General features: G+C 35.1%; 14 protein-coding genes, 3 long non-coding RNA genes and 1 pseudogene across 22 annotated transcripts; 7 read left to right on the top strand and 11 right to left on the bottom strand.

The window, feature by feature from the left end:
* Positions 1-10,024: 10,024 nt before the first annotated feature.
* Positions 10,025-13,997, bottom strand: LOC133688785 (pentatricopeptide repeat-containing protein At3g24000, mitochondrial). 2 transcript variants are annotated; one of them, XR_009841202.1, is made up of 3 exons: positions 11,518-13,997; positions 10,942-11,390; positions 10,025-10,760 (listed from the first exon to the last, which is right to left on the bottom strand). XR_009841202.1 is itself a non-coding variant. In XM_062108399.1 (2 exons), exon 1 carries the CDS (start codon positions 13,325-13,327, stop codon positions 11,555-11,557), a length of 1,773 nt encoding a protein of 590 aa, XP_061964383.1. In that variant the 5' UTR covers positions 13,328-13,997; the 3' UTR covers positions 10,025-11,390; positions 11,518-11,554. The 2 variants fall into 2 exon arrangements, 1 of the variants encoding a protein (XP_061964383.1); XM_062108399.1 differs by having other exon boundaries at positions 10,025-11,390.
* A 386-nt stretch (positions 13,998-14,383) lies between these two features.
* Positions 14,384-15,489, top strand: LOC133687857 (chaperone protein dnaJ 11, chloroplastic-like). Its single transcript, XM_062107192.1, has one exon. It carries the CDS (start codon positions 14,948-14,950, stop codon positions 15,398-15,400), a length of 453 nt encoding a protein of 150 aa, XP_061963176.1. The 5' UTR covers positions 14,384-14,947; the 3' UTR covers positions 15,401-15,489.
* Positions 15,490-20,124: 4,635 nt separating this feature from the next.
* On the bottom strand, positions 20,125-29,673 carry LOC133689330 (enhancer of mRNA-decapping protein 4-like). Its single transcript, XM_062109150.1, has 12 exons — positions 28,363-29,673; positions 27,525-27,574; positions 27,303-27,459; positions 26,955-27,173; positions 26,523-26,651; positions 24,651-26,270; positions 23,779-24,138; positions 23,371-23,490; positions 22,883-23,053; positions 21,664-21,825; positions 21,378-21,503; positions 20,125-20,663 (listed from the first exon to the last, which is right to left on the bottom strand). The coding sequence occupies exons 1-12, from the start codon at positions 29,266-29,268 to the stop codon at positions 20,352-20,354; spliced, it is 4,332 nt and encodes a 1,443-aa protein (XP_061965134.1). The 5' UTR covers positions 29,269-29,673; the 3' UTR covers positions 20,125-20,351.
* Positions 29,674-30,314: 641 nt separating this feature from the next.
* Positions 30,315-32,703, bottom strand: LOC133689331 (ras-related protein RABB1c). The gene is made up of 5 exons (XM_062109152.1): positions 32,258-32,703; positions 32,069-32,151; positions 31,470-31,674; positions 31,305-31,373; positions 30,315-30,617 (listed from the first exon to the last, which is right to left on the bottom strand). The coding sequence occupies exons 1-5, from the start codon at positions 32,441-32,443 to the stop codon at positions 30,525-30,527; spliced, it is 636 nt and encodes a 211-aa protein (XP_061965136.1). The 5' UTR covers positions 32,444-32,703; the 3' UTR covers positions 30,315-30,524.
* Positions 32,704-34,148: 1,445 nt separating this feature from the next.
* Positions 34,149-46,398, bottom strand: LOC133687800 (subtilisin-like protease SBT5.4). Its single transcript, XM_062107127.1, is given in 13 exon segments — positions 34,149-34,947; positions 35,077-35,290; positions 35,408-35,522; positions 35,605-35,850; positions 35,971-36,065; positions 36,153-36,416; positions 36,419-36,689; positions 37,043-37,151; positions 37,428-37,506; positions 41,672-41,757; positions 41,900-41,997; positions 42,095-42,204; positions 46,315-46,398. Coding segments are annotated over 13 exon segments (2,319 nt in total). The 3' UTR covers positions 34,149-34,399.
* Positions 46,399-61,050: 14,652 nt separating this feature from the next.
* Positions 61,051-62,540, top strand: LOC133687848 (uncharacterized). The gene is made up of 2 exons (XR_009841051.1): positions 61,051-61,408; positions 61,679-62,540. It is a non-coding gene; the product is annotated as an uncharacterized LOC133687848 (long non-coding RNA).
* A 539-nt stretch (positions 62,541-63,079) lies between these two features.
* Positions 63,080-63,762, bottom strand: LOC133688026 (small ribosomal subunit protein uS17-like; annotated as a pseudogene).
* Positions 63,763-71,638: 7,876 nt separating this feature from the next.
* On the top strand, positions 71,639-72,645 carry LOC133690367 (heavy metal-associated isoprenylated plant protein 47-like). Its single transcript, XM_062110643.1, has 3 exons — positions 71,639-71,885; positions 72,047-72,125; positions 72,254-72,645. The coding sequence occupies exons 1-3, from the start codon at positions 71,874-71,876 to the stop codon at positions 72,394-72,396; spliced, it is 234 nt and encodes a 77-aa protein (XP_061966627.1). The 5' UTR covers positions 71,639-71,873; the 3' UTR covers positions 72,397-72,645.
* Positions 72,646-74,729: 2,084 nt separating this feature from the next.
* LOC133688206 (heavy metal-associated isoprenylated plant protein 47-like) lies at positions 74,730-75,382 on the top strand. The gene is made up of 2 exons (XM_062107619.1): positions 74,730-74,913; positions 75,091-75,382. Exons 1-2 carry the CDS (start codon positions 74,772-74,774, stop codon positions 75,234-75,236), a joined length of 288 nt encoding a protein of 95 aa, XP_061963603.1. The 5' UTR covers positions 74,730-74,771; the 3' UTR covers positions 75,237-75,382.
* Positions 75,383-76,282: 900 nt separating this feature from the next.
* LOC133687953 (disease resistance protein Pik-1-like) lies at positions 76,283-77,982 on the top strand. Its single transcript, XM_062107310.1, has 3 exons — positions 76,283-77,109; positions 77,197-77,275; positions 77,610-77,982. Exons 1-3 carry the CDS (start codon positions 77,104-77,106, stop codon positions 77,747-77,749), a joined length of 225 nt encoding a protein of 74 aa, XP_061963294.1. The 5' UTR covers positions 76,283-77,103; the 3' UTR covers positions 77,750-77,982.
* Positions 77,983-80,523: 2,541 nt separating this feature from the next.
* On the top strand, positions 80,524-83,972 carry LOC133688085 (glucan endo-1,3-beta-glucosidase 5-like). The gene is made up of 2 exons (XM_062107476.1): positions 80,524-81,074; positions 82,641-83,972. The coding sequence occupies exons 1-2, from the start codon at positions 80,725-80,727 to the stop codon at positions 83,746-83,748; spliced, it is 1,458 nt and encodes a 485-aa protein (XP_061963460.1). The 5' UTR covers positions 80,524-80,724; the 3' UTR covers positions 83,749-83,972.
* A 98-nt stretch (positions 83,973-84,070) lies between these two features.
* Positions 84,071-84,706, bottom strand: LOC133688086 (uncharacterized). Its single transcript, XR_009841103.1, has 2 exons — positions 84,541-84,706; positions 84,071-84,449 (listed from the first exon to the last, which is right to left on the bottom strand). It is a non-coding gene; the product is annotated as an uncharacterized LOC133688086 (long non-coding RNA).
* Positions 84,707-86,536: 1,830 nt separating this feature from the next.
* On the bottom strand, positions 86,537-87,100 carry LOC133688532 (uncharacterized). Its single transcript, XR_009841172.1, has 2 exons — positions 86,956-87,100; positions 86,537-86,852 (listed from the first exon to the last, which is right to left on the bottom strand). It is a non-coding gene; the product is annotated as an uncharacterized LOC133688532 (long non-coding RNA).
* A 1,151-nt stretch (positions 87,101-88,251) lies between these two features.
* On the bottom strand, positions 88,252-93,870 carry LOC133689217 (vicilin Cor a 11.0101-like). Its single transcript, XM_062109007.1, has 8 exons — positions 93,261-93,870; positions 92,968-93,146; positions 92,691-92,771; positions 92,265-92,545; positions 91,898-92,175; positions 91,617-91,791; positions 89,923-90,062; positions 88,252-89,822 (listed from the first exon to the last, which is right to left on the bottom strand). Exons 1-4 carry the CDS (start codon positions 93,694-93,696, stop codon positions 92,456-92,458), a joined length of 786 nt encoding a protein of 261 aa, XP_061964991.1. The 5' UTR covers positions 93,697-93,870; the 3' UTR covers positions 88,252-89,822; positions 89,923-90,062; positions 91,617-91,791; positions 91,898-92,175; positions 92,265-92,455.
* A 4,190-nt stretch (positions 93,871-98,060) lies between these two features.
* LOC133689070 (E3 ubiquitin-protein ligase RGLG2-like) lies at positions 98,061-101,290 on the bottom strand. 2 transcript variants are annotated; one of them, XM_062108789.1, is made up of 11 exons: positions 101,205-101,290; positions 100,586-100,802; positions 100,130-100,355; positions 99,889-100,002; positions 99,701-99,798; positions 99,515-99,594; positions 99,327-99,432; positions 99,121-99,248; positions 98,695-98,833; positions 98,519-98,575; positions 98,061-98,434 (listed from the first exon to the last, which is right to left on the bottom strand). In XM_062108789.1, exons 2-11 carry the CDS (start codon positions 100,760-100,762, stop codon positions 98,351-98,353), a joined length of 1,209 nt encoding a protein of 402 aa, XP_061964773.1. In that variant the 5' UTR covers positions 100,763-100,802; positions 101,205-101,290; the 3' UTR covers positions 98,061-98,350. The 2 variants fall into 2 exon arrangements, with proteins under 2 accessions (XP_061964773.1, XP_061964772.1); XM_062108788.1 differs by lacking the exon at positions 101,205-101,290 and adding an exon at positions 100,926-101,168.
* Positions 101,291-103,283: 1,993 nt separating this feature from the next.
* On the bottom strand, positions 103,284-105,341 carry LOC133688064 (uncharacterized protein At4g26485-like). Its single transcript, XM_062107451.1, has 3 exons — positions 104,979-105,341; positions 104,640-104,838; positions 103,284-103,975 (listed from the first exon to the last, which is right to left on the bottom strand). Exons 1-3 carry the CDS (start codon positions 105,187-105,189, stop codon positions 103,681-103,683), a joined length of 705 nt encoding a protein of 234 aa, XP_061963435.1. The 5' UTR covers positions 105,190-105,341; the 3' UTR covers positions 103,284-103,680.
* Positions 105,342-110,523: 5,182 nt separating this feature from the next.
* On the top strand, positions 110,524-113,611 carry LOC133688527 (heat shock protein 81-1-like). Its single transcript, XM_062108025.1, has 3 exons — positions 110,524-110,778; positions 111,312-111,453; positions 111,569-113,611. The coding sequence occupies exons 1-3, from the start codon at positions 110,656-110,658 to the stop codon at positions 113,401-113,403; spliced, it is 2,100 nt and encodes a 699-aa protein (XP_061964009.1). The 5' UTR covers positions 110,524-110,655; the 3' UTR covers positions 113,404-113,611.
* Positions 113,612-114,283: 672 nt separating this feature from the next.
* On the bottom strand, positions 114,284-119,319 carry LOC133688528 (calcineurin B-like protein 3). 4 transcript variants are annotated; one of them, XM_062108028.1, is made up of 10 exons: positions 119,066-119,317; positions 117,959-118,040; positions 117,349-117,503; positions 116,970-117,052; positions 116,794-116,853; positions 116,504-116,612; positions 116,144-116,196; positions 115,308-115,388; positions 115,069-115,181; positions 114,284-114,938 (listed from the first exon to the last, which is right to left on the bottom strand). In XM_062108028.1, the coding sequence occupies exons 3-10, from the start codon at positions 117,470-117,472 to the stop codon at positions 114,881-114,883; spliced, it is 681 nt and encodes a 226-aa protein (XP_061964012.1). In that variant the 5' UTR covers positions 117,473-117,503; positions 117,959-118,040; positions 119,066-119,317; the 3' UTR covers positions 114,284-114,880. The 4 variants fall into 4 exon arrangements, with proteins under 4 accessions (XP_061964012.1, XP_061964013.1, XP_061964010.1 ...); XM_062108029.1 differs by having other exon boundaries at positions 117,959-118,000; XM_062108026.1 differs by lacking the exon at positions 117,959-118,040 and having other exon boundaries at positions 119,066-119,315.
* Positions 119,320-125,108: the final 5,789 nt, after the last annotated feature.

Genomic DNA, 125,108 nt, shown 5'->3' with positions numbered 1-125,108 from the left:
GTCAGATTATAAAACCACGCTCGTGCAAATAAAAAAAACAGAAGTACTGAATAATATATACTGATTTTTGGAGTAGCATTTCATCATTTTCATTTTTCAAACTTCCATTAAGCTTCTTCGAACTTCCTATTTTCAGGCTTCTCTTTCTATTTCGTCTCCCATGTTTTAAAGGGCCTTGCCAACAGGCCTAATTAAAAGAAAATTAAAGTTGTATGGCAATTTTATTGATACTAAAAATCTAGGTTCCTTTCCATCATTAATCTTCGAGCAAATCTTAAAGAAGAACTAATATATATATATATATATATATATATAAACAAAAACAACATTCCTTATGAAAAGTGTTATAATTATAATGATTTGAAATAACCCTGATAAGTATCTTGTTAGATATACACATGGTGAAAATATTATAAATAATGTTATACAAATAAACTTTTCATACAAACAAATGTTGTAGTTATTTTTTTTATGAAAGACCAATCATTTAAAATTTAATTTATGAGACTCGTGCTTTAACTTTTAAACTTTTATACATTAATTAGTTTATATAGGAAATCTAATATAAAAGTGTATTTGTAAATTATTTTATGATTATTATAGATTTTTTAATTAATTATTTAATCAACAAAGTGGCAATAACACAACAGACGCCTTATCTCTCCTTTTACCGAATAACATCAATGGTAATATTTGTGTATTTATTATCCTACAATACTAAAATACTTAAAAAACTATTTGGAAAAAATTATGGTGCTAACTTTTTTTTTTCAATTAGACCATTATACAACATGAAATTAAACTTGAAAATATTATTAAAAAAATACCAAAATAAATACAAGATTCATCTTGGATATAGTACAAATAAAGTCAGATGTGTCCTTTGATTTCTTTGTTTTTCTTTTCTTTTCTATTTTTCCTCTTCTTTTTTTTTCATTTCATTCTTTTTATCTCAATTTTATCCTTAAATAAAAAATCCCAGATGCCACCTGTTTCATTATTTACATGAACAGTGAAACATATCTTTTTTTTTATTCCTTTTCTCCTTTTCTTTTCTTTCAATCTTACCTTCTTTCTCTCTCTTTTTTTTCTTCTCTTTTTTTTTCAATCTCATCTGTCAATATTTTCTTGAATTTGAATATCTTCCTTATTTGTTTTGGTTTGATGTGTAGCTCGAGTTGATTAAATATGTCAACGTCACAATATATATATATATATATATATATATATAATATCATTTTGATATCTTTTAAATCCAAACATATTTGGGTTGACTTTTGATCCATCAAGTCGATTGAAACACATTAGAGCAACTCTTACATGGTTAATTTTAAACCCGAATTAGAAAAGAAGTTGGATTGGGAGGTTTTGTAGTTGCCTAACTGACTTAGGTCAAATTAATAACAATGTCAAATGATTTCTTGTGTCCTAAAGATTATTTTTATATTCAAATAATTTTAATCTGATCCACGACGTAACGCCACTTATAAACTAGTATTACCTAAAAAAATCTCAATATTCAATTATAGCTTAATTTTACAAAAATGAATTTAATATCATAGTTAAAAAATTGGAAAGAATAATAACCAACAAAAAACTTTAGTTTGATTCTTGAATTTTTAATTTACACATATTTGTTTCTTAAACTTTTAGAATTTTATGTCTAATTTTTTAAGTTTTAGGGTGTTTTGATCCTAAACTTGATTTTTTTTACATTTTAGTTTTTGAGTGTTAAGAGAGGAGATAGAAGATCATTGAAAAATAGAAAAGGAAAAAGCATCGGTCGGGTACATTCCAACCACAAAAAGGTTTGATTTTGATTTCAATAATGTTTTTTGAAGAGTTCTATAGAGGTGATGATTCTTTCATCTTGTTGTGAGCTTGGAAATGTTTTTTATTTTTTTCAATTTAGTTTAATTTGGGCTCTAGGATGGTTTTTCCGGGTGTGTTTGGATTAAAAATAACTTTAATAAAGTTTCTATAATATGTATTTTTCATTTAGTTTTTACAAGTAAAAGAAAATTAAAAATAAGTTTTTCGAACCCAATAACTGTAACCCCACAATAGTTGGAATTAGAATTGAGAATTGATAGAAGACACATCATCCATCTTATTAAAAAAGAAAGAAAGAAAGAAATCCAGGAGCACAACCCTAATCTTACAAGCTCATGCGCGTTACCCTAAAAATCTTATTAAAAAACACGCATAGAATTAAAGGTTATCTCCTTTTAAAGATCTCTACCTGGTATGCATGCCTTGCATTCGTGCACATAACTCTGCTGTCCCATCCATGGATAAATAAATCTAGTGCAGTTGGGCAAGAAAAGAAGAAACACACCAGCTAGCTCCCATAAACTGATAATTAATTAACATATCTTCTCTTATCATGCATGCATGCAATATGCATACATCAGGCCCAAACACCCCCCCCCCCCCCCCCCACACACACACACACCCACCCACACACTACTAGGAGTATTTAGCGAAAGTAGAAAGTAGTCGTGAACTAGCTAGCAAGCTCGGGTACGAGTAGAACCATCATCGTCTGTCTGCTAACTTACTGGGGGACCCCTCCCTCCCGCATCATTATTATTAATTATTATGCTTTCGTTTGTTTCTTGTTGCAAAATGTGACTCCATCTCCTCCATAATTAAGCACTTCCTACACCTTAACTCCCCGTGAAGTAATCAACGAACAAGGAAACTAGTTATGCTGTATTAAATACAAAAGTGCTCCCTGAAATTAATGATGATTGATGACATGCATAGGTTTTGTAATTGACATAAAGCAAGTACTCCAGTAGCTCGGCTTACTGAATTATTCACGCAGAAACATGGCATGTGGTGAGCCCATTTCTATATATTTCAGATCAGTGCATGATCATCATCAGGTGCACCCCAGCAAAGGAAATCTTATTCTTGATTCCCAAAGGAATTATAGGGGATACCAGAGAATGGAAAAAGACAAGAACACGGTCAACTTCAGCTGCCACGACACAAATCGCAACATAATTAACTAATGTTGGAGCATGAGTTCTAATGATGCAAATAAAAGAAAAATATAGTGTTAGGTAAGCTAGGCCCGCGGGGCACCTTTGTTTTGGCGCAGGGAGCTCCAGAAAATTCAGCGGCGGGTGTTGTAACTGTGATGTATATCAGATGAGGACAATATCGTGCCCTCTAAGCACCATATTGCATTCCTCCTTAGCTTTTGATCAGACCATGCATGCTGCTGCCTTCTTCTTTTAGCCAGGGGAAATCAAATTAATACCCACAATGCGAAACAGCTGTCTCCTGATATTTCGGAGCTCTTGTTTGTCACGACTCAAATTTGAGCACGTGACCGGCACATTGATCAAGGAATTATATAGTACTTAGTTGATTGTTTAGAGTTTGGGGAAACATAGGGAAAGAAGACGGAAAATAAAACAATCAAGGTTGTCAATTCCGTTTTGGTAGGTGTTTTGTTTTTTCAATTGAAACGGAATGTTTCAGTTTCGGAGTGTTTCGGCATGCCGTTTCGGGGTTGTACTGTTCATATATATATATATATATATATATATATATATTCAACAAACATAATTCAAATTCAAGATAAATTAATTATAAATTATGCAATACAAACACAATGCCAAACAAATATAATTTCAAAATTTAAAAAGATTAAATAGATCTTTAACTTAAAGTAATTCAACTTAAACAAAATATCAAAATATTATGAAAGTAAAATGTTTTAACACAAATATTTTAAATATAAAGTTAGGTCAATGTTATTAAGGCTAATGAAATCTAAAACATCCCTTGTTTTGCTCAAATTCCTACAAAGTATAAACATGAAAAAAACAACATGAATATAAACCATATATATTAGTGATAAATCTAATTTTAAAAAATTAATATCATTGTTAATGAAAATAGTAATAATAATTTTCAATGTTATTATTAATATCATTGTTATAGAAAATAGTAATAAAAAGAGCTTTTTTATAATTGGGTGGTTTAATTAATTAAATTGAATAAGGTTCAATTTGATTCAATGGCTTTTCAAGAGCGGAACGGAACATGTGGAATGGAACAGGAACGTTTCGGGCGGAATTTAGCCGAAAAATCCGGAACGGACCGAGATTTAAAATGAGATGAAATTTGTTCCGTTTTGTTCCGTTTTTTGAATTGGTATGGAATGTTTCGGCCATTCCGGACGGAACGGAACGGAATTGACAACCTTGAAAACAATGAAGAAGTGAAAGTGTGAGAAGAGGTGGCTGCACGCGCGCGTATTATTATTATTATAAATTATAAATAAAGCTAAAAGATGCGGTAAATACAATGTTTCAATAATGTTAAAACAATAATGATCTATAATGTTATTTTTTTTTGTATTTTGATTATTTTTAATTTAATCTTTATATGGTGTGTTTATAAAGATTTAGAATATATAATTTATTTTAATTTATCCTTATATGGTTATTGCAATATCAAAAAAATATCTCAACATCAGGTTAGTATCAGAAAATATCTTAGCATCGCAATATGGTCTATTTTTTTTTTAAAAAAAATTAGTTAAATAAAAAATATATTTTTTTAAAAAATTAGGTTATTAAACTTTGTAGAGTTAATAATTTGCTTTGCAAGTTTGGCGAGATAACCCTAATTGCCACTGTTTGCAGGTTTAGCGAGGTACTTTTTTTTTCATCTAATTGAACTTGATTATATGATCATCTATTTTTATTTTTATCATATAGTTAAAAAATAGTTTTGGAAAAAAACATGTTATTAAATTTTAGAAAATCCGTAGGCCTGTTGATGTGTACGACGAGTTTAACTTTTTTTTTCTTTTTATAATTTTTTTTTCAATTTCATTCTTTGATACATTGATTAAAAATTGAGTTTCATAATTTATTTTATTTTATTTTCTATGAGGTTATCATAATTTTTTTAAAAAGTCTTAATATTGGTTTAACGCTCAATTTTACGATCATCTAATTTTGTTATCATATAGTTAAATAAACAATAGTTTAGAAAAAAAAAACACAAGTTGTTAATCTCAATGGAGTCCATTATCCAGTTTGCGGGTTTAGCGTGTTAACTTGAGTTATCCAATTTATGAGTTTAGTGGGTTTACTCATCAAACCTGATTATTTTTTTTTAGTTTCTGATCCTTTAATTTTTTTTATTTCACTCTTATTCAATATTAGATTGGTTGAGAAAAAAATTTATGGTTTATTTTTTTCTACTTTCTATAGGGTTATCATGATTTCGAATAAATATCTTTTTAGAGTTGATGCTCGATTTTGAAAACATATAATGTTATCATAAAATTAAATAAAAATAATTTATAAAAATAAAAAAGTTAATAAACCTTTTGAAGTCTATGACTCAGGTTGTAGGGTGACCGAAGTCGATCTAATCTGGCATCGTCTCAATATAAAAAAAAATAGTCATCGTAAAGTTTTTTTTTAAAGTTATGTTATGTTTTTACCAGTTATTCAAATTATCTTTGAACCTATTAAATTGAATAATTTACTTTAAATCAGCTCTCATGCGGTTTAATCGAAACTCGAGCCAAGTAAAGAGCTGGATTGGTCGATTTCAAGATCGAACTATTTGATTGGATTTAATAATATTGTCAAAACAATCTTCACACTCAACAATTTTTATAAGTCTAGAAAAAAATAATTTGAACCACAGTGAAGCACGAACAAATATACTAAGACTTGTGCCAAACTTATGGGCTAATAATAATCAGCTTAACTTATGGTCTAAGACTTACAAAAACAAAAAATAAAATAACTTCATTCTCGAATTCAACTCATGTACGCATTAGCTTTTTCAAACATTTATGAATATTTTCGACATATATCTTCCTCTAATTCCCAAGTTACTTCTTGATTAGAGTGACCTCTCCAAATCACTTTTACCTATAAAATCTCTTTATAACAAAGTTTTTGTACTTGACCATCCATAATCCTTTCAGTTGAACTTTGTAAGACATGTCATGTTACGAATAGTTATTCGATTCAGCTATTTATAATCAATACAAAGTTGCAAAAAACCATATTTTTCTTCACAAACAGCACTGATGTATCCTAAAAAGAAACACTAGGACGAATACAATTTTTGTCAATCAAATCCTGAAATTTACCTTTCAATTCATTTAATTATGATGGTGCCATAGATATGTAGGTTCAATGTGCATGGGGAACTAAGTCAATAGAAAATTGAATCTTTACAACAGATGCCAAACCAGGCAAATCATCAGGAAATACATCTAAGAACTCTCTAACTTCAAGAACTTGATCCAGTTAGGGATTTTTTTTCTAACATATTGTACATAAGCTAAATAACATTGAAATCTTTTCCTCACCATTCATCTAGCTAGTAATTGCTAAAACCAAGTTGAAAAGAAAACTCTGGTTCTTAATTTGAAATCCTAAATGTTAATGTTTTACCCCTAACAATCCAAGGAAACATGCATGAGGTTGAGCTAACCAGTTTATTCTTAATATTATATCAAAATCTAGCATCTCTAATTAATAAATTAAATATGCTAGTAACTCATTACCATTTACCATAACATAACATAACAAGAAGAATACACAAACTCCATAACCATAAATTCATCTAAAATAGTAGAAACATAAAATACGCATTCTAACATAATAGGTTGCCTATCAAATCTCATAAAAAAAAATTGAAAATATAAATGAAGACATGGAACCAGTGTCAAATAGAACTTAAGCATCAAATGAGCAAATTGAATGTATACCTCATACATCTGTGTTGGATATCTGAGCATTCTGTTGAGTAAAAGAGAAAACTCTACTACGTCCTACTAGATAAGAGAAAAAACTCTAGCCTGACCACATCCTACTATGCTTGATATCTACCACAAAATTCCTACTGCCTTGAATAATAGATTGATTAGTTGATTGTGCTTGAGTACATAGGTGGCAAAGATGATCCGGGTTTTAAAGTGGATTGTTGGAGGAGGACATTTCTTAATCATATGCCTAAGGTGAGTTTTATTTATTATCTTTTATTGTTTTATAGTATTGTTTATGAGTACTTTTCTTTATAATTAGTTTGTTGGAAAGCCAAGGTTTATGGGAGAATAGTTAATAAGTTATGGGTATGTTGAATTAGTTTATGTATGGATAATTAAGTATGCGTAAGAATATGGAATGAGTTAGATTATGAATAATTATCATGTGGTTTTATTTAATTGAAATACCTTTATATATTTTGGGTAAAATCTAAGAAATTTGGATATTAGAAAGAAAATAAGGAATTATTGAAAAATTATATAGAAACAATCATATTAATATTCTGGAAAATCTATTGAGAAGTTGAAGATGGCAGAATTTTAGTTTGGCCCTTGAATTCTAAAAAAATAGGATTTTACCTTTAAATTCTAAAAAATTACAATCTCTGATTATAAATAACAGTGTTTAAGATAGATTTTGATAGATAATTGAGTTTTATTGTAGTGTATTATCAAAGTTTTATGGTTTCCTTTTGAATTGAAAATTGATGCTATTTTATGATAATATATGTTTAGATACTTTTAAAACCCCATATACTAATGCTATATGTAATTGATAGATGTTGATGTTTATCCGGTTTAATCACTATTATATATCATGATTAAATAATATCTAATATACATATGATAATAATACTAATATGAAAATAATAATAATAATAATAATAATAATAATAATAATAATAATAATAATAAATACAAATAGCATTTTGTTTGAATTAAATGTGATTAAATGATTAACTACTCTATCTAAACTATGCAATTTTGATATGTTAATCTAAACTAAATGAATAATACATATTTTAGTATCATTTCCATATCAATATTTTTTTCTCAAATGTATACTAGGTATTATTTACCCACAATATATAACAACTATCAAAACTGAGATAAACATTAATATTCACCGATCATACGAGTAGTATGTGAGGGTTTAGAAATACATAAACACATTTTATTGTAAAGTAACATAAATTTCCAATTCAAAATTGAAAACATAGAAGAAGAAAATAAATATTCTCTTTTACTTTTACATTGATCAATCCATCTCTTATATATAAGATAGGAACCCTATATAGAAAAATAGACTAATTAGAATCCTTACAATTAGGACCCTCTATTAGGAAATAATTAGGCTTTATATTATTTCTTAATTATGTGCTATTTACAACCTGCAACACTCCCCTTCAAGCTGGAGCATAGATATTTATCATGCCCAGCTTGTTACAAAGATAATCAACTCGAGCCCCGATTAGAGTTTTCGTGAAAATATCCCCTAATTGTTCTTCAGTCTTCATATACCCTGTGGAAATCAAACATTGTTGTATTTTCTCACAGATGAAATGACAATTAATTTTAATGTGCTTAGTTCGTTCATGGAAAATAGGATTAAATGCAATATGAAGAGCAGCTTAGTTATCACACCATAATTTTGCCGGTACTGAAGCCTTGAGGCCTACTTCAATTAAGAGTTGGTATATCCACATTATTTCCCACACAAACTGTGCCATGACTCTATATTCTGATTCTGCGCTCGACTGTGACACACATTTTGCTTCTTACTTTTTCATGAAACCAAATTGCCTCCAACAAAGACATAATAATATGATGTGGATCTTCTACCTACCTTGGAACCTGCCCAATCTGCATTTGAAAAACATTCAATATGAGTGTGTCCATGATTTTCATACAAGATACCACGTCCAGGCGCTCCTTTTAAGTAACACAAAATCTATTCTAAAGCTGCCCAATGGTGAACTGTTGGGGATAATATAAATCGACTTACAACACTGATAGAATAAGCAATATCTAGACGAATCACTATAAGATAATTCAACTTCCCAACCAGTCTTCTATATTTCTCTGGATCTTCAAATAATTCACCATCTTTTGTAAGTTGCGAATTAGGAATCATTGAGACACTACATGGTTTCGCCTCCAATTTCCCTATCTCGATTAATAAGTCAAGCATATATTTCCTCTGAGATAGGAAGATACCTCCTTTGCTCCTATTTACTTCAACACCCAAGAAATACCTTATCATCCCTAAATCTTTTGATACCATGAAAACATAGAAGAAGAAAACAAATATTCTCTTACTTTTACATTGATCAATCTATCCATTATATACAAGATAGGAACCTATATTTGAAAGTAAACTAATTAGAATCCCTAAAATTAAGACACTATATTAGAAAATAATTAGGCTCTATATTATTTTCTAATTATGTGCTATTTATAACATGCAACAAAAATAAAACCATAAAAACTTGATAATACCATAATAAAACTCAATTATCCATCAAAATCTATCTTATGTTATTCCTTAGATTTTATCCAAAATACATCAAGGTGTTTTAATTAAAAAAAACCACATAACAATTATTCATAATCTATATTAATTCATGTTCATATGCATATATAATTACCTATACACAAATTAATTCAACAAACCTCTAACTTATCAACTATTCTCACATAAACCTTAACTTTTCAACAAACTAATTATAAAGAAAAGGACTCATAGACAATTTTATAAAGCAATAAAATATAATAATTAACTTAACTCATGGGCTAAGACTTAAAAAAAAAAGAAAAAGAAATCACGGGCCTCACATTGTTACTAACACTGTTGTCCTTTTCATGGTTGCAAGATCTCCCTTTAATGTTATTACTTACACTGTGTGCGCGCCTAAGATCAACTTGCATTATTTTTGTACATTTGTTTGAGGAGTCTTTCACCCCTTGATACGGACCAACCCGCTCGCATCACCTCTTCTCCTTCTCTTCTATGTATGTTCTGTAGAGATGGCCGCATCACAAGACTTTCTACCAAAGGATTTGAAAATCCCATGTATTCTGACATTCGTAGAAGAAACTAATAGTGTTGTGATCACTTTACAGAATCTGATGCATTATCATGGGTTAAAAAAAGGGGATACAATATGTTCATCATACAAAATTCAAAGAAAAAGCTGAGTCTTCAAATCAAATGAAAGATGCATGTTGAATTGATCATATATTGGAGTTCCAGAAACTAAGCAACAGCACTCCTAAATCATTTTTTTCTTCTTAAAAGAACATGTTAATACAGTAAAGAACTTGAGAAATAAACAAATCACAGTTCCAATCAAATCATCGTGTCGAGAATTTAAAATTGAATTTTAATCTTTTCTGCTCTTTCTCTATTCTGACTCTCTGTATCTTACCTCTTTGAGGGCTCAAGGAGGGGGACCTCCTGATCTTTTCTGAAATGGGAGTATTTGGTGGTGCTTGGAGTTGTTAGCTAAAGAATATTTTGATGATATGATCAAGCTTTGCTCACACGCCACGCCATTTTAAGCAAGAACTGTCTTTACCACAATCACAATATACACGCCCTTCTGTCACGCCTTCTACCATCTTTTGTTTCTCTCTCCCTCTATTATAGCTGCAGAAACGGCACAACCATTAAAAAAACGGGTTGCTTCCTCCTTTTGCGTTCCTTTCTCCCTCCCTTCCTTCAAATCTCATCCTTTCGTCTAATCTTTATTTATACTCTATTTTTAGACCCTGGTGCCTGTTGCTTGTTAATTTTTTATGATGCTGCAGGCAGAAATTGAGTCCTGATATGATGCTGGAACATTTCATTTCTGAGGAGAAGTGCACCTTTCTTTTCAAGCAGTTTTCAATCCATCACAAGCACAGCAAAGTTAAATGGACGTACAGAACATTTTGCCTGGTAGCAAGTTTAGGATGTTGTCAGAATAATGATTGATACAACCAATAGAACGGCTTAGATAAATTCAACTTAAGAATACTGGATATAATCTATATTTCGTTTATTTGTCTCATTTTCTCAAGTTAGATCTACACATGCTTTAATTAGGTTAAGGGAGCAATTGATATTGCTTCTGCACCTGAAATTCGCTGGTCCCAGATAAAGATAATGTTACTCGATCACTTTCTGCAGATTCTCTTGCTGCTCTCTCTCTTTCCCTCTCTACTCTTCTTTTGTTTTGGTCAATCTCTTCTCGCAGATTCTCTTCTTGTGATTCATGTAAGTAAATTCCCTGATCTGTTTCAACTAAGGGTGTTATAGCAGTCCACTTGAACTTTCTTCACGAAGTTTGTCATGGTATCATCATCAAAGAGCAGCTCGGAGTTTGCACTGTTTGAATGAGAACCGTGTTGTGTTTGTGCTCTTGCATTCATTTACCCAACACATACTCTTGATTTCTTTCCGCGAGTTCGATCCTATAATTTGCACACAACCCCACCCACCCCCACCTTGCTCTGCCTAGATATGTTATGTGACTTGGATTGTCATAGGAGAATAAATGTTTCCTAGCAGCTCAAGTAATTTCTCCTTACGCTGCCAGTGGAGAACAAATGCCAAGGATTCCTCTTCCTTGTTCGGAGATGAAGAACGTAAATGTCTAGTCTATTCCCATCAAGTTCAAAAGACTAACAACCACATTAATTTATCACTGTACCTTCATAATTCAATAGGTTATTTCTTGACAACCAGCACTACCAGTAGTCCTCACATGAACAGGCGCCATCACAAAAATGATGAAACCGATTGGTATCTCTGACAATGATTTCCCTTTCCACCAGCTTGGACACAAACTTGAATGCTGAATGGCAATCACCACAAATTCTGATATTCTTCTTGATGCGGATTGTGGATCCAGGAGGTGTGTTGAGAAGTGCAAAAGCTAGAGCAAGCTTCTCGCTATGGTACTGCAACTTTGCTTCCCTCTCCTGCTGGTCCATACACAAAAGCACGTGGCTACTGTCTGGAACATAACCAATTTCCTTAATCTTATCACTAATCTGCTCCCACATATTATGGATCTCTCTTCTCTGTGGGTGGGCATCATCATCTGCCACAAACACGTGGACTTCATTCTCCATCTCTACCCAACTACAAGCAGGCTCCTTTTTCACTCCACTTTCTTTCATCATTTTTCTCACTTTAGCAGCATCATTCCATCTACCAGCTAATGCATATATATTATAGAGCAATACATGGGTACCTGGATAGTGAGAATCCAGTTCAAAAATACATTCAGCTGCATAACCACCTAACTCCATATTCTTATGCATCCTACAAGCACCCAGCAACGCTCCCCAGACAGCAGCAGTGGGTTTAATTGGCATTTCACTTATGAATTGTATGGCTCGATCAAGATGTCCAGCTCGACCAAGAAGATCAACCATTGTGACATAATGTGAAATTTGTGGCTCTACATTGTATTTCTTCATCATGTCAAAATAATGACGTCCTTCATCCAAAAGGCCCGCATGGCTACAAGCAGTAAGAACACACAAGAATGTTATATCATTAGGAGCAATTCTAATCCTCAGCATTTCTTCAAACCTTTGTAAAGCTACCTTCCCAAGTCCATGTTGAGAATATCCAGTAAGCATTGAATTCCAAGAAACAACATCCCGTTTTGCCAACCTATCAAAAACTTTCTTTGCATCCTCAATGCTGCCTGATTTTGCATACATGTCAAGCAAAGTGTTTCCAACAAAAGCTACTAGCTTTTCACCCCATTTTATCATAAGGGCATGAACCCATTTCCCTTGCTCCAATGACCCCATGCTAGCACAAGCACAAAGAACACTAGAATAGGTAAAGTGAGTAGGTTTAACATTCTCCCTCAGCATGTTCGAGAACAAACAAAAAGCCTTGTCTCCTTGACCCTTCCTAGCATAGCCAGCAATCAAAGCATTCCAAGAAACCTCATTTTTGCTCACCATAACATCAAATATCAACTGGGCTTCCTCCAAATGATGGCACCTAGCATACATATCCAAAATAGCACAACTCACATACACATTCGAATCATAACCGTACCTTAAACAAACCCCATGAAGCTGCCGACCCTGCAAAACATCAGTAGACCCAACCCCAGAAGCCGCCTTCAACAAACTAGCCAAAGTGAACTGATTGGGTTTCAATCCAATCCTTAGCATTTCAGGGAGCAAAAGAAGCGCATCCTGCGGCCTATCATGTTGAGAATACCCAGTAATCAAAGCAGTCCAAGTGACAACATCTCTACTAGACATTTCATCAAACAGTTTACGTGCATAAACCAAATCACCACATTTCGCATACAAGTTGAGAAGGGTGTTTTGCATAACAAGATCGTCTCTGAATCTGGAATTGAGAAGAAGGGCATGAATAATCTTCCCTTCATTGAGTTTGTTCAAATGGGTGCATCTCTTTAGCAACGTGTGACAGATTTCTCTTGCACCTGCATTGTTTTTGCATTGCTGTCGTATAAGCTCCATCAATCATTGATTATTATTACTATACAGGACATTACACAAAATTCCTAAAGTCCTGTCCTGTCGCATAAGAGTATCGAATCTTGAGTTGCACCTTGGCTGATCACCTAGCTAGGAACCACAGGTCACCCATCTTCGCCTAATCAGTTCACATGCCCGGAACCGCATGCCACTCACCGAACAAGATGCCCCCATGGGTTCCATCTCATGGATTATATCGCTCTGTCCGGACAATTCCCGACCATACCAAATGCCTCTAGTGGGTCATATTTCTAAAGCTTTGGTCCGTCCAGGCAACTCGTCAAACAGGATGACCAGAAGATTTACAATTGATGAGTAATGTCTTTCAAGCTCCAGCCCGTTCAAGCCAAAAAACGGAGCTGTAAAAGAGTTAATCTATCTAAAATTGAGAGAATCTTACCGTGAGACAAAAGTGATAATTGATGTGATATATAATCTGGTTTATTCTACAAAAATCCAAGGTTGGACCTCTTCATGTTTGTAGGTTTTCTTTCTTATGGCCTCATGGACACTTGACCCAACAAATAACATTTCCTGACATGTAAAAGAACTCTCACCAAAATTAACCTTTTTGTTTTACACACCCCTCGAATATTTTACCCGTACAACACATCAGCTTCTGACTTAATAATCAGGGTAGTTTCATCGAGACTTTTCCTCAATAATTTAAAAGGGAATTTTAGAAGAGCGGCAAGATTTTATTGAAATTATTAATGATAAAGCTGATGTGACTTGTTCACTGAAATGGCATCTAGCAAATCCACTGGCAGACGCTTTAAGGCCTCTCTCTCTCTCTCTCTCTCTCTCTCTCTCTCTCTCTCTCAAAATGTGATTTTGGAATTTGGGAAATGCTTGGAATTTCTGTGTTATGGTTGCAAAATCAGCAAAACCATAACATAAAGAAAGATAAAACTAGGGTCACACTCTCTCTCTTTTTTGGGTGTACAGTGTCAGACACTTTTATCTTGTTCATCCAACGATAGGGTGTTTAAAGCTAAGCTTGCGTTTGAAAAGAGGCAGGGATATCCAAAGCACGTGAAATCTCCTCCTAAGTTTGCTAGGTTAGAGATGTCAAGCAATAAGCAAATGGGCACCTCTCCTAGTTTATACCAAACATACAATATAACCCCACTTGCAAAGAACGCACAAAATTTTCATTTCTGGCTGCTTCTTCTGGCTTGTAAAGGAAGAGAAGAGAGGATAAATTAAAGCTTCGTTTTGTTTATATGATGCGGCGTGGTGTGATTTGCGTTTAGTTCTGACGACCCCCTGTAATGCCAAACACATAATAAAACAACAGCAAATCCATAGATATCCATCACAAAAGATAACACATGATGATGTTCTTCCACCAAACCATGTGCCAACGCCCTCCAAACTGCCAAACCCAAAACTTAGGCGCCCACTGCTTCACTCTCTTGTTTGCGCTCCTTAATTTGCCTCTTTATAACCAATAAGCTCGTCCAATTCCAAATCCAAGTGCCTCAGATATTCTACCTCCTGTTCCATACTCAAAAGCCCTTCAAACTCAAGCTTCTCCTTTTTGGGCCTACTTATAACGTTTCCTGCCATTCAAGAAGTACTTTCAAGCTATACAAAAGAATGTTAGGAAGCGCTTTCTTACCTCCTAAACCCTCCCTCTCCCACTCCTCTCCCAGCCATTTTAGTCCAGGGGTTGAATATCCGATTCGGGCCTTCGTAGTCACAGCATCTGCAGCCACTATCAGTCCAGATTCGGTGAAGGCAAAGTCATCAAGAAATACACTATACGAAATCCTCTGTGTCGACCAAACTGCATCCCAAGCTGAGATCAAGGCTGCATACCGAAGTCTGGCAAAACTTCATCATCCAGACATCACACCTTCAGATCGTGATGGTCAGGATTTCATAGATATCCACAATGCTTATGCTACCTTATCTGATCCTGCAGCTAGGGCTAGCTATGACTTGTCAATTCGTGCTTCAGCTCCACGTTATGGATTTAGATATTCTACTTCAAACACTTTTCAGGGAAATCGACCAACTAGGAGGTGGGAAACTGATCAATGTTGGTAGGCAACCTAGCTTAACTATTTGCTCATAATGTAATTTGTACCATCAACAACAGAATCAAAGCCCTTGCCCACATCTACTTCTTCTTCAAACCCGACCTTTTTTCTCTCTTAATTTTCAGATACAAAAGGTTCAAATCAGGATTGAAAATTTGTCAAGTAAAACTATGAACAGAAACTTCAAGAGCACTCCATAAATCACATGACATATGTGTCAACTGAAAATTCAGCTCTCCTTGAAACAGTGGCCGTAGACAGAGGGTTATATACATGGAGAATCACTCAAAGATAAAATACTGATTTTTTTAAAAAAATTAGCATAGTAATTTAAATTTTTTGACAGAAGTTTAAACGAGCGCGATATAGGGTGTATATTTGAAAACGTGATATAAACCATTATTTTTGAAAATTTTAAATTTTTTTTTAAATAATTTTATTTTATATTTTCATATCGTTTTGATGTGTTGATATATAAAAAATAATTTTTAAAAAATAAAAAAGATTCATTTTAATGCATTTCTAAATGAAAAACATTTTGAATCGTCACCACTACCATAATCTCAAACGGGCCTATAATAATTGTTATATTTTAGAAAAACAATAATTAAATATGTCGTCTTTTAGAAATATGATAACTTTATATTCACACTTTAAAAGTGCAATATGTTGTGATATTTAAACCTATCTTCTGATAGAAGAACACAGATAGACACATCTCTCCCCTTCTCTCTCTCAAAACCACTCTTCACAATCTTTTTCTCTCTAAAGATCCTACCAATCACTTGTTTTTTTTTTCCCTTGAAATTCTCAAAAATCAAATTCATCTTAGTCTCCAAGCATCCTAGAATGTTTTCCTTGTTGAAATCTGCTGCTGCCACCATCGCTATAATCTTTTCTCTAGTCCTACAAGCAAAGTAAATACAAAGTAAATACAATACACTGCTATGAATTTGTGTTTGGTTAATTGAAATGAAATCATTAATTGTTTTAGGTTGAGATTGAATTTAGAGTTTATTAAATTAAAGATAAATTAACTATGAATATCATCAATTAAGGTTGATTTGATATAGTTAAATATAAAAATAAGTTAAATTAATTCTTTCAATTAATTATGTGTTGCTTTGTATTTTGGATAAGTTGTTGAATTAGAAATTTTGTGTAGATTGTTGGAATTGGCTAATATGTTATCAACTACACTTGATGATTTCACATAATAAAGCATGAATGCAGTAGAACTATGAGAAATTATATGTTGCATTGAATTGTAGATAAGTTGTTGAATTTGATATTTTCTTTGAATTGTTTTAATTTGCTATGACTTTGAGTTTAATTAATACAATTGAGCATGAAAATATCAATTAATTAGATTTGATATCTTGAATTATGTTTAATTTTTGTCAAGTATGCTTTTGTGTTAAATTTTGATAATTTGATTGAATTTGCTATGAATTTTATCAATTAAGGTTGGAATAATACAATTTAGTTAGAATTACATTCAATCGACCAAAATCCGATTTGGTATATGAGTATCACATGTTGGGTTTGTCAAGAACTATCTCAACCCAATAACTTAAGCTCTTAGGTGAGATCCAAGATATAATTTATATTATTATCTAACACACCTCCTCAAGTGAAAATCTTTTGAACTTGAAACTTGCACAAGTTCACATTACCTTGTGTTTAATTTTTATCAAATAAATAGGGATGATGAGATTCGAACTCGTGACTGTTTGGCCACCAAAGCTCCGATACCATGTCAAAAAACCATCTCAACTCAATAGTTTAAACTCTTAGGTGATGTTTCAAGATATTATTTATATTATTCTCTAACAGGGTTATCACACCAAATCCTGAGGAAGTCCCTCCAACTATATACATGCTACATGAGCAACAAATTGGTATATATGAGTATCACATGTCAAGTCATCACACCGGATCTTGAGCAAGTCCCTCCACCTATATACATGCAATACGAGCAACAAGCCAAACAAATACAAAATATCATAAGTAATCAATTTCTTTTAGAATTAATATATGTTAAACATTAAGTTTTATTTATTGATATTTTAATTTAATATTAATGTTTTATTAATATTAAATTGACTTTTTGCTACAAGAGGATCGAGAGACCACATCTTTGCTTCGTAATATTGACAAAGAAAACAGAGGATACATTTATGTCTTGATGATTAAATGTTTGCCACAATGAATTTGATATCTTTATAGAGAAATTAACTCTTGATGATACCATGATAGAGGATGAGGCCACTTAGATAAGAGTAGGAGTATAATGCAGTTGTGCTATTGATGAGCTCAGATTATCCAGTAAATGATGTAGAAATAGATAGATAGATAGATAGATATATAGGTTGTTGATATATTTTGAGATTACAATTACTAAAATGTTATATTATTTAAGTATTTAAGATTCATTTTGCATGTATATATTTTACTTATTTGCATTCTTAAGATTATTTGTGATTATAAAATGCAAGAATTTATTGTGTTTGATTATCGTAGTTCTTTGCAGATGCTTTTAAACTAGACAAAATTTTAGTTATCATTCTCTCCCCTAATTTTGTTAAAAACAGAAAATTTCTTACCCTCTAAAATCATTAACTAAATTAAATATAAGATTAACAAACTAAATAATATATCTCATAATAACTATTTTTTGTTAGATTTAGATAAATGGAAACTTGTTGCTGGAATTTTCATGGAATGAATATGATAGCTAATGGAATTTAATTGATGTCACGGTTCTGAACTGTAACATTTAATTAATATTGTAGTTTTGAAATGCAATATTAATTAATTTTTGCAATTAAAAAATACATCAATTATATATCATGTTTCTAATAAACCACAACGTTAATTAAATATCACAGTTTTAATTCGCGACATTCTTGTTGTTTTGTCAAAACCTTTTACTTGTGTTAATTCTCTATTTCTTTTTTATTTCTACGCTAATTACCTAATTTATCCAAAATACTGAACTAATTCAGGCAAATCATATCAATTCCCTCAACGTTTTTCCTAGAACCTTATATTCCATGCATTTTTCTTTATTTTTTATTCTGATGTCTTGAATTACAAAAGCATTCCACTAATTTAGAACAGAAGACAGAAGAGATAGCAATGGAAGAAGGAAACAACCTAGTTTTAGCTGCGAAGCTAGGATCTCAAGTTACTGTTGACATATTAAGGATAGAAATATACTTGCCAGATTCCTTTTAACAGCAAAATGTAACAGCCACGAACTAGGCCAGGATCAGAGATATATTAGGTGATGGAAAATGATAAAAAAAAAGTAGCTGACATGACATGCAATCTGGAAATTCAGGTCAGCATTCTGTTGGATTAATACCCTCTTTAAAACTAGAAACAATGATAGACAGAGAAGGTTATAGAAGAACCACACAAACTAATCCAACAGAATTGCAACACTACTACCAATTCCCTGCCCATAACCCTTCAGTACCTAAAAAATGGATATTACATGCCCTTTTCTTTTCCTTTTTTTTTTTTTTTTGATGCCATGAAACAAAAAATCTATTATTATACAACAGAAGGCAGAAGCAAAAGGATAGAACCGTGCAAGAAGAAAGAAATGACCTTGGTTTGGCTGCAAAACTAGGATCCCAGGCAGTATTGATATATAACACAAGGATAATGAGAGTGGTAAAGTAATACGATGAGAACCAAGGCAGGCTGCTGCTGAAAAATGCCTACAATAGCGCTAGAAGGATGAGAACAAAGCTAGGAAAAAGCGGCGGAAAGGGAAGAAGCTGCTGGCCGCAGAGTCTGTGCAGGAGTCCTTGCGGCAGGGGGGTTTTGGAAGGCTATAAATGTATTGATGTTTCAACAAGCAGAATTTATTAAACACCTTTCAGAACTTTATGAACTTATCTTTCTCTTCTTGAGTATCCAACACTTCTCTATGAAGGTGAGGATTGTAGCAGTGTTATATATGAGAACTTGAGAGGGAGAGTTTCATTTTGGACACGAGGCAATGCAAGTGCTTGCAGACTGAGGTGCACCGGATTTGAGTTTTGGCGTAGAATTTTTGTCTAGATAAGGCGGATTAATTCATCTGGCAATTTCTCGAATTTGTTTTCTTTCAATCTTGCAGAAGATGATCTTCTCAGCGTGACCACGTTCTGATGGCTGCTCTTAGTCATCTCTTGGAGGAGGAATCTTTCTGTACATGCACCTAGGTCTCTTGTATAAAAGTAGGGTTCTTCTCATTTATGTTTTTCATAACGAGTTTCGTTTTTATGTAAACTTTTTCTTAAACAATCAGTCTATGATCCTAGTTCAATTCTCACATTTTTGAGGGAGTTCAACAACATAAAAATATAGGATCGTAGCTTCAAAAACTGATTGAAAAGGGATGCAGATTACATTTGATTAATGTTACTGACACAAAGAACACACGGAAGAAATAAAAATAGATTTAGTTTAAGAAACGAAAACAAGGATATGAAATGAAATGAAGACCTGTAACCACACGCATGCAACCCGAAAGGACAACAAAGAGATCACACCTTGCTCGTAACGTAATTTCCAACATCAATACTGGAATCAAGTTCTTTTGTACATTTCTTTCTGTAGCAACCTCTACCTTAATTTTTCCATTTTCGAAGGTAACAAAAAAGTTCAAATCATACGAGTACAGGAATTTGTCAAGTAGAATTATTACGATCATCATAAAGTGAAACCACAGGATGGACAAAAATCACTGAAAAACAGCTCGATCAGTGTTATATTGAATCCACCCCTTGAAACTAGCCAACAATGGATAAAAAGGATTGTGGAAGGAAGAATCACACAATCAATAAATACTTTTCAAACAATTCTGATTCCCTGGAACTTTCCTAGAACCCTATACAACCAAAAAATAGACGTGCCATGTTACATATTTCCACAAAATGGAAGGAAAAAAGGGGAAACAATCATTTACAGCTCCTTAGCACAGAATTTATGACAACCAGAAGAAGGCGTATGCCTGGGGCTTCTGAAGCAGATGTACTAGGTAGACTCCTTTGATTGATAACTATCTGGTAGACCTGTTCAAAGATTGGTCTTACATGCACTGAAATCATTGGATCCACAGGGTTTATAGCAGCAGTCACATCTGTCATCCATCCCAACTTTCTAGAGGTTTCGTTACTAATATCACATGCCAATTGCTGTAGAAGGGCCAGCAGAACTCCTTGGCTTAGAGGTGGTAGCGGTGACATGGACAATATCCCTTGTAGATCAACCTAGCGAAACCAGCAAATATAAATCATGTGTTTGATCACTGTGAAAATTATTGAGAAACAGAAGCAATTTAATTTGTTTCTTGTCAAAGAAACAATTTAAGCAACCAGATGAATTCCATCACTTTTAAGTTTTTCAAGTGGGCACCTGCCTGGTCCCACTGTAAACATGGGACAAAAAGATAAAGAAAAATTTAAAAGACATAGTATTCACACCAGGAAAATTCTAATTTGATTGTAGTTAAATTAACTTGAATCACCTAAAAAGGTCAAACATCACAAATAGTCGACTTTAACAATTCCTGGCACTGTTTGTCCAATCTAAATTCTGAAGTTGAAAAAAATCCAATGATTTAGTGGCTTGGTTAAAATTGGTAGATTACAAGGAGAGCTGTGGCCACAGAGGATGCAAGAAATGGAATCAAAAGGTTGCATCTCACAAGATAACAAAATACTTGCATTTGACTCCAACCAAGTAGATTATAGCTGAGTACAAGTTATGTTTTGCTCATCTACTCAATTTTTACGGATTTGAGCACATTAGACATGCATATAATTAAGTCTTTGAATGCGGCTTAAAGCATGAATGCAATTTACCAGTCCTAGGTTAGCTGCAAACACTTCTTAAGCCAGACATATTGGAATAAAAATCCTGCCTTGACTCTACTTTGGTAGAATGGGGGGAGTGTATCTTTCTAAAATCAATGGCAGCATTACCTGAGAACATAACCAGGAAACTATTGTGACATCATTTCTGTGCAGAGCTACAGTGAATGCTTCCTCATACTTCCGCTCAGCTATTAACCTTGATAATTCTTTTGTTGGATCCAAAGGTGCCTCGGGCTGTAGATATAAACACATCTAGAAGTCAGATGCAACTAAAAGCATTGTAACTTCCACTGCAAATTTATCATTTTAAACAGAAGATCATTGTGTGCTCTTTAACCGGGAAGCTACAAAATACACACAAGAAAAAAACTCGGCAATAAAACAAAAGGCATACCATCTCATGCAAACCAGGCAATGGTCCATTGCCCAACTTTGCTGATGGATTTCCTACTTCTGAGTTTGCACCTGCAGCTGCCATAGCTAAGAGCTGCCGTTGGCCATCAGCCAGCTCTCCACTTAAGGTTTGAGTGAGTGATGATGCTGAATTGATAGCATCCTGCAATAATGTGTTTGTAATACAGAATTTTAAACAGAAAATAACAAAAGATACGATATGACATGCTCCTCAATCTAATAACACCATTAGGTCCATGCAAAGGAAATCATTCCCTCCTACAGAATTACCCACTTCGATATTATTGCAAGCTTATCATTGAAAGTACAATGGAAGCTTGTCAACTTGCCACTGTAAACATGCAAAGAAATCAAAGATGAAAAATCTGAATTTGCAACTCCCACGTGCATGAAGAAGAAAAGAAAAGGATGCAGAAAATTTAAGAGCCAGTGCAACAACTAAATATCAGGACTTGTTCAGCTTTATTGTTGGCTGTAATACCAAACATCTGCTGTTGGTCAAAAGCAGTACCTCCTGTCACCATAAACTATTGTGTGGTTACCCATAGCAGGGCAACATGCTTCTGAAAGGAGATTAAGATGCTACACTACTGCTTGTTTCATTTGATATTAGTTCCAAAAGAAAAGTGAAGGATTAAGAATGAGACCTCTCCAATGGTACGACTTAGTTTTCCATTTAAATTAGGAAAGAATAGTATGAGGATCTTTGAATACATGATGGTTTAGAAGTCATTTAGAATAAAAAAAACTGGCATCAGTTAGAATAGGAGGAATAATTCCACAGTATACACACTAACAAAAGCTGTATTTAGAGATCTAATACAATATAAGGAATCCTGTAGTTAAAAAAAAAAACAGAGTGGTTAATAGTCTTTTAGAAATCAATCATAACATTTTTTATACTTGCTTCAGTAAAACATTGAGGAATAATTTCACAATAAGGGTGTTCTTGGAGATCTAACACACACCAGAAAGGACCCTTCAGTCCAAAAAATTTAACAACTGCAAAATCTTTTCACACATTATAGATAAACAGCAGGCTAAATCCATTAGTTTAAGAAGAAATACGATAAGTACGATGCATATTTGATTAAATCTAAACCCCTTCAATAAAAAGAGAGTGGAATTATAATATTAAATAAGGAACTAGGAACATGAATATATAAGATACCTACTATAAATATCAAATGTACACATACCCTCAGAGCGATGGCCAAAGGAGAATGCAAGGAATTGAACTGTTGCTGAGTGTCATTTATATGCTTACTAAGCTCTTTCTGAAATGTGGCATCAACTTGATCAAACATAGCTTTGCAGGACATCTCAAACGCGGGAATAATTGAGGCTTCTAGAGTAGACCTTAATGCATCCTGCAAATACCAACATTACAATTTTTTTCATTATCAGAAAGTTCTCCATCTTTTTGCTTCATGAAATGAGATTTAAAAGAGAAGTTTCTAAACGCATATGAAAAAAGGTATATCACCATTCATTCTTCCAAGGAAAAGACAAACAAGATTTCTAAAACAATTGCACATTCTGTCCAAAAGAAACTAACAAAAAATCACTGGGGCAAAGAAGGTCCTTAAAGTCCTATGTAAAGAGAGATGAATAAAGCTTAACTAACTTGTTAATTGAATTAAGGGTTTACGCAAGGATATTGTTCAGAGAATGAATATCAAATAACCTGAAGAGCTTGCTTGCCAGAAGTTTGAAACTGTGATTGGATTTGCCTGGCCACTGTAACTTCAAGCTTTGAACTAACTGTCTTCTCTAGTTGATTCACTGCCTTCTCTCCCACCCCTTTCTGCTAAGCCCACATAAAGAAACCTTGATCAGTAAAGAGCACATGAACCACACAAACAATTAAGCAACTTTTGAAAGTTAATGAGAATTGGATAATTATGCTAAACTATTAAGCATTTAACGAATTAAACCATCGTCTAGAGCAAAGACAATTGGACATCTGTGCATGACTCCCAGTTTCCATGATTATGTTTGTGATATAAAAAGAAACAGAATGAATTGCTTCAATTTAATAGGTCACCAAAACAAGAATAGAAATGTTGACAAACGAGGAGCATAGACATTTAACCTGGAATGACTCCATAATATATGATGATATGCTTTTCTCCAAAATGGGAGTGATAGCACGAGCAACAGCAGGTCCAATTGCAGCTATTTCCTTCTTTAAAGTTTTCTCCAAAGCTGTTGGCAAATCCTTGTTTATAAAATTTGTAATCAAATTTGCTAACTGCTGTATTCGGTCCCTTTCTAATTTCTCAAGCTTAGTGTTTTCTTCTTGAAAACGAACCCATAGAGCATCTGTGTTAGCCCTAACAACTTTCTCAATACTCCGGCCCAATGATGCCTCTAGTCTTTTGCCTTCTTTGGAAACTGGGACAGAAATCATTGTATTCATCTGCTTCTGCATTTCTTTCTGCATGTTCATTAACTGTGAAACATGCACAAAATCATTAGTCTTGAACCATTTATGAATGCATCCATCTAAAAGAAGAAATGCATGAACAGATTATTGGATAGAGGAAACCAATGGAGGAGAAGAAAGGTATCTAGGCATGTTCTAGCAAAATTTGGGTGATTGGGTTTCAAGAAATGGTATCAGATTTGGGGATGAGCCAGAAAAATAGTAGAGACACAATGTCAAGCAAGGAGGTGACAATAAGCTGATTAAAAAAAATAAAAAATAAAAAAAGAGGATGATAAACAGTGCGATAGTTGATTTTAATAGTTCAGAAAATATAAAAAAAAAAAGAAGAAAAGAATAAAAAGGTGATATTCTTAAGATGATGACATACTGTAAGTTGTCTTAAGTAATCAATACATGACATCAGAAAAGTCAGATCCAAGCAGCAAACTGATGGGAAACATGAAATAAAGCACGTCTATTGTAACCATATAACTGCAAATCACATATAAAGAACAGTCAATCAAAAGTCTAATCACCTGATCAAGTGTATCCTGCATGGCCAATATCTGAGGTAAAGCAGCATCACTAGATTGGGCACAGGGACCGCAACCTGGTTCGTTGGATGAATCAGTAGAGTTGAATGGACTCGGGGAAGGGGAAGATTGAACAGATACTTGTGAACTTTTCCCTTTTGGTTTTTTTGCTTTAGTTGTAGGGGCTGGGGACTGTGGAACTTCCACAGAAGTTTCTGGTTCACCACGTTTTGCAGGCACATCTTTAGTCATATCTTGCTTCTCATCTTCATCACTAGGAGGTCTATCAAGTACCTCAGTAATACTACCTTCATCAACTTGTTGGACTAGCCCAACACTATACGCTTCCACACAACAATCTCCTGTCATCTGAATGCCGAGATCTGAGGCCTGAGAGTAGAAGGATTTCTCTTTCTTCTCTGCAACAGCAGCGTGAGATTCTCTGGGCAAGTCAAAGTCATTATTTTGATCAGTTCCTGTCTCTCCACCAACTTTAAGCTCCACTTCAGCACTTTCAATATCATTGTTCACAAGCACATCCTGAATCTTTGCCTCTGTGACATTCAGGCCCTGAGTGGTTTGGGAATTTTCAGAAGAAACGGCCCTGGATAATATCTCCGATGGAGTTATAAGATGGGTTGGGTGTTTAAACATTATTGGAGTTTCAGAAACCATTGCAATATCAGTTTGTTTGACATTCTTCTCACCCTTACTCAAATTATCACCAGAGGATGTATCACTTGCATTTTCCTTCACAGTTTCAATTCTGCGGTCCACCAAATAATCTGGAACAGACTGGTCACCAGCATGATCACTGAGCTGCAAACTAGTATCTGTGCTATTTGACAGACTCTGGAGACCTGACAACTTTCGAGGCAACCTTGGACTCATCGGTAGAAGGGGTGGTACAGTGTTGGTATTGTCAGCATTATTATGTAATGCAGTAGCCTTGGTTTGCCCACCAGAAGAAGCTATATCTAGTGAGCTATTAACATCAAAAGAACCTAAGCTTTCTGGATGATTTGCTGCAGGAGCATTTTCAGAACTGTTTGAAGTCATTGGTGGTATGGAAGCGATGTTACCTGCAGACATATTAGTGGGTTTACTTCCATGAGAAGATTCCATAATAGTGGAACCATCAGAATTAGAAGCATCGAAAGCATGAGAAACATTAGATTCTGTTCTCTCCAACTCCATGTTCTCCAGAGGTGGTGGAAGGCATTGAGACAAGTTCAACGCATATTGTTGAATAGCTTGTGTTTGCACACAGTAAACCTGAACAATATGTTCTCCATTTGGTAAACTATCACTAGTTCCAGTAAGACTCAAAATAGGCATTGTAACTGTAAACTCAGCTATGTAATCCATGCGGGTTGCAGCAGGATAAGGCCCATATTCCAAGTGTACAGCATATATGGCATTCTTCTTGGCATTTGCCAGCAGAAATAAGCCTGCACAGGGCAGCGCTACCACTTGATCAAAGAATGCATCCTCAGCGTTCGATTCAACTGAACTCTTCAAGGTCAAAGTCTGATTGCACTGCCATGATTCAGCATTACTGGGCAACAACCAGCCCTCCTCACTTGCAGAGGCCCATATCTTCAGTTCCTGATTCAGCGGGCCCTGTAAATAGGAGAGATGTAAACAAGCCCAAACATCCAAAACATTGAATATGTATTAAAGGAAATCAACACCTTAGAGAACATGAAAGTGACTTTGAAAATAAATTGCTATGATCAAATAACCATATCACTCTTATCAAAGGCCAGTAAAAAATGGCTGAGTTACATATAATGAAATTCTCTCTAGTCATCTAAAAAGGTCTAGCATCATTAAGCACTACCATTGTGTAGAACAAAAAGAATAGGAGCCTACCCCAGTGATAAGAACAATGTGATCAGGGTGGTCAGGGGCAGTCAGGAACGCCACAGAATTTACAGGATTACCATCATGTGGTCTGAATACTGCAAGTGGTACTGCCTTGCAGTCTTCCCAAATCTTGACCTGTGCAGCAGACAACAAGTGTTTGGGTATAAAAAACACTAAAAGAATATTACATTGCTTATCTTGAATAAATTGACAAGTCTTAGATGATATGACCATAAAGAAAAATTGATAATGGCTTAACTCAGACTTAAAATGTAACTAAGAGATCTTACAAACCCTGCCATATGTGCCGCAAGCAGGAGGGGGAGTTTGGTTAATGTTTGAGACTATGTAACCTTTAGGTTTTACAAGAGCTACCAGCAGAAAAAAAAATGACAAACTAAAAGACTACAAGGTAAGGGGGAAGAGGAGACAACAAACCACGCCATCTGTTGAAGCTGAAGCTAAACGGGTGGTCATCCATTGACACATTGACAACTCAATGACTTCACCATCGTGCTTACCAACAAGCTGGACACCTTCAATCAGCTTATCAACAGGACAAGCGAGAGGTTGCTCAGCTGAAAATCCTGCGCCTTTTCCAACTTTATTGGTATCGATTTTCAGGATGAGGTTTCCAATTGCAACAACCAAAATTTCCTGCAACATTTTCATTTACAGTAAAGATATAGTAAGAGAAAACATACATCAATACCAGTGCAAGGGGTGAAAGATGTGATGGGATGGGAATTTTATCTTGATAACATTAACTTCAAAATCCATAATTACTTGTTTGTGTGGATGCCAGCACACTCGTGGGTGGACCAGTTCTCCATCTGCTATTATGTGAAGGGCAAGAAGTATCCTTTCAAAAATTTGAGGTTTTTCTTCCTCATCTGGGCCCTCATTGATCTTCCGTATGAAAACACATCCATCAACACATGCACTGCATGAATAAAAGTAAGCATCTTTTGCTTAGAAATAGGGGAAAATATCAATACTAAAATTTACCTGGCCAGAAGGTGAACATCCTCGGCGAAGAAAGCCATGTCTGTTACTTTCTGCATAGAAAATCATGCAATGATTTAGATAGTTTTTATACTAGTATTTAAAAAAATAACCAAAATTGATATCAAGGGTACACAAAAGATGTTGCATAACTAGAAGAAAGCTACAACATTTGGGCAGTGGAGGTTGCTTCTAAACATGAAAGGACAGCAGCCAACTAAAGTAATGAAATTAATGAGGCTTACTCTGCAAGTCTGTCCAAAATCTGCGCATGATTATTATATCAAGAACCTTCAGTACCAAACAAAATCAGGATTTTATCATGAGCATTAGGAATTTTTGCCTCTCTTCTCAAAGTACAGTAAGCAAATTGATGGAACTGAAACCGAAACGGTATCCAGAAGCAATAAAGGAGAATGGGTAAACTCTCATGTTTCTATCCGTAATGTGATTTGTTAATTTGACATCAGCGGAATAGGAAAGTTTAATTATTTAGGAATAAGGGTTTTCCTCCACAACTTGGTCACTTGAATATTACCTGCACTTGATTTGGAGAGTGCAGCTATTGAAAATCACTATCCAACTATTGCAACTTGCCAAGATAAGTTGAGAACAAACATTCTAGCAGTATGTTCATATGTAATGGCTCATCAAAAAGACTTCAAATACATTCTTTTTTAATTGAAATCTGATTCAGCAATTATCACAAGGTGAGATTCACTATCAGTTAGACAATGCCAATTACTGTATTACATAATGTCATGAATGTCGATTTTCAATCAAGTTTAGGTACACAAAACACAAGATAATCGTAAGACCTTGACAAGAAGAGAGAAATAACCTGGTTATGACCGCGAAGCAATGATCTCAAAGCAGTATTAATATTGAGGATACGAATAGCACCAGGCTTGAGTCCATAGCAAATGTAATTCCTATTAACAGCAATCTGACGGCCGAGAACAAGGCCAGGATCGGAGACATATTTAGTGATGGGAGTGACTTCAAGTTGAGGCTGCACCTCACCTTGCAATCTCACATCAATATCATACACGACATGGTTTCCATTCAAATGCCGGCCCTTAGGGAGCTTGGTGCTGGGCATCCTCACTGGAGGAGGGCAGCATTGCTGCGTCGGAGATGCTAAACTAACAGGAGGGGCAGAGGGGACAGGAGGAGCACTGGTGGCGGTGGATACAGCGGAGGAAGCATAAGAAGGGAAAGGCCCACTAAGATTACTGGAGGGAGGTGGCTGCTGTTGGTTTTGATTGCTCAAGATGTCCATCAAAATAGCACCACCTGAATTACTAGGTGAGAGAGGAGGAGGAGGTGCAAAAGAAGAGATGGGCTGTGGTCTATTTTGGTGATGGATATTAGTATTAGTAAGGAACTGATTGTGAAGATGCTGAAAAGGAGGAGGAGGAGGGTAAGGGGAGAGATAGTGAGGGTGGTGAAAAGGGTGATAAGGGCCAGTAGGAGGTGGATAAGAAGAAGATGGAGTTAGATAAGGTGGAGAAGACGAAGGGAGAGGGAAGGAAGGAGAGGTAGTGGGATTCTCGGTGGTGATAGTGTTACTATTGGGAGAAGGACCCTGTTGTTGTTGTTGTTGTTGTTGTTGTTGGTTTGGGGGTTGCATTATACTCATAGGATTTGCGGCAGAGGGTTTAAGCAGTTTATTCATATCAAAACCTCCTCCTCCTCCTATTACCCCCCCACCTCCTTGTTGATGTGGAATACCAGGTGAAGCCATTATTAAGCAACAACAACAACAACAAGAATTGATCTGATATAATAATATACTAGTAATTGGAAACAATCAATCAGACTGATGAAGAGAGAGAGGAGAGAGATTTGAAAAGGCTTACAGAGTGAAGGGATTCATGGATCCGTTCAAGTTTGAATCATTTTCAGATTAGAGAGGGGAGGACACTCCTTTATCTCCCCCCCCCCCCCCCCCCCCCCCTTTTGTCGTCCCAAAGTGGGGTAGGGATGGAGTGAGGATTTTGAGAAGAAAGAGAGAGATTGAAGAAAAAAGCAAGTCTTTTTATGTAGTAGTTTGCTCGGATGTGTAGATTGATGCCCAATGGACAGCAAACAGGGAGTGGAAAAAATGGAAAGAGAGAATTTTTAGTGATTTTTCCCCTCATTTGTTGAAGTAGTAATTAGTGCTCCTATTACCAATTTTGTATTGTTATTATTATTATTATTATTATAATCATTATTTATCGTCGTCTTCTTCTGTGAATGTCATCCGCAGAGGTAGCAGACATTGCTCCACTACTCCCATCTGTCGTTGGTACACGTAACCCAAGTTTGCATCTCCACTACTGGAATCACAAGCACTTCCCAACTTCCCAAGTTGATCAACTCATAGACTAAACTACTTGTTAGTACGACAACTCTCTTCTGCAGAATCTCCCAACTTTTTTTGCTTTCCTAGGTTAAAATACCAGGTTGCATGCTTTCCTCGGAAACTTGTATTCAACAAGTTACCCAAAATGAGCTCGGCTCTGATCCTTCATTCATTGCTTGTGGAAGGCATTGCAACATAATCAAATATCCATGTTTGCCAAGCTCTCTTCTTTTCTCTGAGAGATTATGCGTTTTATATGCATGGAGAAGTTGAAGAAGCATTGAAAATGAGAGAGATTATTCTTTATTTAACCAATTAAATTTTACTCTGAAACTACCCCAGCAGATGAAAACAAAGCTATTGTGGCCCCACAAAAAAAATTCAAAAAATTGAAGGTTATGTTTCAACACATGCAGAAGAAATGAAACTAGAACAGCCCCGTATCGAAGGAAACGAGAAGCAGAAGAGCAACCAATGGATTTACAATCATTGGACACGGCATCAAGATGGATTATACATATACGTTATACCCTGAATTGACACTTGCAGAAAACAAGTCACAACGTTCAGACTAAAAAACAGGAGAAAATCATAAAGAACAGAATAAATATGTAAATTGGTTGCACTCAAGTATAGCAAATGGGTATTCAATTTCAACTGCAACAGCCTCCAGCTTGAGCAGAAACGCCATCCCTGCCTCCTGATGGCCCCGGAATTCCTCCATACCCAACTTTTATCCCATAAGACTGCAGAACATCCCATTAGAATATCAGCCAAACTATTTTCAAATTCATCTAATAATACTGGTGACATGGAATCAGTGTCAATACATGCATATTGACAATGCTTCAAAACTGTAAGTGCAAATTGAAAAGCTAATTTGAGAATGGATTGAGCTCATGAAAACTCCTATACTAACACTTAAGAAAGATGGTAAGAAACCTTATCTTATTGAAAACCTTATGGAGTACTATATAACTGTCAGGATACCGATTGATGTCACTCATTTCATTTCATGAGAAGAACAACATAAAGAGCAATGTCCAAGCAAGTAAAGACCAATACCAATATAGCTAAATTTCAAAAGTTTTAAGCTTCATATAGTTAATAAGTGGAAAGCAGCCAATCAAATAAGAGAAAATGAGAAGCGAACATCCAAATAGAATATCAGCCAAATCATTTACAACTTTCATCCATTAATAATTGAAGACATGAGTTCCGGCATCATGTCATATCTCTACATGCATATTAACCATGCTTCAAAAACTGTGAGCAATGCAAATCGACAATATAAGATGAAAAGATATTAAGGTCACAAAAACTTGCATGTTAACGATTAAAAGATCAAAATAAGAATAATATTTCAATTTGTGAACCCTCAAAGAACATTATTTGAAATGTGGAAAATACTGTGCAAAAGAAATAGGCCTGACCTCATTTGATACATCAAAAACTCCATCCTGAATCTTCTTATATATTGTTGCAGCTGTTTTGATAAAAGCCTGCACAAAGAATGTTGGCATTAGAAAAATTAGACAAACAACAAAGAAGAAGTCAACAAGTGTTTCAACATATAGGTCATTATGTTTATTATTCACCTCCTCGACATTCTGAGCAGTTTTTGCAGAGGCCTCCATGAAGATCAAGCCATGTTCCTTTGCAAACTGTTCACCTTCTTCGGTGCTGACGGCCCTTCTATGAGCAAGATCACACTTATTACCAATGAGCATAATGGTCATGTTTGCGTTGGCATGCTGCCTTGCATCCTCAAGCCAGCTAGCCAAGTGGTTAAAAGTTTCCCTCCTGAATGAGAAAGTTAAACAGCCAAATATCATTCAGTTGCTAGCTTGTGCTACAATATTGAGACTTGAGACCAGAAACACAAACATTTCGATGCAAAAACAAACCGCCTCTAGCTGCCTCGAGACATTAGATGAAGTAACGAGGCATGCCAAGGATTACAGAAGCATTGACAACAGCAACAACAATAATAATTTTAAGGAAAGTATTGGAACAAAGAGTTGTTTGTTTTAGATAAAGTAAAAGAAAAAGGTAAAAGCAGGCTTTGAAACAGAAATAGATACCATCATAGCATTTAAGGAGACAGGGAAAGAAAGAAAAAACATGAAAAGATCATCATCGCAAGTTGAAGTTTTGTTGTTGGGCTAGAAGAAACAAGCATAAGAAGGAAGGGTACCTGGTAATATCATAGACAAGCAAAGCACCAGCAGCACCTCTGTAATAAGACCTGGTGATAGATCTAAACGATTCTTGACCGGCCTAAAATAAATCAAAATAAAAAAAAATGAAGATTTAAACATAATTATAGACTTGTTTCGTAAGAGAAGAGATTAAGAACAAGGGAAAGGAAGGTAAGGGAACGAACGGTGTCCCAAATTTGAAGCTTGATAGGCTTGTTGTCGATGGTGATCATACGAGCTCCAAATTCAACACCAATGGTGAGGTCATGGACGGGCTGGAATCTCTTGTCAGTGAATTGAAGCAATAGGCACGATTTCCCTACTCCTGTATCGCCGATGATTATGTACTTGAACAGATAGGCGTATGACATTTTTGTAATCAAACTGTGATCAGATCAGACTTCTTTTCTTTTACGATTGAGGAAAAAGGGAAAAGGAAAAAGAAGATAGAAATTGATAGCTGAAATCTGAAGATTTAGGGTTTGTCTTCGAGAGAAAGCAATCTAAAAGTCTTGGCTGCAATTAGTGAATTTCACCGGCGAAGCGCACACGTTATATGAGGCTTCTCTTCTCTTCTCTCTTCTTTGTTTCTTTCTTGTCCTCCTCGCTGTCCCTCCCTCCTTCACCTGCCTTTCCTTTTCTTTTTCTTTTTGTTATTATTATTATTATTATTTTGTAGTAGCCCACAGGCCCATTACCAAGCATCATCATGGGCTTCCTTCCTTCCTTCCTTCGCTCAGCTCTTCTCTTTTCTTGCTTAATATTAATTACCATCTTTAAAATCCTTCGAAAATTATGATGTTAAGACTGAGTATGGTTATTAAAAACCGGATGAAGAAAAATAATTTAGGTTATTCCCCGAAATTTAAAAAAATAAATAAATAAATTTATTCAAAATTATATTTTTTAAAAAGTAAATTTTTATATGGTTGGATTCCGTCCGAATCAAGTCTTATACAACTATGAATATAAATAAATATTTCATGGATTTATTTTTTTAAAAAAATAAGAAATGATAAAAGAGAATAGGGTATTTTCCCCCAAAGAATTCAGAAAATATGACTATTTATACTTACCACCACCATCATAAAATTAATTTCTGGCTTTGCTGTATTAAAAATTTTACTTTGTTGGTGTATAAACTGATCAGAATCATGCACACACACCCACACACACACACACTAAGTACTCCTCCTATTTGTTAACAGTTAATCAGTGATAATTATATACACATGCTAATGCAGATTCTTTCTTAATCATGGAAATCTCGGTACCGTGCGTGTCCCAACCTCTATTATTGCAGGCATGCAGGTATATATCTATATATGGTTACTGTCAGCATGCAGTTTTTCTTCATCTCTCTTAATTCTTTCCCATTTATGGAGCAACTCTTTGGCTTCACGCTTGAAACTACCAGCCCCTCCTCCCCCCTTTATGTGTGCTCTACTCTCGTACGTAGCTACATGAATTAATCGATCACCAGATCACTGCTCAGGTGATGACTCAAATAGCTCCACCACTTTACGTTGTACATGTTCATCAATCCGATCGATGGGTGCAAACTCAATCTTCTGACCGTAAATCAGTTTCTATTGTACGTTTCCAGTATATTCTGAACATCTACCTTAACCCCATCCACGTCCTGTGATACAAGATATATAGCTGAGCAGTACATCACCATAAAGCTTGGATATAATTCTTCCAGGGTCAATTGCACCAAATATATATCATACTTCTCTGTACAGTCCATAGCTAGATCCCTCATATGTGCCAGGTTCCCAGCTGGCGATGACTGCAGTGGGTATGGTAATTTGGGATTATATTTCCTAGCTTCGCGAGCATCCTGAACAAGGCCTCCCCAATATATAGGGCACGCCATACATGTCTATAAACGCACGTAAAATTAAGCAATAAGGTGCTATGTATGGTACAGAAGAATTAAAGGCAAAATTAAGGCCACAGCATTAGGCAATTGAACGGTAAAAGAGGGGCATCGTGCTGCTTTAGGAATTGTAGCGCTGAAGTTTGTTTTCCTGCATTAGCTACCAAAATCATAGTAAGAATTTGTCAATCGGAGTACCCCTGCTTGATTGTGATCATAACAATAATTACCATAACCATTCATCTGGACACTAAATCCCAACGAATATGAAAGAAAGACATGAAATACACTGTTGAGGTAAACAATAAACAACAATGCTACTATAGAAAAAACTACTTCAATAATGACCCAAATAAAAAGAAAGTCATGACCTGCTCCCTATATTAATTATTACTGATCCCACCTCTTGCAAAACCCTACAATAAGACAATCTTCCTTGTCATCTCTAATAATCACCTCCAAAAGCAACTACAATAGGACTCCTTACATAATGTCTACCATCCGTCCATGTTAGGGTTCCAAATTCATGGTCTTCAGTGACGCCATCCCACTTAGCCTCAAAAGTAACCTTAAAACTCTTCTCATCACCCTTGTTCTCAAATGTCAAGATACTGGGCTCCACAGCAACTGAAATCCCATATGGTTCTCGAACATGGGCTGCATAAGTTCCTGGTAGGCCTACATTCTTCACTTTTCTGATCACACTCATTGAGTTACGTAGCTGGCGTATAGTTATTGAAGGATTGTTGAAATCAAAAATACTAGTTCACTCGGGACATTTATAGGGACCATCAGAGAAGGGTTCTATCATGGTAGAGTTGTATCCGCTAGCGCACAGGAAGTCCAAGTAATCATTGATGCTCAAGTCATAGACCAAGCCTGGATCCTGAGCGCGGTTTGGTCTTATATGTCCAGAACCATAACTAAATGGTGTTGCTTCCAAACCATCTCTCCCATCAACCATTGGTGTCATAGTGTTGGCTCTCGTTCTTGCTGCAACATAGGACACAAATTAGAACAAGATTGACTGCATGGATGTTCGCGTTCGAAAATTTGCTTAAACATCATGCAATAATATTATATGCTCTAACAATGTTAAATTGAGAATTAGGGAGGTCTTACCGGTTGTCATGATTGCAGATCTGATTGCAGCTGGACTCCAATCAGGATGGAGAGTTTTAAGAAGTCCGACAGCACCTGCAACATGTGGACAAGACATAGATGTGCCAGATTCGGTGATGAAAGGAGACTTGCGCTTATCAAAGTCAAAATCAGTAGGGCTGAATGCTTCACTAAAGGCTGCTATAATGTTCACTCCTGGTGCAGTTATATCAGGCTGTACATGTCGAAATGAAGTGGATTTTTAGTCCTTGTATATTTTACAAGGTCATTGCTTGATGAAAGTATCACAAACATGTGAACATAGAAGAAAACTTAAGATTAACAACAAAACCTTCAATATCTCTGCCGTGACAATATTTGGCCCTCTAGAGGAGAATGCAGCCATGGATGGAGCAGGTTTTGTCCCTAACTTTGCTGTTGGTGCGGAAATATATCCTAGAGCATGGCTGTTGATTTTCGCAGCACATAAGAATTGACAAAAATAATGTGTGAAGTGAGTAGGAAAAAAAAAGAGGTGGTAGTGCATACTCGGTGGAATTAATGTAGGCAAATACAGCAAGACCATCTGTGTAGGTAATTTGTGCTGCTGGGAGAACATGAGGATCTGCTATGATTTCGTTGCCACTTGCCTTGTCATTGCAAAGAATCATCCCTGCTGCACCAACTAAAGCAGCTTGATAGCCCTTATCCATTCTACCAGTTTCTCCTCTAAGACAAACCACAACTTTACCCTTGGCTTTCTCATGATCCAGTGATTTAGGCTTACACAACAAGCTAAATATTAACACATAAACAATGTCATCGCCTGTTTCACTTGGAATAACTACAAGTAGATAGTTGTGAATGTATAAATTTCAATTCGACCGTATAAAGATTTGAATAGTCTTATCTTACGCGTCTGCTGCAGATGCATTGGCAGCCTTGGCTTGTTCCCCGGTGATGAGGAGATAGAATTTCTTCTCAGGCAAAGGACTTGAAAGGCTTGTGCCCTGCCATGTGGAGAATGAATACACATGGAGGCTACAAAGGAACAAGAAAAAGGAACGAGAGTTGGTCTGTAAATTAGGGATGTGAACCTGGAGGCGCTTTCCGTTACGTAACTCTACAAAAGTTTCAAACTCTCTATCCAAGGTACTTGCTCCAACAGTTATAATCCAAGGTGCATTATTAGTGACCGTTCCATCCATTGGTCCAGAATTTCCCGCAGAGCAAACGACAGTAATACCATTTTTGACGGCATGGAATGCTCCAATAGCAAGGCCATCATTGAAGTAATCAGTAGGTTCGCCACCAAGTGACACCGAAAGCACATCGACCCCATCATGTATGGCCATGTCAAAAAGGCTTTCATGATATCTGCATCGAAGCATTCACTGCCATTGACCGGTGGCCAGCACACCTTGTAGGAAGCCACTCTAGCTTTAGGGGAACCACCTTTAGTAGTTCCATTTCCTAAGCCAAAAACATTTGCTCCTGGAACAAAGTTACCGCCTGCGGTTGACAAGGTATGAGTTCCATGACCATCTTTGTCACGAGCAGAATTATCAGAGGAGGTGAGGCCTCCTGCATATGCAATATAACCTCTGTTGAAGTACCTAGCTCCTATAAGCTTCCTGCACAAATTTCCAAGCCTTTCATTCAATGGAGAGAACCCTAAATCATTTGGTTTCTTGTTATTGAAGTAATATAAATCTTCACCTAGTGTAAAAGCAAGCATACTGTGTTAAAGATTTATTTTATAGGTTTCTTCTATATAACAATGAAGTAAAAAGACATTCACATGTGAATTTATCAAAACCAAGCAATAATTTTTCATATCCTACCCCTTAGTATTTGTTATTTCAATATCCATGGTGCTTAGCAAGCATCAAACATCATTGACTTATGATGCATGAAGTACCATAATCATCTTATTAAATAACTAAGGTTACGAATTTATAAATGTGGGAGTGTACGGAGAGCTAACCGATTGCAAGGGACTCCAACCGCAGTATCATTCTCACATGTTCCTTTCCATTTTGATGGTACGGGCCCAATTCCTTCCTCGCTAAAGCTAAGCGACTCAGGCCAAACACCTACACCATGTTAACGATTATGACAACAGTTTGTGTGTGTGTGTTGATGCTATCAAATGAGCATGTTATATATATATGTATATATATATGTATGTATATATATATATATATATATGTATAAATCATCACATATTCTTGTTCACTTGGCCTTTTACTTTCAGGGATGAGAGTATTAATGCTCATTTTTGTGGTCCAATGTGTGCTATATGTGAAGGGGAATTAAGAGGACAAAAGGTGAGGCAAGGAAGTAAGAAAAAGGGAGAGAATTAGAATTACCGGTGTCAAGGTTGGCTATGATTGAATCTTCACCAAATCTAGCTCTCTTCCACAAAGAAGAGGGATCGACAACACCATCCTTTTTCAATTGTTGTATTAAACTCAATCCATCTAGAAGGTCAAAGAAGGCAGCCACCAGTTGTCACCGCCCAGCCACCAACCGCCCAGCCGCCAGCCACCAGTTGTTTGCCGCCACAGTCGCCAGCCGCCTTCACACTTGAAGGTTGAATTTTCTTGTTTTGAATTCGTGTATAAATAGCAAACTGAACTTATGCTATTATGAGTGAAGAGAATAGAGAGAAACACTGGAGAGAAAGAGAGGGTGTGTATTGTTAAGCTTTTGTGTTAATTAATTGTAAGCCTGTGTTTTTGTAATAAAACCTTGTGTTTTATCCCCTCTGAGTGTTTTAAAGCCACCACTAGTGGTTTCTCCCACCAACAATTGGTATCAGAGCCTCGTTCGTCAGAAAACAGAAGTGTTTTGGGAGATATCCGAATTTTCAAAGTTGTCCAAAACAAGTTTTGATCCTTCCACAGTGTAGAGCTCCTCCATACGAGCTCACTAACGCAAGAATCAGCTTGATCGGAGACGAAGGTAGCCCACACGCGCCACCTGAAGATTCTGAACTGTTTGCCCAGTCGCAGCCACGCGCGCCAGAGGTTGAAGACGAGTGTCGTCCACGTGCGCCATATTCAAGCTGTTTAGCCGAGCCGCGCCGAGCCTCAAGCCTATACACAGCCGCGCCGAAGAATATTCCCGAGAATATTCTCTTTTCAAGCCGAGCCGCTCATTAGCCGTAGCCGAGCCGATAGAATATTCCACAGAATATTCCCGGTTCACCCCAGCGAACCGCCCGCAGTACAGAATTGGTTTTTTTGACCGGTTCACCCATTTTCTGACCCGATTTATACAAAGTCAGACCAGTTTCCTATTATTTGGACCATTCCGGATCGATCTACAGTGTCCGTTTGGCCAAATTCGGCTCCTAGAAGGTGATATAGTCATTCAAAGAGCAAAATAACTACAGAAAGTACACAAACACTCATCCCGAAGCTGACCAAAGACAACTATGATAGTTGGTGCATCAGATTGAAGGCATTCCTTGATTCACAAGAGTGTTTGGAGATTGTACACTATGGTTATGATGAACCAGAATCCAAAGAAGAAGAAGATGCTTTAGAAGAGGCACAGAAACAAGCCTTGAAAGTCAACAGAAAGAAAGACAACAAAGCAAAGACGATCATCTATCAAGGTCTTGATGAAGACACGTTCGAGATCATTGCTTCCGCTGAAACATCACATGACATATGGGAGGCTCTCCAACAAAAATACAAAGGTGCTAACAGAATCAAGAAGATTCGTCTTCAATCTTTGCGAGGTGAATTTGAATTATTGCAAATGAAGTCCTCAGAATCTATTTCTGATTATCACACAAGGATTATGGTGACAGTCAATCAGATGAGTAGAAATGGAGAAGCCATCGTCGATTCCCGAATTACTGAGAAAATTTTGAGATCCCTAGATCCAAAATTTGATTTTGTTGTTGTCGCGATTGAAGAGTCCAAGGAAGTGGACAAGTTGACAGTTGATGAGGTTATGAGTTCTTTGCAAGCTCATGAGCAGAAGATTGTAAAGTGAAATGGAGATAAGACCATTGAGCATGCCTTACAAGCAAAGCTGTCTCTCAAGGACAGATATGAGCAAGGGGAGACTTCAACAAGTGGATATACCACTCAAGCAGGAAGTCAACAATCCAGAGGAGGATTCTAGAGATTCCAAGGAAGAGGTTCTTGGAATACAAGCTTTAGAGGAAGAGGTGGTAGAAACACCACCAGAGGAGGTCGAGGACAACAAGCATTCATTCCTAGAGGAAGAGGAGGCGGTTACAATAACCGTGACAAGAGGAATATCCAATGTTATAGTTGCAATCAATTTAGGCACTATAGCACTGAATGTCGAAGGAAAGCTCCGTTAGAAGTACGTGAGCAAGCCAACTTTGCAGAGAAGGATGACACAGGAGCAGCTGCATTACTTGTCCAACAAGGACTTGATGAGAAACAGGAGAATATGTGGTATCTAAATATTGGAGCCAGCAATCACATGTGCGGCTACCGAGAGTTATTTGGTGATCTAGATGAGACCAAGCAAGGTCTAGTTACTTTTGGAGATACCTCTAAGGTTCCATTCAAAGGTAAATGCAACATCCCAATCAAATTGAAGAACGACGATTCCAGCTACATCGCCGATGTGTATTATGTCCCAGCCATAAAGCAGAACCTGATCAGCTTAGGTCAACTTTTAGAGAGAGGATATACTTTTTACTCGAAGAATTGTCATCTGACAATTAGAGACAACAATTGGAGATTAATTGCCTATGTGAAAATGTCCAAGAATAGGATGTTTCCTTCGAACATCCAGTATGATGCAGCAAGGTGTTTGAGTGCCATCACCAACAGTGAAGAATGGCTTTGGCACTTGAGGCTTGGACATCTGAATTTCACAAGTCTAAAGATGCTAGCAAGTAAGAAGATGGTCAAAGGTTTGCCTCACATTGATCATCCAGATGAAGTCTGTGAAAGTTGTGTCCTCAGCAAACATCACAGATCCAGTTTTGCCAAAGAAGTCAACTGGAAAGCAAAGAGGCCACTGGAGTTAGTACACACAGATGTGTGTGGCCCAATAACGCTTATGTCGACTGGACAAAATAAGTACTTCCTCACTATTATTGATGATTTTAGTAGAAAGACATGGATATACTTTCTGAAGAGGAAGTCAGAAGTATTCAATTGTTTTAAAGATTTTAAAGCAATTGTGGAGAAGCAAAGTGGCTACATGATCAGAACCGTGAGATCTGATCAAGGTGGAGAATATACAGCAAATGACTTTGAAGCCTATTATACACAACAAGGCATCAGACATCAGACAACACCAGCTTATACACCACAGCTGAATGGTGTAGCTGAAAGGAAGAATCACACGATTCTTGACATGGCAAGAAGTCTGCTCAAAGCAAAGAAGTTGCCCAAGCAATACTGGGCTGAAGCTGTATCATGTGCAGTGTATCTATTGAATCGCTGCCCAACCAGAAGTTTGCAAGGAGTCATTCCAGAAGAAGCATGAAGTTGTAACAAACCAAGTGTTACTCATCTACGAGTCTTTGGTTGTGTGGCATATGCAAAGATTCCAGATGCAAGAAGGAGAAAGCTCGATGATAAAAGCGAGAAATGCATCTTTGTCGGATATGGTGAAAGAAGGATGGGATACAAGCTGTATAATCCCATCACGAAGAAGGTGATTATGAGTAGAGATGTTATGTTTGAAGAAGATAAATCTTGGGAATGGAATGATGATCAAGAAGCAATCAAATGGATCAACATTGATTTGATCCTTGAAGGTGAAGAAGTACCAACAGTACTTGTCGAAGAACCGATTATGCCAGCAGCTGAACCACAAAGTCCGGTACACAGATTCCATGTATTCAACATGAGGAACACACCAGGAGCATCATCATCAACACCACCATCAGCATCCTCATCAGAAGAACCAAGAAGGATGAGAAATCTAGACAATTTGTACGATGCCACGCAAGTCATCGAAGATACAACTCTATTTTGTTTCTTTGCAGATAATGACTCACTTAGCTTCAACAAAGCTATCACAGAAGAGAAGATAAAAGCAATGGATGAAGAAATGCATGCCATTGAAAAGAATGATACCTGGAAGCTGACTTATCCACCAGAAAGCAAGAAAGCAATAGGTGTCAAATGGGTCTATAAGACAAAGAAGAATGCAAAAGAAGAAGTGCAAAAATACAAAGCCATTGAAGAGGGAAACATTTATCAGAATGAAGTTCATGCTTGGCATGATATCCCTCGATTGAGTTTAAAGGGGAGATTTGTTGTATTAAACTCAATCCATCTAGAAGGTCAAGGAAGGCAACCACCAGCTGTCACCGCCCAGCCACCAACCGCCCAGCCGCCAGCCACCAGTTGTTTGCCGCCACAGCCGCCAGCCGCCTTCACACTTGAAGGTTGAATTTTCTTGTTTTGAATTCGTGTATAAATAGCAAGCTGAGCTTATGCTATTATGAGTGGAGAGAATAGAGAGAAACACTAGAGAGAAAGAGAGGGTGTGTATTGTTAAGCTTTTGTGTTAATTAATTGTAAGCTTGTGTTTTTGTAATAAAACCTTGTGTTTTATCCCCTCTGAGTGTTTTAAAACCACCACCAGTGGTTTCTCCCACCAACACCAATATCATAAAATCCCATGAATGTGTTGTGTGTAGTTTTCTTCCCTGGTTCAAGAAAACCGACACAACGTTTGGATGCCCTGCAATATTGACCATTAACAATTAATTATATTATATATGTAGAGGGGAAATTTCCATTTTCAAAATAAATAAGAGTACATAACATAGATGTTGTCGTGTAGGAATTAATATGCAATGCATTGATATTTTTCTTATAATTACGTGCAATTTCAGCTGCCTCTTCCTCCTCAAGCATGGCAGCAAAGCCATTAATATGCCTGTCATACGAGTAAATAATCGCATCTCTTGCCTTCTCACTACTGCATGCATGAAAACATCAATCAAAACCTTAATTCTGATCACAAATAAAAAAGGACATTTAATATAGAAACTATCAAAGTTTCTTGACATACGTACCTTCCCAAATATGATCCAAGAAACTCTTGATGAGAATCGGCTACTGCATCAAGATCAACCTTAGAAATTTGAGGACCATGTGCATGTGATCCCAAGTATACTACATAAGACTTTGTAGGGGATTCCGGCACCCCCATGCGCGGACCGGTGGTGTTCTGATATTTGCTCATATGGAGGCTTAAGCACACTGAGACACAATATTTAACGTGGTTCGGCAAAACCGCCTACATCCACGGGAGAGAGTCCATATTATTTAGAGATAGAGAAAGGATTACAACACAATACATGGAGGAGGAGGATCACTTCACTCAAACTCTACTCCCAGCTCTCTTGCTGCACTTGCAGCTGCTGCCATTGCAGCTCTCTTTCTCTCCACTCTCTTGCACACACTCACGTTCTCTCTCACACTCTCTCAATCTTGCTCTCACAAAATATGCCTCTTTTATAGGCATTTCATGGCAACCTTCTCCAGCACTTCTTCAACAAAGGTGGCTGCCAACTCCATCTCTTCTTCAACAATGGTGGCTGCCAACCTTTGACATCTTGGATGGGTGCACATGGTTGGTGCAACTCCAGCTGCAGCTGCTGCAATTGTCAATGGTTGTTGCACATTAATGGCAACCAACCTAACAATCACCCCCTTTGCCATTCATGTGGGGCAACTGTCCTCTTGCTTCTTCAACACAGGCTTGCATCTTGCAGCTCTTCCAAGCTTACCATTCTGAGAGTATATGTGGTCGAGTTTACAGGTACTCGCCAAACCTTTCAATCACCAGAGTTACCAAAGCACACCTTTTCTCACACAAAAAGATCACTACAACCAGATGGTCTGCCACTTCACATCTGAAGAGTGTTAACGCTTGTCTCTGGAACACAACATTCCCCTTCGAGCGTATCAACCATGCTCGGTCTGGAATGATTCATCAAGTCTTACATCAAGGCTTACAACACCCCCTCAAACAGAAATTTCTATTTCCAAGTGCGACAGTCATTATCTGAGTATCTCAATATGATCACGAGCCCACCACTCTTCCAAGAGTCTACTCATCCAGGAGTTGCGTCTGCCCTCTGTTCCACCCTAAGAACCACGCCTTACTTCTCCGTGAGTCTCTCGCTCTTAGTCGTAAGAATCCAGGTAGCTCTCCACCTTCGCCTATGGGGGCAGCCTATTAAAGGTTGATCCATATCTGTCTTCATACTCTAAGTATTATAATGTCATTACCGAGCTCACCACCTTGACAAGAGTCAACTCGTTCCCGAAACCTGCGCATGCCCTTCTGCTTCTTCATAGCAGCCGCGTCTTAGTGCTCCACAAGTCATCCACTTATTGTCCAAGCCAAATGTCTTTTAGCTTATTGATCTTTAGCATGGGGGCAATATCCATGAAAATCAATCTTGCATTTGTCTCCATACTCATCATAGCCACTTCATTGGCTATACACATGTCCACTAATATCTAGCCATCACATTGGCTCTGGGGCGTTCTGAACTGGGCTCATATCATAACCCACACACCTTCTCTAAAGTGTCTTCGCCCGTTGTCATGGGGCGGTCTGATCCGGGCTCCTATCATGGCCCTCACACCTTTTTATAAGGTGTCTTCTCCCGTTGTCATGGGGCGGTCTGATCCGGGCTCCTATCATGGCCCTCACACCTTTTGTAAGGTGTCTTCGCCCGTTGTCATGGGGCGGTCGCATCCTCCTTTAGCTGAGATGCTTCAAAGTGGCTCCAAAATTCTCTACCGCCATGTGCACTATGGGAGAGTATACTCCTCGCAATCCTCCACCTCGATTTCTATATTTGGAGCTTCTGTGCTTTTCTGCTTGACAGCTCCACCTAAACCAACTCTCTTTGGTATCTTTGCCTTTCATCATAGGCAGTTGCCTTATATCACAGGCATTTGCACCCCCTCAATTAGGTGCCTCTGCAACAGCTCTCTTTCCATCCTTGAATGCATTGGAAAGGTCTTCGCATGTTGTCTTCATCAAGAGCATAAGAGACTTTCTGTTGTACAAACTTTAACAGTCTCTGCTCTAAGCTTCATCTGGGAACACTTCTTCTCCTTGCACCTGTTGTCTCATTACAGTACCTCGTTGGATCCTACAGGTACTCCTACACAATCTTAGCGTGCCCTCGTGTAATTTCTGTTCTCCAGATTTCTCCCTATTCCTTGCTTATGTTTGACAGCAGCTCATCCTATCATAACACCTGTCCAAGTCAAAATATGGTGCCAATCTTTATCCCCTTGCTGTATTTCTCTTCCATTATCAGGGTCTTCATCAATTCTCCCTCGAGAAATCACAGTCACCGAATCTAACTTCATTGGAGAAATTACCACTTCATCAGATCCTTGAACCTTCGGAACCCAACTGTTCCCTTATGTCGTCATCTTGCTAGTCTTCAACCGTTTTATTATAAACTGCTATATATAAAAATAGTACCATATGGATAATCCTTCCACTAAGCAAGTTCCCAGGAAAGATTGGAGGGGTCACACTGGTCCCGCTTAAAACCCAATCTCCTAGACAGAACTTCTCAGGCCATATCTATCCATCGTACTGCCTTTCCGTATATACAACCATTTGCTAGCTTTGTTGCGGCTTTTCTTTACAAGTGATCTGGAATATACTGATTTAATACATGATTTCTCAACATCTGGCGAGACTACCAGTTCTTAGATTCGTCAAGATTGGTCTTCATCAATTTCACTCTACACCTCAAATTGTCCAGTTGATCGGGTGTCCAGAGTGTCCCAATTTTGCCTTCCCTCAAGGCAATTAAAATTCTCCTCACTTAACAGTTCAGCACATGCAATTGGGTAAACATGTGCGATTTCTTCTTCTTCATCTCCAACGTCCACCATGAAGACCATCAGATGCCTCCTGATCAGGCAATCTCTTTTGTTAATTCACCACCACCACTTTCAGTCTCAAATCTCAACGATTGGACCATACCATTGCATCCGGAATGATCAAATTAACTGGAAACAAGTCTGAAATCGTCCAAATCGTATTTCAGACGGCTAAGATTTGATCAAAACAATTCTAGCCTTATGAACGGCCCAGATTCAATCTCAGATCCGGTTGCACGTAGACTCTGCTGCACAGAATCTTATCCCTCGGCTCGGCTCCATAAACGGCTCGGCTCATCTCGGCTCGGCTTGGCTCGGCTCGCGGCTGATGACGTGTCAGGTGGGTCCCGCGGTGATGCCATGGCAGATGACTGGTCGCTGACATGGCATGCCAACTGTGCATACTGACATCATAATTACACCATGCTGATGTCATCCCTGGCATGCCTGTTGTACATGCTGACATCACAATTATGTCATGCTGACGTCATCCTTTGCATACTTATTGTAAACTGCCACCTCGTCAAAGCGTGCGGGCATGTCCGACGTCCGTTTTTGACATCGTTTTCACCAGTGGCTTCGTCTCGGCCTCCTCTACACAGTGGTATGGTCAAAACATCATTTTGAGAACTTTCATTTTTGAGCAAAAATCAAACACCCCTTTAAACCATGAGCTATGATACCAATTGTTGGGGATTCCGGCACCCCCATGCGCGGACCGGTGGTGTTCTGATATTTACTCATATGGAGGCTTAAGCACACTGAGACACAATATTTAACGTGGTTCGGCAAAAACACCTACATCCACGGGAGAGAGTCCATATTATTTAGAGAAAGGATTACAACACAATACATGGAGGACGATGATCACTTCACTCAAACTCTACTCCCAGCTCTCTTGCTGCACTTGCAGCTGCTGCCATTGCAGCTCTCTTTCTCTCCACTCTCTTGCACACACTCACGTTCTCTCTCATACTCTCTCAATCTTGCTCTCACAAAATATGTCTCTTTTATAGGCATTTCATGGCAACCTTCTCCAGCACTTCTTCAACAAAGATGGCTGCCAACTCCAGCTCTTCTTCAATAAAGATGGCTGCCAACCTTTGACATCTTGGATGGGTGCACATGGTTGGTGCAACTCCAGCTGCAGCTGCTGCAATTGTCAATGGTTGTTGCACATAAATGGCAACCAACCTAACAGACTTTACAACACATCATCAAGGACAAATAAGAAATAAATGAGTAAGGTAAGGAAAATACTGAAAGCAAGAATCTTTTATATATATATATATATATATATATATATATATATATATATATATGTATGTACGTATATAATGCTCTGAGATACTACTAGTGTATAGTTTACCTTTTTGATTGCAAAAGCAGGGGACTGGAACAAGGAGAAAAGAATGATGAGCAGCAGAAGGATTGAAACCCTTGGGAACCACATTATGCTTCTTCTTTTTTTCCCTTCCTCTCTCTGAATAGAAAAATAATAATGAAGTCTATCAAGTAGAGTGTTTGTGTTTTTATAACATGAAAATTGAAGAGAAACGTGTAGGGAAATGAGCACAACAGAAAAGAAAGAGGAAGCAAGGAAGAGTTCCAAGCTGAGGCCAATATATATATATATTGGTGTCGTAGTCAAGCAAAAGTTCTGCTAGCCCTAGAATATCTTGTTGTCGTTGCTGTTCATCAACCTACTTAGCAAAATCTTATTCGGACTTCTCTTAAGAGATATGCATCTCTCTCTGCTGAATCTAAAATCTACTCCGACTTAACTGGTGGATATGCATTGCTTTTTATAAAATGATAACCACCACTTGAAAAACCACTGCCATAGAACTGAGATTTTTTCACTCTGTTAATATTTCTCTTTAGCAATAATGAGGGAAGGGATTTTCAAATTTCGGCCATCTTTCTATCTTTTTTATACCAATTAATAGACAAATTTCGTTTTTCTTAGAGAAATCAATGACTTCAAGTTGTGTCAGCAAAAGGATCAAATGAACAAATATATATATCTTGTTTCCTTGAATATGAATTTTAGGTCTGCAAGACACACCAAGGTCAGCTTACTAAATAAATTCATGTCAGGGTCGGATGTAGAAATTTAAAGTCTACGTTGTCTCAATAAACCTGGCACCAGAAATTAAACTACCATAGTAATAATTTATAGCATTATCACTAAAACAATAAAAGCTCTCTCTTATGTAAAATGTGGTGGTGCACAATGATATAAACCATAATTTAGAATCTTATATATTTAAAAGGTTAATTTTGTAAGAGATGGTTTTTTTACATTGTATCAGAGTTTTACTGACCAAGTTTGAATCTCATCGTCCTTTATATTATTTAATAAAAATTAAATGTGAAGTAACACAAAATCATTCAAGTTTCAAATTTAAAAAACTTTTACTTGAAAAAATACGCAAAATAATCATATAAATTAGCTCTTAAAACCTTACTTAACAACTTAAGTTATTGAGGTTGCATCTTAAAAGAAGTTGGGTTCTGATAGCTTTTAGGCGCCTAGGAAAATTTTTTAAACATTTTTTAGATTTTTTGAGCTTTATAAAAGGTTTTTTAGACTCATTAAATTTAAATCCATGATCTAAATACAAATTCATCAATATTTCACTTCTACTCTTGTAATTTTTATCTCTTTTGCTTTAAAATATTTGAACATTTCCCTTTATTATAAATAACTAACCGAATGTTCCTTCTTTTTCTTCCTATTTTCATATTATTCTTACTTTTTCCCTCAAGGATTCGCATGTATGTTATAGTTTCTCTTAGAAAGACTTGAAAACTTAAAAAAAAAATTAAAACATAATTCAAGAAATTTAGCCTTGTTTGGTTTGCTTAATATATTTTATAAGAAAATGTTTTTCATATTTTTTTATGTTTGTTCCTAGAAAATATATTTTCCTAAGTTTGTTTCTTGTAAAGTATTTTACAAGAAAACTAGTTAATAAAAAATATTTTATAATTAACCTTTAAATTTTATTCATTTAATGAAAATATTTTTAACTTATGAAACTTTTTAAAATATTTTAGTAATAAAAATTCACTTATAATATCATTCAATTATTTAAATCATGACCTTCATCTCACCATCACAATCTTATAATACTCCTGTACCAATACCTTTTCTTTCACATCTACCTTATCACCATTATCTCACATCTTCCTTTAATATCGTTATCTCACCATCACCACCACCACCTCCTGGCTAATATGTATTATCATCTTATTATCAACTTCGTCCTCACCATCATTGAAAAATATTTTACATGCAAAGTATTTTTCAAGTCAAATATTAAAAAATAATTCTCATGTAAAATGTTTTACGGAAAAATATTTTACTCAAAACAAACAAACCCTTAATATTTAATGGTAATATATGAACTATTTGGAAATTAAAAGGGAAAATTAAGAAATTTTATGAAGACAAAAATGAAGATTACCCTGGCACTAAATTACTTAGAGATTGATATTTATGTTTTTGGAAGGAAATGTAGGTATTAGTTTTCATTTAAGTTTTTACTTAATCTTTTACGGGGCTAGAGATCATTACAATGAAACATGATTTGTGATCATGTTACAAAATATAATAAAATTAGGAAAGAATACGTAAGTAGCTTTCCTTATATATATATATATATATCCCATATTATTTGCCACAAAAACATTTACAACTCCACACCTAATTAAGTCCGTGTCCAAACGTGCTTTGACCATATTAATTATGACGAAAAAATATATATTAATTTTGACCGTTGAAGTTTGAATGGATCTGCAATGTTGAGCGAGGCGCACATGGCAGTGGAAGATAAGAGATCTGTTATAATAAAATCAAGATTTTTGAAGAAAAATAACATTATAAATATATATAAAAAAACTTGATTTTATTTATTCATTCCTCTGCTTGCTAAAAAAAACTATTACAATTCTTAATGTAGAAAAATAAACTAGGAAAAAATATTCTATTCATAGACAAAAAAAAATCAATAAAATCATTATAAAAAAGACCAGAAAAATTGAAATAGAAAGAAATAAAATTAACCAGGGAAGATATATATTTTCCTGGAAAGGCCACTGCGCGCATCACATGCCTTAATCTCTTCATGTTTGATCAGGCTATAAATAGGACTAAAACAACCTCGTGCATGTTGCAATCTAGCTATACTCATCATCTAATTACACATTGTTTCAGCAAACGAGGTAGCTAGATATATCGAAGCGAAGAAAATGGCAATGACTTGTTCCAAGATGGCATTTGTGGCCTTCCTTTTGCTGGCGGCACATTGTTAGTTCTCTATTAATTCTCTCTTATAATAATAAATATCATGAATGTAGCTTCATTACATAGAAGTAATTATTGATGAAATCATTTTGCATTTGTAGGTTTTTCGCTCTCAACTACTGTAGCGGTGGCAGAAGGAATCCCTGCAGCAACTGCTTTATCTTGCGAACGTGCTGCTGATTGCAAGAAATACCCCATCGTGTGTCCTGGTTATTACGTATGTTATCAGAATAGTTGTAGGTGCATTAGCTAGTTAAAGACACCTCGGTTTGTCGAGCTTGTAAAAGCCATGGCGACTGCATGCGACGTCCAACCTCTTCTTTACATGGCCTCATGAGCTAGCTGCGTTGTGAGGAGTTGGTGCGATTATCTGAAGTGAAAAAAAAAAGAAACATCATGAATAAAGTATTATCATAAAATTTTCTTTACTGTATTCGTTATCATAAATTTTATCTTTTAGAATAATTCTAAATTTTTCGACGAAATCTAGTCTACCAATCACGTGTGTGTGTGTGTGTATATATATATATATATATATTCTAGCACCTATGTCACTCCGTATGTTTTCTGAACAGTACCGAATCCTTAACCTCTAATTACAGTAACCTTGAAGGTTTTATATACATAGAGCTTTGCTCATTTTCAAACTCACGAATATTCCATCAAACACCTTAACATGAATGATATATGTTGAAATCTGAAGCAAATTTCGAGAGATTTGGGAACTTTGTACAGATGATATATTACTGGGTTTTGAATATTGATATTTAAATCAAAGATCGTGTGTTGTATGTGACATAGATAGCAAATTAATGAAATGATGAAAGAGGAGAATGCTTCTAGATGCCTGGATGTGTGCTGATTATCCCCGGATGTTTATATGTTTATGAATCACGGTAGGAGAAATGAGAATAAACTTTACAAACTAGTAATTATGAAAGATAAATAACCTCTAACTGTGTGTGATCATACTGTTAAGCATGAACCGATATGGATAGATGAGTCGGACTCTGAGCATGAATATGTTCTAACTCCATATTGTGAGACCCGTGAATAATGAGGTTACAGAACTAATTATGAAGATCGGTCAGCACAAACAGAGCCAGTATCCTGAATCAATATCCAGGAAGAACAAAATCGGTAATTGTGCCCCATTTGCATTGAATTTTGTAATCAAGGATGCAATAATCATGGATTCTAAAGTTTGGTGAGCAAGAATTTTTTTCAAGTAAGAGAGCTTAACATGAGTTTTGTGTTTTATAATTTTAAACATACTTATTTTTCCTATAGTAGTTTTTTATTAAAAAAAAATTAGTGTTCTATATATGATTTTAATTTTATTTGTATTTTAGTATTATTAAGATTTTCTACCTTTGAAGAAACGTTCAATTAATAATTTTGAGTTTTTCTACAGCTTTTTGAAGATATGAAAGTATGAACAAATCTCATATCCTTTCACTATTCTCTGCCCCAAGAATTGAATTTGAATAAAGAGAATTTACTAAGAGTTCACAATGTTGAATTTTATGGAATCAAGACTGCTGCAGACAATGAAGTCCAAGACTGTGAAGATTGAAGATTAGAAGATTGTGTCTTAAGTTTTTAGTGTTAGCTGAGTATTGAATTAGCTTAGCATTAGGTTGAGTTTATCTTATCTTTAAATAAAGGTCATGTTGACCAAGTTTAGGATTGAGTTCAGTTTATTCTTAGTTAACAGATCATGTTGATCAATTAGCTGATTAGGATTAAGTTAAGTTTTGAATTTTAGCTTATCATGTACAAGAAGAAGTTGGTTTCAACTAAAACTCTTGTAATTTCTTTTATCTATAAATAAAGAAGAGGGATGGCAGTAACCAACTTGATTCTGCCCATTTTTATGCAAAATCTCAGTTTTTAGTGTTCTTCCCGTGTTCTTCATTTTTCTGGAAATTCCAGATTTGAATCTGAACAGTGCATGGTTTTGGGTTGATCTGAGTTGACTTTTGTTGACTTTTGTTGACTTTTTCGTTTTAATTCCTACAATTGGTATCAGAGCAATTAGGATCTTAGGTGGGATTGTGTGAAACACGAGTGGAAGGTGAGATTTACAAAAAGGGGAATTCAAAGTCATTTTTTGGTGAGAAACGAAAAATGAATTCTGGAGCCAGTTTTTCAGCAACTGCACCTTCATTTGCAGGGGTGAATTATGGCACCTGGGCTGTGAGAATGAAGGCTTATTTGAAGGCATTTGACTTGTGGGATTATGTGGATTATGGCAAGGAGCCAACTCCACTAAACGATGATCCAACCATGAATCAAATCAAGTACTTCAATGAAGAGAGAGCCAAAGGTTTTAGAGCACTTACCTGCATACACAATGCAGTAAGTGAAGAGATATTTTCCAGAATTTTGGCATGCGAGACTGCCAAAGAAGCTTGGGACAAGCTTAAAGCCGAATTCCAAGGAGATGAGAAATCAAGAAAAATGCAAGTTATGAACTTGAGAAGGCAATTTGAAGGGCTGAAGATGAAGGAATCAGAATCTATCATAGATTTTTCTTCAAAAATCTCTAAACTTGTTAATCAAGTGAGATTGTTGGGGGAAGATTTTCCTGATTCCAGAATTGTGGAGAAAGTATTGGTGTGTCTACCGGAGAAGTTTGAACATAAAATATGTTCCTTGGAAGACTCAAAAGACTTCTCGGAGATGAGTTTCCAAGATCTTGTAAATGCCTTACAAGCAGTGGAACAAAGGCAATCTTATCGAAATGAGGGAACAAGTGAGAATGCACTTGTTGCTTACAAAGGAAAACAGCAGCAATCTTACAACTTCTCCAGAACCAAGCAGATTGGAAGGAAAGATAAAAGCAAAGAATGGAGACCAAATCACCAGAATTCAAGTAGTTGGCAACCCAACAACTTGACAGTGAAGGAGAGAAAGGAATATCCTGCATGCAAGTATTGCAAGAAAACCAATCATTCTGAAGATTGGTGTTGGTTCAAGAAGGTGCAATGTAGAAATTGCAATCAGTTTGGGCACTACCAGAAATATTGCAAAAACAGAAAAGAAGAAGTAAAACAAGCTCAAGAAGAAGAAAGCTTGGCAGTAAAGGATGAGCATTTATTTGTAGCTACAATGCACAACATGCTCAGAAAACCAGAGGAGACAAATTCAGTGTGGCTCATTGACAGTGGTTGCACAAACCACATGACAGCAGACCTCTCAATTTTTTGTAGCTTGGATAAAAGCTATAAATCAAGGGTGAAGATAGGCAATGGAGACTTTGTAAAGGTTGAAGGAAAAGGAGCAATAGCAGTGGACACAAGGGCAGGTACAAAAACTCTACATGATGTCTTGTATGTGCCTAATATTAATCAGAATTTGGTGAGTGTGGGTCAACTATTAGAATCTGGCTATTCTCTATTTTTTGATGATGGAATGTGTGTTATTAGAGATAAAATGGGGACACTTTTGTTGTGTGCAAAAATGGCAAATAGATGCTTCAATGCAGATTTGAAAGAGATATGTTGGACTGCCAACATGTGCAAGAATGATGAATCAATTCTTTGGCACAAAAGGTTGGGACACTATAATTATGTTGCATTGAACAAAATGGCTGAGTTACAGATGGCACGTGGATTACCAAGCATACATGATCAAGGTAATCTTTGTGAGGCTTGTCAATTGGGAAAGCAAACCAAAGTTGCTTTCTCAAAAACTGTTTTTAGAGCAAATTCGAAATTGCAGCTCATACACACAGATGTGTGTGGGCCAATGCATGTTGAATCTTTGAATGGATCAAAGTATTTCTTGCTATTTGTGGATGATTATAGCAGGTATTGTTGGATTTATTTCTTAAAAAACAAGGCTGATGTGTTCTCTAAGTTTTTGTTGTTCAAGGCAGAAGTGGAACTTGAAACTGGACTAAAAATGAAGATGCTAAGGTCTGATAATGGTGGAGAATTTACTTCCCAACAATTGGAGAATTACTTGATGAAAGAAGGGATTAAACACCAGTTGACTGTGCCTTACACACCTCAACAAAATGGGGTAAGTGAAAGGAAAAACAAAACCTTGATGGAAATGGCAAGGTGCTTAATGTATGAGAAGAAAATGCCCTTAAAGTTTTGGGCAGAGGCTGTAAACACAGCATCATACATACAAAATCGTGTGTTTTCAAGAGTTTTGGATGATAAAACTCCTTATGAAATCTGGTATGATGTTAAACCCAATGTTGAGCATTTAAAAGTCTTTGGTTGCATATGTTATGTGTTGATACATGATGTTAATCGAAAAAAGCTAGATAAGAAGGCTGATGTAGGTGTGATGATAGGCTATAGTTCAAAGTCTAAAGCCTATAGAATATTTGATGTTATGGCTAACAAAGTTATAATTGCAAGAAATGTTAAGTTTGTAGAAGATGCATCATGGAATTGGGAGAATTTGGCAGTCAACTGGACAGATCAAGTTCAACATGAAGAACCAGAATTTTATGATGAACTTGAAAATGAAAGAGACATAGATGATGAACCTGTTAGGGGGACAAGGTCACTAGATGACATTTACAACAGGTGCTCCATGGCTGAAGCTGAACTAGTCGAGATTGAAGAAGCAATGAAGTCTAAGGTATGGTTAAAAGCTATGCAGGAGGAGCTTGATATGATTGAAAAAAATCAGACCTGGATGCTTGTTGACAGACCTGCAAACAAGAAAACTATTGGTGTTAAATGGATATTCAAGACAAAGATGAATGCGGATGGAAGTATCAACAAACACAAGGCAAGATTGGTTGTAAAAGGCTATGCTCAAGAGGCTGGGATTGATTACACAGACACCTTTGCACCTGTTTCTAGGCATGAAACAATGAAACTTTTGCTTGCACTTGCTGCACAAAAGGGCTGGTATGTGTTTCAATTAGATGTGAAATCTGCTTTTTTGAATGGTGTGTTAGATGAGGAAATATTTATTGAACAACCAGCAGGTTTTGATAATCAAAATCCAAACCAAGTGTATTTATTGAAAAAAGCTCTTTATGGGCTCAAACAAGCTCCTAGAGCTTGGTATAGTAGGCTTGATGATCACTTGCTGAGTTTGGGATTCAAGAGGAGCATCAATGAGGTAACACTATATGTGAAACATGTTGATAATCATGTGCTAATGGTCTCTGTGTATGTAGATGATCTTCTAATTACGGGTGATAAAGGGCAGCTGATTGAAGAGTTCAAAACAAGCATGAAGGAGGTCTTTGAAATGAATGAGCTTGGGTTGATGTCTTATTTCTTAGGCATGGAAATAATTCAATCTAAACAAGGAATATTCCTATGCCAAAAGACCTTTGTGCAGAAGATACTAACCAATTTTGCAATGGCAAATTGCAAACAAGTTTCTACCCCTATGATTTTGGGACTGAAACTTGTTAAAGATGATGGAGCACCAAAAGCAGATGGGAAGGTTTATAGAAGCTTGATTGGGAGCCTATTATACTTAACCATTTCTCGGCCTGATATACTTTTTGCTGTTAATTATTTGTCTAGGTTCATGCAGGAACCAAGCCAAACGCATTTCATGGCAGCCAAGAGAATCCTGAGGTACTTGCAGGGAACAAAAAATCTGGGCATGCATTTTGCCAAGAACAGTGAGAACAAGCTTGTTGGTTTCACTGACAGTGATTGGGCAGGTAGTGATGAATGCATGATGAGTACTTCAGGGTATTGTTTTGCATTAGGAGTGAATGTTTTCAGCTGGATTTCAAAGAAACAATCAGTTGTGGCACATTCCACAGCTGAGGCAGAGTACATAGCAGCTTATGTGGCAGCCAAGCAACTGGTGTGGCTGAGAAAAATGCTAAAGGATCTTGATTGTGATCAATCAAATCCTACTGATTTGCTATGTGATAATATGTCAGCTATAGCAATTTCAAAGAATGCTGTGTTTCATGACAAAACGAAACACATGAAGATCAAATTTCATGCTCTAAGACAGTTTCAGCTGGAAGGTGAATTGGAGATGAAATATTGCAATACAAATGATCAATTAGCTGACTTGTTTACTAAACCATTAGCTAAAGGAAGATTCGAAGAGCTAAGGGAAAAGCTTGGGATGTGCAGTCTTGAATCCAAGGAGGAGTGTTGAATTTTATGGAATCAAGACTGCTGCAGACAATGAAGTCCAAGGCTGTGAAGATTGAAGATTAGAAGATTGTGTCTTAAGTTTTTAGTGTTAGCTGAGTATTGAATTAGCTTAGCATTAGGTTGAGTTTATCTTATCTTTAAATAAAGGTCATGTTGACCAAGTTTAGGATTGAGTTCAGTTTATTCTTAGTTAACAGATCATGTTGATCAATTAGCTGATTAGGATTAAGTTAAGTTTTGAATTTTAGCTTATCATGTACAAGAAGAAGTTGGTTTCAACTAAAACTCTTGTAATTTCTTTTATCTATAAATAAAGAAGAGGGATGGTAGTAACCAACTTGATTCTGCCCATTTTTATGCAAAATCTCAGTTTTTAGTGTTCTTCCCGTGTTCTTCATTTTTCTGGAAATTCCAGATTTGAATCTGAACAGTGCATGGTTTTGGGTTGATCTGAGTTGATTTTTGTTGACTTTTGTTGACTTTTTCGTTTTAATTCCTACACACAAACCATGCGGGAAGGTGGAAAGTCCTTTGCCATCAAAAACGTTAACATCCAACCATGGCAGTACTATAAATAGAGTGATCTTTTGTACCTCTTGGGGGAAGAGGATGAAGGAGATCGAGAAGCAAAATAAATTTACAGAGTGCCAAGTTTACTCAGTTTGGACAAACCTATGACAAAATCAGTGTGAAGGCCATGATGGCAGCTCGATAAAGTAGATTCGAAGGCTATTGTCTAGGGACTGGGAGGTGGTCTACACACACACACACACACAGAGAAGCCGATTCATGTGCTAACTTGGTTTATAAATCGTTGCACTTTTAAATTAGAACGAAGAGGATGTTCAACGATTTTTGGTGCAGAAGTAAAGTTTTTTGTTTCTTTTGCTGGGCCTAGGATCTGTTACAATTGATTTTTATTCTTTTACTCAGAGTAACGAAGCCTAATTTGTGTTCGAGGTGAAAACATATATAGCTGTGGTTAAGTGATTGGCAACGGCAGCTTGTTAAAATTGAATATTTTGTATTGATGATTTGCTGCTGGGATTGACAAGGAATGAAAGTCCTTTTTCCTTTTCTTTTTTTCCTTTGCAGAGATCATAACGACATGAGTTTGGCCTATGATTATATGTAAACTTACTGAATTAGCCACCCAGAAGAAAATCTGGTGCCATGTTTTGAGTTTATGATTGTGCTACTCTGTGCTATGTTTAAGAAGAAAACTTGGGCTGGGAAAGATTGCAAAACTTATTAATTCAGGGAAGATAGATTCAACAACGAAAATCCTCAAGGTATGTTAGCATCCTTCTTTAGTTCGCAAAGCTAAGCCATTGCCATGGTGGGCCTTGGTTTGTGCTGATCGTCCTTGCAATTATTCCAACAGGATACTGGGGCCATTGGGAAGCAGATAAAAAATGGAGCAAGACTGATGGGGTGTGACGCGGAGAATATCCAATGCCTATCCATCTGGAGGAAAGTCTTATTTCAAAAGGTTTGTGTATTTATACAAACTAGACTAGGAGCCTTGATTTCAAGTATTTTCAAGGGCACCATTGTGCTCTGAGGCATCATTCCATATTTTATAGCTGCTGAGTCCATATCCTCTGGAATTTAGCTGTTGCATTTTTTATTCCTATTGCTGTTGGTTGAATGGTGATAGCATAAAAAAGTGCAAGCAAGCCTTGCATTTGTTTTTTCCTCTATTGTATTTGTTGTTGGAGGATCAAGTTTCAAGAAAGTTGTCGAAATGTGCTGACACACAGATTCTACTTCTTCCCTTTCTTGTTGTTCAAATTGGGGAAATTAAAGATTAGACAAATTATTAGGAACTGCATTGTACATTAATCAGAGTGTTTGAAACATGCCACTAAAGCTTACATCAATTTCTCATGATGGAAATGATATGTTTTCCATTTTATGTAAAAAGTTAAGGTTCAGAATTCAGAGCTAAGATTATGAGCTCTTTGGGCATGTCAAGGACATATTTGCTGAAACAGATTAAATTTATGCTCCTCGCAAATGATGTATAAAGGTTTCAAGAGGGACTGTCAGGGGAAAGGAAGCTGCCGGTGGATCCGTCGGACGAGTGCATTACAGGCAGTTGGAGCTGCTGGTGGATCCGTCGGAGGAGTGCATTACAGCCAGTTGGGTTTGCTGGCATGCTTAAACCTGAGTAGTTTGAAAAGAAGGGCAGGTTGATGGCAACGGCCGCTTGCCTTCCCTGACCAAATCTATTCCTTTGTGTACTGCAGAGAAGGAGGCGGCCTCTGCTCCTGCATCAATCTTAAATTTAATTGTATTCATTTAGGGTATATATTTTTATAATATTTTTTTGAAATGAGCACGTCAAAACAGAAAAAATAATTTAAAGCTAAATTTTTTTTAAAAAAACACGAGTGACCATGATGCTAAACAGGGCGTATTTTGATGAAGAATTACTTAAGCAGATTTTTCTTCCCCGCAAGGTATTCAATTGCATTCTGTTTGCACAGCTTTCCACGAATTATGCACTGTGTTTAACAAGTGGATCCGTGGGAACTTCCATTCTGATGGGCTCTTAAGAAATTCACCATGCGATTTTAGCCTTGTAATCTATCTTATCGAACACAGAACTTTTTCCAAACAAGAGTAGCTTGTGAATGGGCAGAAGTAATCTTCAGGCTTTGGAAAATGCAAGGAGGCAATCGGTTCCTAAGTTATATTGTAATCAAAATCTTCCGGTAGATGAACATAATGAAAATAAAGGGAACATATTCGCTTGTATTTCTGTTTTAAAAATGTACAAAATCATATTTATTGTATATCTCATCTCTTCAACTAAACATGTTTCTCTGTGTTTTTATATTATTGATCTTGTTGTGAAATACAAAAGGTACAACAATCCTATCTTCACTTGCTCATCAACTAGATCAGGTAGATAATATATACCTTGTTGAATCAGGAGGAGTCATATATATGAGCTTTGAGGGAGGGCATCAACAATATCCATTCCCGGCCACCTTTCTACCCATATCTTTCTTGGATATTAGCTTGGTGACAGACAGACAGACAGACAGACAGACTGTCTCTTTTTACATCTTGCTCCTTTCAATCATTCAGTAGTACTCATTTACCATTCACAGTATATATGAAGGGAGTGTTCATTTTTACATGTTTCTAATTGTTTTTATTTACTGATAATTTACCATTCACAAATAAAGTATATATATTACAATATTGCATACACGAGAAACGAGCACCCTTTGTTTCCTTAATTTGATTTGCCTAACTAACAATATTGCTTAATTTGTTTTTTTTTCATCAACAAAAGGATTCCCACCAAATCATCGATCAACGAAAAGCATTGCTTTTGTAGTTTAGAAGATAGATTCATTCTGCATAACAAGGACCAGACGACTGTCTTCCTGGCATTTCTGTGATCCGTACGTGTTCGGTGCATAAATGCTAGCCAGCCAGCCAGTACAAAATCAACAAGTGCATCGAAGAATACTGGTGCTGGTTCTGGCTGGCTCCCTTTTTTCCGTGGTCCAGTGGTCAGCCGAGTACTGGCCACTCCAAGTTAAGTTCAATAGTCAAAGTGATTCTCCCTTAGCAGGCTTTAGCGCCCTTTACCTCTCCCTCCCTCCCTTGCATGTCATAAATGGACCCCTCCTCCTGTGTTCATGAGGATCCAAAACACAGCGTGAATGAAATGGAAGAAGAGGATTCTATATATTTTATCTTAGCTGCAGGCTACTTACTTATTTGAAATTCATTTATACATATACAATAAAAATTATGTATCAGTATGATACACACACACACACACACACACTACATATCAAGAGAATAACATGCATGGAGGTTGATGATACGGCATGAGACAACCACCTCCATATATATTATTCTCTTCATATATAGTATTTCATGCTGATACATAATTTTAATTGTTTTTTGTTAAATGAAATTGTCCATATATATTATATAGAGGGAATTAAATCCTGTAGTGAGGACACAACCACAACTACCACCCTGCTACAGTTTGTCTTATTTACTGGTTTTGGTTTGGCCTCCTCTAGGAATTATCAAAATCTTTATCCCTCAACCCCAATATTAAATTAACATAGCTACCTACCTCTATATGAATCCAATCAATACTTCGTTGCATTAATTAATTGTATAAAAAGCAATTATATATATATATATATACACACACACACACATATATGATAAATCTAAATTTCAAAAACTCATGGATTTACAAAATATATTCGATTCTAACAGGCTCCATCTTGAGAAGAGCCAACTCTTATAGAATTGATATAGAGAAAGAGCCAGTCCCAGGAATTCGGCTACATTTTAGATCAAATTTTTTATATATCTTTAGATGTATAAAAGTATTTTATTGATTTACTACATTTTCATTTATATTAATGTTGTATAAGAGATGGTATACAAAAAATATTCCAATGATCTATTATATTTTCATAGCATTAATATTTGTATAATAAATACTTATCCCTTATTAGTACGTATGTCAGGAATATTTTCTCTCACCTTACTAATGCTATCAAAAGAAAATACATTCTAGTTCATTTTCTCTATAAAAAAACAAAACTTGTAAGCTATATATATGATACCCCATAAATTCTTTAACTTACATGTTCATAATCTTCATTATTATCAGAATTTTTCTTTAAAATATCATTGATTTTTTCTTTAAAAATGATAATTACTTAAGCATTTGAGAGTTTTTAAATCCACAAAATAAAATTTATATATGTACCATCCACTTTGATTTACAATATACCAACTACCAGCCAACTTGATTGGAAAAAATGCTTCTGATTGCTAGAATTAATAGACTAATCAATTATTTAATATATAAATTTTATTTTTAGACTACTTAGATTTTTTGAAACATCTCTAGTGAATATATATATATATATATATATATATATATATATATATATATATATATATATATATAAAAGATTTGGTCAACAATGAAGCATTTTTTTTTTAATTTTCTCTTTTAATAATTATTAAGGTAATCTTTAATTTGACCAGCAAGCTAATTAATTTGAGTCAAAGATAATTTCTCTATTCTAAACATTTTTTATTGTATTTAAATAAATTTTTATTTGACCACGCAATATAGCTCATAAACTATAAATTAAAACTAATATATTCTAAGAGAATGTAACTGTTATATATTTTGTATTTTGATACTGTCATTTTTTCTTACAAAAATTAACAAAGACAAATCGAAGAAGACAGTAGTTAATATTCTTTGAAACAGTTGTGATGCAATAAATCCAATCTTTTGTATATGTTTGATATTATAATATATATAGGATGTTTTTGAAAAGTATTTTTTGTTTAAAATATATTAAGATAATTTTTTTATTTTTAAAATCATTATATTAAAAGTATTTGAAAACATTAATAAAAAAATAATTATTATTTTTATTTTTAAAATCATCATATAAAAAATATCTGAAAACATTAATAAAAAAACATCAAACTAAACATTTTTTTTAAACGCATCTAAATAAATTTGCTAACACAGAAATAAAGAATGCCCACGTCCAAAAAGAAAGAGACTGATAAAAGAGCAACCATGCACATACAACTTGAATTAATTAATCAAAAGAAATCATAATATTATGGAGATAATGAAAAGGAAAGTGGTGGGGGACGATCACCTTTTCCAAGGAAAGAAAATCCAAGCAAAGTTACCTGTAAAACCCAGGCAGCTTTGGCTGTATCTATGGAGCTATTTGCTACCTAAAATCCGTTGCTGCCGCCTTCTCTACCACCTGTATTTCTCCCTCTTCATGGATTTTCTTCTGTCTTCTGTCTCCTCCCTCTTGTTTTTCTTCTCCCTCCTTACCAACCCCTTTAAATCCCCCACTTCCACGTACTATTCTTTGCTTGCAATCAAAGTTAGAGTGATCGTTCTATATAAATCAAGAGAGAAAGACGAGGGAGTGAGAACTGTTCTCTCAATTATTTGCTCATCTCCCAGTCTTTCTGTCATATATATCATCTCTTCAACTGTAAGTGTCTTAGTTTACACCTCCTGGTGTTTTAGCAATGGCATTTTCTCTGCTTGTTAATTGCTCTAAATCAAGTAATCATGAATCGACCAAATTTTCTTGAACACCATGTCTTCTAACTCTAGTCTTTCAAATTAAGGAGTCGCTTGAGAAAAGCATCATTTATTCATGTCACTAGTCAATTGAAGCATACATGATAGAGGTTAATTAAGATCACATGGTGTCTATGGCAATGCAGGGCATTTGTTAGATTGTGTACTTTGTTTGCAGGTTGAGAGCACTTACTACTATAGCAAGAGCTGCTTGGTCTGAAAGAATGGCCTGCCTGGCTCCCTGAATGCCATCTAGGAAGCTTGTCAAAGAGTGTTGGCAACCTTTCTATTTGGCATGAGGGGAGTCGAGCAGGCCAATTAACAACAGCTTACAGCTACCCTGTATTGAACTCATGAGGTACCAGCAAGTACATTCCTGGCTATATATATTATAATTTCCTCTGCAGCTGCTAGTGCTACCTAGTACTGAAAGAGCCTAACCTCTCAGGAGATTGTTATTGCGACTCCTGTGCGATTCATGAATAAGGTAAAATCAAACACCATTAATTTCTAATTAAGTTATTTAAAGAGTACTAAGCTTTTTTTTTGGCCATTGTATGAGTATCAGAGAATATCTACATCCTAGTTTCCTTTTGAGTTAGTGATAGCTATATATCGGATATAATATTTAATGCCATTTTTGAACGGTACTGCAGTCAATAATATTGAGTGTTGATTGTTCTAGCTGATCACGATTAACTTTAATTATTTTTTATGGATGAATCTGTGAGGTGAAGAAGAAGAAGCATGATTAAACAGATGATTGAATAGACCCTGGATTAATTAGAGAATTGATAGGTGCATTATTATGATCACATACTAATTTATAAGCACCTCTTGAAATCAATCAAGTTTGGCAGTGTGCGTGGCTATGAGAGATATGTGTCTGGGAAGAAGCCATGTATTGTTGTGGGCCCATAACCATTCAAATATCTACAACCATAAATGAAAAGGATCGATGTAAACAATCAATCTTTGAACTCTTGTTTTTAACTGATGATTTGTAGCTCTCTCTTTAATACAAGGGTCTGTTTCTGTAATATATATGGACTAATCTCTCCTTGTAATTCTTCGATAACCTCCTCCTAATTTGCCCATCAAAGCTTCGATCCATATATGACATGGCTTTTTAAAAGAGCAGTGCATTTTTTTCCTTAAAATATGGTAAGATTTTTCTGAATCCATGGTAACTTCTTGTCTGGGTCTAGGATATATATATATATATATATATATATATATATATATATATATATATATATATATAGTCCCTGTCGGTGTTATGCTTGTCAAGCTTGATCAGTTGCCAAAACTTAAAGCATCTACTAATTCCATAACAAAGTTAACAATACTCTTTTAAAACCCGATTTACGGCTTGATTAACTTGTGATCCGGGAAATTTTGGATCTAAAATATTAAAGAGTTATATTAATCTAAAATTTTATAGTTTAAATAAATTATTCTTCAATATATTTTTTTAAATGAAAACTCTTTAAACATGTATAAATTCTAATAAGATTGAATTCATGATTATTTTTAATTTGATATTAACAAAGCTATGATACCAAATTAAAACAAAAAATAATCTCATCTGAAATTTTAAATTTTTATTTAAAACTTCAGGAGTGAACTCTTACATAACAGATCACCCTAAAACCATTACGGCTGTAGCACCAGCATATATAAACAGGAAAAATAGAAGTTAATTGAACCTCACATTCCTGTGAAGGCCTTCTTCCCACCAGCAAAAGAACCAGCAGGGATCACTTTCAAGACATTAAATCTCACGGTCTTGGATAGTGGCCTGCATTGCCCGATGATAAGATGATCACCTTCCTTCACACGGAAGCGGCATGGAGATATATGTGCTGGAATATTTGAATGCCTCTTGTCTTATCTTTGGTATTTCTTGACCTAGTGAAGAAAATTCCGCCGGACAATGATGCGCGCAGGTCCTCACCATCTTGGCACCATGACAAGTTCCAGCTAAGATGCGACCTCGAATAGCAACAGTGCCACTGAAGTGGCATTTCTTATCAATGTAAGTTCCTTCAATGGCTTCTCGGGGAGTCTTGAAACCCAATCCGACACTCTTCAGAATCTGTCTCCACCTTTACCAGGCCTCTTTCCTTTCATAGACTTCTTTGAACTAAGAAACACTCTGGTTTCTTTTAAAACTGCCTTCTCAGTCTGCTCAGCCATGACTGAAAGCCCTTTGTTTTCTCTGGAGAGCTTTGTTGACCAATAGTCAAAGTTGAAATCTCATTTTCCGTACCATCCTCATTTTAATTATTCTCTTTATTGGTCTTATATAAATTTTAATTTCAAAAAAAATTTATTTAAAAAAATTATATAATAAAATAATATAAAATTATTCTCGTAATCTTATCTAATAACTTAAGTTTTTGAGTATTATATTTATTTAATATAGTATTAGAATCTCATTGATCAAATGATCACGAATTCAAATCTCATTTGATATATTAAAAACTAATATAAAATTATTCTTGGGACCTAATCTAATATAGACCAGGCCGAGTTTCAATAAAAAATAAAAAGAGAGTGATGTTAAAAAACCATCTTAATCTAATAATTTAAGATGTTAAGTGAAATTTTAAAAATAATTTTATATTATTTTCTAATATAAATTGAATTAATTAGTCACATTTGATTATTATATCTCAATTACAGGTTCCATTTCTTAATTAGTCATCCAATTATGTATCAATTCTGCTCATCATCCATTCAATATATAGTCATAATTGGTTTAATTAGTGTGAACGGTCGACACATGCACCGCCTTCTTTTTAAAAGAAATATTGAGAGCAATATTTGAGATAGTGATCGAATACACACACAGAGTCAACTATACGTTTTCCAAGAAGCAATTCTATTCAATATGATAAAAGTCTACGGTCATCATTTCATGAAATTTCCACACATGCATGTGGTTGCGAGGAACAAATCCTCGATCGGATTGCAAACTCCATTTTTCAAATTTACTCGACGGATTCTGATCATTTGGCCCTCTTTCGTGCGTGCATGGCTTTAACCAATCAATATCGAATTCCAATCTGTCTACCACTCAACAAGTTAAGAATATTCCTAACTTGACTTTTGAGTTTTAATTTAATAGCTTAGATTATATTATAATTATCTCTATTAGTTATTTCTCACTCGTTAAAGCCTTTATTACGCTAGGAAATAAAACCCATATAAATAAATAGATAATGTGTATCAAACATTCATTGAATCAATCAATAAATAAATAAAATAATAAATATTTCTTCATAATTTCTTGAATCTAACTAATGGCTCGACATTTATTGCTTTTTGTTTATTTGTTTAAAACTACTCTCCAAAATGCTGACCTTGAGAGATTAAGACCCTTCACCATTAGGCTCAGCCAAACGCTGAGCCCAAACGTTCTCTGATAGATCAGAGATTTTTTCTACTGATAGATTAAAGATATTTTACCTTGGTTGGATTGTAAATCAGTGATATTTATCATGATGGGATCGTAAAAGATGATCGCGTTAGGTTTAGCTATTTCTCTCTAGTTACAAGGACTGATCTATCAAAAAAACTTTTTTTTCTAGAAAGTATAATCAATCTATCTCTGAATCAACACTAATTTAATCATCAGAGACTTCTTAAATAGATAAAAGGGACCTTTTGCAAGTAACGACGATGTTCTACTTGTGCTTTCACCATGAAAAGGTGAGTTAGATTACTAGAAATAGAAGATTAATGACTTTATCTCAGGCCCAACCTTCAAGCCTACGGGATAAAACAAGACTTTATCATTTGCATCATCTATGGAAAAATTATCAAAAAGCCATTGATCGCTCTTCCGGGAGCTAGGCTGTTATCTTTCCTAATTACCATCGGATTTAGAGCCTTGAAGTTTTGAAAGATTTTTAATAAATACTAACAGGATGTCAATTCAAACCATGTAACTTTAGAAGTTATTATAAACCAATGGCTTCATTATTATTATCATCCTTAATTATTATCAGAGTTAGGACTTTAAGATTTCAAAAAGCCTTTAATGGCTACCAATAGAGTGTTAGTTCAATTCATGCAATTTCAGGAGCTATTATTAACTGAGGACTTCTACCAAGCCTGCAGACCTAACTGGTAGAGGATCTCTAAGTAGGGAGGTTACTTTTTTTCCACCAATTATATTTTCACAATAATTGAAGGAACTATGGTTATTTAGGAAGACTACTTTTGACAACTACCTAGAAACCTTTCATCAGAGAAACAGAATTCTCTTTCCTCTTTAGAGCCCCAAAATAAGATAGAAATGTATTATGGTTAATGACTAGAAATATAAGTTTCTTGTATATTAATTATATTGTTCAAAATAACAAATGTTTTTTACTTTTCAAGTCTCAAAATCTTAACAAGATGGGATGAATTACTCTCTCTAGTGCGATAACACATTTACTTTAGAAGTAATGAATGTCTCCCTAGTGCTACAACATAGTTTACTTTAGAATGGATTGACATACCCTCCCTAATACGATTTCACCCTTATCCAAGGATAGGATGGACACTGCATCAGCAACGGGGATAGATGCGCTCTCTCCGTTAAATCTTTCAAAGATGAGATGAATTTACTCTTTCTAGTGCGATAACACATTTACTCTGGAAGTAACGAACATCTTTCTAGTGCTATGACATAATTTACCTAGGAAGGGATTCATATACCTCCCTAGTGCGATTGCATCGTTATCCAAGGATAGGATGGACGATGCATCAGCAACGAGGATGGATATGCTCTCCCCATCAAATCTTCCAAAGATGAGATGAATTTACTCTCTCTAGTGCAATAACATATTTACTCTGAAAGTAACGAACGTGTCCCTAATGTTATGACATAGTTTACTTTGGAAAGGATTTATATACTTTTCCTAGTGCAATCACACCCTTCTCCGAGAATAAGATAAACGTTACATCAGCAACGAGGATGGATACGCTCTTCTTATTAAATCTTCCAAAGATGGGATGAATTTACTCTCCCTAGTGTGATAACATATTTACTGTGGAAGTAACGAACATCTCCTTAGTGCCATGACATATTTTACCTTGGAAAGGATTGACATACTCTCTCTAATTCGATCACACCCTCCTTCATGGACTGGATAGACTCAACCCAAATGAAGAAGTTTCTAGTTCCCTTAGGAACAATGCCCATGAGGCCTTCTACGGACCAAAATCAAAACCATTTAACATCATTTCCTATTAGAAGGCTTCTTAAGGATCCATAATGAATACACCCAAACTAATGGGTGGACATCTGTAAATGGCATCTCCCATTGTTTCCAAAAAGATAAAAATGTTTTATCATGTATGAGTGTTAGACCTAGAAATGTTTTATCAAGTATGGGTGTTGGACCTAAAAATACGTTATCAAGTATAGACATTGGACCTAGAAATGTCTTTATCAAGTATGGGCAATAGACCCAAAAACTCTTTATTAAGTGTATATACTAGACCGAAATAAGAACTTTACACAGGGACTAAAACTAGTGAAAGTAAACAAATGATCAAATAATTGTATTATAAAAGTGCGATGTATATAAAAAGAGAATATAGATGTATACAGGGGAGTCTAAAGATATAGCCTAGGCTTCTTAACCATATACTCCCCCTGCTGAGTCGTGAAAGCCCTTATTAGAAAGACGTATGTAAATTCCAAGACTGGGACTATATGGAATGTTACATTAAAATCAACATATATCCCCTTGAAGAGATTGAAGAAATACAAGTTGGACATAGCAAAAAATATCTTAAATTTAGTCCACAAATTAACTTAGAAGTCTTTAGCTTGAAGGAGCTCCTCCCTTAGGGAAACCACCTGATTGTAAGAGGCTAAGTGTTTTCTCCTGAAAGTTTGGCTTGAGGGTAAGACCTTGCATTTGGTCTTTTAATATGGAATATGCCATCTCGATACTTCATAGTTCAATCTTTATAACGCCTTTTTCCTCCTGAAGGTGGTCAAAGACTACTTGATTTTCTTTATTTGCAATCGCATCTCTCCTTATATAACTCCTTTTTGTCACCCAAAATCTTCAAGAATGGACACACATCATAAAGGTCTACTGAATGAGAATGTTACAAAAGGAAATTACTCAACTAAAAATGAAAAACAAGAGGTTTTGTCCCTATATTAAAAGCTATTTGGCTAGTTAACACCAAATAACGATGAAAGCTTTTGTCATACACCTCGGAGATGTTTGAAGGGATGGTGTGGACTCTCTTCAAAATTCTCACAACCTTGAGACCAATATCCTCGAGGCATGTTCTCCTTTCGACCATAACCTCTATCAGTTGCCTTTCCTCATTTATCAGAGTTGGAAAATCAAATGGATTATAGCCTGGGGCTAGATCAACAAAGATGTCCTAGAACCCCAAGATGTTGGCTCCAATGAAGGTCCTAGTTGTCGCTTTATAGGCTGATAAGGCAGGAAATTGAAGCGGCACCCACGATCACTGCAGAGGAGACAATGCCCTTTTCTTCCCAAGATAAGAGAAGATTATGAACCCCAGCTTCTACAGGGGTTACGGCCTCTAACGGTGTCTTCACGGAGACAAGGCCTTCAAACGCAGGGAATTCCATAAGAAGAGGGGATTCTTCCCTCATTTCTTCACCTTTATCTTCGCCAACGGCCTAAGATGAAGACCTTGTGGTTAGACTCTTGACAAGAAGCTTCCATATCACCTCTTCTCCTCCAACTATCAACCTTATAGGGGCAAAAAAATGTTAGATCCTAAAACATACCAAAATAATAAGACAACATAAGATCATGACTTTATGCCTTGCAAAATGGCCTGGTAATATCCCCTAGTCATTTTGTCAACTTCATAGTCAATTTTGGTTGAATCCAATACAACGTAGTTTTTATCCTCGTCCGAGCTCAGATGAGGTTAATTGTTTACTTGTGGGGAGAAGTTTTCCAATAAAAGGAGAAACCTTAGATTTTTTGCAGTCCTCCATGGAGATCGACAACCCCGGTATATCTTATGACTAGCCACCTTCCCCTTCAATTCTTGGCAAAGTTGGGTTTCCCAGTCAATGTGAAGACATTTGCAATGGGCTCAAGCCCAACCATTCTACAAAAAATTTTAAAAATGGACATGAGTGTTCACTTGTTGAGATGGGTTTGACAAGTTGACAAACTCATCATTTCTAAACACAGCCAGCTGATCTCAAACACTCTTTGATGGATTGAAGATATTTTATCCTGATAAATCATAGATATTTTATCATGACTGGACTATAAAATCAAATATATTTTTTTTATGGTGAAGCTTTCACCATGAAAAAATAAACTAAATTACTAGAACAAAAAATTAATGTCTTCGGGCCTGTTTGGGATGGTGGTAGCGATTCAAAGTGTTTTTACTTAAAAATACATCAAAATAATTTTTTTTTATTTTTAAAAAATTATTTTTGATATTAACAAATCAAAATAATCTAAAAATATATATAAAAAATAATTTTTAACAAAAAAATAAATTTTAAAAAATACAATTTCAATTATTTTTTGTGGAATACATCTTTCATGCTCAACCCGGCCCTGCCTTGTAGCCAACGGGATAAAACATAAAACATGACTTCATCGCTATCATCATTCTTTCTATTCTTGATTTTTCATGGGCACGTCTCTCCATGACTTTAGCTATTAATATATAACAGAGTCTATGAATAGGTTGATGTAATAGCGATGAAGTCACCCTTACGACAATTCCATGAGCCAGGCTGTAATGCGACAAGGACACGGCAATCTGTGCCCTTTACCAAACAAATTATTCATCCATGCAAGAAATAAATAAATAAATAATAGAATTAATTCTTCAACGACACGATGAGCAATCTCTGGTATGAATTTATTTGACTTTTTTTTCTGATTTTTTTAATATGTTCATATTAAAAATAAATTTTTAATATATATATATATATATATATATTATTTTAATATATTTTGAAAGGTAATTCCAAAATAGATAGTGGGATGGTGATCTAACATGCAGCAGCAGGCATGATTGTTGCCTTTGATCCTTAAATAAAGCAAAGCTACTCCATTAAGGAATATTTTTTTTTTGTTTGAACGATGATCTCAATAAACATAATGCTACATGGAAGTCCTACTACCCTTTAAAAAAAAAAAATTGAGAAAGATTAATAAATTGTTTATCAATTCGTGTTAATTAGCATTTAATTAGTAATTAATTACTGCTATAATAATTATATATCAATTACATATAATAATTGATGCAACATTGTGAGATATATATTCCATGCATTAAAAACGCTCTAAACCCAAAAACATTCAATAGAGATTAACCCGTAAATAAATAAAAATATTTAAAACTCAAAATTCATGTTTAGAGCTGGATATAGAGATCACGTGATCCTAAATTCATTCGTACATATTCTGTGTTTATCAATTCGTGATAAAAGATGATGGATGCGTGGACTGGCACATGGCGCAATCACAGTGTGTGAAAATGTGACTGCTGACTTTTGAGTATTTTTGTAGACTAAAGTATTATTATTTTGTTTATTCGGAAGAATATATATATATATATATATATATATATATATATAAACCACCCATAGTACGGGCTGTATTAATATTATCTATCTACACTGACTGGACAGCAAAAGACACGAGGGTTTTTGCTCATTGGGTCTGCGCATGTCCATGAACCTAAGACCTGGTTTCTCTCAAGACAACTTGTAATTAATTATTTCGGTAGAAAAGTCAGTGGAAGTGCTGCTAGAAGCAAGAGGGAGGGGTGCCTGCCGCTAACCATGCTCCATGGTGGACTTTGAAGCAATTAGTTGGTGGTGATTCCGCGTGGAAAACATTCACTACCCTTTTCAGCGCAAAAACAAAATTCTATACATTTAAACAAATGTTTCCGTCTCCGATCAGAACAATAAATCCTCGACTAATGCACTGGGTTTGATCATTTTAATAAAGATAACCTCAATATCATAATATTTATTTTAAACTATGATAATTTTATATAAAAATTAACCCACTGGCATGCACTGGGTTAATTTTTTTTTAAAAAAAGATAGAATTTAAAAAAAAGTATCTTCTTCACTATTCACATGAACAATAAAATAGATGGAAAAAACCCCAACTTTTTATTATAGTAGTTAATCTCTAATTAAATTGAAGATTTTACCTCATCAAATTAGATCCAAAATGAATCTAGTCCAAAAGAAATAAAGGTCTATTTTTAAAAAAATGAAAAAAAAAAAGAAAAGGCACCAAATAAAAAAAATCTAAGGATCAATTTAAAAAGAAAAAAAAAGCATTAAAAAAATGAGGTGCTTCGCTGTTTAACATAATCCAAGTTTTTTAGATGCCTAAGGTAATATATATATATATATATATAACATGGGTAATCAATATATAAATATAGTCTATAAATAGATGATGTTATAATATTGGTGACCTTACACACGTCAAGGACAAGGTTAAAAAATAATATAAATCATATCCTGAGATCTCACCTAAAAGTTTAAGCTATTGGGTTAAGATGATTCTTTGACAGTAGAAGGTGTGTTAAAGAATAATATAAATCATATCATGGGACCCCACTTAACAGCTTAAGTTATTGGGTTGAAATGGTTCTTTGACAAAAGCTTAAGCTATTGGGTTGAAATGGTTATTTGACATGGTATCAGAGTCTTGATGATCAAGCGGTCACGAGTTTGAATCTCACAATCCCTATTTATTTGATAAAAAAAAATAAGTATAAGGTAATGTAAATTTATGCAAGTTTCAAGCTCAAAGAGCTTTCACTTGAGAGGATGTGTTAAAGAATAATATAAATCATATCCTGGAACCTCACCTAAAAGTTTAAACTATTGGGTTGAAATGGTTCTTTGACAAAGACAACATGTCCACTTTAACAAACAACCTTCTCCACACATACACACACACACAAGAAGAAAAAGAAGGAGGAGGAGGAGGATTAATTAGAGTAATCAGTACTTTATTATTACTAATTATTATCAAATACATTCAATTTATACAACATTTGCTATATATTTTATATATATGTTTCATGCATTAAGAACGCGTCAACCACATGGGCATGCATGGTGTGAATTTATTGTCCAAGGTAAACCACGACTTTCCGTGACGTTTCCATCTTCTTCTGAAGTCTAGCCCTTTCTATTCTTGCTTATAAAGTGTGAAAATGTAAGAAATTCTAGAGCAAGCTTTGGATCTCCCCCTCTCTATACATATATAGACACGCTTGTTTCTTTTGGCTTTCCAAGGAGAGGAGGGGTACATTGGTCGATAAAGTCTCAACTCTTTGAATCATATCAAAACTGATCAATGGCAATGAAGGTACGTACGTAATTAGTCACATCGATCTTTTGGCACTAGAACTGATATATACATATGTATACGTATAAAGTCACGTTGTATGTATTAAATTAATTTATGCATGATCATGTCTTTTCTTCTCCTTTAATCCTTTTGAAAATCCTCCTGCTCGGTTTGTACAGCAAAAAATAGTGTTCAAGGTACAGATGAATTGCGAGAGATGTAGGATTAAGACGCTCAAGGTTGTGTCGGATGCAGATGGTAAGTAGTTTTCAGGCTTGACTCCAAAAGGCAAACCTTTGCGTTTCCTTTCTGGTGTGTGTGTGTGAGAGAGAGAGGTTGACTTTAATTAAAGGTTAAAGGTTGAATTTGGTGTAATACTGTGGCAGGTGTGGATTCTATGGGATTTGAAGGAGAGAGGAGGGAGAACGTGGTTGTGATCGGAGATGGAGTTGATGCTGCTACTCTAGCCAGCAGGTTAAGGAAGAAAGTTGGGCACACTGAAATTATCAGTGTTGCCCTGGCGAACTGAAAGACAGACAAGGCTACTAGCTCCAACCTTAATTAGCTTAGCTTTCATGAAAGAATTAAAACTATTCTAAAATCTTTGCTGTATAAGATCATGTGGCGCAAAGAGATCTGATTGAAATAAAATTTGTTTTGCGTTAGTTAGTTCGGTCCCTGCAACCCTATAGAATAGTCTTCTTTGGAGTTGACTGTATTAATTAATTAATGTAGCCCTTATAAATTCAATAATAATAATAATAATAATCCATTTCCACCTTTAGTGTTAGTTAATTAATTCTACGGTTTTTCATAAAGTCTTAATATTTCTCCCGGCCGGCTTCTTCAGTACATACACACTAATTATTAATGGAATGCTGTTTTTGTCTTGGTTTCTCATTCTTTTGTTTTAAATCCTTCATCATTATACACATTTCATAATTTTCCAAAGGTAAAAAAGATAATATTTTTAAAAAAATCAAAACATATTATTAATTTTTTTTTATATAATTAATATAGATATCTGAATCACTCACATATTAAATTTTTTATTTAATTTACAGTGAATTAAATAGTTGTTAATTTTAATATGATGTGATTCATGCAAATTATTTCATTGATTCCTTACCATTAGATTTCAAGCAACTCTCACTTCAAAATCTTGGAAAAGGTAGGGAGTTCAACTAATTAAAAAATTGCACGTTTTCACAAAAAGAAAATCTAGAAAAAATAATTTTTTTTTAAATTTGGCATCTAATAGCTAGGTAGGATTTGAATCGACTACTCAATCCCTCAAAATGTGGATGCTTCACACTTCCTCAACTCCTTCTTTAAGACTTAATTGGGTCACCATGCATGTTATTAATCCCACTTTGATTATAATCAAGTTGATCCCACTATATGAATTTCTGGAAATGAATAAGAAGCAAAATCCTTGGCTTTAACAAATTGTTTGATCACTAGTTATGAGTTTGTTAGGTCACCTTCGCCTATCTTATAATGAATGATTCACGAGCTATTGAGCTCTTAAAAATGGAAAATATGGATGGTGTTATTTGTTATTGATTTAGTGCTTTATGATATTGTTGTAATTTTTATTTTTTAAATTATTTTTTATTTTAAAAAATATTAAATTAATGTTTTTTTACGTGTTTTGATATGTTGATATTAAAATAAATAAATAAAATTTTAAAAATATTATTCCAATGTAGAGACACTCAAATAAACACTTAATTAATGATTATAATAAAGAATATCGTGGCTTGTAATATTATAGTAGACTTATCTAATATATATATTGGAGAAAAGAAATATTGGTTCTTAATTAAAAAAAAATGAAAAACTTGGGTTAAAATAACAAGGATTAAAAGCCATTTGGAGAAGGAGTTTTGAAGCTAAATTTAATCGTGTAACCTTCAATAGATATTTAGTTGCTTATAAAAAAATAATTTTAAATCTAGGATTACTAACTTGTTTTCCTTTAAAAAAAAAACATGAAATCTGAAGATATATCACTAGCCACGGTAGCCGTGTAACTTCCGAGAACTCAATCCATACGCGACGGTAGAAATAAATGAAAGGTTGTCGGGTAAAAATGGTGTGAGGTGACCTCACGGTAGCCGTGTAACTTCCGAGAACTCAATCCATACGCGACGGTAGAAAGAAATGAAAGGTTGTCGGGTAAAAATGGTGCGATGGTGACCTCTGTTCTGTTGAAGCTGTGGCCTTTCCTTACTCGGTAAGGACACGGCATTCTGCACTGCTTAAGCAACACAAGCTTGCTTCGCCCCCCAAGAAAGCTTTTTCTTTTCTTTTCTTTTCTTCTTGTTGAACAGTACGTAGTAAACAAACTACTACTTGGAAGTTCTTCAGTTAAATATTTGAGCAAAATTGGGAAGTCCTGAACATGCATGTACAGGATTGATTTGGATTAATAATAATTGGTACCATAAAATTAATAATTATCAAGAACACATAAAATAATTAATTAATTGGATATATTTTCCATGCATTAATTAAGATCGAACGCTCCAAGCACAGGGACTTCATGGTGTGATTCACGTTTAAGCTGGTAAACCAAGCAAGTCCGACTTAATTTCCACCCTTGTTTACTTGTAATTAATTCTATACGTGTTCAAAGGGCCATATATACAGCGACTCAATATATATATATATATATATGAAACTGAGAGACCTAGCAAGCTAGCATTTATATATATAATATATTTCTCCACATCTTGGAAATTCTTAGTATTCCTATATATATACCACAATAATATTTAAGCTAGCTAGAGTTGGAGGTCTCTCTCTCGCTCTCTCTCGCTCTCTCTCTCTCTATATATATATATATATACGGTTTTTAATTACAGTCACATTACGTACTACAGAACTAATTAGTTTACGATGTCTTCGATCTTCTTCTTCTATTTTGTTTTTTTGATTTTTTCTTGTTGGGCACTTGTGCAGCAAAAGATAGTGCTCGGGGTACAGATGAATTGCCAGAAATGCAGGAGGAAGGCACTCGAGGTTGTGGCAGAAACGGATGGTAAGTGTTGAAGCTTGCAAATTAAGAGGCTATTTTCCATATTTTTTTTCCCCTTTTGCTTAATTTCTCTGGGGTACATGCATGTGTGCGTATTTATCTAATATAGCTTGAGATCCTTTAATTATTAGAGATTAATTAAGATGTTTGATGTCCAATATTAATTACTGTGGAATGCAGGTGTAAGTTTTCTGGGATTAGAAGGAGAGAATAAAGAAGAAGTAGTGGTGATTGGAGATGGAGTTGATGCTGCCAAGTTAGCCTGCAGGTTAAGGAAGAAAGTTGGATATACTGCCATTATCAGCGTTGCACCGACGGCTAACTAGACAAGGCCCCCTTCCAATACTCTTATTTATTATTATTCCTTTGTGGCTCAGCTTTCTTTAGAGTAGATTGTCAAATCTCTGTTTTGTTGGATCTTGTGTGGTGATAAGAGAACTTTCGATCCAAATTATAAGATTTTCTTTTATCATTCAAAGGGAATGTTTGATTCTATTATAGTGTATTGATTGTTTTGTAATGTATTTTTATTTAAAAATATATTAAAATATTTTTTTTATTTTTTTAAAAGTTATTTTTGATATAAAAATAATTTTTAAATATAAAAAAATAATTTTTAAATAATTTTTTTTTCAAAAATCATGAGATGGATTTGGATATATAATTGTATGAACCTAATTTTTGATACTTTACATGTTATAAAACCAATATATTTATTGTTTTTTTCTGGACCCAAATGGGTTGGATAAATTAGATCAAGTTAATTTATTTTTATAGATATTCACGAGTTAGACTTGTATCGCTAATTTTTATAAATTTGTATTTCAAGATGAACCTACAACATTGACTGTAGTTGATTAAGGGTGTCAGGACACTTTCAATGTTAGGTCTAATTTTTTTACTAGGTATTATCATTAAATTCGAGTTACCTCCTCTTTCTTTTTAATAAAAAGATCTTTTTTTTTGTTATGTTAAATAAATCTAATAAGAAGTTCAGTAATAAAAATTTTAGAAACAAAATATTTTTAAATAAAATAAAAATAAATATCCAATCCAAAAACTAGCAAATATAAAAACAAAATAAATATGGGGTATATAGGTTCAGGTGGGTTGATCAAGTTTCAAAAATCTTGACTTGTCACCTGATTTATGATATTAATTTTTTAGATTTTTAAATTATTATCATCTATAATATTTATATTATTTGATGTTGATGGGTTAAGTTGAGTAATATAATAGATATATTATTTATGAGTCGGGTTTTTTAACACATGTAAGCATCTCTTTCCACCGTATATATGTTAATTAATTAGTTAATTTGATGCCTACATCAATAAACAATTAGTTTTCTTTTGAGTAAATTTGTCAATATGAAAATCTTGAATAGCTAGCATAACTTTCGTTGCGCATATAGATAAATTATATAGGAAAATAATTTTTGTGAAATTGTGATAATGGAGTTGGACGGAGAAGTTTTAACGTGCTCTTTAATCACCCGAGTTTTAACTGTAACTGTAAAGTCTTGAAAAATTCTACTTCTTTCTTTTACAGTGCACTACGCGTTAATGCTTTTAAAAAGAGCTCTCCTAACAAAAATTGTTAGCTTTAAGGAATATTGGCGGTGCCCCACAATTAATTATAATTAATGGCTCACAAGCTAGAGACATGCCCAGTAACCAAGTAATCCAAGTTCATCAATGATACTCCAAGCTCCTTCAATGGTAATCGTGGATTCTTACTGGTAATTGGTGATGATTATTTTGGTTACGTACGGGAAATGATGAACTAATTATGATAACAGTGACTTCGTCGTCTTGGCAAATTACGTTGTTGCTGAAATCGTCAATACATGGAAATGGTATGGAAGACCTCAGTGGACTGCGATACCCTTCAGTAAAGATGACAAGTTTGCACATGGTGGTGAATCAGAATCTCTCTAGAAAAACAGCACATCGGCACTGACCCCCCACCCCTCTTTTTTTGACATGGACACCTCGTCCGCCTGGAACTAGCCATGTGCTAATGCTCTCCTTCTTCAGTCTATATATAGTCGAGTGAGAGTGAGCCCTTGGTGCTCTTTTATGCTGTTTTCATTAACTTCTTTTTAACGTTTGCCATACTCTGTTTGCGTTTCTTTTCTTCTTCTACCTGGAGATCACACGAATCATCATCATCCAGGACTGATCAAACAGAATGAAGGTATCTATGTCTAGTTGCTTTTATATACAGAGACCATGAGTTCCATTCTTGCATTGTTAATTTTTTTCATGGTTAATTAATTGGCAGCAAGTGATCGTGTTCAAGGTTCAGATGGCATGTGGGAAAAGCAGGGTCAAGGCTCGCACGGTGGTGGCAAAAGCTTGTGGTATTTATTGAGGAATTTTCTTAACAGATTTTTCTTTTTCCTACTGTTTCTGGTAAAGAATTAATTACACAAATTTTCCTCTCAAGATTTTCTGGAATGGTAATTATAGTGTTTATTAAACAAATTAAGACTCCCTTTTGCACTTTTTGGATATTGCATCTCAAGGTTTCAAGTTTTTCTTCTTCTTCTTCTTCTTCTTCTTCTTCTTCTTCTTCTTCTTTGTTTTTCAAAGAAAGCATATAGGGAGGGTTCATGCCTTGATTATGGGATTTGGGGCCAGGCATGTAATGGGTAGTAGGCTTGGCTGATCAATGTTTTCCTCTTTGATTCGCAGGAGTGAACTCTCTGGCATTACAAGGAGACGACAGAATCGTGGTCTCTGGAGATGGGATTGATGCAGCCCATTTGACATACTGCTTGAGGAAAAAAGTTGGGCATACTGATATTATCAGCATTATGCTCATGCACCAGTAAACATGTCAATGCTACCTACAAATGGCCATGTATATATCATGACCACATCATTCATTATAGTATACATATTTAGCTTTGATTAACCTCTAAGTCTATTCTCTGGGGAAGCTTTAAGATGTTGATAGAGAAAATCAGCAACAGTAATTAACTTCCTGCAGCCAGTATTTCCTTTTCTTTTCAACCATGTAGTACTCTACTTCTAATCAATGAAAAGTGTAGCTTTGTTAGCAAAATTACTTCCAATCTCCTTACAGGGTGCATGGGATCACAAATATTCACATTATGATCAATGGTCAAGTTAATCAATCTGTCACTTGATGAAGTTATCTGTTTGGTGTTTTACAAACCATAATCTTGATTAGTTAAGGATTAATTAATTAATCTTGGATTCTTAGTCAATCTCAAAATTAACCTCCAAAAACTGCCTCACTTGTGGACTATCTTCCAAACCCTCTGGAGGAAAATCCTTTGTACCACCCACCAGCAGCCTTTTACATTAGTCAATCTGAAGTGGTTCTACGCCACATCATCGTAGACTTGTCTGCTGACAGTGAAGCTTTGAGTTCCCACTCACCCCAAGCGGCAGACAACAGGGCTGGTCAACGAAGGCAAATCTTTTTTTAAGCCAAAAGATATCAGAGCTGGCTGCTATTGTTACATGTGGGGGGCTGTGTCCTGGCATGAATACAGTGATCAGGGAACTTGTTGTTGGGCTCTGGGAGTTGCATGGTGTGCCTCGGGTATATGGGATCACAGCTGGTTATAGAGGGTTTTACTCTAGGGACTCTAATCCAAAGCTTGCGCAAAACCTCTAGAGACGGTTTTGATCATAATAAAAGTGTGTCAGGTCACTTCTCTCAAATTCGGCTACATTTTGTGATTTTCTTCGTTAAAAGTTTAAATTTTTCAATGTGATCATAATCAAGTTGACTGTTTTTTCGTATGTTTGGTAGCTTCCAAAATAGTATTACTTGATTCGGTGGGAAATCTTCTGAACTAGAAATTGGTGTGTATATATATATGCTACATCACATGCTTTCTTCCCATAAAATAATTCACGATCGAGTCTATGATATTATTTTTGTTTATCTTAACAATCATCCATCATGAATGAGTCCATGATAGATTACTAAAAATAGTATAGTAGTTAGGCATCGTTTTCAAAGCCCTTTGAGTTTCATGTTAGTTGGCATTAATCACTTTGGCTTTGCCTGTTATGATAGCAAAGTCATTGGCTTTTTGTGGTTTCTAGTAAAAACAAGGAGAATTTTACTTGAGTGAACTTGTGAGAGAACGAGTGTTTGAAAAAGTCTTCAATTGAAGTTATGGGAACCATTCCATTCTCCAAGCCTGTGCCTTTTTGGTTGATATTATTATTAGCTGGAAATAGTTGTTTAGCCAACAATATCTGTATACATCAATATTCATTTGAGGGTTGGAGAGCAGCAAAGAATGATCCTTGCTCCAAAAGTCCATAAATTTGTGTTGGTCTATGCAAAACCTGGAGAAAGTTTCATATCAAGTGTCCCTGGAATTGAAAGAGGTCATGGGTTTTGATTGACACTTGAAACCCAAGTTTTGATAAGAAAATCTTGAAATTTCACCGATTGAAACTCTAAAAATCTCATCCCTTAACTGGTTTATGGCAATTGGCATAGTCATTTTAACAAATCAATTCAACATTGTTTTATAATAACCGAATTAAATCATAAATTAGCGAGTTGTCTTCATTGCTGTCCTGAGAGATGATCCTGTTCTCTGTTCTGCCTGATATACTTGATTTGTAATTGGCATTATGTCTTATTAGTTCTTGTTTTTGTGCTTTAATAATGATGCTAGACGGGGTCTTCTCTTTCTTCAGTAATTTACTCAAGGATAGGTGTACATAATTGGAGGAGATGGAACACAAGCCCTGTTACCATCAGCTTCCAAATCTGCATGTTCCTAACATCCCACATTTGGCCCGGTTGACAAGGGTGTTCATTCTCATGTGAAAGTCGGTTTCATTTTGCTAATTTGGCCTTATTAGGCACCACCAGAAGGTTTCAAAATACAATCAAGGTCCTTAATTAACACACAGCTACTAAACTAGTCAGAATCAAATTGTGAGACGCCCTCTCATTATCATGTAACCTGCACACTAATCCATCCAATCTCACAATTACCAGCAGACCACCTAGCACAGATTCCTTAATTCTTGATGAATTTGGACTTGACTTTTGTCTGTTGAGTGAAACCTTGGTCAAAAGGAGTGCCTGAGTCATGCTAGAAAAGTTATTAAACCAAGTCTAATAAATTACAATAGTGATGGAATAGTAGTTGTTTTTATAAAATGTTTTTTTATTTAAAAATATATTATAATAATATTTTTTTTAAAAAAATTATTTTTACATCAACCTATCAAAATAATTTATAACTATTAAAAGAAATTAAAGCAAAAAAAATTCATAATCACTACTTAAACTTTTAAAAAAAAACATACTTTAAATCCAAGTTCTGAGGTTTACCATTAATATTCGAGTTAATAAAAAACGATGGTGGTTAAAAAAGAGAGTCAAAATGATGTTGGTGTGAAAAACAATTTAGGTCAGGCTTTATCCGGTCAATTAAATTATAGGTTAAACGGCTTATAAGCAATTCACACCCTATTTTCTTTTAAACTGGGCTCTGATCAGAGATCCAGCATAGACTTGCAGGGCCGGGCCTGATAGAGATTAAACATAGAAAAATATCATTAATTAATTAATTAAGATATACTCCGGCAGGTTCTTACACTTCACTCTTTCTAACAGTTACTAAACCCATCATTGTTCTGCTCTTGTAGCACTTTATCAGTTGTCATCACTCTCTTGCACACTCACCTACGAAACCGTTTCAAGTTTCACCTCCCTGTCGCATTCCCACTCTCTTCCTATGAATGAATGATTGCTATGGAAGGGAACCCATAAAGCTCTCTTCTTTTTCGCAAGAACAAAATGTCAAGGTTACCAAGAACTCTGCTTTATCTGGTTTTTGTAGTAATATTGCTATCAGGGTCATTTCCAGTGGGAGAATCAGCTATAGGAGTTAATTGGGGGACAATTTCATTTCACAGGGTGAAGCCTTCGATAGTGGTGGATCTGTTGAAAGACAACAAGATAAAGAAAGTGAAGTTGTTTGATGCAGATCCAGATGCGCTAACTGCTTTAGTGGGGAGTGGGATTGAAGTCATGGTTGGGATTCCTAATGAGATGTTGGCTGCTCTTAGCTCTTCAACTGATGCTTCTGATTTGTGGGTTAGGCAGAATGTTTCTAGATATGTTGTTAAAGGTGGTGCTGATATCAGGTTCTTCTCTCTCCCTCTCTTTCCCTTGCCTCTAAGTTTTTATTGTTCTTGGGCCAGTTTGATGTTTGAGGAGAGCTGGGAAATGAATGAAAAGGAAAATGCTTTTCTCTCTCTCTCTCTCTCTCTTTTGGATCCTGGCCTTCGTTTTGTTTTAGATTTTGAGTGGATTAACATGGATAAGTGCAAGGCAGTACTATGTAAAGTAATTCATAAGGAGATTATTTGTTTGTTATTGAATTGAGTTCTTTGCCAAATGTAGCTTTGCTCTACTTCATGGTGCCTATGAATAACGATAGTTTGGTATTTTTCTCAACTTTCAAAAGGAGCATTAGGGCTGCTACAAGGCAAAGTTGGTACATCTTAGCAATAGTGTATCCAGAGATACAATTATCTTGAAGTCTATAGATGAGAGATAGACCTTAGTTCTTAATTAACATAAAAAAAACCTGAAGTTTTCAGGAAATATGTTACAAATGCCATCAAGTAATTCAGTATAAATCAAAGCTGATCAGGGGTAGAAAAGGCAAAGTGGAAGGCGAAGCTGTTATTTGTCGGTGAAAATCTTTGGTGGCATGATAAAATAACTACAACTTTGAAATGTGTTTGGGTGCATACTTGCAGTTTTAGTAATTTACTTGTGGATTGAATGCTATGATTTGTAAATTCTTGAAAAGTTTGGTCATTTAGGCCATGCCCCCATTGTGCATGGTCGCATAAAGCACTTGGCTTTTGATTAGTAAAATCCTGCTCGCTTAAAACGCGGAATCTATAGTAATTGCAACTTCATTATTTTGTTTCATAAACTGTCTTAATACCGTCACCTCAGTTTGAACTTCTAGTAGTCCTAACTCCTATGCAGCTGAAGTGTGTTGTTTGTACTTTCTCAACAATGAGACATTGTCTTTGAAAGCATGGGTTGCCATGCCAGATAACATATGCCGGATAGCAAGCTTCTTGCACAGCTCCTCTTCCTAGGATCTAGACAACATTGCTCATGCAATAATATATGGCATCTAATAATATAAATCATATCCTGGGACCTTACCTAACAGTTTAAGCTATTGGGTTGAGATGGTTTTTTGACATGGTATCAGAGCCTTAATGACCAAACGGTCACGAGTTCGAATCTCACCATCCCCATTTATTTGATAAAAATTAAGCACAAGGTAATGTGGGCCTGTGCAAGTTTCAAGCTCAAAGAGCTTTCACTTGAGGGGGTGTGTTAGAGAATAATATAAATCATATCCTGGGACCTTACCTAACAGCTTAAGCTATTGGGTTGAGATGGTTCTTTGACACCTTGAATAGCTATTTTTTTCGATAACGTTTAAGAATTTAGGAATGAAAACCAGATAGCTCTGCATGAGTTAAATGAGAATTTACCACTCACTTGTGACAGCACATAGATCTGGGGACCAAGACTTTCATATTCTAAAATGAATTTATGCACGTTCAGAACTCTGATTAGAGCATCTGTTAACTGAAATTTGCTTCTACTGTTCTATGCATTACAGGAATTCTACAAACATTTCTCACTAGATACTCTCTTATCCCATACAATGACAGGTATGTTGCAGTGGGAAACGAGCCATTCCTCACAAGTTACTCAGGTCAATTTCAATCTTTTGTTGTCCCTGCTCTGCTCAATCTACAACAGTCTTTGGTCAAATCAAATCTTGCTGGCTATGTAAAGCTAGTTGTCCCTTGCAACGCTGATGCTTATGAGTCTTCTCTTCCTTCTCAAGGGGCATTCCGACCTGAACTAACTCAAATTATGACTCAACTTGTGTCCTTCCTCAACTCAAATGGCTCACCTTTTGTTGTAAATATCTACCCATTTCTTAGCTTGTATGGGAACTCAGATTTTCCACAAGATTATGCGTTCTTTGAGGGGAGTACCCATCCTGTTACAGATGGGTCTAATGTTTACTACAATGCTTTTGATGGGAATTTCGACACTTTAGTTTCAGCACTCAACAAACTTGGATATGGTCAGATGCCCATAGTTATCGGGGAGGTGGGCTGGCCAACTGATGGAGCCTTTGGTGCAAACCTCAGTGCAGCAAGGTTTTTCAACCAGGGGCTCATAAATCATGTCTTGAGTAACAAAGGAACCCCTCTGAGACCACGTGTCCCTCCCGTGGATATTTATCTTTTCAGCCTACTTGATGAAGGAGCAAAGAGTGTACTTCCTGGAAACTTTGAAAGACATTGGGGGATTTTCTCATTTGATGGCCAGGCTAAATATGCACTGAACCTTGGTTTGGGTAACAGGTTACTAAAGAATGCGAAGAACGTTGAGTATCTCCCATCAAGGTGGTGTGTGGCAGACCCCTCTAAAGATCTGACAAACGTGGCCAACCACATGAGAATTGCCTGCAGTGTTGCAGATTGCACAACACTTGATTATGGTGGATCGTGCAATGGAATTGGGGCAAAGGGAAATATCTCTTATGCATTCAACAGTTACTATCAGCTCCAGATGCAAAATGCACAAAGCTGTGATTTCGATGGGCTTGGGATGGTGACATTTCTAGACCCATCAGTTGGTGATTGCAGGTTTCTTGTTGGAGTGACTGATCATAAGAAATCAATAGCTTTCAGACCAACTCATAGGAGGACCACCATTTGGACTTATATCCTGTGGTGGGTGTGGTTCTTTCTAATGTTGTAAGAAGTTTCTTTACATGGGTTTTTCTCAGTCCCCTGTCAGAAACTTCTAGTATTGGTAGATACATTTGGACATAGACAAAATAAAAAAAATACTAGTTATTTAGATATATTCAAAATGATTGCAGGTTGTTGTTGTATGTAACAGTATATCAAGTAGGAAACAGAGTAGACTCATATGTATCGGATATTTATCCGATCTTGAAATTATATGACCTTATTTCTCTATATATTTTCGCTATTTTATTGTGTCTTGTACTTGCACTTGCACTCTGATTTGTGATCCAGTCATACCAAGCATGCACAATGCATGAAACCGTTCTATGTGATGAGACCTCCTGGTCTAGTTTATTAGAAATTCCCTTCGCATTAGGTATTCATTACTACGCGGGTAAATTCTTCGATAACAAAAGGTAAAATTACAAATGATAGAGCCTCTCATTCAGAATGGTAGAAGAAGAGTGTAAGAACTTCTGCATGTTGCAGAACGATGCTCCAATATTCCTCAAATTATTCTCAGCATATAGTAAATTTATTTGGTCTGCAACAGAAGACAATGTAAGCAAGCACATAGATACTGCCACATCCACACCTCGTTGTTTTGTTATGTTGCGATGCAACAATTCTCTCCTTTAGGGCTACTGCAGCATGTTCGTGCACAGCGAATGTTTGGTACCTTTCCGACAAACAAGCAGCAGCGACAACCTTCAAATAATCATGAGTATTAGTGCAACAAGCTCAAAAAATAAACTGAATCAACAACGAACCATGATCAAGCATAATAAATTTAGTTTACCTTGAGGATAATACACTTGCTCGGTTGCCAGCAGACGAGGAGCTGCTGTTGCATTTGCACTCACAGCAATGGATGCCACCACAAGGAGGCAAGTGAAAGCAACCAACATAGTTTCCTTTCTCACCATCTTTGCTTTCTTGCACAATATATATCAAGGGAATATATAATGTTTTTGGAATGAGAAAGCCTTATGTATAAACATCCTATTTATACTACAAATTTGGTTACAAGTCAGCAAAGATATGAGCAAGAGGGGTGACTTCTTTGCTTGGGCTATCAAGACATCCACTAGAGTGATATCTACCAAACTGCCTCATGGGCATTTTTTGTCCTTTATCTTAAAAGAATGAGTCATTCTTTAGCTTGTACATGCAAAAGTAAGTATGAGCTGCAATTTCTGACCTTGTGAAGACTTGTTTGCTTCACTACATGCTCTAACACAAGTTGGGCAATAACTCTCTGTTTTTTGTCCAGTCTTCGGGCTAAGATCGAGTGTTCTTTGAATAGAGCACTCAAACCACACTGAAGCCCGCAAAAGGAGACTTTCTGAGCATTTTTCAGTTGAATCCTTTCCTACTCATAACTAGAGCACCATGTGTTTGGCCGACATATATCAAGTGGATAACTTCCTTTTTCTTCCAGTCCAATTTCCATAAGAAAAAATGCCTCTTCTGGCCGACTTATAGGAGCTTAAAAATTCGCCTCCCGCAAGGACTTCCTGCACCGACCTGCTGCTGGAAACTCTGTCGCGCTTGTTGCAGTTTCTGCTTCCGTGACTTTTCTGGAAGTTTATGCTGCGGCCTTTGCTTCTTCCAGCCTGCTTCTCATCACGTTAGCACAACTCTCAAAAATCACCGGAGGAGCCGACATCGTATTAACAAAGTAGAGCACAAATTTGTCAATATTGATGCTGAGGCCTGCATCGTATTAACAAGTCAATTAACCACCGTTAGCTGTTAATTACTTCACCTACATGTCATATAAGAGTCAGGTTTAGCAGTAAACTGCAATCGTTCCATCCTTTTCCACGCTACAGTCAAGAACCTATCTTTACAAACTAAAATTTAGATTTCAACAAGTCTTTAAACAACTTCATCTTTGCACGTTTAACGTAACTTTTGAGCCACAAAGAAATTATTTATTGTTGCTGGAAGTTTATTGATGACTTGAGGATTATTCATGTTGTTTCAAGTAGGTTTAGTTGGCAGAGAGAGATGGAGGCTTGGGTTTAATCTGTTTATATTCTTATATTATAAAAAAAAATATTCGAAAAAAACTTCAGATATATTTTTAAAAAATCTAGCAAACTGGGAAAAAAAAACCGCTTACTTTTATCTCCACTAACATGCATATACGGATTCCGTAAAATTCATAAAGATTTGAAAAATACAGATTCATTTTGAGAAAGAGATAGACTTTCATAACCGACTTTGTTTGAACTTTGAACCAGTTCATCTACTAGTTTCGACGGGCTTTCTATGGTGACATTCCCAGACCCATCAGTAGGTGATTGCAGGTTTCTTGTTGGAGTGACTGTCTGGTCATAATTAAGAAATCATTAGCTTTCAGACCAACTCATAGGTGGACCAACCTTTGGACTTCTATCCTGTGGGGGGTATGGTTCTTTCTAATGCTGTAGAAAGTTTCTTTACACGGGTTTTTCTCAGTCCCCTGTCGGAAACTATTAGTATCAGTAGATACAATTGGACATGGACAAAAGAAAACTGGAGTTATTTAGATATGTTTAAAATGATTGCAGGTTATTGTTATATGTAGTAGTATATCAAGTAGGAAACAGAGTAAACTCATGTGCATCGGATATTTATCCAGTCTTGGAATTATATTGGCATTATCTTTCTTTATATTTTCTTGTGCATCTCGTGCTTGCACTCTGATTTGTGATCCAATCGAGCCAAGCATGAAAATAGGTGAAACCGTTTAATGTGATGAGACCTGGTCTAGTTCAGTTGAAATTCCCCTTGCATTAGGTATTCAATGGTACGCAGGTAAATTCTTGGATTACAAAAAGGTAAAATTACAAATGAAAGAGCCTTTCATTCAGAAAGATAGAAGAAGAGTGAAGAACTCCTGCATCCTGCAGAATGTTCCTCCAATTATTTGCAGCGTGTAGTATAATTTATTTGGTCTGCAACAGATGACGACGTAAGCATGTACATACATGCTGCCACATCCACACACCTCATTGTTTTGTTATTTTCGGATGCAACAATTCTCTCCTGCAGTGTTACTGCAGCATGAATGTCCACAGCGCAAATTTGGTGCCTCTCCGACAACGAAGCAGCAGCGACAACCTTCAAAGAATAACGGATTATGCATACCTCAATAGTGCAACAAGCTCAAAGAATAAATAGAATCAACAATGAACCATGAGCAGGCACAATAAATTTAGTTTACCTAGAGGAGAATTCACTTGCTCGGATGCCAGCAGACGAGGAGCTGCTGTTGCCTTAGCACACATGGCAACGGATGCCACCACAAGGAGGCAAGTGAAAGAAACCAACAAAGTTTCCTTTCTGGCCATCTTTGCTTGCTTGCACAATGTATATAACATCCAACTTATACTACGAATTCGTTTATCAGTCAGTAAAGATATGAGCAAGAGGGCGTGGCTTTTGTGCTTGTGCTGCCAAGTCATCCACTAGAGTGATGTCTATCAAACTGCCTGGTGGGAATTTCTTGTCCTTTATCTAAATAGAGTGAATCATTCATTAGCTTCTACAAGCAAGCATGAGCTGCGATTTCTGACTTTGTTTGAACTTTGAAGACTTGTTTGCTTCACTGCATGCTCTAAAACAAGTTGGGCAACAACTCTGTTTTTAGTCCATGTCTATGGACTAAGATGGAGTATGCTTAAGTTGAATAGAGCACTAAAACAAACTCTGAAGTCCGCAAGAGGAGACTTTCTGTGCATTTTTCTGTGTATTCATCTTCCACTCACAACTATTTAGAAAGATTAATCAGTGAGTAAAATGTTTTTTTTTAATTATTATTTACTCGATTTTAAAGAAATCATCCGGCAATCTCCCCTTGGTTTAAAAGGATTATGCGTTCGATTAACATTCTGTTTTTTCCTTTTCCTTCAGGTCTCTGCATTTTTTAAATTATTATATCATTTCTCTTTGTAATATCAGCGAAATTATATTGGTTAATCAAGTTTCTCCGGTTATAAATATTGAAAAACAAATAATATTTATTGTTAGTATTGAAAATGGGTGAAAGATCGAGCGATGCTTAACCCATGTGCCAAACCATCAAATCTTGATTTGTTTTTATTCCTTTGATAATATCAAATCTTGATAATATCCTTACCTTCCATTCTGAAGTGGGGATCTGATCATCATGTCAAGCATGAAAATGATTAACCAATACATATAGTCCATCAATTATATTCTTACTATATTTTGATATGATCACATGCGTAAGCTTATCTCCTCAATTTTCCACAGACATTTCTCATAACTATATATAGTTATACAAAAGGTACCAATTTCTGGATCTGCATGTGGACAATACCCCTCTTCAGATTTCCATATCTATACGAACCCAAACTTATATACAAACTGTTTTTTATATAATCAAAATAGAGTTCTACACAACATGATAACATAACTAGCTCCATAATAGAAATTGATTATTTTAATACAAGAGTTAGTATAAATATCATAGTTGTGGAATACTAACTAGACATAATAGAAAAGTACTAATTACAACAAAAAAAAAAAACAAGTTATGAAGGTCCAATAAAAACGACCTGCTAACAAGCTATAAGCCTAAAAAAATAATAATAAGAGAGTGAGTTCAATAATTCAGTGAGTAGATAGCGTTCACTATATGTACACGAGGTAATACAACAATAAGGAATACACACACAAAAATATGACTTTAAGTTATTACATGAAAGTTGCTTAAATAGACCATAACAAGAATATCATAAGGTAAGGCTTGTCAGAAAATGAAAATCCAATGAGCATGATGTCCCGTACTGTGTGATGATCAGTCGTTCCAGGTTGGTGACTCCCCCAACCAACCAGGGTTCAAATACAATGTGCACAAAAACTAACACTACCTTGTTAGCATGAGTATTATGATTGGCATACCATAGATTCATATCATAATCACATAGATAGATTCATATCATAATATTCAACTCATGATATCAATCAAATGAAAAGCTATCAATTTCGAAGTAAATAATGGTTCATATCAAAGATTTAGTTTCAATATGTGATCATGTTTAATTATAAACAAGGAATAAATAACAAAATAATAATTACCAAAAATCATGATCAATTTCATATTAACAATTCAAGTATTTATACTAATCCTCTAGCATATAGAAAATTATCCACTCATCTAAAAAATATTTCTTACACCCAATACATCAATTAAACCAATTACTCTCAAAGTTATTATTTCTAACAAAATCATCTAAAAACCAACCAATTAAATTATTATCCATAACAATTTAACCATAATACTTCAATCAACTCATTAATTAAATCCAAAACATAATTTTCAAAACCCTAATCTTCAACAAATTCAAAATCAAAGTTAAATACCACAATTATACAGCATCAAAGTGTAAAATTTACCCTAGAGGTTTATTTCTTTCTAATTCTTTTCAGAACCCTAATTCTTTCTCTTTTCCTTTTACTTCTTTTCCTCTTAAGGTTCTCTCTCTCTCTCTCTCTCTCTCAAAAATTCAGATTTCTCGCTTCTTTTTGCTATCCTCTTGTTTATAATTATCAAGTTATCTATTTGATTACCACAATCCTTCTTATCAGGGCGAAGAGTAAAGAAAATTTTTTTCCAGCCCCTCACTTAACAATATTTATATTTTTAGTCTAAATAATAAAACAACTAACATTTTATCTCTTCTTAATTTTATTTTCTGATTCCACCCTGTTTTTTATATATTTATACCTATTTTCTACGTCTCCATAACATTGTTGCCTTTTCCTATTAACTCTTTCTCTATTCATTTCAAAACATCACAGGTACATGCATATTCTAGAAAGAAGTTATTTTTAATAAAAAGAAAAGTACATAAATTGATAGAACTGTGTCTCATTTAGGAAAGGTTACGAACTTGTTCATGTTTTAATCCTCTCAAATTATTTGTAGAATGGTAAACCTTCATAACCAGGTCTAGTACTGGCGCAGAATGCAGCAATTCTCCCCTGCAATACTCCAGCAAGAATATCCACGGCAACGGGATGCATGGTACCTTCCCAAGATAATAGCAGCAGCGACATGACAACCTTCAAACATCACAAGTATATCAGTTCAACAAGCTCAAAAACAGAATCAAATCATATTTATCTCTATACTAGTTTGTAAGATTCTTCATGATTCAATTACCTCTTGGGGATAAAGCATTTTCTCAGACGTCTGAGGAACAACGGCATTGCATTTGCATTACGCATGGTAAGAGATGCAAGCACCAGGAGCCATGAGAAAGCAGCCACAAAAGTTCCCTTTTTCACCATCTTTTAATTTTCCTTCACAACAATACATATATTTCAAAGGACGGGTTTAAGCCTTGTCTACAAGGTCCTATTTATACCACAAGGACTATCTATAATATGAGCAAGAGGGGTGATTTTTCATGTGCTACTGCATTGCATCTTGGGTCCTTCATCGCAGCATGAACCATTGTATATCTACTGTATATGCACAAGGACCTATACGACTTGTTTGCAATTGTTTTCATCACTTGCTATAAGATAGGAACTACATACTTGACTACTGGTGTTTTGAGTGAAGCAAGTGGGGGCAAGTTGGAAGAAAAATCAACACATCCATTTTGGATAACAGTACTGTTTCCTGATCATACTCTCATTTTCTTCTTTAGCCTTAAGATCATCCATGACATCAGGGGGCGGAAGAAGGATGACTTTGACTGGAAAGCTTATTACTAGAGCAAAATCTGTATATCATCCATTACCTGGCCACTTTCGCATAAAAATGTTGTTTCAGAATACGTAGTTTATTAACTTGGACTATTAAAGTTGAACCAAAGCACATTTACTTTTTAATCTCTCAATATTCCAGTTCATATCCTTAATTGACTGTTTTTTACAGACACCAGAAAACGAGTAAAAAGGTTCGTATCCTTGATATATATATATATATATATATAGAAGCTACTGTGTGCTTGCAATGGATAATGATTCATGCTGCGATGAAGGAGTAGAGATGCAATGCAGTAGCACATGCGAAATCACCCCTCTTGCTCATATTATAACTTATAGTTCATTGGCATGAGAAGTTGAAGTACAAATAGGACCTGTAGACATGGCTTAAATCCCTCCTTCGATACTTCAACTTCAACTTCTCATGCCAATGAACTATAAGTTATAATATGAGCAAGAGGGGTGATTTCGCATGTGCTACTGCATTGCATCTCTACTCCTTCATCGCAGCATGAATCATTATCCATTGCAAGCACACAGTAGCTTCTGTTTTGAGTGAAGCAAGTGGGGGTGAGTTGGAACTGAATACAAATTAAAATATCAAGATGATCTCATTTTGAAGGTTAAGCCATTTGATATGTTTATATTATACATCAAGAATTCTTTTTGTTTTTTTGAAGGTTCATATATCAAACAGTTGGTAAACTACTACCAAAAGAATTTGCTAGCTAGATGCATCAACAAAGAGCATTCAGTGTTCTATGATAAAATTTAAGGAATTAAGTGAGATCCCAACAATGTTTTTACAACACCAAGCATTTCATAAGAAGCTCCGAATCTGTCCCTTCCTAAGAGAAGAAGGGTGCAGTGTAAGAAACCCGGAATCTGTCATACTAGCATGTTTGGGAACGTAAACCCCGTTCTTTAAATTTCAAAATAGTTTTTTTTTTTAACATAAAATGAATTTCTTTTTATGTTTTTATATTATTTTGATGTATTAATATTAAAAAAAAATTTAAAAAAAAAATTATTTTAAATCTACTACAATTTCAAACAAACAAATAATTAGTTATTAATAAAAGTTTCCCGTTAACTCTTGCTAATAAGATAAATATAAGATATATTCATAGATATATCTACCAAATGTCCTTCATGTATCAGCACGGCTGCCTTGTCTCTGTTGCCGGGGTGCTTGGCCCAGGAAAGAAGAAGCAGTCCATTTGGTTCCTGAAAATTTGTTCCACTTCCATTCCTGCTACACCAAAGGCCAACTCTTTCGCTTCTATGTGCATTGCATCAATAACGTTCCCTTTCCCTGATAAAATAAAACAGTCCACCACAAATCAATCACACTTAACTCAAGCAAGATAGCTGGCCTAGAGGAGGCAGAGAAATCGCAATTATATATATATATATATTACCTGCGAGAGTGTATCTTATGTTTGCTTGTGCATTAACCTCAAAGCATAGAAGTTTGAGAGTGCTATTATTGGAAGCCACGATAGCCACCGAATAGCTGGCAGGGGCAATGAAGATGGTTCCATGCCTCAAGTGCGATCGAGCTTATATTTTGGTAAGTTGGACTGCTCGAACCAGAGGAGCTGGAGTGGTGAGGACACGCCATCTTAAAGTATCCCTCACCTTCCACAACAATGAATATCTTGGCTGCCTTTGAGTGGAAGGGTCCAGCCATAGATCCCTATATATACAAATCAATATATGGAGATCAGATCAGAACTGAATTATTATATGATTACTAGGAAGAGCTAAACATATATCACTACATACTTGAGTGATGCTTGCAAAAGAGACTATAAGATTAAGGTACTCAAGTGGCTTGAAATCTCTAGGATCGGCTTCATAGAGATCCGCGTAGTTGTTGCTTTAATAGCACCCCTCTTGAAAAGATTGAATGGGCTGCCTGACACATTAGAGGGGAAAGGCCAAGCGCCATTGCTGCCACGGACACCTTCTTCATCTTAGCTCAAGGCCTCGATCTGTTGCTTGGTGGCATTCATGATTTTTGCTTGCTGTTGTTTGAAGATTTTCTCCAGCCTTCCTCTCTCAGTCTGGTTAATTGATTGATACACATGCAAGGATGATGCGAAAGAAACATCCTATTAGCTAGCTAAAACATAAGCCATCATACATCGTAAGAATCAAAAATTAATAATTGATCAGCAGGAAAGGCAACTTGTAATTGGGACTCAGTACATTAAGAGCAGCCTCGACTAAATCCCAGCTGAATGCCTCGAAGAAAGACTCTGAGTCTCCACCACCTGCTCCATAGAATGCCTGGAGTGTCATAAAACCATTAATGTAATTTATGCATGACAAATAATTAAGAACATCCAAAGCAATAGAACCCCTTAATTACTTTGTATCTAGTTCTTTCAATCTCATATTACAATTACAATTATTAGCAGTATATCATTACATCAGTGATGTATAAATTTGATGTTGATGCATTTAATTTAATTTAATTAATTACCTCGTAGTTGCCAGGAAGATTGACCGGGAAAAGGATCTTCGCGACATAAAGTTTCTCATATTCATCTCGATTAACCATATAAAAAGTAGTATCAGCATGAACTCTGAAGATATCTCCACATTCCAGGTTTGAGGTCTCTCTCTTTATCTCCTCGTGGATCACAGTTATAGCCCCACGTCCTACAGATCAATAAAATTTAACGAACACACTAGTAGACTGATTGGTAAATGATAAACAAACATGTAGTGATTACAGAAAATTGCAAACAGATTAAAGCTAGCAGCTCGGCATACCCTTAACAACGAAGAGAACAAAATCAGCATCTATGTGGGCAGGGGTCATGAATGTTAGAGGATTAGCTTCAAGAATTTCAACACGGTAATTCGCTAGAGCACTAAGAAGATTTGAGTTCTTGGTGAATTGTTGAAGAACATCAACTCTTCCGTGTTCAGTCTTGACTCTAGAAACAATATCCCTATCGTATTCAAACACATAAGGATTGATCTCCTCTTCTTCATCCTCCAGGTCCTTGTGTCCTCCTCCCTCTTCTTGATCCCCTCGTTGGTCTTGTATCTTATAGTCCAGTACTTGCTGATTGGATGTCTGAAGAGTAGTAGTAGTAGTACTAGTTCGTGTGGTTGCATTTGCACGCACTGTAAATATGGATGGAAATAGCAGGAGGCATGTTAAGGAAACCAACAAACTAATTTCCAGCTGCTTTCTCACCATGGATCGATCTTTAAAATCAAAGAAAAGCCTTTTTCTGTCTACAGAGCAATATTGATCCTAGCGAGCATGCCAATGGAATCCATATGAGCAACCTTATAGTAATGAGAGTCCTTCTCCCGAGACTCCTGACATGGCATCTGCTCCGTGGTGATCAGCCATGCACTCGTATGTGAATGATTTTTTGTCAGATTATTTACTGCCATCCTCGACATTTATCGTAGTCCGAGCCATTGTTGTTGTTGTTATTGTATGCAGTATGCACATGGACCTGCCCTCCATAGAAAGTTACGCTTTTAATGGCAGGAGTTGTAGGTAGATTTTTTTAATTCAAGATATCATCAAAAGGTGAATTCTACAGTCACTTGAGGTAAACCAACGTCTTTTACTACCTGTAAAAATGGCAAGATTTTATTCAAATAATCAGATTTATCATAGCCAGAGATATGTTTAGAACTTTTTCTTTTCTTTGATTCTTAATCAGATTAGGTTCGGCTGCGCGACCACAGGACTCGGATTAATTAAGCTCTAGTTACATTTGAAAGCCTTCTTGGCTATTGAAGCCGACACCAGGTAAAAAAGTTAAGCATGATTGTTTCATGTAATCTTTAAAAAACTGGAAGAGTAAACAGAATTACTGTAATATTTTAATATAAAAGAGAAATAACAGATAGGAAAAGTCAACAATATCCTTAAAGGATAGATATTAGGTATAAAAGAATGAGAGGTATTAAGGTAATTTCATATGAGTTGATAGATATAAATAGGAAGAGAAAAAAAAAAGAGATTTGAAATTAAAAAGAGAGAACCAAGAGGAGAAGAAGAAAGGAGAAGAAGGAAGAGCAAAGAGAAGAGAAGAAAATTATAAGAAATAAGTTATTAATGTAAGGTTTATGTTTTAATATATACGAGATCACATGCCCGCGCGCTACCGCGGGTTTATAAAACAAATGCACTTGATAGTGTTATAATTGTGAACCAACGCTAGTTAAGTAATAGAAATTAAAGGTATGATGGAGCAAATATTTCATGATGAAAAAAAAAGTTGTGTTGGTGATCAAAAACTTAGAGACTGAACAAAATAATTTGTAGCAATCTACAGTGTTTTATGAGGAAAGATACAGTGCTTTCGCCACATGATTTAGCTTTTCAGTTAATAAAAAAAAAATACATACAAAGTTAAATTCTCTACCAACTTAATATTAAAAAAAACCAACAAAGATAATTTTGGAAGGAAAAAAACCCATGAGAAAAAACGTTGTAGCAATTGACAATGTTTTGTGAGGAAAACTATAGCATTTTTCCCAATAAAATAAAATAAAATAAAAAACCATTTAGAGAAATATTGTAGCAATCCACAGAGAAAAACTACAACATTTTCCTCATATGATTTAGTTTTATTGTAATTATAATTCTTAACCAACTCAATATTCAAAAAAAAATCGATGAAGATAATTTTGAAAAAAATCACATGGGAAAACACTGCAACAATTCACAGTGTTTTAAAGAAAAAAATTACAAAGCTAAATTCTTAATCAGCTCAATATTAAAAAAAAATGACAGAGATAATTTTAGAAAAAAAAATAACAAAACAAACACCAAAAAAAGAAAAAAATCATGTTGGAAACACTGTAGCAATTCATAGTGTTTTGTGATGAAAGCTACAGTGATTCCCCACATGATTTAGCCTTATTTGTAATGACTTGTAATTGTAATTCACAAACAACTCAATATTAAAAAAATAAAATTGAAAAGGATAATTAAAAAAAATTATAACAAATAAAAAACCATGCAGAGAGACACTGTAGCAATCCACAATGTTTTATGAGTAAAGCTACAATGTTTTCCCCACATGATTAAGCTTTATTACAAAGTTAAATTCTAACCAAATCAATATTAAAAAAAAATTGATGAAGATAATTTTGGAAAAAAATATTACAAAAAAAGAAAACACAAAAGAAACTAGAAAAAAATATGAGGAAAAACTGTATCAATCCATAGTGTTTTGTGAGGAAAAACTTGTATTTACTTATAATTACAATTCTTAACCAGCTTAATATTTAAAAAATAAAATTAACAAAGATAATTTTAGGGAAAAACATAAAAAAAAAAAGGAAAAACCTATGTGGGAAAAAATACTGTAGCAATCAACAGTAATTTTCGAGAAAAGTTACAGTGCTTTCCTAACATATTGTAACTGTAATTTTTAACCAGCTCAATATTCAAAAATAAAATAAAATAAAATAATTTCGGAGAAAATCATTAAAAACAACCATGCGGAGAAACACTGTAGCAATAAACAATGTTTTAAAGAAAAAAATTACAAAACTAAATTCTCAATCAGCTTAATATTAAAAAAAATCGACAAATATAATTTTAAAAAATAAAGAAATAAAATAGAAAAACTATATGAAAAAACATTGCAACAATCCACTGTATTTTAAAGAAGAAAATTACAAAGCAAAAATTTTATCCAAGTTAATATTTAAAAAGTAAAATCAACAAAAATAATTTTGGAAAAAAAAAAGAAAAAATATATGAAAAAAAAAGAAAAAATAGGAAAGTTGAAAAAAAAAAAGTTAGCAAAAAAAAGGGGGAATCATTATGTATTACTGTTGTAATGCACAGTGATTTAGAACTATTCCCCCACACCATTTAGATATTGTTATAATAAGGGTTGTTATTAGTTAAGATTTTGAATTTTTTGAAGGTTAGGTTTTTGAAGACTATGTTTTGGGTTTGAAGATGAGTTTATTGAAATGTTATGCATTAATTGTTATGAGTAATGGTTTAATTAGTTGAATTTTAAATAATTTTATTAGGAATAATGATTTTCATATTAAGTGGTTTAATTAATGTGTTGGGTGTAAGAATATTGAGAAACTGTCAAAAACCCTTATTGTAAATCTAGGCAGTACGGTTTGAGGTTGAAGATGATAAAATTTAAGTTTGGTCCCTTAATTTTAGAAATTTATAGTTTAGTTCTTGAACTTTCAAGAAATTGCAAGTTGGTCCCTAGAGGATAATTTGAGATTCTAGATAGAATTGAGGATGAATTGTGGGTAAAATTTAAATGTAGTTATAAATTTATGAAATTTTCAGTTTGGTCCTTGAATTTGACCCCTAAAAATCTGATAAAATTTCATATTGGTCCCTAGCTGTAATTTTAGTTTTTTAGATTGGTTTAACGAATAGTTGAGGTTTTATTTGATGAATTATTATCAAGTTTTATGATTTTTTTTAATTAGATTTGAAGAAAACCGCTTGATTTTTGGGTTTTTGAGGGAAATGACTAGTTTGGTTCATAAACATATAGGGTTATGAGTTAGACTTTAAATTAAGTGTATTAAATAGATTGTGTATTTTTTTAGTTGTTTTTTAGTAAATCATTTTTTGTATTAAGATAATCCTGATATTCTACCTAGAGGACATTAATAGGATTGCCTTCGATATATACTTCCATGTCATTTCAATTTTTAAGTCAGGTGAGTGGATATTTTTTCATATACTAGAAGATTAGTGTAAACACTTGAATTGTTAATATAAAATTTATCATGTTGGTAATTCTTACATTGTTATTTATTCCTTATTCATGATTAAGCATGATCACTTAATAAAACTGAATCTTTAATATGAAGCATTATTTACTTTTGAATTAATAGCTTCTCATTTTATTGATGTCATGAGTTGAGCATTGAGATATGAATTTATCTGTGTGATTATGATATGAACATGTGATATGTCAGGTGGGATATCCATACTAGCAGGGTAGTGTTAGTCTTTGTGCGCATCATATTTGAATCCTAATTAGTTAGAGGAATCACCAACCTGTGGTGATTGATCATCTCACAGTACGGAGTATCATGCTCATTGTATTTTGATTTTCTGATGATCCTTAATTTATGATATTCTTGTTATGGTCTATTTGATAAATTTTCCTGTAAGAAATTAAAACCATATTTGTATATATATTATTCATTGTTGTATTACCTCATGTACGTATATTGAATGTTATCTATTCACTGAGTTATTGAACTCACATTCTCGTTATTTATCTTTTTCAGGCTTATAACTTGTTAGCATGTCACTTTTATTGAACTTTCAGAACCTACTATTTTGGTTGTAATTAGTACTTGTTCTTTATGTCTAATTAGTACTCCACAACTACAATATTTGTATTAACTCTTGTATTAAAATAATCAATTTATATAATGAGATTAGTTATGTTATCATATTGCGTAGAACTTTGTTTTGTTTATATAGATGAAAAAATTTGTATGTAAGTTTTGTTTCGTATAGGTATAAAAAACTTAAAAAAAAACCTTGTTTATGTGTTGATCATGGATTCAGAAATCGAGTCATGATAATTACATGGCAATGAACTAAATAATTTATGATTGATGTAGAACATGTTTAAGGAAGTAACTGAAAGTTTGTAGATTATTTACAAGGAAACAACAAGAAAATTTCTCATGAAACCAAGAGTTAACAACAGTAAATTAAATCAAATAAACCTTTTCGTTTATGTATATGCTTAAAATGGCTAACCACTAAGATATGTGCAAAAGCTCTCTGATAGATAAAGAGCAGTTCTGTGGACCTCAAGCATTAATCCAACAAAGCCCAGCCCTGTCAAGTTCTGAACTTGCATCTCAGCTTACTCGTACAGCTTTATCTTTGTGGTTATGTAGGCTTGACAAATGGGGCATTGATTCAAGTCTTTCCCGCAATCATAGCATGTCTGCAGAAGAAGTGCAGAAATCAGAATGAACTAAATCGGGAAAGAGATGGCAACATAAGTTCCATGTTGTTCTCAGGTTATTACCTGATGTCCACATCCGAAAGCAAGATCTTTCTTATTCCATAAACACGAGGGACAGTGCTGCAAAGCATAATGAAACAGTTGAAAACTAAATTACCAGCATTGCTTCTTGATCTGTAGAAGGGACATAAGCAGCATTGTATAAATGTCTTCTCAGAAGTCTAGAAGATGAGATGTACCCTGTTGTCCGAAGAATGATCTGTAGAAGGGACATAAGCAGCATTGCTTCTTGACCTGCTATATGTGGGATAGGAATTAACCGAGCCATTCCCAAGTGGAGGAGGAAGAGCATTCCTTCCAGGAGCACCTTTTTGGCAGCTGCAGGTAGGTGATAATAAGAAATCATTTGGTATCATGATATCGGTTGTTTTTCAGAGTTTTTTTTGTTTAGAAATATATCAAAATAATATTTTTTATTTTATTTTTAATCTTAGCAAATCAAAATGATTTATAAACACCAAAAAGAATTAATTTGAAGCAAAAAAATTTAAAAATTTTTTTTTTTTCAAAAACACTTTTAAAACACAAAAACACTTTAATAATATAACTTAGCAGCGATAAGAACACACTTCAAGTATTAAATTGCCTGTTAGTGGACATTTTACCCTAGGAGTTGGAGGTCTATTGTAGCCTTGTATTGGGATGGTATTTCCATTAACGCGTCCAGAGCAAACTCTGTCTCCTTCTTAAACATGGGAATGTTTTTCGACATAATTTCTGTGAAATTCACGAACTGCATTGGACAAACAACACATAAAAATTCAATTCGACTTCAAAGCTTCTGTTATAGTTACAGGTTAATCTTTCAAACCTGAAAATTATCAAAAGCCCGAGAAGGAATGTTGTCATCGAATTTGTGCATCATGTCCCATGGTCCATCACCCACCCCAACCAGCACAATTGACAAGGGATAATTACTGCAAAAGGATAAAACTTCATATTTTGTTAAATATAAACTGCAAGATGTTGAAAAAGACTTCTCAGAATGTTACTATATACCTTGCTTTTACAATGGCATTGATAGTATTCTGCTCCTGAGGACTCAACTGCCCATTAACAGTCCCTACGCTACTTGTAACCTGGCATGTCATGTAATCAAGAGAAACAACAAAAAGACTCGAGGCAAGATTTAAAGTTTAAGCAGTAGTAGTTACATCTGGACACTTTTGAGGAGAAGGAACTAACCTGACCATCAGCAATGATCAGAAGAACATGATACTGACCACCACTATTGTCCACAATTTCGATAGCAGTTTCAATGATTGGAGCAAAAGATGTCGGTCCTGTCATATCCCAGCACGATAAATTTTCACCAGAAGGAGGTCGAAGGAAAATTTTACATGATTACTGTAAGAAAAATCGTTTAAGCTAACCAGCTAAGTTAACACGGGGGACTATTTCTCTGTAACGACTCAAGACTTCCTCAAAGCCATTGCATAATTGATCATCCGGATAGAAGCTAAAAACTTTTTGATCATGAGTAGTGGCTGCGAACGAATTTACAGATTCCATGTTACAACAATCTATTTCATAGACCCTAAAACAGTACTGAAATAGCAAATTGCTGAGCATATATGCCATGCATCTTTGCATCCAACAAGAAAGATCACTCACTATCACCAAAGCCAAAACAAGGGATGAGGTTATCCTCATCAAAAGCTGACAGTGTTCTTCCTATTATTGAAATCGCCTGTTCATATGGATTCATAGAATCCCCGAGGTGATGCAGGCTCTTCCGATGGAAGGATCGTGCACCGGTCCACTCATTGCTTTTGGTAAAATCAATGCCTACAATAAGGTTGGAAGATTCCAGCCCAGCTTGTGCAAGAGCTCTTGTCACCTGCATAAATTTTGTAATTAGATTCTGTTTGTTTTCCAAAATCTAGAGGCAAATGCAAGCAATAGCCAGATGCATTCGAAGTTCTAACTAAAGAAAAATTCTTGTATTCTTCTAATGATAGGAGGGGTATGTGTGTGCGCCTCAAAAAAATGATGAGGCAACAATTCTGACGTCTAAATTAGTTTTAATAGATGCAATCAAACAAGCTGCAGATGCAGAGGTAATTTTACCTGTTCAAGAGAATGGTAATCATCACCGATTCTTGAATACCTTGACTGCGGCTTGCTTCTTCCATCATCATAAACAGCATAACTTGCTACATTTGGAGAAGAGCATGGGTTAGATGAAGCCCTACAACCATATGAATCACGATGATGATCCTGATGCCTTGAATGTTTGCTTCCCATATTGGTGTCTCCAACTTTCTTATTCTAATGTTGTTACAAACTGTTCATCAACAAGAACAAAGGCATTTGGATATTTATATCCCACTGAGCAACAACAGAGACTAAAAAAAAATCCAAATAATTCCATGACAGGAGAAAAAATTAAGAAAAAAATAACAGCTACCTAAAAAACTGAAATATAAAAATGACAAATTGAAGCTTAATTCTTCATATCAGCACCCCACAAGATACAGAACAGAAACAAATAAAAAGAAACATTGCTTTATAATTCAAGAATCTACAGCCTTCGAGACCCATATAAAACTTGTAAACCAATTCAAAGAAGCAGAAGGAATGAATTAAATCAAATTAAAAGAAAAAATTATAAACAGAAGTAAACTGTATTTGTACTTAATTAATCAAAAAGTCAATGGAAATCCTCTTCAACTTGGTAGGAACCTACCAAGTAAATTGATTATGGCTTAAACTAAACAAACCCTTTTGAAGTTTAGTGGCAAAATACAAGGAAACTTCATTGAAACCCACCATTATTACCAACTTTGCAAGTCAACTAGCAATCATGCATGAGATAAGGCATACCCCAAAAGAGAGAGAGAGAGAAAAAAATTATATATTAATTACCAATTAAATAAAAAAAAATTGAGGATTGATCGGATATATTAATACAAGATTAATGAAGGAAAAGAAACATTGTTTTTGTCAAACAGAATCTCACCTAAATTGTGTTTTTGATCACGTTAATGACAATTGTCTCTCCTTTTATTTCTGTTAATATTAAAGTAAAATAGGCGCACAATACGCACTGTTTTTTATTTGGACTAGATGATAGCTTCACCAGATGGAACCTTGATTTCGTTGAAGACCCTCTGTCCCAGAAAGGCACTTGTATAGTTTGATTGATTGGATTGTCATGATCTTTTGTAACGGGTATTGAGATTTCCCTGCAGATTCAGCAGTTTCGTAGTTGCTGACGCCTGTCACCTCATGGTAATATATTTGTATCTACGTTCGTATACTTATTTATTTAGTATAATCATAGTTTGTGTCGATCCGGGAAATTCCAGACCTGGAATCTCATCAAGGCCGGGCTTCACTTTCATGACAACTGCTTAACTAATCTTCAAGCAGTTCCCTGAAATCATGTTTTATGGAATTCTTATTACCTTTTTATTTCTTCATCATTTTCCAATACATTTCTTGATTCTATGTATAATTCTCACTCAACAGATATGCTACTGTCAGTTGCTTGAATTATTCTATTTTTTTAGTTTTTTTTTTTCCTATTGGCTTCAGCAGTAACTTCCCTACCTGGACAGGCATCATGGAAAAGATTTGAGGTTTTACCTTGAACAGATTCCCTGATAAGTTAGACAGATTCAAGATAACTTGTTGGTGGTAATTGCAAGACCTCACACCACAGCTGAAACAGATGTTGTAGAGCGGAAGTTGTTCTATTCCATGTCCCAACCTGTTCCAGTTTTGAATTCTCCAGGCAACGAAAACTATGGGCTGCCTGTAGTCTCTAGTTATTAAACCCGACCCGGGGTTGACTCGGCCAAGAAACCAGGTCCTAGGTTTCATGAGTCAACCCAGGTCAACTCGGTTCAACTCGGAAAAATTAAAAAAATTAAAATTTTAATATTTCATATGAAAAAATCCATGTAAATATAGATTATACATATTATGAAGTTTAAAAGAATATTTTAAAAAGTTTTTTACCTTACATTAAAAAAATATTATGTTAAGCTTCTAAGTTAAAGTATTTAAACTAAAAAAAAAAATTATCCCACATTGAAAAAACATTACTTTTTCCTTGGAAATATAGAGTATATATACTAATGGATTTCAAATCTCATATTAAAAAAACATAACTTTTTTCATGGAAACATAGAGTATATATATGAAAGGGTTTTAAATCTCACATTGAAAAGATAATATGTTATCCTTTTGAGTTGAAGTATTTAAACCAAAAAGTTGTTTATTTCACATTGAAAAAACATGGTTTTTTTCATGAGAACATAGAGTATATATATGAAAGGGTTTCAAATCCCACATTGAAAAGATACTATGTTATCATTTTAAGTTGAAGTATTTAAACCAAAAGGTTTTTTATTCCACATTGAAAAAACATGACTTTTTTCTTGAAAATATAGAGTATATATACTAATGGGTTTCAAACCCCACATTTGAAAAAAAAAAAAAAAAAACCGAGTCTCGTCCGGGTTCGCCCGGGTCCCGGGTCAACCCGGTTTGGCCGGGCTGTCGCCACAGCCGGTCTTTTATTAAACCCAGACCGGTCCAACCACCGAGTCGACCTGCCGAGCCGGGCCGGGTTTAATAACAGTGGTCTCTTGCAGGAGCTACTTATTATCTTTTAATTCGCTTGAAATCTCTGATAGGTTCGCAAACCAAACAAATTTTCAACATGTTCACTAGGATCTGCCAACATTTATCCCTGTAGAACTTGACCAATTCCTCCATGTCTATGGGATGCGAATCCTCTAGAAATTCATGCCAGCCATTCTCTGTATGTGTAACAATATATTATTACTCAAGTAAAACACACCAATTCCACCGGACAATGGAGTTATAGATTACATAATTTATATGAAGATCAAACACAAACTCTGATTAATCACTATCATACTTTGCCAACATGCCAGTATAACCATAGGCCTTCTCCTGAGATGTATCTCTGAGAAGCACCTCACGGCAAAGCAAAGATCAGAGATTTTGCTTAAGATAGCACTAATCTGCTAAAGTTTTTTTTATTTCTGAACACTGAAAAATACAAGTAATAATTACGAAACATCAGCCTGATGAATATATGGAAACACATGCTCCACGGATGTACTTAATGAGTCCACACTTCTACTCAGTTATCACCCCCAAACACTCGGGCATTGCTACTTGATGATCTATTTGAACTTTGATGAATGGTTGGGCTTGAACTTGTAAGTATTGGAAACCCCAAGTGGAAAAGGAGCATCGGATTGGCTACCATGGGCTCTCTTGTTCTCATATCCTGGATAATCACGTCTGGAGAAGGGCACAATTTCGTGCAAACCCAAGCCAATCTTCTCTGCTTTCTTGACCAAATCCCATTTATCATATGGGTCACCTTCCTTGTGTGTTAAATGAATCTCCCCTTTATCCTGCTTCAAAAGAACTTTGGCATTGCTTAAATAACCCTTTATCAGTGTCTTGTTCAACCTATTTCAATCCCACCATATTTTCATCAGTTAATGTTTCCAATTTTGATATTGCAGCATAAAGATCTCTAGACAGACATGAAAGCATACAGACATGAAAGCAATTTCAACACATCCTTTCGGCAGACAGCTCTCCAGTTCTTCCCATTCAAATTTGATCTTATGCATGAATGAATCATTATGAAATATTTGGTCAAACCCCACCTCTTTTACTCTGTTTCAACCTAGTTAGAATGTCCATCAGATGTTAAAGAGAACTCCTACACTAAAATAAGAAAAGTTTAATGTTTCCCTTGAGAGAACAGAAACACAATGAAAGAAACAATGAAGAGACTAGCTCAAATAATCGTGGACAAAGGAACACGAAACTGAAAGGGAAGAGTGAGCAAGAGAACATAAATGGGCCCTCAAGAAGAGGGAATCAAATGCAAATAGTTATTCCATGTGGCAAAAATTAATGAGGGGGTTCTCGTGTTCTTCGCATTAAGACTTGCTCTTAAGTGAGAATGCATCATTTAGACTCTATCTCATTGGTATTAAGAATTCTAATACGGGAAATTAGAAATCAACTCAAGAAAATAAACAAAACATAGACTCAAACAATCATATGATGGTATAAATAGAAGCAAAGGGAATATAAATGATGTAAGAGGCTAGAACATAACTGGATTTGGCAGTAGCTAGCCTCAGGGAAGAGGAAACCAACATGAGGGAAGTTAAAGACAATTCGATCAAACCTCTGAGTCCTCAAAAAGAAGTGTTCACTCATCTCTTTTGCATCCACTCCATAGAACACTAACCCTCCCTTCTCTTCTAGTTCCCTCACATTTCGTACTCCATTACTGTACTTTTTAGCTATGTTATCTATGCAGCACAGACAAACATAAACCTTCAATTAGATCATTCAAAATTCTTGCTTTAACCAGCAAAACTAAAGAAACCCGTCAACATGTTGGAAGTAAAAAGAATGGAGAGAGAGAGAGAGAGAGAGAGAGAGAGAGTACCTTGGGTATCAACAGTAGTAGAAACCAAGTTGCAAGCAGAACCAAAAGCTCTAGCTAGAGAAACAGAGAAGGAGAAGTCACCTTCTCCGACCAATAACATCCGGTGCTTTGATGAGTAATGTTTTTTCCATTTCTCTGGCTCCTCATCTTCCTCATCATCCGATGAATTTGATTCTGTTTCTGTCTCTTGATATTCTTCTTGGTTTCCCATACAAAAAGACTGTCTTTCACTCCTGATCACTCACCTATGCCTTTGCTTTTTGGGTGGCATTGTCTTTATAATTTCTTTTCACCATTCCAAATAAAGCAGAGCCCAATACCCTCTCTCTCCCTCTCTCTCTCTCTCTCTCTCTCTCTCTCTCTCTCTCTCTGCATGTGAAGGGCATAAAATACATACACTTTACTACTATATGGGAAACTAGGATATTGAATTATTTTCTTTCTATAGTCTCGGATTTTGATTTTTCTCCCCCGGTAGATAATTACATCCTTTTTTATGATCAAAATATGAGTGTTGTTTTCGATTAAAAAAAAAACATGAAAACATGGATAAAATTTTTTACTAATATATCATATCATTATTTTATATAACATGTCAACGATTCCTAAACATTATCAATTCTATTCCATTTTCTTTCTTTTTCTATCTCCATTACTTATTTCTCAAAAAACATGGCCCACCAAAACCATATCCCTTTACCACCGACCCCACTCCACCACCAAAATCCTAGTAATGATACATTATCAAACTCAAAATATTATCCTTGTTGACCTTTTCATGGGTGAGACATAAGCACAGAATCATTCATATATGTGTTTTGATGATGTTTTAAAATTTGATATAATAAAGAATAAGGTTATTTAGTGTTTGAATAATAATTAATTAAATGTTCATAGTAATAATCTTTTCTTTGTAGCTTAGGAATTGCATAATTAATGGTAAAATTTCTAGTACTTGTAAAACAGTATTTTTTTTTTTTTGTGTGGGATTTGGAGATATTCTAATAATAAAGTCAATATTTTAGTGTTTGAATAGTGATTAATCAAATATTTATATTAATATTCTCTTCTTTGTAGCTCAGGAATTGCATAATTAATTGTAAAATTCACAATACTTGCAAAATAGTATTTTTCGATGGGATTTGAAGACCCTCCAATAATAAAGTCAGTAATTTTAAATGGAGATTGTAATAAATAAATAAAAAGATATTTAAATTCCAAGAATAAGAATGTTTGTTCTTGTTTTGTATGGTAAATACTTTAAGAATTGAGGTATGAATGCTTGGAGAATAGAAAAAATAAACAATTTATCTGGATGCTTCAGGGGGTATTTATAGTCCCTGAACTTGTTGTTTTGATGGAGTGGAGTGACTGGAAAGTCATCTAATTCTAGTAACATTAGTGAGAGATAAAAATCACTGACACGTCATTTAATGAAGGATAAATATCCCTTACAAATTATTAATAAGATGGAAATATAGTAGGTCCTTAAGAAACCTTTTATACACCTCAAGATATAGTGAGATGATTATTCCTGACATGAATAATTCATGTTAGTAGTCTCAAGATAGAACTTAGATCAATTGGGTTTGATGCATAGCTAAGCCTAAAAGAGATATGTCTAACAGTTTATCAAACCCGAATTGTCTTAGGTTCAGCACATGGCTGAACCCAAGAATGTTGGGTCTAACAACTTGCTAGACCCATGATGTCTTAGGTCAACACATGGTTAAACCCAAGAATATTGGGCCTAACAACTTGCCAGATCCACGATGCATTGGATCACCAAATTGCTAAACCCATAAATACTAGATCTGGCAATTTATCAGATCCATGATGCCCTGGGTCAGCACATGGCTTAACCCAGAAATACTAGACATGGTAATTTATCAGACCCACGATGTCTTGGTCTTATCATATGGCTTAACTCAAGTATATTTGGCTTGATAATTTGCTAGACCCATGTTGACTTAGGCTTTTTACATGGCTAGGCCTAAATATGTTGAGTCTAACAATTAGTCACTCTCATATTAACTTAAGCTCAATATATGACTAAACCCAAATATATTAAGTCTGACAGCTTGCTAGACCCACAACACATTGGGCTCAGCACATACCTAAACTCAAGTATGATGAGTGTGGAACTTGTCAGACTCATGTTGGCTTGGGTTCAGTATGTGGGTGAACCTAAGTATATTGAATCTGATAATTTGCCAGATCCATGTTAACTTGAGCTCAACATATGATTGAGCCCAAATATATTTGATCTTTAAACTATTTCAAAACATCAAATTATTGAGTTAAAAGGATCAATTCATTAAGTTGAATAAAATGAACAAATAAAAAGTCTCATCATTTCCCTTTTTCCTAAATATTAAATCAATTTCCTTCCTCTCATATAACACCAAACAAATTATAATTATATACAATTTCTGAATGTTGAAGTGCATTAATGTATTAGCCAATTAAATGTTCGATGAACTTCATAATAATGAAAAATAAATTTTATCATTGTTGTAATTGATTAGCCTTTACTTTAACAAGTTTTGAGATTCTCTAATGATGCAATTATATGGTGGAAGAGATGTTAAAGTGTTTATTTTTCTCATTTTATTTTGCAGTAAAAGGTAAAAGGTTTTAAAATATTGAAATTTTGAGACAATAATGGTATCAAGATAACTTGTGAAATGATTTTAAAAAATCATATTCAATGACATGTTGAAGTCTAGTAATTCTGGTGGTTATTAAGGTGGAGTGGGATTGATAGTGATAGCAAAGGGGTAGGGTTTTAGAGGATTGTGATTTTTTTTAAGGAATTAAGAGATGTTGAGAAGAAAAGAAAGAGAACGTTTAATAAAATTGGATTTTTAGGAGTAGCTAACATATGCTATAAAATGATGATATGGCATAGTAGTTAATGAGACTGAGTTATAGCTTATAGGATTTCACTGATTATAGCTTGAACACCATAAAGTTTCTCAAAAACATTATATGCTCTTGCCATTAATAAATTATTGTGTTTCAAGTTCAAAAACAATATCTACAAAAGAGAGTCTTTCTTTAACAAACATGCGAGAAGACACTAAAAACCCTGTTAGTTGCAGGTCTCACCTTCTATTAAGCAAGTAAAGAACCCGATAAATAAGTCATAATCAAAGTACACACTATTTTAATAACATGAAAAGTGGACTTGACTTGAGGTAAGGAACCCTATAATAAGCGCTATCAACTTTTCACTTTTAATTTGACCTTAGCAGCATTCCTAACTACATGTTTTGATTCTTTATTTTTGTTTATTCAAACTTTTTTTCTATCTTTGAAGTGTATTTAATGCTCCATTAAAGACTTTAAATTTAGAAATGAACATGAAAGCTACCCAATTTCTTCTTCATGCTATATATTTGGCAACAAGATCACAATCACTCAAAAAGCTAAAGACTGAGGTTGAAACAAGCATTGCCAACTCTAACAACTAAGGAACCTTGGGAGCTGGATGCATTAATACTTAGTAAACATTGTTACAACAAACTATATTTTTTAAAAATGACTTACATCTGTATTTAACAAGACGATTCAGCATCCAATTGATTGTTTGTTATCAACTATTGGCAAACCATCATCGGGCCAACAAAAGTGCAAGATTTGTATGGTTAAAAAGTACATAGATCATTATTATATGAGTAAATTACATTGAACAAAGTTGATGAGTGATGAAGTCGTAGAAAAAATTCAAAAGATTTTAGACTTTCACAATTGATAATGGGTTCTTTGGGGTGCCTGCAAAACAAAGTGTTCATTGTGCGTTGGAGACTCTTCGATACTTAAGTTATTTATTGAGTTTGATTGCTCAAAAAATAAATAGGTAAAAAGATCAAGAAGGTGAAAGAGGTGTTTTGTTGTGTGTAGTGTACAAATGAGTATTAGTGTAGAGATAAGTGTTCTCTATGAGTTATAGAGAGGTACTCTAAATAAAGAGACAAGTCTTTTGTCTTCTATAATGTTTTTGAGAGATGAGTGTTCTCAATGAGTTATGAAAAGGTACTATGAATAGAGAGATAAGTCTTTTGTTTTCTATAGTGTTTGTGAGAGATGAGTGTTAATGTAGAGATGAGAGTTCTTTGTCTCTCTCTCTCTCTCTTTGCTTGTTCACTTGGCCATTAAAGTCTTTTTTTAAAGAATTGTTTCCTAGCTTACAATTTTAAAGATGAAGATTAGATGTTAGGGTAATTGGTAGGGTCACATAGCATACCCTCTTAGTTGGTAGGGAGCATAGCTTGCTTTTTTTGCTGGTAAAATGTCACTTTTATCTTAGGTTGTGCAACAAGAGAATGATAAAAAAAAGAATGCATCGGTTATTGACTGTGTAAAAAAATATTTTAAAATTCACACAAAAAATAATCTTAAAAGAGTCAACCTTGATGTGGGTTACCATAACAGTCTCGGTGTAGGCCGTCATTAGCTATAAGATATAACATTATTCATAGATGAGGTTATCATAATTCTATTTATAGATAATACTGAAATAATATTAAGAATAGATGAGTCCAAAATAAATAATAGGTAGCTTAATTATAAATGTTTAAAAATCAGTTATATAAATAGTAATGTACATACCTAAGAATGGATTGCAAATAGGGGTGAGTAAAAAAACCGAAAAACTGATTAAACCGAGAAAACCGGAAAAAAAACTGAAAAAATCGAACAAAAAAAAACTGATTAAACCGATTAAAATTTAAAAAAATCAGTCGGTCCGGTTTAGTTTCGGTTTTATAAGTAAAAAACCGAATCAAACCGAACCCAAACCGAAAAAAAAACCGAGCCAAACCGGAAAAACCGAGCCAAACCGGTTTAAACCGATTTTGTCCTAAAAAACCAAACTAAACATAAACCGGTCGGTTTGAACCGGTTTCAATTATTATTTTTTAATTGGTTTGGTTAGTTTTTTTTTACAAAAATCGAACCGAATCGAAAATAATCACCTCTAATTGCAAACATGAACAAACACTACTATAGTACTTAAATAGAATCTTTTACTAAATTATGGGCTAGAACATTAGTGAAAAACATTATATTACTTCATTGTTTTCCAGGGGAAGATCACCAATTTGGAAATAAATACATATTTACCCAAAAAAATTTATCCAAAATATTGCTTTTGAAAATATAATAATCAAGTTATAAAATAGATACATATAAACATGTTATTATTTTTCATGAATTTGAATTAACTTTAAAATATGTATTTGCAATACCTATGTATATAATTTTTTTCTATTTTTTATTGTAGCTTTACTTTTTACATATTTTAAAATACTAATAATTATTTGAAAATTAAATTTATAATTTTATTATTTTCTTGTATTCTATATCATATTTGGTCCTATGCTTTCACTAATAGTATACCTCTACTTTTATATATCTTCTAATTTCAGAATTAATTTTGAAAATTAAATCTATGTTTTTATTGTTTTCTTAAAAAATATCTCATAATAGACGGCTTGGTTAAAACAGAGAGAAGAAGGATCTAGAACAAAGAAAGACCTTCCCTTTCTCTATAAAACCACACCCAAAGACTCAACCTTTTAAAACCCTAGATCTCCCTACTTCTCTCTTCTCTCTTCCTCTCTATTTTTGGCGTGTCGTCTAGGTTTCCTTGTTTGTGAGCACATCAAAAAGAATGGCGGAGACCGAGACGTTTGCTTTCCAGGCTGAGATCAATCAGCTGTTGAGTTTGATCATCAACACTTTCTACAGCAACAAAGAGATCTTTCTTCGTGAACTAATCAGCAATTCCTCTGATGTATTTTTCTTCCCCTTTATTTTATGCTTCTGTTTTCTTTCCTTCTGTCTCGTGATTTTACGTTTGAATAGAGTGATTAATGTATGAAACGTTTGATTTTAGCTGAATTTTGGGACTTTTGTGTTTTGTTTGATAGACCCTTTTGTTGTTATGTTTTAATTAACTTAAAGATATAAACTTTTCTTCTTTTTTATCGTTTTATGTATGAATAGGTTAATTAATGTATGTATTACTGTATGTTTTAGCTGGATTATGGGACTTTGATGTTTTGTTTGATAAACCCTTTCGTTCCTATGTTTTAGTTATGTTAAAGATCCAACCTTTTTCTTATTCCGTTTTGAAAAATCAGATGCAAGTCTTTGTTCAATTGGATTGCTCTGATCGTTGTTTTTGAACTAAATTTATTTCAATGAATAAAAATTGATGTAATTTCGTGTAATGTGGAACCATTTGTTTGGAATGGTATGGTCAGTGGGTGTGAATCTGCAAATGGTGGTATTAGCTTATGATGTTATTGTGTTTGTGTTTTATAGGCTTTGGATAAGATTCGATTCGATAGCTTGACTGACAAGAGCAAGCTCGATGCCCAACCCGAGCTTTTCATTCACATTATTCCTGACAAGGCCAACAATTCCCTTACTATTATTGATAGTGGAATTGGTATGACCAAGTCTGGTAAGCATCTAATTTTTATTTGTAGCTGTAATGTTTGAATTTTGTTGCAATTGTTAATTAGGATTCTGTTTTTGTTTGATGTTTAATGTTACTTGTCTTGTCTTGTTTGTATCAGATTTGGTGAACAACCTTGGTACCATTGCAAGGTCTGGAACCAAGGAGTTCATGGAAGCTGTTACTGCTGGTGCTGATGTTAGCATGATTGGACAGTTTGGTGTTGGGTTCTACTCATCTTACTTGGTTGCTGATAAGGTGGTTGTTACCTCCAAACACAATGATGATGAGCAGTATGTGTGGGAATCTCAGGCAGGTGGTTCATTTACTGTCACCAGGGATACATCTGGTGAGAACCTTGGCAGAGGTACCAAGATCACACTCTTCCTTAAGGAAGACCAATTAGAGTACCTTGAGGAGCGCCGTCTCAAGGATCTGATTAAGAAACATTCTGAGTTTATTAGCTATCCTATTTCCCTTTGGATTGAGAAGACCACTGAGAAGGAGATTTCTGATGATGAGGATGAGGATGTGGAAGATAAGAAAGATGAGGAGGGTAATGTAGAGGATGTTGATGATGAGAAGGACAAGGAAGAGAAGAAGAAGAAGAAGATCAAGGAAATTTCACATGAGTGGTCTTTGGTGAACAAGCAGAAGCCAATCTGGATGAGAAAACCAGAGGAGATCACCAAAGAGGAGTATGGCGCATTCTACAAGAGCCTTACAAATGATTGGGAGGAGCACCTTGCAGTGAAGCACTTCTCAGTTGAGGGTCAGCTGGAGTTCAAAGCTGTCCTCTTTGTCCCTAAGAGAGCACCATTTGACCTCTTTGACACCAAGAAGAAGCAGAACAACATCAAGCTCTATGTCCGCCGTGTCTTCATCATGGACAACTGTGAGGAGTTGATGCCAGAATACTTGAGCTTTGTGAAGGGTATAGTGGATTCTGAGGATCTTCCTCTCAATATTTCAAGAGAAATGCTTCAGCAGAACAAGATCCTCAAGGTTATCCGCAAGAACTTGGTCAAAAAGTGCATTGAGCTCTTCTTTGAGATTGCTGAGAACAAGGAAGATTATGACAAATTCTACGAGGCATTCTCTAAGAATCTGAAGCTTGGTATTCACGAAGATTCTCAGAACAAAACTAAGATTGCTGAGTTACTTCGATATCACTCAACTAAGAGTGGTGATGAGTTGACCAGCCTGAAGGATTATGTGACAAGGATGAAGGAGGGCCAGAGTGACATCTATTACATTACAGGAGAGAGCAAGAAGGCTGTTGAGAACTCCCCGTTCCTTGAGAAGCTGAAGAAGAAGGGATATGAGGTTCTTTATATGGTTGATGCAATTGATGAATATGCTGTGGGACAACTAAAGGAGTTTGAGGGAAAGAAATTGGTTTCTGCAACCAAGGAAGGTCTCAAGATCGACGAGACAGAAGATGAGAAGAAGAAGAGCGAAGAGTTGAAGGAGAAGTTTGAGGGTCTGTGCAAGGTGATCAAGGATGTGCTTGGTGACAGGGTGGAGAAGGTTGTGGTATCTGATCGTGTGGTGGACTCTCCCTGCTGCTTGGTCACTGGAGAGTATGGTTGGAGTGCAAACATGGAAAGAATAATGAAGGCACAAGCACTGAGGGATAACAGCATGGCTGGGTATATGTCGAGCAAGAAAACAATGGAGATAAATCCAGAGAACCCAATCATGGATGAGCTGAGGAAGAGGGCTGATGCAGACAAGAACGACAAATCAGTGAAGGACTTGGTCCTCTTGCTATTTGAGACAGCTCTGCTTACATCTGGGTTCAGCCTGGATGATCCCAACACCTTTGGCAGTCGCATCCACAGAATGCTGAAATTGGGATTGAGCATTGATGAAGACAGTGCTGATGCTGACACTGACATGCCTCCATTGGAAGATGCTGCTGAGGAGGGCAGCAAGATGGAGGAGGTTGACTAAACCTCAGCACTGTAGCAAGAAACAGGGGTCTCAAATAGTAGCGGTCTCCTCCTATCCTTCCATTAATCTGATCCCAGTCTTTACGTTATGGATTTTGATTTTGTTAGGCTTACCATAAAGGTTGTGACGAATGGAGGTATTTACTTTTGTTATTGTTAAGACATGGTTTCTTTTTTCAATTAAAGTAAGATGTGCAATTTCATCTGCACTGCCTTCCTGGTTGCTTAGTTAAATCTTCTTTCATTTTATATGATGTAAAATATATGCAATTGAAGTATGATGATGATACAGAATTGAGTGAAGCGGAAAAAATGTTTCGATGAAGGACAGCCACTAAAACAACCTCGATCATAAATATCTCGGCCGAGGACGTAAATAATCGGCAACCCTCGGTAAATTAGGTAACAATCGTCCAAGGATTTGAAACACCGACAATTTATTGCGATTAATGGACAAGATATTGGCGATCCGGCGCGATTATCTCATTTAACAAAAAATAAATAGGCGGAATGAAATAGAATTTAGGCGGTAGAGATTTTGATCCCTATGAATTCCTCCACGCCTAAAGTCTCTTGATTTTTTGTTTTTTGGTGCTAGCTTTTTGCGAGTCATTCTGACGACAGGTGTTTCACGGATTTTGAGGTAATTAAATTGTTAAAACATGATATAAAATTCTTGTTCGGATCAAAGAAACATATTTCTTGGCATTAATACAAATGATCTATTAACATAAGAATGTCTTAGCATATAACACTCATTTCGGCATCTATGATCTCATGAAAAGGACACGACAAGCCTTGATTTTAGGTTTTGAAGAACTAGGCTGTGTAGTAAAACTTGAAATAAATACAAGAAAAAATTGTCAAAAGGATCCTTCAACTAAGAAGGAGATAGAGATTTTTAGGCCATTCTAATAACTTTATAAAATCAAAGTCTGCAGTGTACACAGGTAAGCAAAAGGCCACCGTTGCCAATTCAAAGAGAACAGAACAATATTTAACAATACAACATTCTCTGCATGCATGCTTGCTTGTTGGGTAGCTTGCAAGGATAATCAGGTAGCAGGTTCTAATTTTGTATCAATTTCTTCAACAGCCTGAAGAATCCAACAGGTCTCTCTTTCTTGTACATGGAGAGCAGCATTAAAATGGCCAATGGCATGGCATTACAAGAGATGGGCATTGTAATAGGTTAAAGGCCAAGCAAGTGACCAGTTTGTAGAGAGCAGAGATTAAACTGAGGCCAAAATCTCAAAAAACTAAATCAAAGCTTAATTAAATGCAACCGTGGAATTTAACCCCCATACAAATGAAAGAACAAACAACCGCAACCCCAGGTAGAAATTCTAATCTATGCAAAATGGAGAGAATGCTCAAGTCATTGCTAAAACTCAAGACTGCATTCCTCCTATATATAGGAAGGAACCCTTTGCACACAACCCCACACATTTCTTTTAAACGGCATCAGTACAACTTACTCAGGTATCATCAACTTGTGAGTGAAACACAAAACTTGGGAATGTGGTGGTGATATCCCTGTTCAAGAAACATGAAATAGATGTTTAGTTTCAGACACAGAGTAAGACTTCTTTCTGTGTACTATCCTTCCAAGGCATTGGAGAGTCGTATTTGTGTACTATTCATTAGTGATAACATAATGACTAACTTGAGATATTGGAGAGTCATATTCTTCAAAAGAGAAGGATGTCGCAAAACAAGGCTTCGCCATTCTTCTTTATCAATCTTCCCATCATGCTTAGTATCAGCTTCCTCAAATGTCTAACATAAACAAGAACAGTAATATAACACCCATGTTTCTTTTTTTCCCTTTTGTAACTCTTTCTGATATGGTGCTATGCAATAATAACATCATCACTATATAAGACAACTAGATTAAGGAAACACCTTATCAATAATGCTCTCTATAACATCATCGGACAGATTCATACCAGATTCAGCAAGTGTAGCCACTACCATTTGCTTTACCTGCACATTGAAATTTGATGATCATAATAATTTTGACACGTGCATTTCAAATATATGCAGGATTGACTTTTCAAGAAATTCATGGTATGACTATGTAGTACAAAGAAAGTCCTATAAATACAGAGCATGTGCAATATTTTGGGCAAAGATGTTTTTGTATCATAGAAGAACAACCGCTATAAACTGAAAAGGCATTAAATTGGCCATCATTATAAAGGCTGTAGCTAAAATGTGGTCAAGTTGCCATACTTTAAGCAGGGTAAATAATTCCAAGAAGCTTTAAATTTATTTTTGATTGCAAAGCTACTCTTATATCTCAGTTAATCAATATTCCATTTACTTCTAAAATGTGCTCGATCCCTTCCTTTCAAGTTCTTCGTAGGTAAATTACTTTTAAATTCTATTCATAAATTAAAACATCCTGCTTACTTCCAGTTATCATTTCAGTAATTGACAGTTTCAATTAATTAATTTCTTTTCTCAATTTCTTAATGACACAAAATAAGGCAACACATAACAAACAAAGAGTTTTCTCTCTGTTCTGCAACTTAACTGCCATAACATCATAGAGCAGTGTGCGAATGCACGGTATAGGGACAATGCAGCAATCCAATTTAGCCAACAGAGTGAAAAAGAAGTGAAATTAAAAAAATCATAGACTGTTGTTCGTTGTTTGTAATTGATAATCCAAGTCAGATGTCAAAAGGTTTTCAGAGTTAAAAAATCCAGTATCTCCACTTGAACAGAACAAGTACCTCCTGTCTCTCGATAAGTCCTTGCTGTTTGAGATCATACAGTTGGAATGAAACTGCAAGAAAGTGAAATGAGGGCATAGCAGGAAACATCAATATGTAAGGATTAAGAGCATTGCCGTGAAATCACAGGAAAATGAAGGACTTGGACTGTGAATTAAAATCTAATTGATCACATGTATGATGTACAGAAATCAAATAACCTCCCCCACAATGGCTGCACCAATATCTTCTCTCCAAAAAAGAAGAAAGGAAAGAAAATAAAACAAAGATGAGGTGGGAGGCATATATCAAGTATCAAATGCAAATTACAGATCCCCTTCACTCTAATTGATCCATCTTCCATATATTAGCAACACTTACATTCAATCTTATCATCAATTGGTGCATTGGGGTGAAAGACAGAGAGAGAACGTGCAAACTCCTCAAAATCTAATATTCCATTGTGCTTTGTGTCAAATAAGTCAAATACCTACAAAATTTCAGACTTATGACATTAATAAGCAAACTTCATTGGAGGCATTTTCGATATGAAAGTCTTATACTATTATAGGAAACACATGAAGAAATGCAAGATGACAAAACAAGAGAAAGGGCATCAAAAGAAAACAAAATTGAAACAACTGACTCTGGAGGTGAGATGAACAGGATACCCGATCTGCAAATAAACTGTCCTTTTTATTTGTCTTGAATAATGCTAGTTGAAATTCTTCCTGTAATCAAATATTTATAGAACAATGGCTAGTCTTAGCAATTGAAAACCAATTCCATAGGTGCAAGAAGTCAAAAGCTCAATTAGAACAATGGCAAATGCCACAACTTTTGTTACCTTATTGATCAGCCCATCATCAATCACTGCACTACTGATCTTCTTAAACAGTTCATACAACGCTTCTATTTCACTCACACTAACTGCATTTGGAAAGAACAAGCATCTTATGATTGGGAAACCTTTCAATTCAAAGACCAGCCTTTTGCAATTAATCCAGAAATCCTAGGACTAGCTGAAATTATAAAATCCATACGAAGTTGATGCATGCAATCATATGCATGAGAACATGTGAGAGGTGATTCTAAAACTATCAATTTCCACAGGCAAACAAAAGGTAACTGAATGACAGATCAAGTCATACATTTAAATGATAATAACTATACTACAGTAATTCCCAAAACGAGAACTGAAAATTTAATAAAAAGATGTAACATACACACTGTTTCCCTTGCAAGAACTTCTGGATCTTCCAGCCCCTTGTTTTGCTTATACAAATCCGCATCACAACAGCTTGCTACAGCAGCACAAAAATGCTTTATTCTGTCTAGGCACCGCGCCATGATCTTTTCCAGGCGTCAAAACACTCCATACCTGGAGCAAAGAGAGAGAGTTACTTCTTCAATTGTGCACTCTAGTTAAAAAGACTGTTGATTCAGCAAGCAATCATGAAAACAAAAGGGAAAACTCTTGACTACGATGCGGGTTTAAGTTCTATTCTATTGCCTTGGAAAAGGAAGCATAGACTGTATAGTCAAATAACTTGTTAGTGTATTAGCCTTGGAAACACATGTACACTTGTGTCTAGAGAATGATAACAAGACAGGATATAAAATACTCAAAGTTTAGTCTGAGGCTAAACAGCCAAATCTAGAGTATTCCTCATGCTTACCACCACACCAAAGAGCCTCCATCCTCAAAGGCTAAAATCAAAAGTTTATTCACTCCTGATACAAATTCATGTTGATATTTTGAAAGCCATTCAAAAAGGTTGGGGATTGATTTATTATGGACTGTGTTAAACCTAAAATTCGCTCATATCAGTTCACCTTTTAAGGGTACCCCAGTCCTTCGAAATCAACCCTTAGCTCCTGCCCTTGTTTTGGAGGATGAGAATCCAAGCTCAATGAACTTATTCATAAAAAACCAGACATGACAGCAAAATTCATCATTAACATCAATATTGAAAAGCCCATGAAAAAATATACATGGCACTCTGAACAATACATTCAAATGCCATAACTGTCCTTTAAGAGGAAAGTTCTGGTGACTATAGGACAGTGATGCACTCTTAAGTTCTATTGCCTGGGAAAAGGACATGTTGACAGTATAGTATTTTTAAATCTTGGAAACCCTATCTACACCTATGTCTAGAAAAAATGAGGAACACTGCAAATGAAAATGCTCACATGTTTAAAATGTTAGGAACTTGCATCACATATACTCTTGTCAAACAAGAAACACTATCAGAGGCTACACCTATGTCTAGAGCATATGCCACACTTGCTGCCCCACTGCAGAGCATTCAACCTAAAGGAGCTCATATCAAATTTTTTTCACCCCTAGGAACAACTCAAAGGCCTTTTTTAAGGTGGGTGATTGACTTATTAGGGAATACAATAGCAATTAACAACTTGGTCCTCTTAGTTTAACCTTTCAAGGGCGCCTCAATAATCCTTTGAAATCAATCCTTCCCTCCCACTTTTGTTTCAGCGGTGGAGATTTCAAGCTCAGAATGAAATTGTTCATAAATAATCAGATGACACAGCAAAATTCAATTACAACATCAATATTCACTTTCTATCAATCAAAGGATGTAATCACAGGTATAACTAAACCTATAAACAAGCAGAAGCCATGATAACAGCTACAAGCAACAATTCATCAATTGCATTACATGTAAACGATCCAAAAACCTAAACTTTCTGATCCGATAACTCCAATGCCATCTTAAGAATCGAAACTTGAGGCACAAACCACACACAGCAAACAATTGAACCATTAGCCCACAAAAGACAAGCAAAACCCAGAAGAAAGATTACGACTTTTAATAAGAAATCAAATCACTATCCAAGATTAAAAACAGAAACAATCAAGAACACATAGGAGAGAAAACAAGGAACTGTAGAGATGGATAATTTAGAAAAATACTTTACCTTTTAGAAAATCAAACGGGAGGAAAGAGGGTTAAGAAGGGAAGGTGAAGAGAAGTCAAGATTCTTGTTCATGTCTCTCACTATTTCCTTTTCTTTCTTTCTAGGTAAAGTTTATTGGTATTATTGAAGGGGGGGGGGGGGGGTTTGGGGGGTGGTTGTTAAGCACACAGAGAGTAGTTGGGATTTATTTAATGTAATTAAACTTAATTTAATAAAACCCAATTCGCAAAACAAGGTGTTTTTCTTGATATATATATATATATATATATATATATATATATATATATATATATATATATGTTTTTGGTTCCGGCTACATTTAGGTGGAGAGCCAAAAAATGGATGCCAAACCAAACCTCCCATTGCAGACAAGGACTTCCACGCGTGGCCTTACAAGGTTGGTTGTTGGGTCTCTTTATTCAGCTGTGGTCGAGACCACATGGTAATGCTGGTCCTGCAATGGTGATGTTCTGGACTAGTACAAATCTATGCAAGTGCTTTCATGGTTAGCAGACTGATCATAATTCTTGTTGACAAAAGAGGGGAAAAACCTGAATTGAAAGCGCGCAAGCAGCCAGGCCAAAATCCATGGGCGCATGATTGTGGATGTTTTGGACAGATGTCAAACACGCTACGTTTATGATTATAAAACAATCGCATGATTGTGGACAAAAAAAAAAAAAAAGTTGTGGATTGAAAGACGCAACCAAATATATTTGTTCGGAAGAAATTTATTATAAATATAGCAATTTGGGTATAAATATTATGCCTAGGATTTTATAATGAAAAAAGATTTAGTTGTGGAATGGAGTAAAGTATACTTATTTCATCCAACTGGCTAAAATATATGTTTGATGTTGTAGTGTAAAATGCAAATTATTTTTTAAAAATATTTTTGTTTTAAGATAAATTAAAGGTACTTTTCATTTTAAAATGCATAAAAAAACAAGTTTAAATTCAAGATTTGGATTATAAATTAATTTATGAATTTTTAGATGAATATAAGTTATGAATTTTTTAAGGATACCCGCTTTAAATAAAATATGTTTACGACAAGCTCCTCACTAAGCTGAGTTTTGTAAGTTTATCCATCTAATTATGATTATTCTTAATCATAATAATGGTTTATGAAAATGATACTTAGAGTACTATATTACCAAACCCAATATTGACAAATAGTAAGGATATAGTTTATTTGAAAATTAGGTGAATTGGCTCTGGGGTTCGTGCTTCACCATGGATTAGATTATTTTTTTATATAAAAAATAATGTTTAGATATTAAAATGAAATTAAAAAATGACATAAAAAACCAATCATAATAAATAGAACAATACTAATTAAAGTTAAGAGAACATTGCTTATTTTTTTACAACAAGTGCTACCTATAATGAAAGAGAAGACAACCAGAAAAAGAATTATTATATGAAGCTTATTTTTTATTATTAAGAGTTGCTACACGTGCCGTTTAAAGCGTGTGATGGTCCCAACCTACCAATAATTTTTAAAATTTAAAAATATTATTTAAATATTAAATTATTTTATCACTCTCAATCAAATCTAGTATTTTCTACAATAGCACCATGAATAGCACATAGCAGAACAGCGCCTAATACACCAGCAACTAATTTCTTTTCCTTTATTTTTTTTTCTTTTAAGATATTTCCAATTTTATTTTTTTCCTCTTCAATTTTTTTCCTTTTCTCTTATTGAATTTTTTTTCATATTGTAAAAAGAATATAAATTGATGTAACTTTTTTAATATTGTACATAAGTTGAGAAATGATAATTATTTTTTATTTCAAAATGGGTTGAGTTTTTTTATTAAAGGATGTTTGTTTTTGCGTTGCTTTAAAAAAAAATTATTTGTTTCTTACTTCAAACTAATATTTTTTTGATGTTTTTGTATTATTTTGATGTGTTGATATAAAAAATAAAATTTAAAAAATAAAAAAATATTATCTCAATATATTTTTTTAAAAAAATATTTTTAAAAATACTACCGTGGACATAGACTCGTTGCACTATGGACCACACAGTAGACATCAAGTGTTTGCACTATAGATGACACTTGATGCACCTAGGGGCATCGTCTTTTCTGTTTTTTAGTCAAAAAGTTATGTTGGATCTAGCATGGCTATCAGACTCAACGCTAGCCAGACCCAAGGCTATTAGGTCTCGCTGAGCAGCCATTTTTTTTTTGCCTCTTTAAAAATTTTTATTTTCACTTATTTAATTTTTTTTTCATACAATAAAGATAAAATAAAATGATAAGACTTTTTTTATATTATATAAAAGTTGGGTGATGATAATTTCTTTTCATTTGAGTTGGGGTTAAATTTTCTTATTCAAGCATGTTTATTTTTGTCTTCCAAAAATGCTTTAAAAAAAATTGATTTTTTTTCCTTTAATTTAAATTAATATTTTTTTAATGTTTTTGTATTATTTTGATGTTATGATATAAAAAATCAATTTTAAAAATAAAAAAATATTATCTCAATATATTTTAAAAAATAACCATTAAATAATAATATAATAGTTAGCATATTAGCCCGTGCTTCTCAGCGAGTCAATAATAATTTTTTAAAAAAATATAAAAATACTTGAGTTGGGTTAAAAACACAAAATATATTTGCACCATTATCATCTTAGAAGTCGTGGTATAATGACTAATACCACGGTTAAATAAAAAGGATCTTAAGCTGATGAATTTGCCACCATTGTCAGAATATAGTCACTTTATCTTTGTTTTAAATCGTGTTTTAACAAATTTTTTGAATTCTGGAAAGATCTTTGGGATATTTGATCATGGGATAAAACTAGCTAGATATATCTACTAAAATCGTCTACAAAAATAAGATAGTAGGGGGGACCATTTGGTTTGTTAAAACATTTTGTAGAGTAGCTGCCATTTGTATTGTGTTTCATTCTATTTATGTAATTTCGAGAGACCACTAGCTGCTGTGTTGCAACTTCCAGGCGGTGCCGATAGGTTTCATGACCTGTTAGGAAGGAGATCATGGAATTCTTCAAAAGTCAATCAGTTTTCTCATGCACAAATGAGAGCAACAATCTCCCTGAAATCAGCTCCTAATCTATGTAGGATGTGAAGTGTGAGGTCGTCATCCGAGAATGGTTGATCAATGATGGCAATTTCATCTGCCAGTGTCTTTACATGGAAGTAATCAGTGATTGATTTATTTCCGCATTGAATTAATGCAAGTTCCTCCATAGTTGCATGGCCCTAGTTTTGGAACGACTAGCATAAAGAGTATGGAGTTTCTGTCAGGCTGGATGAGATGTTTCTACAGTAGTTATAAGAGGGGTGATCTTGGTTGATGTAAAGGCTAGGATGACGCTAAGGATGAGTTTATCATGTTTAACCTAGTATGTTTTATTTAAGTTTGCAAAGGCGTTGAGATCAATCAAGGGACAAGGAATGTCACTACTTACATAGTTAAGTAGATAGTAGTGAATCAATAGTGCTTCAAATTAAGCATGCCACTAAGAAAAGGTGGATGGAGTTAATTTTTAGTTGATTTGGGCGGTGATGTTTAGAGCAATTAGAGACTTGCTAGAGCTAGAAAAAGGAGTGTGTAGACACAATTTTGAGCACCTGAAATTAAACAAGCACACGTGTACAAATATATGATTTTATTAAATATATGAATGAGTACAATCTCTATGTAATATATTCTTTCAAAAGAATATGGAAATCCTCTGATTCTTCCCTTGGGTTTGATGTATGGCGACTTGATTTATTTGAGTAATCAAGCCAAGATTTGTGCTTTGTAAGAATGCGAATTTGGGCGTGTATTGCGAAGCGAGATTTGGTGATTTGATGCTTTGAAGAGTACCTTTGATTTGTCTTCAAAGTGTTGTTGAAGAACTCTTATGGGGCGTTTAGGCTTGATCCAACAGAGCTTCGTTCTTTGTAGACTTCAAGCGTAGATGAAGGAGGCTTGAGAACTCTTTGAGAGAGCTTCCTTGCTTGAAGAGAGAGAGAGCGAGAGCTTCCTTGCTTGCAGAGCTTGTCTTGAAGGAAATTTGTATCTCCCGGAATCCCCCTTCCTTTAGGTTGAGGCCCTCTATTTATAGAGATCTGTAGGGGCTCTCAGGTCCTTTTCCAATGCCACATGGCATAATTTTATTGGTTGATATTTATTGACCGGATCTTGCATTTATGAAGAGATATCTTATGGGATCTTGTATTTATGACAAGATATCTTGAATATCTCATCCCAAGTGTCAACTTTTCATTGGCCAAGAAATATATGAAGGCTCATTTATTTTCCATGTCATTTATTTCAATTTTATTTTATCCCTTCTTTTAAAGAATAAAATAACATATGGTGAAATTTGATTGGTAGAAAATTTGTGTTTCTACAGATGCCCCCTCGAGACAAGTTCACTTACTTTTGAAACAAGTGGGCATGTCTCGAAAAATATGACTGAGAGAGTTTTATATTTCCGACTAAAATTTGATTTGAACATATTAGATTTTCACAACAAGCAAATAAATCTTATCGTGAAAATAAAATATGATAGTTAAAATTGAAAATTTTTGGATCAATCTTAATTGAGTTTTATCAAATCAAATGATAGAATATTCAGGTCCAATACCTCATTTGAAATTGTTGCATATTTAAGGACCAAACAAACTTTATCTTTATACCCGAATAGCAACCAACACTTTGACCGGCCTGCAGGAATTTTTTTTTTTTCCCTCGGAAGTGGTCACTGTAACATCTTGTTTTAAAGACCTCGTTGTTCTGAATCCAACGACGCACTCCGTTCGTGATTCCGGTTAATGAATTATCACATATTAAAGATTTTGATTCATATTCTCTTTCTTCTCTTGATATGCGTGTCCTCATTGTTTGATGAATTATTTGCTTGCTTCATTCACGTTCAAATGCTCTTTCCTTTATAATTCCTTGTATTCTTAACCGATTGAGAGCAAAGACTAATCAAATGCTCTTCGAAAGATAGTTTGCCTTTTCAACAGTATAGGAAAACTTTGTCTTGGGTAGCATGTCGCATCTTTTGTTTCCTGAATGAACTGCCGAGAGAGGGTAAATGAAGAGTGTAGAACCGAACAGGAATTATCGCTTTTTTTTTTTTGCTATGACTTGAATAGGAAAAATTTGCCGAACTAACTAGGAATTATTGCTCTTGTTTCAGAAGAGGAAAAAGCAACTTGCACGGCCGACCTTTCTATCACGGAATACGAGTTTTTTTTTTCTTCTTTTGTAATCAGGCAACGGTCTATAGTGTGGCTATAAAAGGCCACTACATTGTCTTTTTTTTTTTTGTCACCAACTTAGCAGTCTTTCTGTTCCTTCATTAACTGTGTAGCATCCACCTAGCAGCTCAACATCACCGACGGTCCTAGCAGGTATGCATAGCTCTTCAATATTTGTTTTACAACTGCAAGTCTCTCTTCTTCTTCTTTTTATATATGTATGCAGGACACAATTCTGAGTTTGTGCAGGTGCAATAAGCTTTAAACTTCTAACCAAAGCTCATGATGATAGTAATTTAAACTCCTCTCTTTTATAAATGCACTTGCATCGTCTTCCTATTTTTGACCGCATGGAGAAAAGTGAAATTATGCATGGCCTAGAATAAAGCAAAAGGGGAGTGACTGCTCAGCGAAATGTTTCCAGCAATTTGCATAGTCTTTAGATGTGACATGGAAAACTTGACAATCCGCAGTCCTCTATTCATTGAATTACATAGTGATGCAGTGAAATTGCATTTGGCCATGTGTTATTTTATCTGCCATGGTCGAATTACATGGGGATGCAGAGATGGTGACTGCTCAGCGACTAGAAGGCAACCATTTTCTTTGTGTTGACAGTAACAGTGAGCTATGGATGCCGCAGCAACAACAACAAATTTTTTTTTTTAACTTCACCTTAGCAGGCTCTGGAAAAGTTATTTCACGATTGTTGTTATCTAGATGAAAGAACTCCTTTCAAAGCCTTGGAGCACTGCAGAGTTTCTCGATAGCACATCCAAAGAGAGAGCTTGTACTGGAAG

The sequence above is a fragment of the Populus nigra genome, chromosome 3, assembly GCF_951802175.1.
Source record: "Populus nigra chromosome 3, ddPopNigr1.1, whole genome shotgun sequence".
NCBI classification, from domain to species: Eukaryota; Viridiplantae; Streptophyta; class Magnoliopsida; order Malpighiales; family Salicaceae; genus Populus; species Populus nigra.
This window is presented reverse-complemented; position numbering and strand designations above follow the sequence as displayed.

Bases quoted from the DNA above. Each gene is read 5' to 3' on its own strand.
- LOC133688785 (XM_062108399.1), bottom strand. From the start codon at position 13,327: ATGGAGCTTATACGACAGCAATGCAAAAACAATGCAGGTGCAAGAGAA.
- LOC133687857 (XM_062107192.1), top strand. From the start codon at position 14,948: ATGTTAGGAAGCGCTTTCTTACCTCCTAAACCCTCCCTCTCCCACTCC.
- LOC133689330 (XM_062109150.1), bottom strand. From the start codon at position 29,268: ATGGCTTCACCTGGTATTCCACATCAACAAGGAGGTGGGGGGGTAATA. The intron at 27,174-27,302 runs GTAATTATGGAT...AAAATGTTGCAG, and splicing joins GCTGGCATCCACACAAACAA to GAAATTTTGGTTGTTGCAAT. The intron at 21,504-21,663 runs GTATGCCTTTTG...TTATATCTACAG, and splicing joins TGCCTGGTTTGCATGAGATG to CCCGAGGCACCTTTGGATCC.
- LOC133689331 (XM_062109152.1), bottom strand. From the start codon at position 32,443: ATGTCATACGCCTATCTGTTCAAGTACATAATCATCGGCGATACAGGA. The intron at 31,675-32,068 runs GTACCCTTCCTT...TTTCTCATTCAG, and splicing joins CTTGTCTATGATATTACCAG to GAGGGAAACTTTTAACCACT. The intron at 30,618-31,304 runs GTCAGGCCTATT...GATGTTCTGCAG, and splicing joins TTTTTGATGTATCAAATGAG to TCTTATGGGATAAAAGTTGG.
- LOC133690367 (XM_062110643.1), top strand. The intron at 72,126-72,253 runs GTAAGTAGTTTT...ATACTGTGGCAG, and splicing joins GGTTGTGTCGGATGCAGATG to GTGTGGATTCTATGGGATTT.
- LOC133688206 (XM_062107619.1), top strand. From the start codon at position 74,772: ATGTCTTCGATCTTCTTCTTCTATTTTGTTTTTTTGATTTTTTCTTGT. The intron at 74,914-75,090 runs GTAAGTGTTGAA...TGTGGAATGCAG, and splicing joins GGTTGTGGCAGAAACGGATG to GTGTAAGTTTTCTGGGATTA.
- LOC133687953 (XM_062107310.1), top strand. The intron at 77,276-77,609 runs GTATTTATTGAG...TTTGATTCGCAG, and splicing joins GGTGGTGGCAAAAGCTTGTG to GAGTGAACTCTCTGGCATTA.
- LOC133688085 (XM_062107476.1), top strand. From the start codon at position 80,725: ATGTCAAGGTTACCAAGAACTCTGCTTTATCTGGTTTTTGTAGTAATA. The intron at 81,075-82,640 runs GTTCTTCTCTCT...ATACAATGACAG, and splicing joins AAAGGTGGTGCTGATATCAG to GTATGTTGCAGTGGGAAACG.
- LOC133689217 (XM_062109007.1), bottom strand. From the start codon at position 93,696: ATGGTGAGAAAGCAGCTGGAAATTAGTTTGTTGGTTTCCTTAACATGC. The intron at 93,147-93,260 runs GTATGCCGAGCT...ATTGATCTGTAG, and splicing joins TGTTCTCTTCGTTGTTAAGG to GACGTGGGGCTATAACTGTG. The intron at 92,772-92,967 runs GTAATTAATTAA...ATGACACTCCAG, and splicing joins ATCTTCCTGGCAACTACGAG to GCATTCTATGGAGCAGGTGG.
- LOC133689070 (XM_062108789.1), bottom strand. From the start codon at position 100,762: ATGGGAAGCAAACATTCAAGGCATCAGGATCATCATCGTGATTCATAT. The intron at 100,003-100,129 runs GTGAGTGATCTT...ATTCGTTCGCAG, and splicing joins TTGTTTTGGCTTTGGTGATA to CCACTACTCATGATCAAAAA. The intron at 99,799-99,888 runs GTTAGCTTAAAC...GGGATATGACAG, and splicing joins CCCCCGTGTTAACTTAGCTG to GACCGACATCTTTTGCTCCA.
- LOC133688064 (XM_062107451.1), bottom strand. From the start codon at position 105,189: ATGGGAAACCAAGAAGAATATCAAGAGACAGAAACAGAATCAAATTCA. The intron at 104,839-104,978 runs GTACTCTCTCTC...TGTGCTGCATAG, and splicing joins TACTACTGTTGATACCCAAG to ATAACATAGCTAAAAAGTAC. The intron at 103,976-104,639 runs GTTATGTTCTAG...GGATTGAAATAG, and splicing joins GCTAGCTACTGCCAAATCCA to GTTGAACAAGACACTGATAA.
- LOC133688527 (XM_062108025.1), top strand. From the start codon at position 110,656: ATGGCGGAGACCGAGACGTTTGCTTTCCAGGCTGAGATCAATCAGCTG. The intron at 110,779-111,311 runs GTATTTTTCTTC...TGTGTTTTATAG, and splicing joins TAATCAGCAATTCCTCTGAT to GCTTTGGATAAGATTCGATT. The intron at 111,454-111,568 runs GTAAGCATCTAA...TGTTTGTATCAG, and splicing joins AATTGGTATGACCAAGTCTG to ATTTGGTGAACAACCTTGGT.
- LOC133688528 (XM_062108028.1), bottom strand. From the start codon at position 117,472: ATGGCGCGGTGCCTAGACAGAATAAAGCATTTTTGTGCTGCTGTAGCA. The intron at 115,182-115,307 runs GTGTTTCCTTAA...TGTTTATGTTAG, and splicing joins TAGAGAGCATTATTGATAAG to ACATTTGAGGAAGCTGATAC. The intron at 114,939-115,068 runs GTTAGTCATTAT...TTTCTTGAACAG, and splicing joins ATGACTCTCCAATATCTCAA to GGATATCACCACCACATTCC.